This window comes from Vulpes lagopus, chromosome 23 (assembly GCF_018345385.1).
Source record: "Vulpes lagopus strain Blue_001 chromosome 23, ASM1834538v1, whole genome shotgun sequence".
Classification (NCBI taxonomy): Eukaryota; Metazoa; Chordata; class Mammalia; order Carnivora; family Canidae; genus Vulpes; species Vulpes lagopus.
This window is the reverse complement of record NC_054846.1, coordinates 9,043,420-9,187,598: the sequence shown is the minus strand read 5'-3', so window position 1 is coordinate 9,187,598 and position 144,179 is coordinate 9,043,420. Positions and strand designations below refer to the sequence as shown.

The 144,179-nt window shown below is 35.1% G+C and overlaps 1 pseudogene; it reads right to left on the bottom strand.

Annotated features, from left to right (window-relative positions):
• Nucleotides 1-38,211: 38,211 nt before the first annotated feature.
• Nucleotides 38,212-126,242, bottom strand: LOC121481400 (annotated as a pseudogene).
• Between the last annotated feature and the right edge of the window lie 17,937 nt (nt 126,243-144,179).

Genomic DNA, 144,179 nt, shown 5'->3' with positions numbered 1-144,179 from the left:
TGAAGTTGAAGGAAGTTTGTAGAGAATCTAACCTAAGTTCTCTGCATTATTACTCACTTGTTGGAGAGATGATCTCTGACATTATCTTTGGAAAGACTGTGGTCATTGAATAGCCAAGGAAATGTTGAAAAAGGGAATGAGAACTGGTGGCATCACTATTCTGAACTTCAAGCTCTAGCTCAAAGCTGTAATCATCAAGACAGTATGGTACTGGCACAAAAACAGACACGTAAATCAATGGAACAGAATGGAGAACCCAGAAATGGAAAGACTGCTGTCAACTCTAGTTGCTTGCTCCATCTAATCATTATAGATAATCCAGAGTCCAAAAGTTTCTGGGTTTTCTTCTTGTCAATCATATAATTTTATTTGTCAACCATAAAATAGTTCAAGTGGTCAAATAGTATTATTATAATGGTGAATGACAAACATATCTCAGAATGTTACATATTATCTGAAATGTTGCTTGCCCTTAGAATTCATGCAGAAGTAAATACAAAACATGTATAAGTAGATATTTTGGGGAAATAAAACAGAAAACATTATTTCTGCCGAAACATTTGAGAATTCTCTTTCTTTGTTGCTAGAAATCATGCCTAATCTTTGCCTCTTCATAATTGAGTACCGTAATTCTAATTTGAGAGATGACCCAAGTGTTGCATGGATCTACCCAACATAAGTGATTATATTAAGGGAGATAAATGGCATTCCATGGGCTGGTATCTTTCTCACAATAGATTAACCAGTTGAGCTTATTACTTTACTGGTCCTTGATTATGGCTTTATATTGAGGTCACTTGGGAAACTTAACAAATGCCCAGCCCCAACTTCAGGAAAGGTGGGGGCCAAGGCTTTTGTGTCATTAAAAGCTTTTCATCTGATTGTAATGAGCAATAAGCATTGAAAAAGATTATTTGTTAGTTTAGTTATGGTAATAAGTAAAAATTCAAATATATTTCAGAGTCAAAATTAATCCTGACTCTAATTTGTAACCTTAAAATATGCCAAAGAAGATTATAATTGGACTGATGAAAACACCTTATCTCTAATAAAAATAGAAACATAAAGCTCTACTAATTTTTAAAACAATCAAACAAAAGACAACCAAAGACAAAAATCAGTGAATTCCAACAGCCCGGGTGGCTCAGAAGTTTAGCGCTGCCTTCAGCTCAGGGCCTGATCCTGGAGACCTGGGATGGAGTCCCATGTCGGGCTCCCTGCATGGAGCCTGCTTCACCTCCTACCTGCATCTTTGCCTGTCTGTGTGTGTGTGTGTGTGTGTGTATCGTGAATAAATAAATAAAATCTTTTTAAAAAATCAGTGAATTCTATTCTCACTGGGGTTTCATATATCCATACATATACTTGAGAGACTAGGAAGTCCTACCTGACAGAAACAAACTTTCACAGCACAAAATATGGATGTTAAGAGAGAAATCATTCTCAAGAATGAAACAAAGAACTAGACTTCACAATAAAACTTTGGTAGGAGGAAATGAAGGATATACATATGTATGTAGCTAGTATTTGAATAATGACTGTACTTGTTGAAAACTGCTGTCATGTATACATGTATACACACGTACAAAAGTCTTACATGCATATGTATGTATATACATACATCATGTATACATGCGTACTACAAGTCACACTATTCCCAGTTCTGCAAGGGTATTTTTCTTCTTATTTCATAGAGAACTACTGGATTGTTTTAGTGTCAGGATTGGAAAATCTAGATAGCTGTGATAATTGGTAGGAATCTATATTATGAAGAGGCAAATTTTGGAGAAAGTGATAGCACTTAGAACGGTTTGTTTGTTTAAGTGAGATGCCTTCCTCCCTTCCTGCTTATCACAATCCTTTCCTTCAAGGACAATTGTGGAAATAAAATCTAAAGTATGTTGATAAAACTTTAGTTAGAATTTTAATTGAAAATGTAGGTCTCAGGGCGCCTGAATGGCTCAGTGGATTAGTATCTGACTATTGGTTTCAGCTCAGGGTATGATCTCATGGGTCATGGGATGCCCCGCTTCAGGCTCCTTGCTCAGCAAAGAGTCTGCTTGAAAATTCTCTCCATCTGCTCTTCCCCCGACTCACACTCTCCTCTCCCTCTCTCTAAATCAATCAATCAATCAATCAATCAATCTTAAAAAGAAAATATAGGCCCAATTCTAAATACAGTTAATGGTAGTATTCGAGTTAAATTGTTGATGATGACTAAGAACTAATGTATCCATTAGTCTTTGTTTGTAAAGCAAAGAGAAGTTAGAAAATTTATCATAAAATTTAAGTAGACTATATTCTATATCTATTCATTACAAAGTTGAGTTTCTGATGGTTTCTTGAAAAAATAAAGGTTTATTATAATTTGCATAGATATCTCTGAAGAATCTTCTACTCTAGATGTTTACTTATTACTTTCAGATTATATTTTACATAGAAAAGTATATTCTTTGTAGAAGGCTGTATTTGTTCATTTAAAATCAAAGTATAAAAAAAAAATAAAATCAAAGTATATCCTTTAAACCTAACTTAAAACTTTGAATATATATGTACACAGAAAAAATATTTGCTGATCAATTTAGATGAGAAATAAGGACAGCATATGGCAAGTTGAAATTTGGGGAGACTTGGTAACTCAGGAATATAATTCCCATATGAGAAATATTGTGTATGTGTGTGTGTGTGTGTGTGTGTGTGTGTGTGCATTTCTGGATTTTGGATTCAAAAATAATTCTTAGCTTTGAAAGTAAGAAATCATATAAATAATAAATCTTTATTTTCTCGGTCCATAACGAACAAAGTAAACAGATACAGAACAAAAACTTCAGAGAACATGACTGTGGGTATCTACTGAAACATTTCACGAAGGCCTAATTTTCAACAGGAAAATTAAAGGAAATTTACCAGATATAGACCTGAGGATTTTGAAAATAAAGGTTAAAATTGTTATTTACAATCACTAACCTTTTCATCATTTGTAAAAAGGAAATTTTCTTCTTAAAATACAATCAATCAGTTTCCTTTCTAACAGACTCTGCAGTCCTTGGTGCCAGTTGGAATACTGCGTTACAAATAGAAGCTCCATTACCTCATGGAGAGAAGAGAGTTTGATGAACAATTGTGAGAATTGTAGGGTGGATTTCTTCTTTCCCGATTCAGGAAACAAATTTGATGATGTATATTTAAGTAAATGTACATCATTCTAATTTTAGAATTTTATTATCAGTGCAACATAATGTAAGATTTTGTATTTTTACAAATAAAAACAAATGAAAATATTTTAAAAGGAGACAATAGTTGAATTCTTTCTGTATGTAGGAAGAGACAGATTAGAAATCACAAGAGTCTATTTAAAATCCTGCATGGTGTTTTTACTTTCAGAGAAACAAACTAATGCAACATAAATCTCTTTCAAGTCTGATGAACAATATTATCACTCTATTTGCATTTTAGATTATAGATGAAAAAGGAAATGATATATTTGCCTAAGATTTTCCAAAGAGTAAATGTAGAGCCAGGAATAAAATGTCTTTTATTCATGGTTCTAAATCTCTAACTTCCTCTGCTTGACAAGATGACAACATCCTTCTACAGAAAAACATACTCCAATTATATAACCATCATTGAATCGGATAAGCAATGGTTTAAGAATGCATATACACTATCAACTAAAAGTAGCATTATTCCAAAACCTATGTTTTTCATTCTTTAGAAATAATATTGGCAAAAAGTTACAGAAATCATACTCCAAATTAGACTTTTCTAAATAATCAGATGATTCCAGATTCAGTAACCACTGCCTTGATTAAAGAGCACACTCCAAACTTCAAATTTCACTGCTCTTAAATAACCTTCCTGGCAGTAAACATTATGCAAATACAGGCAATGAGGGAAAACCACTTCTGAAAACTGCAGTGTGCATTTAAGTAAACAGCGATTGAACACAGAAAGTGCTTCTGATTCTACTAAGTGATTTCTTTCTAGAAACTCCAAACTTAGGATGCTGATATGCTTAAGAACATTAACTGTAACTCGAGGTAGCAAATGGAAGTTTTACAGATTTGTACATATTGTAATCTAACAATTCACCATCATTCTAAAATATATTTTTTGGGCTTGTTCCACTTTCTAAAAAAAAGTTTGTAGTTCTAGCGAATGATTTCATTCTTCTTATTTTCTTATGCAATAAGTTCATGTGCAGGGCATTCCTTGTCATCGGGGGTGGAAAGATAGACTTCTTCACTGGCGAAGCTAGAGTAGCTACTCAGAAAGTTGAAGCCCCATGGGAAGAATCGCCTACGGTAACCTTAAAAATCACAGAGAAAATGGTTCCACCAAACAAATGAGTGTGCTCATCCAACTCCCTCAACTCACCAGTCCTGGCTCAAAGAGCTATGTTTGGCTTTTGAGTGAGTGCTCTATAGAGGGAAATTTTTGCATGTGGAGAAAAAAACTCCCTTCCTTCTTTGTGGCACTAGAAAAACTCATGGTCTCTCTCAGAATCATTGCACAGTGAAAGTCAAATACTCTCAGGTCCTAGAGACATAAAGAAAATAGTGAGAAGCAGAATGATATAATCTTGGAAGTAGTGGTTACCGTAGTGACCTACAAAAAAACCATTCATATTTGGAGAAAAAAATGTCAATCAGCATATTATTAAAAACCTTACTTGAAAATTTTAGATCAGATGTATATAAAGTTTCCTTATTTATTTTCAGATCTTAGTGTATCACCTCCATCTCTGTACCAGGTGTGTCTTGCTTGGGGGAACTCTGCTCCAAATATCTCCATAAAGCTAGATATGCTACATGTGACTTCTTCCTCTGAATAAATAATTCTGTTTTTGGAGACTTCACCCCAAAGGCATGTATAAAACAAATATAAACATTTTCAAGTATGGGCCCTAGTTAACATAAACACAATTTGAAAATCAAGAAACCAAGCAATGGTTTCTTTTCTTATTTCTACAGAATTCAGAGATTTTGGAACAGTAGATCATCTTTGGTAGACACTATAATCATAGAACATAACCTTATTTCTTCATTTCACTCATTGCATCTCTCTCCTTTCCCTTTATCTCCTTTATCTCTTGTTTTATTTTTGGGCAGAAGACAAAGATGTTATTTTCATTTTTTTTAACACGGTGTTTGACTATAGCAAAGGAAATATATCCCAATCCTTACATCTGCTATAGTGTAAAATCAAATAGATATAGGTTTTAATTACCTTGTCTTTATTTTTTTTAAAGTTATACAATGTCTTTTCTTTTCTTTTTCCTTCTTTCTTTTTTAGAGAGAGTGTGCAGGAGGGAATGCACCAGCACTCTCTTCCACCAGCAATGCATGAGAATTGCAGTTGTTCCATGTCCTCTCTAATATGTGCTATTGTTAGTCTTTTTCATTATGACCATTCCACTGGCTGTGTCTTGGTATCCCATAGTGGCTGTACTTTATATCCTTAATAAATAATGATGTTGAGCGTCAATTATGTATCCCATAGCATATACATTACTCTTCCTAGAAAGTTATTAAGTACATCCTAGATGTATTAATATAGGGATAAGGCAATTCATAGATACTAATGCCAAAAATATTTTTACTTTGCTTTTTTCCCATGATGCAACATAATACAGAATATATTAATTATATTGTCTTAATAAATCATTTAGAGGCTTGCCATTTGGGTAACTTATGCCTTTCTAATAATTTAAAAATTTTATATAGTTGTCATACTTGTTGGTACAAAGTTGTTCATAACATTGCCTATTTCTTGCTAATATCTGTAAAATCTGGATCTCCCTCTTTCATTCCTAATATTGATAACTTGTGTCTTCACCTTTTTGTTTTTTATCAGCCTAGCCAGAATTTTATTGATTTTTGACCTTTCAAAGAATTCTTTGGTTTTATTGTCTTTTTCTATTATCTTCTATTTCATTGATTTCCAGACCTATTTTGGTTATTATTTTGATTATTATTCTATTCATTTTGAATTTATTTCTTTTCCTCAATTCTTGAGATGTTAACATAGATTATTTTAGACCTTTCTTTTTTCTAATATAATGATTTAAAATCTTATATTTCCCTCTGAGTGTTACGTTAGCTGTATCTCAGAAATTTTGACATTTTAATTTTTATTCAAACTGGGATATTTTTTTAAAGATTTTATTCATTTATTCATAGAGACACAGAGAGAGAATGAGAGGAAGAGACACAGGCAGAAGGAGAAGCAGGCTCCATGCAGAGAGCCCGACGTGGGACTCGATCCAGGGTCTCCAGGATCACACCCTGGGCTGCAGGCAGTGCTAAACCGCTGCGCCACCGGGGCTGCCCTCAAACTGGGATATTTTTTAATACCTTTGTGATTCTCCCTTGACTCTTTGTTATATTTAAGTGTGTTGATTAATGCCCATGTTTGGGGAAATTTTGTAGACAGATTTCTGCAGTCAATTAAAAATTTAATTCTATTACATGCAGATATAATCTTCATAGTTCCAGTTCTTATTTTTATTAAGACATGTCATATCTCATCATAGGGTCCATCTTGGTGAATGGTCTATCTGCTACTGAAAATATTTATTCTAAAAAAAAAAAAAGAAAATATTTATTCTAAAAAAAAAAGAAGAAAAGAAAATATTTATTCTGCTATTTCTGAAGAGAAAATTTTACAAATACCATTAACTTTTATTAGTTAATACTACTACTTCCCGTAAAATGTAAAAAAAAAAGATACGGTTATATCATTACACTCTCTCATTCTTTCTACTTTTGTTTTCATCCATGTGATTTATAACATAGGCTGCATATATATTACAAACCCCACAATATATTTTTATCACTTCTGTTCTAAAAGTCATATATTTTTATAAATATTTAAAATAGGAGCATATTGACTTAGCATTGTATTTACTCATATATTTCCTGTTCCCAACATCATTACTTTCAGTAAATCCAAATGTCCCTCTGTCGTCATTGTTCTTTCACCCGAAGAACTCTTTTAAATACTTCCTATAGTGTGAGTCAGCTGGTGATAAATTCTGGTTTTTGTTTGTTTAAATGTTTAAATAATCTTCATTTTACCTTTCTTTTTTGAGTACATTTTTGCTAGGTATAGAATTCTGCATTGACAGATTTTTCTCATAGCTCTTTGAAGATGTTACCCTTGTATTTTCTGGCCTCTGTGATCTTTGTCCCTCTCTAAATAATTTGACTTTTGCTCTGACTTGTGTAAGAGATTTTGATTTATTGTTGGTACTTAACAATTTGATAATGAAATGCCTAGGCATTTTTTTCTTGGTGGTTAGCCCAATCAGGACTCACTGAACTGCTAGAAAGTAAATTTATTATTTACTAAATTTGGTAAAATTTTGGCCATTGTTTATCTTTTATCTGTCTCCCAATACTCTTCCTGGAACTTTAATTATACATTTATTAGGCATTCTAGTATCACTGATACCTGAGACACTGAAGTAGTAGAATCGATCCCAAAGGCACTGTTTACCTTTTTTTTAGTCTTTTACATTTTTCCCTGGAAAGGAAGGGAGAGGTGGATCATATTAGGGAAATTTTACTTCCATGTCTTCAAATTCACAGATCTCTTCTGCCTTACCATGTCTGCTGTTGAAGCTATCTAATAAAGTTTTAATTTCATATAGTGTATAAGACATACAAAGCTCCAGATGTTTTACATAGCCCTTCCATATGTATCTCTAATTTCTGTCATTATGATGATCATGTTTTCTTTTACATGCACGAGTATATATTTTTTTAGTTGTTTTAAAGTCCTATCTAGTAATTCTATGATTGCTGTCATTTTGGGGCCTGATTCTGTTCACTGAAATTTCTTCCTTTTATGGATCACATTTTCCTCTGTTTTCACATATTTAGAAGTTCCTGACTGGAAGTTGGATACTGTGAATTTTACATGGTTGGATGCTAGCTTTTGTTGCCTTCTTTTAAGAAATAAATGTTGGACTTTAATCTGCTGATTTGTAAGTTATTGCTAATCAGTTTGATCCTTTAAAGACTTGCTTTAAGCTCTGCTAACAGACCTATGGAACCTTTTACTCTAAGGTGGGTTTATACCTTATATTACTTATCTATATTTGGGCAGCCTGGGTGGCTCAGCAGTTTAGCACCACCTTCAACCCAGGGCATCATCCTGGAGACCTGGGATCAAATCCCACATCGGGCTCCCTCCATGGACCCTGCTTCTCCCTCTGCCTGGGTCTCTGTCTCTCTGTTTCTCTTATGAATAAATAAATAAAATCTTTAAAAAATAATTATCTATGTTAAAGCTTTTTATTATGGTACCTTCCCACTTCCAGGTAGTTATCTATTACTATAGAATGAATTGTCCCAAAGCACTAAAGCTTTAAAGAATATACATTCATTACTTTACAGTGTCCATTGGACAGGAATCCCAGCATAAGTTCCCCTGGCTTACTGTCTGTAACAGGCCCTAATTAAGGTGTCAGCCAGGGATGCAGTTATCTCAAAACTTGACTGTGAGAGATTCATCTTCCCAACTCACTCAAGTGGTTATTCAAAGAGTTGCTCATTGTTCAAAGAGTTAGTTATTGGTTGCAGTTCTCTCTTAGTTCCTTGTCACATAGTCTCATCTATAACACAGCTCACAATGGCAGCTGGCTTCCACTAGAGTAAGCTCCCCCCACCCCCCAAAAAAGAAAGCAAGTAAGATTTAAGCCAGTATTATTTTCTAATTTAATCTCAAGAAGTAACATCTCACCATTTTTTGCTATATTCTATTAATTATAGGTAACTCACTATATCCTGCTCACATTTAAGAGGAGAAGATCATTAATCCCAGGAAGTGTGGATCATAAGGGAGTATCTTGGAATAGTAGCACATCTCTGTTGCTAAGGTGTAACTTGTTACATATATCCAGAACAACCCCATTGTTCAATGAAGACTCTCAAGTCTGAGTGGTCAGAGTTCAACACCCCCAGACCTGAATGAGATCTGAATGGGATTGTTTAGTTTACAGATTCCTGAACACTGTCTGACCTCATGGAGTTAATCCTTATATAAGTTTTGTGTAGTATTTAACAACAGGTTCAAGGGGACACTTTAGTGGATTTTGGGAGCTCTATTTCTGCATAGCTCCCTTTTCTCTGGTACTATGTTCTCTAAATTACAGCCACCTCAGCCTCCCCAAACTCTGCCCTCTGTGTCTTTTACTCAGTATTATTGTTTGCTTTGTTTTATTTTTCCTTTCTGCACTGTGGTCTGGACAATGCCTATAGGCAGAAAGCTGGGGCAATTACAAGACTCATCACATTTCTTTCCTTTATCTTAGGAACCATAGTTCATTATGTCTGCTATCTCATATTTGGGCATGAATGTGTCATCTATTATGCTTGGTTTTATAGATGTTCATGGGAGAATGGAAAGTCTGGTCCCAATTACTACATTATGTTCAGTAGCAGAAATCTTCTAGGAATCTTTGAACCAGTTTTAATCTTCCTCAGATATTGTGTATGGCATACTTAAAATATATTTTTTTCTATACAAATGTTAGGCATGCATAAGTAAATACTAAATTAGGGTTTAGAAATTGAAAAGAAACTAAATTAACAGGAGTTACAAGTACCCTACCAAAGTGATTTCTATAAGTTCCTTTATATAGCAATGTATTTTTAAAAAGAGCTATTGATTTATTTGAGAGAGAGAGAGAGAGAGAGAGAGAGAGAGAGAGAAGGAGCATGCAGAGGGGAAGGGAGAAGCAGGCTTCCTGCTGAGCAGGGAGCCAGATGCAAGGCTGGATCCCAGGACCCCAGGATCATGACCTCAGCTGAAGGCAGACACTTAACCGACTGAACCAGGTGCCTCACAATATATTCTTTTAAATACAACTTTATAAACCTTTCAGGAGCACTCATTTTATCTATTTTTAAAAGTGACTATGAATGTCTATCTAACTGTAATATAATTGATTAAAAATTCTTAACCATGAAACATTTAATAGGGCTTCAAATTGTTAATGTTGCCAATCTTTGTACTGTTTAAATCCTAAAAATGTCTTCAACAGAAATTTTTCCCATGTTTCACTTTATGGTAATATACTTTCAAAGGTTACAAGTGAAAAGTTCATCAGATTAATAATAGCTGATGCTGTACTCTGCTAAACTCCTCAACGTTTTCGTTTTACTGTCATTCATTTATCATGTGGCTACCTATAATGCCCTAGAGATTTGAAACTAACTAGCAAAAGAGCAAAATTTCCTTTGCATTTATTTGTTCCTTGTCTTTGTGTCTAGGAGAACATTTACAGCCCTCTTTCCCCTAGCTCCCACCTGAGGCTGTTTCTGGGAATGAGCAACCATTGCAGAGGATCATCTAGTTACTCTAATTTCTACACTGCTCATTGCACAGAGACAATGTTTCTCCTCAATGTGATGTATAGACAAATTCAGACTGATTGTGTATGCGGAAAGAGGAATAATTACTCAATAAACTGGTAGAAAATAAAATTGCATAACCACTCCTTTTCCCCTTTACTATAATGCAGGTTAAGTCTGCACAAAAAGTTCTAATAAGTACAGAGATTATTCAGACCCACCAAGCTGCACTCAGCAAAACCTCTTAAGATATAGTTCACATATTTCTACTGCTAAGATTCCATATTAGATATTTTACAGGACTTTTTAACTTTGGTTAGTGTCCTTTTAAAAAAATGAGTAGATAAAAAAAAGATGAGTGTTAAGGAAGAAGATATACTTAATCTTAACATTTGTAAATAATATTTGTGTTGGGAAATAATATTTGTTTTGGGCTATCAATAAACTGATAATAGCCCAATACAGCCTCTCTTTTTGGCGTACATGACTCCTTTCTGTCTGTTCTTCTACGTCCTCTTCCCACTGTCTGTTTTCTGACCCATGCTCTGTTGGTCAAAAAAGTATTCTAAAATTAACTTTTTGTTAAGAAGGCTAATTTTCAGTTTGGATCTGAGCTGAAAATAGTTCCCAAATTGCCCTCAAGTTATGACTGTCAGAATATTTCCAACATAATATTTTTAAGTATGCTCCTGGGCTAGCAATGCTAATGGTTTGACTGCATAATCAGTTTGGACTCAATGTCTAGAAGACAACTGTGGTCTGATGGCATAATCTAAAAAAGAAGGGATAATGTCCAATTAGTAAAGGTGAAAAGGTTAGCAAAAAATTTTCACTGACTAAGAATGAGTGTTATAAGTACTATGTTTGGAAACTGATTTTGGTTAATAAATACTGAATCAGTTATTAAAAATATCATATCTTTAGTAAATAACTGAGTTCAACTGGGAAATCTACAATGCTAAATAGAATCTGTTTATCTTCTATTTTTTCATCGTGACTTGCAAATGGAAATGGTTGCATATTTTACCTATTTCAACATTTTACTATTTTCAAGTGGAATATTAAAAAAATCTGCAGCACAGAATTGGACAACTGTGTTTGACAGTATCTAATCCTGCCTATTCTGGGAGTTACTGAACTTCTGGCTAAATGTGGAGGAAGCAAACAGCTGCTTCTGTTGTTTCTCTTTCCACTGTACAGCAAAGAATTTAAACATGAAGGTGGCATTTGAATACTAAAGCATATTCATTCTTCTCCTGGCTAAAATCGAAGTACTAGCAAATATATAATGTTGTCAGTTTTGATCAATTTTAATTTAATTAGCATATCATTATTCAAACTTGGAAGCACTTGTTTGCAAAGAGAGTTATATCTTCCCTTATAAATAATCTTTAACTAAATTTGAACTAAAATAATTTCTATTTCTACACAAAAACCTGGGGTTGTAAGGGTTAGTTACATTTGCTTTTTGAAACAATTTAGATTTGCTTTTAGAAAATTTGTAAAACAAAACCCAACAAAGTATTTTGGTGTCATAAATACTGCTGAATTTCTAAATTTACCCAGAAGTTCTAAAAATAAAGTCCTAAATATGTCTCAATGCTCAAATGAAGAATAAAATTACCTTTGGAAATCTCATAATGGGAATCTAGAGAGGCTAATTTCACTATGAGGACTTTCTTATTCATCAATTTTAGACATATTCTTAGCAAGAAAAAAATGCAACAGAATGCAGTTTATCAAAGCTTATTTTTAGTATTATTTTGGCAAATAAAATATTGGAAAGTTAGCTCCTTCTTAAATATCTACAGGTGGCATTAAATATAAGCTAATTATAATAAAATGTTGGATCTCTTTTTATTGTACTGGTATAGGATATCCATGTAAAAATTTAGTCTGCTACTTTATATTTATACGGATACTTGCCAATGATTCCAATTTATTAAGAGCAAAAAGAGATCCCTACCAAAAGAAAAAATAATGTTCATTTGACATAGTTCTCTCTGTAAGAGATGAGAAATTTCATTTTTTTTTACTTGAGTTAACCAATGTTTTTTTTTAATTTGGGTTTTTTATATAAGAGTTACTGTATTAAACAAAACAAAATAACAAACCAGAAAAGTCATAAAAAGGCAATGTCTAATTAATGTGGTTTTGAAAGAACTCATGCCTGCCAGAGTACGACTCTATGAATGACCCTGAACTGTTTTGTTCCTCTTTGTAATAGCTCTGCCTATCCTTTCCATCTTGTAGAACTTTGTGATTGGATGTGCTTAGGCTTTTTCAACATTTGCAACTAGACTGTACACAGTTAGCCACCACATTCATGAACAATTAGCCGCTATTATTCTAGCTTTCTAGTAGACTAACTTAAGATTGACTAGTTTGTTTATTTAATTATTTGTTTTTTTATTTATTTGTACCCTGCTTTCTTACCTTAAAAGGTCATAAAGTGACTTGTAAAGATGCATACAATACAGATACACAAAGATGTGTGTAAAGATGCAAACAAGATAAAATATATTAAAATGAGAGAATTGTGAAAAGGGGGACAGTTGGAGGCAAAAGCAGGAAAGCAGTTTGAGCCAGATTTATTTTATCTGGAAAAATAAATCCAGAAAATAGTTTAATTTGGTATAGGTGATTCGCATTTCTGGTTCTAAGTTTATTTGCACCTCTACTATGAAAATCAACATACTTTGGAGGCAGCAATCTGGGTTAAAATTCTACTTTGTCACTCACCAGTGAAGTAACTTAGGACATATCACTTTATGTATCTGTGCCTCTGATTCCTCATCTATCAAGAAAAAATAATAACAATGAAACTATTATTGAGTTGCTCTGAGAAGTAAACAACTTAATCTATGACAAATTCTTTGAACAGTGTCCAATATATAATACTCAATATATAATGAATGGATGAATTGCAACAAAAAATAATTTTCAAATCTAAAAACATAGGAATATCATTATGAAAATAATTAATTAATATCTGTAAGGGTACATTTAAAAGTGATCTTAAGATTATAAAGCGACAGTATTGGATAACAAGTTAAGAAGCCTAACTCTTGTCCTATTGCTTGTAGCATCTGATGGACAATGAATGATTCATTTAGTATCTCAGAGTTTTAGTTCTCTTGTCTCCAAAGGGCAGCTGGACAATCTCAGGATTTGTTCCAACTCTAGTATTATCCTGTTCAGGCAAAAGCTTTTTTTTTGTTGTTGTTGTTGCTGTTGTTGCCGAGAGATACTTTCACAGGGATAATATTAATTACAATCAAACTAAAAGAAATACATTGAAGATCATTCTGAAAATATTATTGAGTTTGGGAACTTGAAGTTCAATATTTACACAGGCAGCAAACTATTGCCAACCAAGGGAAGGAAATGAAGAAATTTAGAGCACAAAGCACAACTGGAGACGCTGGCTTTACGTTGACAAAACCTACACATCACTGCAGTTTGTATTGTTATTTTCATATTCAGAAAAAGCTCGTCCAGGATTAGTATAAGACTCTACACAGATTTTATTCATGACTAACTGTCAGAGCAAAGTAGATCCAGGCAACAATGTGACTACTCAAGAATAAAAGACATCAGCTTATGATGTTGGGAAGGTAAGGATTACTGTAGCTTCTTCAGAATTGCTTAGGGTTTATTAAACACAGTTGACCAGAGGGTACCAAAACATGTTTCCGATGATATTATTTCTTTTAGAATTATTGTAACAGTCATTTGGTAGGAGGAAAAATATTCATTAATATCTAACAAAACATGCATCTACATAGAAGATCTTAAATGTTACATATTCACTGAATATTTCATTGCATTTGCATTCCCTTCATGTGTTTCAGCCTAATGAAAACTATTTGAGGTTATCATCAAACTACTTTTCAAAGATGTATTTAGTTAGGAGAGAGAAAGAGCATAAGCATAAGGAGGGGCAGAGGGAGAGAGACTCCTGAAGCAGTCTCCCTGCTGAGCGAGGAGCCTGGGATAGCACTCGATCCCAGGACCATGAGGTCATCACCTGAGCTGAAATCAAGAGTTGAATCCTCCACAAACTGAGCCGTGCAGGCATCTCATCATAAATCTATTTTTAAAATATTCCTCAGTCAGACCATTTCAAATCATCTCCTCTTTCTCATTACCTCTTTTCAAGGGTTCAATCAGCACCTTGTCACATAAGAATGAGGTTGGGTTTGGCTTGTTCCTTCTGGGAGGCCTCGTGTGGTACTGAGAACCAGATGCCTGCAATGGGATTGTCGTGTGATGGTGGTGCTTGGAACATGGTTGGGTGTGGCAGACTCAGGAAAAATCAATGGAGTCCAAGTCAGCAAGGAGTTCCCACCTGACCCTGACCATATTGAGAGTAGATGCACAAGTCCACCTGCCATGACATTAACAGCAAATGTACAGGAGACACCCAGTGACAAGACAAAATCAAGGGCATCCATCTGCTTAAAAGTAGATTGAAGGGTCCCTCCTCAACACCAATGAGGATGCAGTGAGTTACCCACATCCAGATGTCATCTTAGAAAGTACAATAGGAGGAAAACAACTCGAGATGGAGCTTGATTTTTATTGACTAAATATTTATCCAAAAAAGAGATTCTATATTTTGGAAGAATCCAAAACATTTTTCTGTACAAAACTTTAACCTGTTCTGGGATAACCCAACACTAACAAGAAGCTGGATTCTCAGCCAAGTTTCTTACACATCCAACACATTCATTTTCAACCCACTACATGTTATGAAACATGAATTTGAATTATATCCAGTATATACATACTATAAAAGTAGAGAGAAGTGCTTATGCCAATTTCAAAGAGTAGATAGAAGCATTATTGTCAATGAGTCCAGTGAGATGGCAGTTACAGTGTCATACTACCTTGCCTTCATCAGCTTGAGGTGACATAGTAATATACCATGGCTTAAACAACAGAAATTTCTTTTATCGCAGTTTTGAAGGTTGGGAAGTCCAAATTCAGGGTAGTAGTGTAACCGTTCTCCGGTAACAACCCTCTTTGTGGCCTGCAGAAATCCACTTTCTTGCTATGTCTTCACATGGTACAGAGAAAGTGAGACGGCAAGTGTCCTGGTGCATCTTTTTTATAAGGGCACTAATCCCATCATAAAGGCCCCACCCTCATGACCTCATCTAAATCTAATTATCCCCCAAAGATCCTGTCTTCGAATGTCATCACAGCAGGGATTGGGGCCTCAACATATAAATTTGAAGAGGGCATAATTCAGTCAAAGTATAGCCTAGCCATAAAAGATATCAAAATTGCTGCATTTCTGTATTGTCAGTAAAAATAAGGAAGGGAGGAGACTAATTATTTGCAAAGGAAAATTAAAGGCAGTTAAATACTAGGTTCACCTCAAGCCTAGACTTCTACTTACTTCAGAATCTGACTTGTGTGAATCCCCATGGGAAGTTTGGCAAGGGACCACTGAAGTCAGCCAGTGTACGAGAACAGTTCTGCTCACCCAAGTCAAAGCCCGCAGCATCTTTAAGCCATCTCCGGAGCATGCTGTGACCCAGTTTATAAAGTGCAGCATTAGTTCCAGCAGTGTCAAAACGAATGCTTGGCCAATCTCCAGATTCTCAAAGAAGATATAGAGGAGTTTTAACAGTGCCATTTTAGGAACTTTGTCCTGTGTCTTGAATAGACAAGGAAAAGCACTTTGGAGAGCAATCAAGAAATCTTGTGAGTCATACTGCACTATCATTTTATATAATTTTTTTCTTACTTGTTGACATATTTGTGGAATAATAGGCATGGTTTTTATATAACATCTATTTAAAAGGATAATATCCTAGGGGTAGCCCTAGTCAAATGATGACAGTTATTTTGCAGAGTCGCTGTCACGTAGTGGAAAATTCACTCAGCTAAGAATCTAGATTCTAGATCCTAATCCCTCAGCTGTGTGAAGATGATCACTTAATCTCTAGACCATTAAGTTTTGCCATCTGTTAAATGGAGCCACAGTAACCGCTTTACTTCCTTCTCTACTTGATTTATGTAAATACTCAGTAGGATAATGTTAATAACAAACTATTTAAAACCAGGAAATAGTACACAGGTGGAAAGTGTTTTTCTCTCTTTCTTTCTCTCTTATTATGTTACCTTGAAATGCTCTGATTGCTCTCCAACTAGGACAAGGATGGGTAAAAGTTAGAAACAGAATGAAGATATGTGACAGCCAACTGGGTATGTATAGAATTATTTGAGTTTACTTTAGTTTTACTGTTTTAACAGTTGTTAGAATAAACATGACATTCCTAGAAACTCTATCTTGTATTTCTGCCTTCAAAAATGCCAAACTGTTTCATGAAGGACACTCTATCTTGGTTAATAGTATTTCTGTCTGAATAATTTTGCAGTCTCTAGTGGGCCTCCTTTTCACAAGTAAGAAAACCCAACTCCTGAGTGGATGCCTTGGTATCTTGAAATTAGAACTCTTAAAACTTAAAGTTTGTCCCTAGCTCTCTCTTCCTCCAATGACTGCAGCTTTAATCATTAGAGCATGAGCAAATCCACTGTCCCTTATCTCAAAACTTTTCGACTAGATATGCTTTATAATTACTATTATAATTGTAAAATATAGGGATCCCTGGGTGGCGCAGCGGTTTGGCGCCTGCCTTTGGCCCAGGGCGCGATCCTGGAGACCCGGGGTCGAATCCCACATCAGGCTCCCGGTGCATGGAGCCTGCTTCTCCCTCCGCCTGTCTCTCTCTCTCTCTCTCTCTCTGTGACTATCGTAAATAAATAAAAAATAAAAAAAAAAAATAATTGATTATTTTAGGTTTATAGGCAGATAATATTGCATTAATTGTGTAATGTGTTAACATTCTACCGCTTTACCTCAAGGAGTGAAAATAGCACCTCACAGCCAAGTACACTAATATTTTGGCCGGAAAACAAATGAATATTCATAAATGTGATAAATAAAGACTGGAAATGGTCTACATCAGTTCAAGTTAGTATTTGCAGCCAAGTAAGTCCAAGTCAGGCCAGATGTTGCAGCCAACTAAGCTTAAGAAGTTTTAAAACTTCTTGAATATTAGAACTGCAGATGAGAGAGTATATAGATCTATAGAAGGAAAGACCTGAGGCTGCTTTTTACACTTAGCCTCAAATCCAGAAAAATCGCCATCTTTTCCAAGGTGGAAAAAAAAAATAGATCAACTCTCAGTTTCCGTATCCACCTCCCAAATTTGTATTTGATGTTAGTTTGTTGTTAAAGTCAAGATTGGTCATGGATTTCTTAAATATATTTAATTTGGAAAGGACCTTAGAAATCATTTGATATACAATTTGTTTTCTTAATAATAAACTTGGCTCAGAGAATTGACATGAAGGTTTGTGTATGGAGAATCAAAACATAAACTTTGGAGTCAGTTAGGTGGGTCTGTCTTCAAATCCTTCCACTGCTTCTTGGTGGTAGATTAAAATGGAGTAATTCTCAGTATTTTCATCTGTAATGTAGGGTTATAATATCTCCATCACAGGCTTGTGCATTTGTTACTAAATGTTTATTGAATGCCTGCTTAGTAGTAGGCACTGGTCTAGGCACTGGGGATACATAGGATTGTTTTTAGCATTAAATAATGACAATACATATAAAACTTACCACAGTAACTGGCACCTTGTAGATGGTTAATACTATGGTCAGTTATTATTATTATCCAGTGATAGAGTCATTGAAAAAAATCTCAGCACTCAGTATCACAATCCACTTGTTTTTAAGAAAAATGGGGAGGGGCACCTAGGTTGGTTAAGTGTCCAACTCTTGATTTTGACTCAGGTCATGATCTCAGGGTTGTGGGATTGAGCCCCACATAAGGCTCCACACTGAGTATAGAGTCTGCTTAAGATTCTTTCTCCTTCTCCTTCCACTCAGGCTTTCTAAATAAAATCTTGAAAAAAGAAAAAAGGAAAAATGGGAAGAAATGGACATAGAAGTAGACAGCATGGTTCGTTCATGCCAATATGTCCAGGAGTAATATTGGATTTGGAATATTACAATAAAATATTAGTGTTTCAGTATTAGTGATTTCCTGGTTCATGTTAGAGAATTACCTAGCTTTATGGTGTGATTAAAATGTCTCAGTCTTGGGCAGCTCAGCTGCTTAGTGCTTGCTTTCAGCCCAGGGCATGATCCTGGAGACGCAGGATAGGGTCCTGCATCGGGCTCCCTGCATGGAGCCTGCTTCTCCCTCTGCCTGTGTCTCTGCCTCTTTCTCTCTGGATTTCTCATGAATGGATAAATAAAATCTTTTAAAAAATGTCCCAGTCTTGAGAAATGTTCTTCTAAAAGGATAAAATCTCAGAGACTGCCTAAGTTACAGACTGCCCAGGTTTATTGGTTTGTTGGGATCATTCTTTTATTTCTTAGGTATTTGAACTAAAATTTTGTAGCTAAATGGGAACATAGCTATTTCTAACAATAGCCAATGTTCCCCTACTTCTATTACTGCCATATGCAATAGGATTTTCTTAAGAAAAAAAAAAAGCAAACATTTTGAGCCAATGAAAAAGGTTAATTGTTAGAATATCATTGCCAATATTAATAGTCAGCAACTTAAACGTTTTGCTGGGATAGGTGCTATCTGAAGATGAATCAGCAAGATATTTCTGTTTTGTATGAAACTGAATGCTTGTTCCTTTTTTTTTTTTTTTTGGCCTCAGTGAATTTTATAATTTCCAATCTTTTCTGTGCAAGTCAGTGTTATTTTAGCTTTAAGTTTAAGTTTAAAGAAAGAATCAGGGACCAAGAATATTTTTTACCCCAGAAGATATAGTGTACGTATTTTGCTTTTCACTGGAACTTTTCTGTAATTGAGTGCTAGTTGTGGAATTTTTGAAGCATGTGGGAGCAAACTGGCAGTCATTTTAGCAGAAATGTTCCCTGCTTTCACTCAAATCATAGAAACGGATAAACTGGAAGCATCTCATTCCAATATAGAATAATGATATATTTAACATTCAGATGAAGAGAATGAAATACCTGTGAGTCATAGGATTCTGGCTCATTAAGGTGAAACAGCACTCAACAAATTGATTTGAATGTGTGTGTGTGTGTGTGTGTGTGTGTGTGTGTGTGTTAAAAAAGATGTAAGCCAGTTAATGTTTTAAAAATTATTCAGATTCCTATTGAGAAAATGCATTATAATATGACTGATACATAAACTCCTTCAGTTTATTAAATCATATTTATGAAAGGTCCACTTTTTATATATTTTTAAGATTTTAATATTTTTGAGGCATTTTGGTAAGAAAGAAGAAACACAAGTAGTTTAAGGGGACTGAGTCCTTCTTATTTTCAAAATCCTATAACAAAATGCTTGTTCTACGATGAGATTTGTTTCAGGATTGGGCAAGTGATATATTTCCCAGGGAATTTTCCAGTGGTTCCTGAATATTGTAGAAATTATCACTCCAGGTTTCCAAAATTTCGACCGCACAGATTTGAAAGATGGAAGGTTATAAAAATAGTTTGCAAAAGAGCTCTCAATGCCGAATGGTAAGCTGGAAAAAAACCATAAGTAAAAATGCTTTTCCTTTGTTGTCTTTATTGTCTTTGAAACACAACATTCTGCATTGACATGATAAAACATTGGGAATTAGAAGTTCTAGAGACAGAAGGAATATCAGCAGGTGACTACAGTATCCACTTCTCTGGCCCTCCACATGAGGTTGAACACAAAATAAATTTTAATTATGGCTACCAATTCCATGTTGCTTAATGTAAAGGGAGTCTGGGAAGGGAGGTGTGGTCTAAATCGAACAAAGCAAGTGAAAACCTCAGAAACCCACCGAGATGATTATTTCTTAAGGAACATATATAATTCCTAAAAATAAGTTTGATAAATATTAATATGAAAGAAAGTCTATAATCCTCTCTCATTGCAATTTCCCAAATTGAATGTATGCTTTACCTTTTATGACCTAAAAAATGTCATAAAAATTTGGAGTGTAATATTAGTTCTTTGTTTTCCAGTTTGGTAATAGTTGTAGTGGTAGTGGTAAGAGAAGGTAGATAAGTAATATAAACCTAGCTTTTTCTTACTAAACAGTATTGTTTACTGGTCCAGATAAAATTCACCAATTGAAATTTTTTTGTTTATGTCACAATTTTTACATTTTCTTCATGATTTATAATACTTTGAGTATGAAAATTAAACTTAGTATTACTCTCCAACTTAGATATTTTTATATTTAATATAGTTGCGTAAAGCTATATAAATAGCTCTTAAGTTACTCTTGAAAATCAAGTTGTTTGAACTAGAAAAAATGTCAACACTGTTATATTCCCGTATTGTAGTCTCTGAGAATATAATTTATGCGTTTATGAGATTGCCTCAACGTACAATTTTATTTTGTCAAACATACCCACAAACTATTATGTTAATGTATGTTCATTTTTCTTTTTTGTTATTATAAACTTGTACCAGACACTCTTAGAAAACCACATAACAGGAAAAAATGTTTCTCATTTTTAAGGAATAATTTGTAACGTTAACAGCATACAGTGGAAAACCAGAGTGAACCACACCCATTAATAATACAAACATCCCAAAGTGCAAAACTACCAGCAGACCCAGTAGATTATAAATGACAGAAACAAAAATATTATTTCCTAAAGATGTGAAAGGAAAGTAGGTCTGAGAGAAGGACAGAATCATCCTTCATGCCTGTTTGGTGATACTTAACAGGCCAGAGAAAAATATAACAATCTGTCTCCAATGCTCAGAGACCTGCACAAAGACCTAATTAGAATCTAGGTGACAGCACTGAAGACAAATAATGGATTAAGAAACAGAAATATAATGGCCATTTTTACTGCAGTATTTTATTTTCCCTTGAGAAGTTACACCAATGGATTGAAAAGTATAGTGCTCCACTTTTCATATAGTCTAAGAGACTGGTCTTAAACCTAGGAAGTTATTCGAGGCAGCCACTTGACTATTATTCATGCCACTAAAAATATAAGTGTAATCAAAAGTCCTGAAATTTAAAAAAATAGCATTGTATTTGGATATGGAATGAGTTAATAGACTACACTTAGATAAAAATTACTTTTTAGGTGCTCAGTACATAGAAAAAGAACATCCAAACTACCTCCTTTCCCTGAGCCCTTGACATTGAACACTACTGGAAAATGGTCAACTCATTTTTACTACCCTTTACTCCTTAATGCTTTAAAAAGGTCTACATGCTCTTTAAGAGCCCAACCATGAGATTTGGTCAAATGTTGTACTTCTAAGTATGTTTCTTTGTCTTAAGAGGTAGAGGTAATATGCCTAAAATGTCAGCCAAAGATGTAATTTAATATGGTAATTAATTACAATAACAGTGATAGACCTGTCACCAAACTAAAGAAAAATGTACAATAAAGTTCTAGGTGATGTCAATAAACAAAATTTGTATATGTTGGTTACCAATACAGTCTGGAATAGATGTTTTCACCTTTCATGGAACATTAAAAGTACCTGAGAAGATTTTAATGCAAATTGCTAGGTCACACACTAGATTTTCTAAATATGGGAACCTGGAGACTATATTTATTAAAAGTCCTCCAGGTGGTTGTGATATACATTCTGGTTTGAGAACAATCGGTTTAGACTGAGAATCCTTATTTTACTTAATCCTAGGTATGTATCTTTTTGTTCCTAACAGAATCAAAAGTGTAAAACTTGTCGTTTATATTAGTCTTACATTTGAGAATTTAACTAATATTTTTCCCATCTTAACATTTTAGTTTATCTGTGTGTAGGCCTGACTTGTTTAGAATTTTTTTCCCATAAGTAGCTGACAAACATATTTAAATAAAAAAAATCACTCCACTTTACAAGTACTAATTAATGTGAATTGAAACAAGTCATTTTGTTTTCACTGATAAAACTTACAAAAATAGGATGGAAATGATTATGTTTAGTGTGTTTCAAGGTTCAGAAAGATATCACTAAACTGAAAATGCACTTTTAAAAAAGAGTATGCCTAGATGGAATGATATTTATTAATGATACATATTAATGATATTAATGATATTTATTAATGAAATCCAGTCCATTCTTTGACCAGAAACCCATTTCATCCAACATTTCAAAGACTTTACTTGTCAGGCTTTTCTCTTGCTCTAAGATCCCATCCTTACCGAATACTCAGAGCTACTCAGGCATCATCCCTCTCCACACTGAATCAGAACTGCAGCACATCTTGCTTCCTCGATTGCTCCCAAGCAGTCTTCACACAAGGAGATTTAGTTAAAATTTCTGGAAAAGAGAGTGTATTACAACACCACACCACAAAATTAACAAATGTGAATTTTAAAAGTCCTGTTTATATGCATTGGTGAATACTACACTTGTATGTGAGTATAAAATATATCTTTTTTTTTCCTTTTTTCTTATTTTGGAATAATAGCCATATATTCAAAAAGGTGACAGTTACTTTTAATTTAAAATGAAGAAGTGGAACAACACATAGTAAGAGCTATCTGTACCCTGACAAGGGAAAAAATAGCCTAACACAATTTTTTTAAAAATATAACATTACTAAAACTTCCTGTGCTTCAGCTTTCTGGTCCATAAGACAAGTGTAACACCAGTACCTCCTGGAGCTCCTGTATAATTTAAGGATAAACCACTTAAAATAGTTTCACAAATGGTATATACTCAATAAGAATTTGCTATTACCTCTTTCCTTCTTTTATTTCAAACTGCAAGATTATAAAGAATATCCCAGAATCTATCAATTATACCATTAACCATGAATTTATCTAAATAATTCACTTTGTTTTTCCTCACCAATTTGGATCTTAAGTTATTTTCTAATATAAATTTGTCAACGGAGAGAGAGGTTCCTGAGAAGCAAATACAAGAACAATCTATCCTCATTATTTAGGATTCCATAATTGTGAATCACTTACTTGCCAAAATTAATTTGTGACCACCAACATTTATACAATGGTGCTTTCACAGTCATTTGTGGACATGTGCAGAGGGGCAAAAATTGTGAGTCACTAGCATTTTCAACTGAGATCTCATGGCAATGCTCTGCCTTCTTGTTTCAGCTCTCACACTATAAGCAAGTGTTCTTTTCATGGTCTATTTATTACCATGTTTTTCTCATTTTCATGCTTTTTGTTGGTGATTGAGCTGTATAAAATGGCCCCCAAGCATAGCGCTGAAGCGCTGTCTAGTGTTCCTGAGTACAAAAAAGACTATGATGTGCCTTATGGAGAAAATGTGTTAGATAAGCTTCACTCAGGCATGAGTTACTGTGCTGTTGACTGCAAGTTTCTTTATATGTTTATTGATTTTTATTCTATCTAAGACCTTATGGATGATATGTTTTAGAGGTCCTGGATTATTTTATGTCCTTCTGAAAAGCAATCAACAGTATGCCATAACCAGAAAAAGAATGTGGAAATTTGCCAATCTGTCCATGAGCCCATTCAAGAAAGCACTAAAGTAATATCTATAGTGTTTAATAAAGTTATAGAGACGGTGGAAAAGAGGTTCAATAGGTGGATTCATGAGATGAAAAAACAGATTTCTTTTAAGTAGAGTATATAGCATTATTGTGAAGCACAAAAGCTGAACCATGCTCAACAAAATGTTGAACACTTCTTGGCTACTGCTGGCTGGTTCACATGTTTCATTGGAGAATTCTGCAGGTCAGGAGTCTGGGAAAAATGTTTAAGTTACTTGCTAAGTATAAAAGGATTATGTGGAGGAGTAAGTTTTCAATAGTGATGAAACTGGAGACTGACTTGCTTTACAAGGACATTGGCAAATGAACCTATTTAATGCAATAGCCTCCACAGTCCTTGGGTTTACATCATTCACAAGCCATATAGTAAATTAGTGATGAGAAATATATATTAAATAAGGTGTCTTTAAACAAAAACTAAGATAAAGCCAGATTAGGTATTGATTGATGAAAATGTTGTGACCAGAGGCTTGCAGGAACCTAACTCAGCATTTCCCCTAGGAGCAAAGGCTCTGTATTACCTAATTCAGTGTTTTGAGATGAACTTAGAGAACATAATTGCCACAAATAATGACTGTTGACCATATCTGTCTTGATAGCTACATTTTTACTTTAGATTAGGATGTGTCATTCTGTTTTTATTTTTACATGTTTTTTCTCCTATCTTCATATTTTCCTATTTCAGAGTGTATCATTCATCATTACTGCCAAGGTTAAATCCTCAACTGGCCTCTTTTTCTTTATTTTTTAAAATTTTCATAATTTTTTTTTAGAGAGAGAGAATGTGTGTGAGTGGGAGGAGGGGCAGAAGGAGAGGGAGAGAATCTTAAGCAGACTGAGCATCCAGCTGGAGGTGGGGCTCCATCTCATGACCTCAAGATCATGACCTGAGCCAAGATCAAGAATCTGACATTCAACTGGCTAAGCCACCCAAGCTTCCCACAACTGACTTCTTTTAATTTCAGTTATTCATGGTTGCTGTGTTCTATTTTGCCTCTCAAATCATTTCCAATGTTCATCATTATTATTCTAAGTTTCATGTTTTCATCCTTTATGATCATTCTTCAGTCTAAAGTAATTTGCTCTGCATTTCTTTAATGGAGGTCTACTGGTAACAAATTTCTGAGTTTGTTGCTATACCTGAAAGTGCTGCTATACCTTCATTATTGATAGATATTCTTTGCTGGATATAGAATTCTGAGTAAATAGTTCTTTTATTTTAGTACTTTAAAGTTTTTCCTACTATTTTCTGGCCTCTATTGTTTCTGATGCAAAGTCAAAGTTATTTCAAATAACTGTTCCTCTGAATGTTGTTTGTCATTTCTGTGGTCATTATGACAATTTTCTCTTTATCTTTGGTTTTCAATAACTTAAAATGATGTATCCTTTTGTTATTACCACACTTGTAACTTGCTGAAATTCTTTAATATAAATATTTGTGTCTTTTATCAAATTAGGGAGCTTTTCAACCATTATAATTTCAACCATTTTTTTCTTTTCAGTCTCTGTCCTTTTTCTGGAATCCTAATTACACATATACCAGAGATTATGATATTGTCACACCAATCCCTCAGGTTGTTTTCATATCAAACACGAATTCATATCATAATTCAGTTATATCATTCATATTGTATCATAAATTTTTTCCTCTTTTCTATTCACTATTTCTAGTCACCTATCTTTAACTTCACTATGATTATTTTTCTCATTTCCAAATTTTTGATAAACTCAGCTAATATGTGTATGTGTGTGTATTTATACATATGTTCAGGTTTTATATACACTTAGTTCTAGAATGTTCTTTTTGGTCTTTTTAAAAGATTTTAATTTTTTGCTGAGATTCTTATTCTCATTTGTTATAAGCATATTTTACTTTATGTCCTTGAATATAGTTAGTTATGACAGCTGCTTTAACATTCTTGTCTGCTAGTTCTAACATCTGAGTCAGTCTCCAATGATCACCTTTTCTCTGGATACTGAGTCATATTTTCCAGTTTCTTTATATGTTTATTGATTTTTATTCTATCTAAGACCTTATGGATGATATGTTTTAAAGGTCCTGGATTATTTTATGTCCTTCTGAAAAGCAATATTTTTTTAGTATTAGCAAGTAATTAACTTAACAGTTCTCAAATCTCAAACTATCTTCATAGTTCAATTCCTTTTACTCCTAGGCGATCTTCTTAGTAAATGCACTGTACATGTAGAGTCAGAATTTGTCTAATATATTGACAGAAACTTGAAGTCTCTCTTCCAGCCCTTTCCTGAGATATTACTCTTCACTCTCCAGCTTTAATGGCTGCCTTTCACTCTCAACTCTGGCTTTTTCCCTATTTGGTTTCTAATCGCTCTTCGTGGCCCTGACTGCTATTCAGTCTCAAGACACAATCCACCCCCCCCAAAAAAAACTAAAAAAACTCACAATGTTTCATTCCTTTATTCCAAATTTTAACTATCATCCCCACTCTCCAGTATCTAGCTGCTTTTGGTTGCTCTTTAGTACTTCAGGCAATTATCCTTTGTCTATATTGTTCACCGCCTAATGTTGTGATTTGTGGGAGAGGTGTCCCAGTGGAAGCTACTCAGCCATAACTATAAGCAAAATTCCATATCCATATTCATTCATTTTTAAGTGTATATATGTCAGCTTATCTGCACAAGCAACCACAAAAATACCAGGGGCATACAGCAGTAAACTCTTACTGCTTATTCACAAGGCTTCATGTTATCTGGAATAGTTCTGCTTTTGGAATGAAAGTCAGACTCGGGTCTGTTCCTAGTGTTTCATTCTGGGCTTAGGCTGTAGGAGTAGCATCTGTCTAAGGTATGTTCTTCTCCCAGTGCCAAGGTTGGAAACATTCAAATGAGCAAGCAAAAAAAAAAAAATGCACTGCTTATTAAGGCCTAGATTTAAGAATGACCCTTAGCCTGCTCACTCCCTCCATATTCTATTGATCAAGGCAAATCACATGACCAGCTACAATATCAATGGGTAGGAAGATATATCCTTTTCATAGAGGAGGTAAAAGCTTATATTTACCAAACAACAATCACATCTACCAAATTAGTAACAAAGCCTTCAACTAAGCTATCAGATGAGTAAGAGAATTTTATTCTTGAGGTTTGTTAAATCTAATGAGAAAGATACATAAAAGTTTTCTGCATTGTGGGAATTTTATAATATATTACATGATCCTGGATTGTTTCTATGTGTATGAATATTCCTTCTTTCCTTCTCTGTCTCATAAAAAATAATATCAATGTGATATTATGAAAAAAAATGAAAACCAAAAACTACAGGCCAATATCCTTCTTGAGTATACACACATAGATTCTTTAAAAATTATTCACAAGTAGGCTATAGTCATATACAGATAGGGTAATATACAGTTATGATGCCAGATTTACCTCAGATATGCCAGGTTGATTTAACATATTCAGAAAAATTAATCAATGTCATTTACTTTAATAACCAAGTAGAGCAGGAGAAAAACACATGATAATGTAAATACATGTAAAAAATTGTTTTATAAAAGTCATTACTCATGATAAAAACCCAGAACAAACTAGACAGAGAAGCATTTCCTTAAGATGAATAATAAGGAAAATTACAGCTACCGAGGTACATAATGATAGAAGACTGAATACTTTCACCCTAAGACTGGAAACAAGGCTAAGATGTCCATCCTTGCCACCAAAGTTGATCATATACTAAAGGTCTTAGCCAGTGCAATGAGACAAGCAAAAAGACATAAAAAACTTTACGGAATGGAAAGAAAAAGCAACATGGTATTTTTTCATAAATGCATGATACATGCATAATCCTAAGACATCTATGAAAAAGTACTAAAAATAATAAATGTATTTAGCAAGACCATAACATAAAAATTAATATATAGAAATTTCTATATGAGAGCAATGAAAGTTCTAAATAAAATTTAAAAATCCAATTCAATTAAGAATAGCAGCCAAAAATATGAAATTCTTAGGTATATTTTAATAAAATAAGTACAAAACTACAAAGTTATGCTGAAAGAAATAAAAAAACATCTTAAGTAAATGGATATATAAACCATGATATAAATCGTGATCATTTCTGGTTCATGTTCATGAAACCATGAACCAGAAAAAATTCAATATTAAGATACCAATTTATCTGTTGATCTGCAGATGCAATCAGTATAACAAATACCTTTCTAAAATTTAACAATCTACTTATAAAACTAACATGGAGCTGCAAATGACAAGTAGCCAAAACAATCTTGAAAAAGAAAAAAAAAGATGGAAAAATTGCATTACCTTTATTTTAAATCTTACTATATAAAGTTATCATAATCAAGGTAGCATAAATTAGACAAAGAGACAGACATATAGCTCAATAGAGCAGAACTGAAAGTCCAGAAATAAACACACACACATTATGACCTATTGAATTCTGAGAAATAGGTTGAGGTAATTCTGAAATAAGAGGAAATCATTTCAAGAAATGAGACTTAAAGAGGAGGTTGGAAAAAAATAAAAAATAAAAAATAAAAAATTATAGAGGAGGTTGGGAGATGGTGGCAGGGTAGGAGGACCCTAAGCTGACCTTGTCTTACAAATACAACTAGATAACTATCAAGCCATTCTAAATACGCCCAGAAATTGACTTAAAGACTGATAGAACAAACTCTGTAACAAAAGGTAGGGAAGAGGCCACATTGAGGAAGCTAGGAGGTGCAGAGATCCAGTGGTGGGAGAAAAACAGATGGTGGCCACTGCAGTGGGTAGGGAGCCCTGGTGTCAGAGAAAAGGTGAGAAATGGACTAATACACAGGGGAGTGCGCAAGGAAATGAATTCCCATAGCATCTTGCTTGAAAAGTGAGAGAGGCTGAATTTCTTGATTTCTTGCAACCAGTGGAACTTAAAACCTGGAGTTTTAAAGACCAGTGGGCTTGTCTGGGATACAGCCTGGAGGACACTGTGCTGCTCTTGGAGAGAAGGCAGGCAAACAACCCATGGACATAAAGTATAGAAAGAGTAATCTGAATTGCAACTGGAGCATGCAATGCAGAGGTTATTTGCTCATCTCAGACTGCATCCAGAAAGATACCATTCACAGAGAGACCCCTTTCCCTAAAGGGGAAACAAAAGAACTGGCCAGCCCCTCAGCATAAGCACAGCAACCCCTGCAGCAACCAGCATAGCACCAGCACTCGCTAGACACTGGCTACCTAACCTGCTTACAAGACCTCTCACCTCTAGTCCCCACCCCTCAACCGCCACTACACACTATAGTTCAAACAGTTTAACACCTAGTTAAAACACACCACATTCAGTCCAAGGACCAAACACTGCCCACAACAGGCAAAGAAAGCCTCTGCAAGTGACAGACCTGAAGGATAATATAGGCAGCACAAAACAGCAGAGCATATGCAGCACACACTGGAGACACTCCTGGATGTACTAGGCCCTGGGGAAGAGGGGTCACTCTATGGCAGGACACTACAGGAGTTCTTCTTCATGAGGCCATTACTCTTAAGAACAAGAGATGTTGCTGCCTTTCCTAAAACAGAAACATACACAGAGGCTTAGACAAAACGAGAAGACAGAGAAATTTATCCCAAATGAAACAATAAGACAAGGCCACAACTGGGGATTTAGGCAAAACCAATACAAGTACTGTAGCTGGTAGAGAATTTAAAGTAATGATCATAGGATACTAAATGGACTTTAGGAAAGACTGGGAGACTGAGTGACACTCTTAACATAGCAATAAGGAAAAACATAGCAGAGATAAAGGTCTTAATAAATGAAATGAGAAACACATTTGATGGAATGAAGAGCAGGCTAGAAGAAGCAGAGGAATGGATTATTGACCTAAAAGACAGAGTAATGGAATGTAATCAAGCTGAACAAAAGAAAGGAATAAAGAATTATTCAAAACAGGAGTAGACTTAGGAAACTCAGTGACTCCATCAAATATAATAGCATTCATATTATAGGAGTCCCAGAAAAAAAGAGAAAAGAGGGCTTAAAATCTATTTAAAAAAATTATAGCTGAAAACTTCCCTAATCTGGGGAAGAAAACAGATATTCAGATCGAGAGGCACAGAGAACTTCCATTAAATTTAAAAAGCCAGATCCACACCAAAATATATTGTAATTAAATTTGAAAAATATAATGTAAAGAAAAAATCTTAACGCAGAAATAAAAGGCAGTAATAAATGATATATAAACTTTAAAGAAAAAAAACACAAGAGAACAGATCAAATGAAACAAGGAGCTGATTCTTTGAAAAAAATCAGTAGAATTGATAAACCTCATTCAATATTTTCAAGGAAAAAAAAAGAGAAAAAAGACCCAAATACCTAAGACTACAAATATGAGAGGAGAGATAACTACCAAAACCACAGAAATATAAGTAGTTATAAGAGAATATTATGAAAATATATGTGCCCACAAATTGTCAACCTATGAGAAATGGATAAATTCCTAGAAACATTTAAACTACAAAAATTAAACAGGAAGAAATAGAAAATTTGAACAATTACTAGCAAAGATATTGAATCAATAATCAAAAAACTCCCAACAAACAAAAGTCCAGTCCAGGACAGATGGTTTCACAGGTGAATTCTACAAAACATTTAAAGAAGGGTTAACACATATTTGTCTGAAACTATTCCAAAACAGAAAAGGAAAGAAAGCTTCCAAATACATTATATGAGGCCAGCGTTACGTTGATACCAAAACCAGATAAAGACACCACTAAAAAGGAGAACTACAGGTCAATATCCCTGATGAACACACATGCAAAAATTATCAACAAAATACTAGCAAACTGATTCCAAAAATATATTTTAAAAATCATTCGCAAAGATCCAAGCGGACTTTATCCCTATATTGCAAAGGTAGTTCAATATTCACAAATCAAAGTAATACATCACACTAGTAAGAGAAAGATGCAGAAAAAAAAGATATGCAGAAAAAACATTTGACAAACTACAATATCCATTTATGATAAAAACCCTCAACAAAGTAAGTTTAGAGGGAACATTTCTCAACAGGATAAAGGTCTTTTATGAAAAACCCACAGCTAGCATCATCCTTAATGTGGAAAAACTGAGAGCATTTCCCCTAAGTTAGGAACAAGACAGGAATGTCTACTCTTACATGATACTGTATATAGAAAACCCAATAGACTCCATCAAAAACCTTCCAGAACTGATAAACTAATTTAGGAAAGTTGCAGAATACAAAATCTATGTATAGAAATCTCTTGCATTCATATACACCAATAATCAATCAGTAGAAAAAGAAATCATGAAAACAATGCATTTATATTTGCACCCAAATTGTGAGATACCTAGGAATAAACTTGACTGAAGCAGTGTAAGACTTGAACTCTGAAAACTATAAAACATTGATGAAAGAAATTGAAGATGACACAATGAAATGGAAAGATGTTCCATACTCATTGATTAGAAGAACAAATACTGTGAAAATATCTACACTATTCAAAGCAATATACAGATTTAAGGCAGCCCCTACCAAAATACCACCAGCATTTTTCACAGAGCTAGAACAAATAATTCTAAAATTTCTATGGAATTGCAAAAGACTCTGAAAAGACAATGATCTTGAAAAAAGAAAAACAAAAATGGAGGCATCACAATTCCAACTTCAAATTATATTACAAAAAAAAAAAAAACGTTATATTACAAAACTGTAGAAGTCAAAAAAGTATGGTACTGGCACAAAAAATAGACCTATAGGTCAGTAGAACAGGATAGAAAACTCAGAAATAAATCCAAAATCATAAGGTCAATTAATCTTTGACAAAGCAGAAAAGAATATCCAATGGGAAAAAGTCTCTTTAACAAATGATTTTGGGAAAACTTACAGCTACATGCAAACAACATAAACTGGACCATTTTCCTACACCATACACAAAAATAAACTCAAAATGGATTAAAGACCTAAATATAAGACCTGAAACCATTAAAATCTTAGAAGAGAACACGGGTAGTAACTTCTCTGATATCAGTCATAGCAACATTTGTACATATGTCTCCTGGGAATAGGGAAACAAAAGCAAAAATAAACTGTTGGGACTACATCAAAATAAAAAGTTTCTGCATAGTGAAGGAAATAATGAAGAAAATTAAAAGGCATTTATAGAATGGGAGAAGATATTTGCAAACAACATGTCTGATAAAGGCATTAAATTGTGTATCCAGGGGATCCCTGGGTGGCTCAGTGGTTTAGCGCCACCTTCAGCCCAGGTCATGATCCTGGAGACCTGGGATCGAGTCCCGCATCAAGTTCCCTGAATGGAGCCTGCTTCTCCCTCTGCCTGTGTCTCTGTCTCTGTCTCTCATGAATGAATAAATAAAAATCTTGAAAAAAATAATAAAAATAAAATAAAATAAATGATGTATCCAAAATATATAAAGAACTGATAAACTCAACACCCCAAAAACATAATCCAACTAAAAATGGGCAGAAGACATGAATAGATATTGTCCCAAAGAACACATCCAGTTGGCTGATACTTGAAAGGATGCTCAACAGCACTTGTGGTCAGGAAATACAAATTAAAACCATGACGGGCTGTCATCTCATATCTGTCAGAATGGCCAAAACCAATAGCACAAGAAGCAACAGGGGCTGGTGAGGATGTGGAGGAAAAGGAACCCTCTTGCACTATTAGTCAGAATGCAAACTGGTCCAGCCACTATGGAAAAAAGTATGAAGGTTCCTCAGAAAGACAAAAAATAGAATTACCCTATTATCCAGCAATTGCACTATTGAGTATTTATTCAAATACAGGGAATATTTATTCAAAGAATACACTATAATACTAATTCAAAGGGATACATGCACCCCATGTTTATAGCAGTATTATTTACAATAGCCAAACAATGGAAGCAGCCCAAGTGTCCATCTCTTGATGAATGGATAAGAAGTGATTTATATATACACAATGGAATATTATTCAACAGTAAAAAAGAATGAAATCTTGCCATTTTCACTGACATGAATAGAACTATAGAGTATTATTATGCTAAGCGAAATAAGCTGAGAAACAAATACCATGTGATTTCAGTCATATGTAGAATTTAAGAATCAAAACAAATGAGTAAAGAGGAAAAAAGAGAGGGAGAGAGAAACAAATCAAGAAACAGACTCTTTTTAAAATTTTATTTATTTAATTTAAATTCAGTTAATTAACATATAACATAGTATTAGTTTCAGAGGTAGAGGTCAGTGATTCATCAGTCTCATATAATACCCAATGCTCATTACATCACGTGCCCTCCTTAATGCTCATCACCCAGTTACCTTGTCCTCCCATCCTGGTCCCCTCCAGCAAGCCTCAGTTTGTTTCCTATGATTAAGAGCCTCTTATGATTTGTCTCCCTCTCTGATTTAATCTTGTCTTATTTTTCCCTTCTCTTCCCCTATGATCTTCTGTTTTGTTCCTTAAATTCCACATATGAGTGGGATCATATGGTAAATGTCTTTCACTGGTTGACTTCTTTCACTTAGCATAATACCCTCTAGTTTCATCCACGTTGTTGCAAATGGCAAGATTTTTTTTTATGTCTGAGTAATATTCCATTGTGTATATGTACCACATCTTTTTTTATCCAAGGAAACGGACTCTTAACTATAGAAAAATCTGATGCTACTAGAAGAAAGGTGAGTGGTGGGATGGGTGAAATAGGTGACAGGGATTAAGGACAGCATTTGTCATGATGAACACTGGGTGATATATAGAATTGTTGAATTACTAGTTATATACCTGAACTAATGTAATAGTGCACCTTAACTAACTGGAATCAAAATAAAAGCTTAAAAAAGCCCCATCCCAAAAACATAAAATGTAAAAAGAAATTATTTTTCCAAGCCAATAAAAAGGAAAAAAAAAAGAAATGAGCCTTCAACAACAGGACATCTGTACCATAAAAACAAAACAAAACAAAAAAAACTTAAATTCATTCACATCATACTTGAAAATTATTTTGAAATAAACCATAGAACTAAATGTAAAAGTTAAAATTGTAAAATTTCTAGGGAAAAATATGAGAACATTTTTAATGTAATAGATAACCAAAAATTTCTTAGATTGGATGTCAGAAGCATGAAACAAAAAAGAAAAATAAAAATGAATTGAACTCTATCAAAATAAAAAATTACCCTACTAAAGACAAGCTTAATGAAGTAAAAAATGCAAATCACAAATTAAGAGAGAATATATATAATATATATACACATATATATAATATATATACACACACATATATATACAGATACACTTGTTTCTAGAATGTAAAAAGAATTTTTAAAACTCAATGAGTAATACCATTTTAAAATTTAGTAAAAATTTAAGAATAATTCTTTTTTTAAGTTTTTATTTATTTATTTATTATTTTTATTTTTTAAAGTTTTATTTAAATTCAAATTAGTTATCATACAATGTAAAATTTGTTTCGAGAATAATTCTTAAGATATATGAAATATTAATAAACATCATTAGTTGAAACAGTAAAGTAAAACTTCAATGAAATGCTGCTATACACATGCAAATGGCTACAATAAAAACTGGTGCAAATGACTGTTGTCAGTTATTTGGAGAAAACTACGTCATTGATGGGGAAGTATAATGACAGAACCGTTTTGCAAAAACAATGGGGCAGTTGCTCTTGAAGACATACATTTACATATGACCCAGAAATTTCATTCCTTGAGATTTGTCCAAGAGAAATAAAAACTTATGTCCTCACAAAGACAGGTAAAAATGCTCAGAGTTGGAGCCCTGGGTGGCTCAGTCAGTTAAATGTCTAACTCTCGATTTTGGCTCAGGTCATGATCTCAGGTTTGTGCACTCAAGCCCTGTGACTGGCTCTGTGCTGAGCGTAGAGCCTGCTTAAGAATCTTTCCCTCTCCCTCTGCCCAACCCCCATCCCCCTGGCTCATACACATGCTCTCTCTCTCTCTCTCTCTTAAAAAAAAAAATGCTCACAGTAATTTTATTTATAATAGTTAAAAACTGAAAGCAATTCAAATGTTGATTAGCAAGGAAATGGATATTATTATATGCAGCACAATGGAATACTATGCAGCTATAAAATGGAACCAAGGAAACATGCAGTAACATTGTGCTAGAAGAAGTCAGAAATATTATGCTGAGGAAAAGGCACTAGACACCAGAGAATCTATACTTCATGATTCCATTTATATGAAATTCCATAAAGTTCAAAATAATCTATACTCACACCACGAACAGGTATGAGGGAACTTTTGAAGGTGACGCAAATGTTATTTATCTTGATCAGGAGAGTGTTTTACGAGTGTACACATGTGTCATAACTCACTGAATTGCACACTGTAACTGGATACTGATTATTCTAAAGTTGACAAAGAAAGACTAAAAATCTGCAGCTTCATTTGTTACTACATTTCATATCTTGAATTAACATTTGGTAATAATTTACAAACTCGTGTCAGGCATTGTTATAAATGCTTTACAAGTATGAATATTTAATAAAGCTGGTGTGGAATTTCATTGCTTGACAGTATATTGCCGAGTGATTCCCGACTATTCTTTCAGGTCATCATAATCCTTACAACAACACTGCAATGTAGGCTGGGCAAATGTATTGTCCCCCTCATTTTAAAGGTAAAGAACCTGAAATATGTTGAGGCTAAGTAATTTATTAAGCAAAGTCCCTCAGCTACTAAGAAGAAGATTTGGAAACCTAATCCTATCATTCTTTCTGCTGATCCTTCTAAATAATTCATTGGCAAATTTTTTGAATTGAATAAATTGTATATTTTTGAGTAATTTTCAAATTTGGAAATTGATGCTATTTGTCCTTGCACTTTTAGAGAAAGAAGCTTGCATAGTTGACTCATCACTACTTAACTTTGTTCTCGTTTTACTGCAGCTATTGTAAACAACTAGTCCATTTGCAACCCACGTATGGGGAGAACACACCTCCCATGGACTGTTTATCTTGGGTGGTTAATGATCTTGAATCCAACATCTACCAAGGTTAGTGCTCAAGAAACCTTTCCAAAGCATTCATTAAAGAGAATTTTTTCCTTCTCAGAAGCAAGTTCAATGTGAATTCTTGCTTTCTGACTCATCTGCCAAGTCCAGCACATTGCATTTTGCCCCAGAGGGACCAGAGGACTGAGCCAACCCGTCAAATTCTTGCCATAAATTTAGCTTAAACTATGAGATTATTTCTCCTGGGAAGGATGTTTCACACCCTTCAAGCAATCCCTTGAACATTTTAAATATTTTTCTCCTTATATGAGTGCTTTTTATTTAAGACCAAGCACGATATACTTCTGAACTAGATATTTTCTTTATCACTGTGCATTTGCTGTTAGTAGTAAGTAGAGATGTTGTAGATGTGTGTGCATGTATGTGTGTGTGCAAGAGAGACAGGATTGGAGGAGAGGGAAAAGGAGGGAGGACGGAGGGACAAGAGTCTATTATTAAAAGACATGTGTCTATCATCTAGATATTCTGTGGAGTGATTTCTGTGCCAATTAAGAATGTTTACAGAATGCTTTTTTTTTTTTCCTTCTGGGACACTTTTGAGGAAGTCTCAAAAGAAATTTACTTCAGGCATAACATATATCCCGACTATTAATTATATGATTTATGGATAGCTGTGTTTCCAATACAGAGAGTTATTATGGAATACAGAACTGTAAGAAAGTGTTCCTATAATGTGATAGGTAGAAAATGTCCCCTGCTCCAAGATGTCCACATCCTAATCCCTAAAACCTAGGAATATGTTACTTTACATGGCAAAAAGGGACTTTGGAGTTGTGATTAAATTAAGAATCTTGAGATAGAGAGATAATCCAGGATTATCCAGGAGGGCCTGAAGAAGTCTCAGAGGTCCTTACAAGTTGAAAGGGAAGCAGGAGGTCAGAGGGAAATGTAAAGGTGCTAGGCACTGCTGGCTTTGGGGAATTCGTTTGTTCATTTGCTTTTATTTTAATTCCAGGGTAGGTAACATACAGCATTATAATAGTTTCAATTGCACAATATAGTGATTCAGCTGACTTTTGAATGCAGAAGAGGCTACTAGCCAAGAGTGCAGGCAGCCTCTGGAAAATTCAAGGGGATAGATTCTCCCCTAGAACCTCCAGCTCTGCCAACACCTTAATTTTGACCTAGTGAAACCCACTTCAGATTTTGGCACTCCAGAACTGTAAGATAATAAATTTGTGGGGGTTTTTGTTTTGTTTTGTTTTGTTTTGTTTTAGCTAGCAAATTTGTAGTACTTTATTACAGCAGCGATAGAAAGCAGACATAAGAATAGATGGTAAATGTTTTTTTTTTTTCCAGAAAAATATAGCCTTTTTTACTTGAACATTTGTTTACTTCTAGGAAATTAGTGCTTTCCTAATTTCAAGCAACTATGATAGAATTGCTGTGTTCTTCTACACTCACTTGCCAGAAGGTGGAACTGGAAGTCACATATATGACTATGAATGGAAATTAAAAGGGAAACTCAACAAAAGATGAAATTCTGAACTGTGTTTAAATCTTTCTTTGAGAAGTAGATGTTGCTGGGTAGAAATATTCAGAGGTTGCATAAATACTCCTGTGAACACTGAGTAAGATTCATGGAACTAGCAAATAAACCCAGTGGTTTTACCAAATATCACTACTGAGGAAATGTATAAAAAATATCACAAAGTATAAAATCATACATTAATACAAATGCCAGACTTTAAATGAAGACCTTTAGTTTTCCTCATGATATAGTTTTATTGTTTCTTCCACAATATTCAGATGTGCAAGAAATTTCACAAGAGAACAAGTCAGCAAGCTCCTGAGAAGGCAGAGAATTCTTCACAAGTCAACGGGCTCTTGAATCCATAAAAGGACAAGAAGCAAGTACAAGATTATAAAATGTTAAAGATGAAATCCCATCACAATGTACTTTTTTCAAGCTCTACTGCAAATTTAATGCGACTATCAATGTTAATTACACTTTGTCATATGATTTGAGCTTGCTTTAGGCTCATGCACGGAGAGGAAGATTCATTTCCTGCACAAAATCCGTTGCATGCCTGGCTTCCTTAAACCTACAGTTGAACATTCCCAGTGCCAAAAAAAATTCAACAAAGCTAAACTACAGGAAAATGTAAGTCAGTAAGATTTTGCTTGAAGCTTCTGAGTAATAACGTGAAGTCATCGAACTGATACTTAGAAATGATAGAAAGATATTATCTTGATAATTTCATTTTAGTTTCAACACCAAACATGGCAGAAAGCATCCATGTTTCTGTTGCCATTTTCTCATCTAACTTAATCATGATGATCAAAATTTAGGCTCAAAAGGTAACTACCCCAATTCCATTTCAAGATTTGCCATGTGCCTTCCACTAGTGAGACCATATTTATGTCATTTACCTTCCCTTTTATAAGATTGTGACTGTGGGGGCTCTGGTCTTGTTGTTGATGCCTGGAGTTTTCAATATTTACCATACATTGCTTTTTATCTGGTTGACTGGATCCATATGAAGGGGAAAGAGTGTGACCAAAGAAATGTCCATATATGTGTATCCATCCAGCTTCTCAAACACCCCATCATTATCTACTTGATATTCCTTCATGTCTTTAAGATAGCCCTTAACATCATTATCAAAGTCCCGTAAAGAGCTTCTGATCATGTATAAAGACACCATTTAGGAAAAGCTCATTGATGTATTGATTGAGTTCTCTCCAATGATGAAAACTATCTAGTTTTTCTAATAAATGCTTCTTAATTAACTCTCTGAATTCATCTACCCTTAAAGCATTCAATGCTTTCATATTAAAAAGGTTATTGGATTCCTGTTGAACACATTCGAATATACCAGAACAAGACATTCTGAAAGAATCATAGTTTTCACTACAGCCATACACAGCACTGCATTTCTATCAGTTTGTATTTTTTCTAAATTCTTCAGTGAGTTGGCATTTCTCTCCTTTCCTCTCTTTGCACAGTAGGGCCCTTATTATTCTGGTTTTGTGTATGTGCCTTTTACTGTGGGTGTAAATATTCACTAAAGACTATGGTCGGTTTTCTAGCTGCTTCTACTTTTGTGGCACCAAATCTTTGATTGCCCTCTTCATCAAAGATATTCTTGGTGTCTCTTTGAGATGCCTGAAAATAGATTTAACTGAATTCAAACACTTTTTTGGATTTTCTATGTAGCTTCTTTAGCCTGGTTAATTTTTTCTTTATGATGCCTCACAAACTCCTTGGTGGAATTCTTCATGGCATCAAATATTTTCTTAACTGAGCCAAAAAAATAATCTCCTTCAACTTCTTTTTAATCCTGTAGTTTTCTCTGCTCCCTTTCTATTTTCCATCATTTTTTTTGTTTTACATTTTGATCTTTTGCCTCACTATACAGACTTTTCCACAAATCGGAATGCTGCTGTTTGAGCTTTAGCTTCTGTTCCAGCTCAGTGAGTCTTTCCCGTAAGATTTCTATTTCCTTTTTCTTTTTTTTCAGGCACTACATTGGGAGAGTCTGGGTTGCAGCATGACTCACTAGAGCCCTGCTGCCGGAGCTCCACTTTTAAAGCCATGGTTATTAGTCATTCTCTTTCTAGCTCCTCCCTTAGCATCTTTGCTTCTGCAGAGTCTCCGTTTGATTAAAGAAGCTGTGTCTTCAGCTTTTCTTCTTCCAGATGCTGCTTGAGTTTCTGATTTTCTGTAAGTAATTCAGTCCCTGTCCCTTTATCTTCCAATATCCTAATCTGTTCTCTTAGTTTCCTTAACTCTTCCTGTAATGAAGATAAGGCTTTTTCTTCCCTTTCCAGAGATATGTTTAATACTGCTTCTCTGTATCGAGATTCTTTTTCTGAGTGTCAAAGGACATCTCTTCTTCAATAAGGGCCCAACATCTTACAAGATTTCCCTTCAATGACTTATAATCTATAAAATATTCTTGTTCCTGTTGACATAGGGAAAGAGAATCCTTCCTATCATTTGATTCATCTTCACATATCTTTCTGACTGTTGACGCTTCTGAATCTGAATTGTGCCATAGAAATGTCCAAACCCCACGCCAGTTGCAATAACCAAGGCAAGTATAACACACTTATTGAGACCACTGCTGAACTGGCATCCACACAACTCCTTAGAGGGTTCCATTTCTTATTCGGGGAGTAGCCGTTTCTCAGATTCTGAACTAGAACGTCCTCTTCCTAGCACGGCGTCATCTAAAGGCAGGACTAGGCTGATGACTGGTTTCATTATTACTTGATTTATCATCACTAGGCTGGGATGAAAATACAGTTTCTGGCTGACAGAATGTATACTGGCTACTGGAAGAAAAGCCCTTGTTTTTTGTTTTGTTTTTTTAAGATTTTATTTATTTATTTATTTATTTATTTGAGAGAAAGAGAGAGAGCAGAGGGAGTGGGGAGAGGGAGAGAATCTCCAGCAGACTTCACACTCAGCGGGGAGTCCCACTTGGGCTTAATCCCAGGACCCTGAGGTCATGACCTGAACTGAAACCAAGAGTTGGTGGCTCAGATGACTGAGACACCCAGCACCCCTAGCCCATGGTGAAGTCTTCTGAACTCTATGCTCCTTCAACAACTATAGCATCTTGATTTCTAATTTCTTCTAACTTAGGTGGCTTAAGGTTAATAATATCATAATCATCACTGACATTTCCAAAATAGACACTTCTTCTCTCTCAATTGCTGGTTTCATTTCCATCAACGCTGGATAAGCAGTTTCTTCTATTTACCCTGTGCCATTTTGGCTACTCTCTCCCTGCTCTGACTGCAATACTTAGAGCCTCTCTTGCTCTGAAGATATATATTCTAGAGTGAGCCCACAACTGTCACTGGCTATACCATGTTCAGAATTCACTATCTCTAGATCAGAACCCTCATGATTGGTGACAGTCCAACCATGAGATGAGTCACTATCACTGGAATTTTCAGATGCTTTTCAGGTCTAAATGGGCTACACCATCTCTACCAGAGTGTGTTGGCTGTCACGGTGGTGGTGGCCACAGCCTGTAAAAAGTACTCTAACCTTTATGTTTCAGATCCTGTTCTAAGCCCTAGCTGTTTCTCTTTTGTAGTCTTCAGGGCTTGGAATTTTAATTAGTGAAAGATAGGATTGGTGGCATCAGTTTTTAGGATGACAACACTGAGTTGTTTCCAGGAGAGCAGTAACACCAGCATCAGAATATCATCCCTCCTGAAATGTCTGAAATTTGAGACTATCTTCCAAGAGAGTCCTTCTTAGTATCTGAACCCTCAGAGTCAACAAGTTTCTCATACAGAGTGTTTAGTAAATACATGTTGGTTGAATCGATAGAGAAGACGGTTGCCTATGAATAATTTGTACTAAAGGGACTTGATGAATAATATTATCTCCTCTATTAGCTGTTGGTGTCTGAGTGTCACCTTGTATGCCTGTGGGGAAAGGCAGAGTGCACCTTTGAAGAAATGAGAGAGTAATAAGAGGAAATGTAAACCCATATGTTTTAGAGGTAAATAGTATAACAATGAAGGGACATTTGAGAGAGACACAAAGTATGGTGATCGAGGATGCAAAGCTCTGGCATCGAATTGCATTGACTCCAATACTGAATCTCTTATGTTTGAACCATGTTGTTTCTGGGAAGTTACTTAATATTTGTGTGTCAGTTCCATCTCATGTCAAATGAAGAAATAAATGTCCCTACCAAGCAAGCTTACTATGAGGAATGAGTGATTCAGTATGAGCAACACACATAGAAACATAGCAAATATGTACAGGACACATACAGAAACTCTAGGTAAGCTCCATGAAGTGAAATGGAGTGTTTGGGGGCAGCAGTAAAAGGGATGTGCTTTTTATTAAAGTGATGTGATTTTATTAGAGGAAGGGTTCATGAGACACTGAAGATAAACTTCCCTATTAAAACATTTGCCGATGGCTAGTCCTGGGCATTAAAACAAACTGACAGTCACACTTTGCTAGCTTAGGAATATTTTTCTTCTTTATCATCTCTTCATACACATTGGCTTTTGATGAATTTTCACCATTTTAAAGTCATAGACTCACGTTACTGACCTCATTAGCAAGGGGCAAAGAAAAGCTGCATAGTCAGTTGATAATAAAAATTACTGTGGCCTCTAATGATCAATTAATTGAAATAGTAGCTGCAAAGTGCTTAAAACTAAGTAAGCAAGCCCAAAATAACGGCTGTTGCTAAATGGCTGCTTGTATATTATTACATCAAGTCAGAGTAATGCTGCTCCTGTTGTCTGTGTGTAGGTTGCTATGGCCACTGGACACAGCCATAGTTCGCAGACAGTATAACTCCAAGGGGCATACTATTTATGAAATGACTGTTCACATTATAACTGCCATTAATAAAATGCCATTATTCCTTTTAATGTCCTATTTCTTTTTATTATTGATGTATAAGGGACATGCAATAAAATGTAGAGATTTCAAGTGTTCATTTTGATAGATTTTGACAGCTGTATACACCATATAACCACCATCCAAAACAAGATATAGAACTTTTCTGTAATCCCATAAAGTTATTTCTGCTCATTATTGAAAAATAAGAACCTACCTTATCACCACCTTGGTAACAAAGTTAACCACTTTCTGATTTTTATGACCTTAAAATTATTCTGTTTGTTCTTGGGCATCATACACATAGAATCATAGAAATGTATTCCTTGGTGTCTGGTTCCTTTTGTGCAGCATAACATGTGTGAGATTCATCAGAGTTGTGAGTGTATCAGTAGCATGTTCTTTTTTATTGCTCAGTAGTATTCCATTGTACGAGTACAATAGGATTTGTTTACCCATTTCTTCTTCATAGCAATTTGCTTTCTGTCATAGGGTTATTATGAATAAGGTTGCTGTGCATATTCTTGTCAAAGATTTTATGTTGACATATGTTTTCATTTCTTTTCAGTAAATATCTGATGCAAGATATATTGTAGGCTTTAATGCAAAAGCTAAAACTATAGATCATCTAAAAGAAGTGATAGGAGAATATCTCCAAGCCATTCAGAGAAGCAAAGATTTCTTTGATAGACACATAAAGCACTAACTGGAAAAGAACAGAATTGATAAATTGGACTTTGTCAAAAGAAATATTCTCTGTATCTGAAGATGTCATTTAAAAAAATGAATAGGCAAGCCCAGGAGTAAGAATAAAATATTTGCAATTTGTAAAACCAACAAAGGATTTTTGTCCAGAAAATCTATAGAACTAATACAAATCAATAGTAAAAAGACAAAAGGCCAGGAAAAGGGGGCAAAACATTTAATCAGACAACTGACCGTACAAATACCCACTAGAGGACTTGTATCACCTAATTTTAGGACTTATTCTACCCTAGAGTATTCTCACAGTGTGATATTGGTAAAAGGATACAAAAAATAAATGTATGAAACAGACCGATAGCCCAGGAAGAAACAGATATATATTTAATTAATTCCCCTTTTCAATTATTCTGCTGACGCTTGCTGCCCTATTATCTCTTTAACACTCCAGTGTTCTCATTGTTCTTTCACTTCTATGACTTCCTCTCATAATGTCAGAAAATCACTTCTGAATTTCCACTTGCTTCTAACTCTCTTTTTTTTCACTAGAGCATATGATATCAACCACACAGTAAGAAATATTGTTTTCTCAACAAAAGAACATCATATGCCATAGTTGACTGGTAACTTACCTAATGTTATTTACCTAATGTTATTTGTAGATCCACAACTTATTTGTTATTACAAATATATTTCTCTTGGTTGGTTGAGGAAATGTGCTAAAGTTGAGACAAACATTGCAAGAATGTAAGGTTAATAAGAAAAAAGTGTCTCATGGCTCTCCTTATGTCACACTATATAGGAGACCCTGATGCCACACCTGTATATAAAAAGCCTCCTTATCTCAAACTAGAACCCCTATAGGCCAGTCTATTTTTAATGCGAGATTTATTTAAATAGCCTCAGTTTCTGATCTCTTCAGTGATGTGGTGTGGTCAGCTATTATTGGTATTTTTAATTACATGATCTACACTTGAATGTTAAAAATGGAAGTAAGCCATAGTAATCAGCAACAGGGAGAGAATAATCCGAGACTATAAAGTTCTTAAATCTAATGCTTCACAGTCTTTTTTTTTTTTTCAGAAGTATTATAAATTTTGATTTGGGGAAATATTTTCAGTTCTACAGATTACTTCCAATAACATGAATCAAAGAGAAAGCATCACTACTGGGAGTTTTTAAATGATTTTATTTGTTAAAGGAATCCCCAACTGAATGCTTTTTGTGCATTTCTGAAAATTATTATAAAATGATAGTGCTATAAGAAGTCTGATTTTATATTTGAAAATTTATTACAATCATCCAGAAACCTGAAATCAATCAAATCCAGAAACCTAAAATGATAGTGCTATAAGAAGTCTGATTTTATATTTGAAAATTTATTACAATCATCCAGAAACCTGAATCAAACAAAAGAAAATTGTACCCAAATAAAAAAAAGATAAAGGAAAGGACCCAATTTGTTAGTTTTTCAGATAGATAATTATATCCAATAGCATTAATGTTAAAGAGCATATATAGAGGGCAGATTGCCTGAGTAGCTCAGTCAGTTAAGCTTCTGCCTCTTGGTTTCCACTCAAGTCATGATCTCAGGGTCATGATCTCAGAGTCCTGAGATTGAACCTCACCTTGATCCCAACTTGAGGCCCCTCATTCAACTTAGAGTCTCACTGAAATTCTCTCCTCCCTCACTCCACCTTGCCCTTCCCCCCTCCCACGCTTACTTGAGTGCACTCTCTCTCTTACTCTCTAAAATAAATAAATTAATTAATTAATTGAAATAAAAGAAGCAGATATACCGGTTAGGAGGGGTTCTTCTTCTTAAATATTACATTTAAAAATTAGCCAAGAAACAAACACAATGACTGAGGCAAATCACAATATTGGAAGTGATACTGTTCAGGCTCCTGGAATAGGAGGAAACAACAGTCTCCAGCATGCACGAGCCTGACAATCACATCTGTTTTAGTGTGTGTGTCAGGGCCAGGAGTTGGGGGAGGCCTCCCAACAGTAGCCCACTCCCATTCAATTTGCAGAATGGAGAAAATAGCAAAAGAAAGGATTTCTGGTTTATTTTGACAATTTTCTAACACAGGAAGGAAAGTACTACTGACACCTGAGGACATAGCATGTTCTGATCCGTGTGCTAGGGGCTTTGACACACTACCTTATCTTCAAACACTATGCTAGTTTCAGACATACGCAGGAGGTATTTTTATGGCTTCGTGATTTTTATTTGTTTATTAATTTTTGCTTATTTATTGCAAATGAAGATTTTAAATTTGAGAGAGATCGAGGAATAGCTTTCAAGTCACAGTCAGCACTGAAATTTGAGCCCAAATTTGAGCTGGGCTAACTCAAAACAACTTTTTTTTTTTCACTACCACAGCAGTATCATTCTCTGGTTAAGGACACAGACTTGGTGGCAGGATCCCTGAGTGAAAATCCTGACCCTGCCATTCATTCATTCATTCATTCATTCATTCATTCATTATTGTTCAAATGAATAAGTCATTTGATCTTCCTAAGAGCTATATTTCTCATATATAACATGGGAATAAAAAAGAACCTGTCTCATAAGATAACACTGAGGATTAAACATATTAATTTATGTAAAGCCCTGGTAAGAGCTCCCTATACATAATATGAGCTCAATAAATGCTCATTGTTATTAATACACTATGTAAATATTATTATGGATATTAGTAAGTATGTATTAATTGGCATGCTGTAATAATTTCTGAATATCTTTTAAGTGAATTGAAGTGTAATCTGTAATTCCTTTTGAGAGAGAAACTTTATGTACTTATTTACATTATACACTAAGATTTTTTTGGAAAGAAAAACATATATATGCTCATGGCATAGGGGAAATTATGGTCATAATTATTTTGACCAGAGAAGCAATGGAGCTGAATCATGCCCATTACCCAATTAGCCATGATCTACAATCATCAAAACTATAGTTGCTGTCTTGACATAATTGTTCTTTTTATCTTGTTTAGGACATAAGGAGTAACTATAGATAACACTATTTGACAATTAAAATCTAAACGATCACGGTGCTTCAAGATGTCTATCCACTAATTAGAAAAATGATTAACAAGGTATAATTTGCAAGTTTGTCAGTAGTAGGATTTAACTAGTATTCCACTATTACATATTAAAGTTTAGAGATTAATTTTCTCTCAAAAATTATTAGTGCTTCATCCCCTATTTCATAGGAATAAATTTTAGAACAATTGTTTAATCTTAAACAATTATTTTTGATAATGGAGAACCTATCCCCAAATCTTGGCTTCAGACTTTTCATTCAGAGCAATGTAAACTCTTAGGGAAACTTATTTTCAACAATGGTAGGACTGCATCACACATCTTTTACTGTATTTCCTTTTTCCATTTCTATATACTGCTCTTTTTTGTTTTTTTTAGATTTTATTTATTTATTCATGAGAGACACACACAGAAAGAGAGAGAGAGGCAGAGACACAGGCAGAGGGAGAAGCAGGCTCCATGCAGGGAGGTCAATGTGGGACTCAATCCCTACACAAGGGATCACACTCTGAGCCGAACGCAGATGCCCAACCACTGAGCCACACAGGCTCCCTACACTGTCCTTCTTTTTCCTTAAGTATTCCAAGCATTAAAATGGCAGGGACATCTTAGCCTTCTCAGATTTTCTTTCATCGTTGCAGTTTCTCATGAGGTTCTGAGTACATGCCTGCTAGGAATGTACATGTGATAATCTCAAATTACTATACTTTGGGTTTATCTTTGGCTTCACCAATTTCCCTTTGAAAAAGCCTCACTTTTCTTGATATCCTCTCTGCCTCTAGCTCAATTCTACTTTGAATTTCTCAATTCTTTCTCCTACTAGGCCAAAATATAAACCTATACTTTTTTTTTAAGATTTTATTTATTTATTCATGAGAGACACCAAGAGAGACAGAGACACAGGCAGAGGGAGAAGCAGGCTCCCTACAGGGAGCCTGATGTGGGACTCGATTCCGGGTCTCCAGGACCACGCCCAGGGCCGAAGGTGGCGCCAAACCACTGAGTCACCCAGGCATCCCCAAACCTATGATTCTTAATACTGTCCTTAAAAATTATTTAAATGAAACAATACAGGATCCCTGGGTGGCTCAGTCGGTTAAGTGTCTGCCTTCCCCTCAGTCATGATCCCATGGTCCTGGGATCTAGCCCCATGCCAGACTCCCTGCTCCATCGAGATCATGCTTCTCTCTCTGCCTCTCTCTCCCTCTTTCTATTGCTCATGAATAAATAAAGAATCTTTTTAAAAAATTAAACAATATGTTAAGTATATTCTTTCATTCATCCATTCATTCATATAAAGTGAATATTAACTATTTGCCAGGCTTTATTTCAGATTCTGACAACACTTCAGTAAACAAAACAAACTAGAATTCTCTCCTCATGTTTTAAGGGAGACATGAACATACATAAACCAACTAAATAGGGAACATAGTAGAGACCACTAGGTAGGTGAAGAATGGCCAGGATGTGTTAGAGCAGAAGTCTAAAGATCAAAAGTGCCAATTCTGAGTATATCTGTATTTGGGGCAGAAGGAACATCAAATGAGGAGCCCCAAGCTGGGGACAAATGGCATTTTTTGGAAGACAAAAAGAAAATCAAAATGTGGTTAGCAAGTGTGAGAGAAAGTACAAGTTCAGAGTCCTTTGTTGCAGAGTTGAGAATCCATTCTAAGTAACATTTAGTACATTATTAAAGGATATAAGGAGGTTAACTAAGACGGTTGGTTAACTCCAACCTTCTGTTGGAGAGCCAGTCCCAGCAACTTGGGCCAGGAACCACAATGTAGAGGTGGCCTCGGTGAGAACATCACTGCCACTGCCACTGAGCACCAGAATTATAGCTCACACCTTTAAGATTGCAGATTGGGTCCCCAAACTCTAACTTTCAGTAACAGAACCGTGTAGACAGTAGGAATGCTGAGAGATACTGCTCTAGCTTCTAACTTGAGAACCAAGGACTGATCATGTGACATTGGGAGGGTGTTCGAAAGATGACAGTTCATCAAACAGCTGATAAATGCCCACTATCTCACAGAGAAAAGCTTGGAGTTTAAAATGTCAATATGATTTCAAGTGTGTTTTATGCATTTTCATATTCTCCAAATTCTGCATCATGGAAATAAAGAAATTGAAAAATATGAAATATGTCTGAGCTCCCCAGCATCCCAGAATTAGTGTGAGAGCACAAGAGCTGTGGTGATCAGGAGCACCGATTTGTGCCTTAATTTATAGAGTGCCTCCGAAGGACATTTAATCAGCAGGACCAGCTCTGCCAACATGCATAAGAGCTGCTCGCCCTTATGTGGAATCTTATTAGTACGATCAAATGGAAGTGACACCTATCCCTTGGGAATAAGTACATCACTTGTGTAGGACTCTGAGGTGGAGATAATTGACCACTGAAAATGAGCATGAACTATGAAGAGTTTGGCAGAAAATGAATGATTTTTACAAATGTCATTCAAATCTTACACTCCTAGAGTGACACTACCACACTGCTAACAAAGCCAAAATCATTTTTATAAAGGAACCTGAAAATTGAGACGTTTAAACTCCATCAAATATACTAAATAAGGTTTTCTCCTTGTACATTTAAAATGCATCATATTTGCCAATTAGCTCATGTTCAGAAACCATCTTTGCTTCTGTGACTAGACAAGGGATACCAGATACTTGTGACCAGATAACACAATGAAGAAAAACTGAATCCTTTAGCATTTCATTTAATGCCTTAGATTTTAAAATAAAACTTTTTTTCAGCTTCATTTTGCATATGATTGGGAAATAGTTAAAGTCCATTCATTCCACACAAATTTCTACCTATTTCAAGCAAAACACTTTACTGTTTAGAGACAATGGGAAAGATATACTGGCTGTGTATCAAAATGACCTGGGGAAATGTGCTAAAATAAAGACTTGGGGTTCCACTGCAAGATTCTTATTCATTATTATCTCTCAAGGGTTCAGAGAGCCAATACATCTAATGCATTCATCAGGACTTGAATATTATTGCAGTCTGTCCCCAAGCAGATCTCTTAGTAAAATTGCATGATTTTCATCTTATCAAAGAACTACAGGGGAAGAGTTTTTACAGAACTAGGATCCAAACATTTTGAAAAAGCCATCTAAATAGTTACTAAATAAAGGACATGATGAAAACTTAGCTCCCCAGGAAAATCTATTAGAAGGAGTCCCTTTCTTCCCCTAAGGTTTACATTCCTCCGATATCCCAAGCACTTAGGAATATGATTCAAAGAATATTTGGAGGGATTATATAATAATAACAATAATAGTAACAAACAGAACAAAATATAAGTAAAAGATTATAATTTAAAAAAAACAGTGAGGTAGTATTCAACAAATAAATGTATTCAACAAATAATACATTATGTAAATAAAAGCTAGAACAACTTCCAAAACCAGAAAAACAAACTAATCTCTAGGACACACAGTGAAAATATAAACAAAATAAAAACAGATTTGGAAATAAGAATGGGACTGCAACAACATAGAAGATTTTTATGAGACTAATGTTTATAATTACAATTAATAAATATGAAATTATACATATATTTTTTAAATGTATCAATTACCCAAGCCAAAGCTGTGGAAAACTAAAGCCTAACAGCTACACAAAAAAAACAGAACAAGTTTTTAATGACTTGCATCCTTAAAAGAATTCTAGGTTATGTGGTTTTTATACCTAAAGTAATAAAGCTTACTGCTATAGAATCTATTCCTGAGAAGAGAAGTTAGCAATGATCTCTTATGTCACAAAGAATCAATAACAATGATCAATAAAGATTATTAAAAAGATGAATACAGGGCAGCTCCGGTGGCTCTGCAGTTTAGCGCCGCCTTCAGCCCAGGCGTGATCCTGGAGACCTGGATCAAGTCCCACGTTGGGCTCCCTGCCTGGAGCCTGCTTCTCCCTCTGCCTGTGTCTCTGCCTCTCTCTCTCTCTCTCTCTCTCAGGAATAAATAAATAAAATCTTAAGAAATAATAAAATTGAATTCTTATATATAAAAAAAAAAAAGATGAATACCAGAGGCACCTGGGTGGCTCAGTAGGTTAAGCATGTGACTCTTGATTTCACCTTAGGTCACCATCTCAGGGTGGTGGGATCAGGTCCTATGTCAGGCTCTGCTTGTATCCTCCCTTTGCTCCTCTCCCCACTTGCTCTTTCTCTCTCCCCCCTAAAATAAATAAAATCCTAGAAAAACAAAACAAAACAAAAACAAAAACAAAATAAAGCTCATTAAGGAAAAAAAGACAGATGTGCAAATAACATATGATATGCAAAATATCATGCAATTGTAGAGCATTTTACAGATCATAAGAGATTATTATGAACAACCTCATCACAATGAATCGGAAGCTTTAAAAATGAATATGTTTTACTTAAAATGTTAAGACAGCTCAAGAAAATATAGAATATATATAAGATCATTTGAGATTAGATTTTCAGACAAAAAATGAACGGATCCCCCAAATAGAGCTCAAGTAAGATTGAACTCTACTGCTCTCTAATGTAAAAGTTCAAGCAGTTCAGGGCTGTGGAGTAGCCATGTTCCAGATCACTTCTCTATCATTCCTAATATTTAGTCCGTATCTCTGTGATCTAATATCATGTCTGGATGTCTGGCCATGTCTGGCCATCACAGCAAAACAAAGACAGTTTTATAAAGAAAATTACATGCCAATCTTATTTATGAAATTAAATATATATATCCTAAATTAAACTATTAAAAACTTGAAAAGGGAAATATCTATACATATAGAGAATATCCACACTTGATATATAACAAAAGTGGCACTTTCTCAGTGGATAAGGAGGTATTATGCAATAAGTGGTCAGAGCCAAATGGTTATCTGTTTTTAAAACAGGTGAAACCAGATCATTTTTACATTACCTTATATGAAAATAGTAATTTCCATGTAGATTAAAGTTTGTAAAGCTAAACTTTAAAATGCTTCGAATAGGGAGGCCTGGGGGGCTCAGTGGTTGAACGTCTGCCTTTGATTCAGGGTGTGATCCCGGGGCCCTGGAATTGAGTCCCGCATTGGGCTCCCTGCATGGACCCTGCTTCTCCCTCTGCCTGTGTCTCTGGCTCTCTCTCTGTGTGTCTCTCATGAATAAATAAATAAAAATCTTTTAAAAAATACTTGGAATAAAAAATATGTCTGTGAATTTAGGACAGAGAATTATTGCCTTATTAAAACATATAATCTACAAATTATAAACTACATTATTTTGCAATAAAAATATCTGTATTACAGAAGATATCTAAAACAAAAAATATGATGTTAAGCCACAGATTTGGAGGAGATATTTGCAAAAAAAAAAAAAACTAACAAAAGAATAATATCCAGAATATAAGGAATTCCTTCAAATCAATCTGAAAGAAAGAACAATTGAAAAAAAAAAGGCAAAACACTTGAGTATATATTTTATAGAAAAACTAGGGCCAATAAATATAAAAATATTAGCCATTGCATTGGAAAAATACAAATGAAAACAAAAGTGTGAATGAGAAAAGCCTTTCAAAGTTTTAATTCTGATACCAAGTACTAGTGGGAACACACATTGCATATGAAAATACAAAGCAGTATAAGATTTCAAAGAGAAGTTGTCACAACCTAGTAACACTGAAGATGCACATACTTTACAACCTAGCAATTCTACTTCAATGTGTACACCCTAGAGAAAAAAATCCTGTTCATGTTGTCTGTAAGACAGGTACAAAAAAGTTTATTGAAGCTTTGTTTGTAAAAGTAAGAAATTTAAACACCAATATTGATAGAAAAATCTCTTATTAAGTATTCAACATGGAATAATGTATAACCATTAAAATGAACACCAACATTCCTCAACATAAAAATTTTTATAAACTGTAGTAGACCTAAAGAGGTACGTCTTAAGGATTAGTCTGACTCAGTCTTTACCATATCCCTCAAGGACTTTAGGTTGATTAGTATCAATCTGTTCAGGCCACTGTAACAAAATGCCACAATCTGAATAGCTTATACGCAACAGCCGTTTAATTCTCACACATTTAACTCTGGAGATTAACAAGTCTAAGTTAATGGAAACCACAGGTTTGGTGTCTGATGAGGACTCACTTCCTGGATGACCATCTTACCACTATAGCCCCACATGGGAAAAGGGGCTAAGGAGTTCTGTAGGTCCTCTATTATAAATGGTGCTATCCACTATTGTGACTTATCCAGCTCTCAAAGGCCCCACTTCCTATATCATTACATTGAACCGTACATTTCAATATATGAATTTGGGGAAAACACTTTCAGTCATTCAACATAGAGGAAGACATAAATAATGTAAAGTCCAGATATAGCTGGTGCAGCTCTCCAGGCAAAGTCAAAAATTGTTATCCATCTTTAATCCTATCTAAAACCTAAAAGAAGAGCAATAGATCTATAAACAATAGATCTATTGATAAAAATCAATATGAATATAGGAACAACTTTTAAGGTTGACCTATGAATAAAAAATAAATATACATATATGTATATATATACACACATATACATACAATTATATATATAACTGAACATAAAGTTATATATGTAACTGAATATAGTTTTATATAGATAGATGGATAGATGATAGATAGATAGATGATAGATAGATGATAGATAACTGAATATAAAGGGAAAGTAGTCTCCAATGTATAATACAATGTTCATTATAACTGAAGAAATACATAACTGAAGAAATATAGAACACTAGCATATTCATGTTACTGACCCCAATGAAACACGATTTGAGTTGAGTACAAATTTATTCAATGAAGGAAGCAGAAAAAAACCAAACAGAATGCTGATGTGCAATAGAAATTAATAGTATAGAAAATACAAGAAATATATAGAAAATTGATAAACTTTGAGAAATCTGAAATCCAAATTTGTTAGCTTATAACTGGAAAAGAATTTTAATAGTTTACCCATTTGAAATATATTAACCTGCTGGACTGACACAGTAATACGAATGGTAGAAAGATACCAATATATATAGTTCAATGCAAATTTATAAAGAGTTTTACATAAAGCAAGAGAAAACACAGAAAGAGGAATGGCTTCCCACGTTTCCACAAATTTCTTTTTTTTTAATATTTTATTTATTTTTTCATGAGAGATGCAGAGAGAGAGAGGCAGAGACACAGGCAGAGGGAGAAGCACGCTCCATGCAGGAAGCCGGATGTGGGACTCCATCCCGGGTCTCCAGGATGAAGGCAGCGCTAAACCGCTGAGCCACTCGGGCTGCCCTCTACAAATTTCTAACAACCTACATATCTCTTAGTGATTTGGATCCTACCAAGCGAATAATCAGTAAAAAATAACCATGCACATTTCTGGTGTTTACTGTGATACTGCATGAAGGGACTGTCAGTACCCAAGGGGAATCACTTATCAGGTCCAAACTTCAGAGTTGTCTAATTTTAACTGCATTTGAGTGCTTTATCACCTAATACCTCCCTTTTTCTCTCTCTCTTTTTTTTAATTCCTTATCAACTTAGCAGTTAAAATATTTTATTCAATCTCTCAGGACCACAATTTGATATACTCAGTTTAAGGAAGCTATTTGATATACTCAGTTAAAGGAAGATGTTTCATCAATGAAAACAAATGAAAGCATTTTGACTTCCCTAATTTTTCTTAGTTTTTACTACCTGTGATACAGAATGCTATATAAATCTGTTACTATACAAAGTAATGTGTGTAATTCATGACATTTCCACCAAATTTAAAATTCCTTATTTTCTTTTTCAGTTTTAGGCCCCTCATGGCATTTTTAAAATGTCTCCAAAGTATTTAGGTTTAGTATAATTTTGTTAGTACTATTTAGCTCCTAACTGGTTGCTTATAGAAGAAATTCCCAATTGCAAGTAACGGTCAGAATTTTGCTAAATAGGAGAGTCCATTCTAGCTACATGAAGGAAATAGTAAATAGTTATAGATTCTTTAGAAGGACTCCAGATACAGACTCTAAAATGAGTTATCAGGGATACCCTGCAATGTCAAACTCTCCTGCCAAGAAAGCAGCTACTTGTGACAGCTATTGAATTAAGAAACTATTGGCTTCAGATCTACACGCTCCTGCCCTGATCCAAAGGCCACTGGATTAGGAAGATGCTGCTAAATTTGGAAGTTGGCTGTATACCTGCAGCCTCCTGGAGGATGATATTTCCACTGTGTTTCACAGCAGCAAAATAGATCTCCAAATTCTATGTCTTTCCTCATATGACTCAGTTCAAAATCCAAGTCTATTGAGCATACATCAGAGTAGTAGAATCAGTCTCAGAAAGAACTCTAGCTACAAGAGGGCCTCAGAAATGTAGTTTTAAGCTTCCTAGTATCTGGGAACGCCTGGGTGGCTCAGCCATTGAGCGTCAACCTTCATTTAGGGCATGACCCTGGGGTCCCAGGATCGAGTCCCATGTTGGGCTCCCCGCATGGAGCCTGCTTCTCCCTCTGCCTGTGTCTCTGCCCCTCTCTCTGTGTCTCTCATGAATAAATAAACAAAATCTGAAGAAAAAAAAAAAGCTTCCTAGTATCTGTAGGAAAGGAGTCTGGAAGATAAGAAGGGGTTTGGAATGCATATTGGAAAACCAAACCAACAACGATGGACTCACAAGCAAAGCATGGCAAAATCTCACACGGAGTCACAAATAATTACACAGTAAAAATAAAAATGGGAATACTGGCAAATATATTTATTTATAAATAAGGATACTATGATTTTTAATCTTGTACAATAAGTAAATTGCTATTGAATAACACTTTTTAAAAAAGCTTTTGGGAATCCCTGGGTGGCTCAGCAGTTGAGCGTCTGCCTTCCGCTAAGGGCATGAGCTTGGGGGTACAGTGATGGAGTATGCATGGAAGCTCCTTGCATGGAGCCTGCTTCTCCCTCTGCCTATGTCTCTGCCTCTCTCTGTGTGTCTCTCATGAATAAATACAAAAAATCTTAAAAAAAAAAACTTTTGCATAAAACATGTATTTATTATTTTAATAATTAAAGTATTAAAAGTCCATTAAGGCTGTTGAAAATTAACAAAATATAAACAAATTATGGGCAATAATAATCAGAGTAAGGGTAAAAGGTTTTATATATACATGTAAATATATATGTAAATATGTTACGTATACATATATAGCATATGACATATATCTGCATTTTTTCCTTACTTATCGTTAAAGATCGTTGAGATTGTTAAGCATTCTAGAAAAAATGAAAACGATTTATTGTGAGATTTTAGCATATGCTGTAGTAAAATACATGTCAACAAAAACAAGATGGTGGTTGAATGGTAAATATAATAAGGTTTTTACATTGTACTCTAGAGAAACCAATAAAAACTAACACAAAGTGTCATAGTCAAAAGCTCTAATGCAGAAGATAAAATAGAATATTTTTAATTTCTAAAAATTTACTGAAATAAAGCAGAAATTGAGAAACATAAGAAAAATAACAAGTATAAAATACTTGTCATGATGGAATATTTAAACTCAACCTTGTCAAAAACTACATTAAAAATAAATGGACTGACACCCCATTTAAAAGCAAAAGATTGTCAAATTGGATTATAGAAAAAGCAAGATTCTAGTATATGCAATTTGCGAGAATCCCTTTTTTTTAAATTAAAAAGATATGTACAGGGGTACAGATTCAACTAGTTAGGTGTGTCTGTCTTCAGCTCTGGTCATGATCTTGGGATTGAGCACCACATACACACTGAAACTAAAAGTATGGGAAAAGACAAACAAATGCAAATTCTTAGTTTAAGAAAATGCATGTTGTATTAATAAAACTCAAAATAGACTCCAAGACAAAGAAATAAAGGGAGGCAAGTCATAATGATAAAAAAAATGAATTCATTAAGAATACATAACAAAGTTAAATATGTGCATGCCAACCAAAAGAGCTTCAAGTTACACAAAGCAAAAATTGAGAAGACTTTAGGGATAAATTCAAAAGAACCCACAATGATAATAGGATATTATCTCCCTCAGAAATTTCTCCCTCAGAAATTGGTAGCAAAATCAGAAAAAAAATGCAGTAAAGTTAAAAAAAACTGAATAGTATTATCCAAGTTGACCTAACTTACATTTATGGAATATTACAACTGAAAATCTGAGAAATTAATTTTATTCAAGTTTACATACAATATTTACCAATATAAATCAGGTATTGTAGCATAAAATAGATCTCAATAAAATTAAAATGCACTGAACTCACACATATAATGTTTTCTGCCCATAAGAGAATTAAATCAGAGATCTATAGCAATAAGATATCTAAAAGAAATTCCCACAAAATTGGAAATTAATAACACACTTTAAATCCATGGGTTAAAAAAAAGAAAGAAATTGCAAGTAAAATTTGAAAATATTTTGAACTAGATGATAATGAAGGAACAGCATAATATTGTAGAATATAAGCTAATGCTATTTTTACAGTTTTATATTGCCCATATTAGAAAATGTATTTTAAAATAGTTAAATCAGTGACTTAAGGTTGTGTCTTAAGAAGATAAAGCAGAATAAATAAGATCATAAAAATAAATGTGAAATGAATGAAATAGAAAATAGACAAAAATAGAGAAAACTAACAAAGAAAAAATCTGGTTCTTTGAAAAGATAAAAAAAAATACTGATAAACTCTTAGCATGACAAGTCAATAGTAAGAGTGAGACAGACATTAAAAAGTTAATAAAGAGATATTTTGAACAACGTTATGGTAATAAAATTAACAACTTAAATAAAATGGACAATTTTCTTGAAAAACATCGATTTAAAAAACTGCCCAAAATTTTAAAATTGAATTAAATCCACATTTATTATAATTTGTCAATATAAACTGTAATGCTTTCCAACAAAGAACAATACAGACACTAATGACTATATCAGTGAATTATACAAATACGTAAGGAGAAATAGTGTCCATTCTCTTTAAATAGATGAAGAGAGAAGTACTTTTATTAGCACTCATTATTCCAATCCTAAAATCAGAGAAAAGCATTGCTTAAAAACAAACAACCAATCAACTAAATAACTCATGAACATAAATGGAAAAACTAATGAGTAAAATAAAGCAAAATAATGAAAAGCAAAACATTGCTGGGGGTAAAACTCTTAGAGTTTGCAAACAATAAATAGGGTACAAATCTACAAATCTACAAATTATTAGAACTAATTGAAAATAGTATGACCAAAGAAAAAAATGTCATTACATAAAACCATTTGAATTTCTCTTTATTTTAACCCACAACTAAAAAATAAAATTCAAGGGACATCTGGGTAGTTCAGTTGGTTAAGTATCTGACTCTGATTTTGGCTCAGGTCATGATCTCAGGGTCATGAAATTGAGACCCACATCAGGCTCCGTGCTGGTAGTGGAGCCTTCTTGGGATTCTCTCCCTCTATCTCTGCCCCTCCCCCTTCTCTCTCTCTCTAAAAAAAAAATATAATAAAATAAACAAAATAAAATTCAAAACACAGTTTTTTCAGGGTTCTTCAGAGAAACAGAACGAACCATATATATATAGACATATAACAAATACACACACAAATATATATATATACATGCATATAATGTATATGTGTGTGTATATATATGTATATATATACATGCATGTATATGTGTGTATATATATCTGTGTATGTATGTGTGTGTCTGAGGGAGAGATTTATTTTGAGGAACTGACTCACATAATGTGAGGGCTGTTAAGTCTAGAATCCATGGGGCAAGCCAGCAGTCTAGAAAGTCAAGCAGATTTCTATGCTGCAATATCAAGGCAAATTCCTTCTTCTTTGGAAAATCTCAGACTTTGTCTTTTAGACTCTCAAAAAAATTGGATAAGGCCTGATGAGAATATTCTGCCTTACTTTCAAAGTTAAGTGATTTTATTTTTTTAAAGATTTTATTTATTTATTCATGAGAGACACAGAGAGACAGAGAGAGAGAGAGGCAGAGACACAGGCAGAGGGAGAAGCAGGCTCCATGCAGGGATCCTGAGTGAGACTCTATCCCAGGACTCCAGGATCACGCCCTGGGCGGAAGGCGGCACTAACCACTGAGCCACCCAGGGATCCCTCAAAGGTAACTGGTTTTAAATGCCAATCACATCCACAAATACTTTCTCAACAATATCTCGACCAGTGTTTGACCAAATAACTGGGCAGTATAGCCTAGCCAAGTTGACATGTAGAATTAACTATTGCTGTTGTCAAATCTTCCCCAAATGATCTACAGATTAGTACCAATCTCAACAAAAACTCTAACAAGTATTTTTTTTTGTCAGAATTGATGAGCCTATTCTAAAACTTTTTATTATTATTATTTTTTATGGAAAGAAAAGGGCATTGAACACCCAAAACAATTTGATTAGCTGAAACAAGTTTGACAAGAAAAACAAAGATCAAATTTAAATAATTTGCCATACCTGATTTTAAGACTTATTACAACCCAAATAATAAAGACAGAGGGTTTTATTAGCAAAAAGACAGATAAGTAGAATTGTAAAGGAATAAGGAGTCCAGAAATATACCCTGGACAATTGATTTAAGTCCATTCATCAGGTAAAGGAATCTTTTCGATGGATGTTCTTAGAACAACTGGATATTGGTGGGGCCAGGGAGGATAAACTTTCATTCTCACCTTATTCCGTGCACAAAAATTAGACCAAAATAGATCTTGGACCTAAGCATAAAACTGTAAAGCTTCTAGAAGAAAACAGATCATTTTCACAACCTAAAAGAAAATAGAGTCCTGAGACTGACAACAACAAAACATAAATTCCAGAAGAAAAAAAACTGATAGATAACAAATTTTGAAATGTAAAAATTTCTGGCCTGCTCATGAAAAGACACCAGTAAGAAAATAATATGCAAGCCACAACCTGGTAAAAGTATTTATAGTACATATGTCTAACAAAGCACTTGTTTCAAAAACATGTAAAAAGCACAAATTAATAATTTAAAAATAACAACATGACAAAAAGTAAGCAAAATACTTGAATAAACACTTTTTAAGAGAAGATCTATGAATGGATAATAAATATATGAAAAGCTATGAATGGATAATAAATATATGAAAAGGTTTTTAATGTCATTAGTTCCTAGAAAAATATAAATTGTAACCACAATGAGATACAACTACAGACCACGTAGAAAAACAAAAATCCAAAAGACTGACAAAACTAACAATTGATCAGAATGTACCGCAACCAGTACTTTCATATATTATTTTTGGGAGTATAAAATGGTTCAACATTTTTAGACAACTCTATGATATATATCTATAAAGTTAACCTTGTATCTGCTCTGTGAGCCAGACATCCAAGGGAAGGGTTATATATGTACAACAGGATATTATTGGTAATAAAAAGAATGATAAGCACAATGACTTACTACACACAAAAAAGCAGACACAAAATAATACTTGCAGTATGATTTTATTTACATAAAACTTATAAAACAAATTATTCTAAAGGGACAGAAATTGGATAATGGTTGAAGGAGCATTATAGAATAATTAGTAAGGGACATCAAGGAACATTCTGAAAGGGAAAGAAAGAAGTTCTTCATCTCGCTATAAGTGGTAGGTATAGGGTATATGCTATTGTCAAACTCCCGTACTGATCAGTTAAGATTTGTGTGTTGTTTTGTTAGATACATCTCAACAAAAATAATATCAGAGAATTTTAAATATTTCATGTGATATTTAAATGGCACAATTTATATAGCTCACAATATGTTCAAAATATTCGTGGATGGCATTAGACCAACTAACAAAACAAACCTGCACTTTTGGGTTATTGCAATTTTACTTGTACTTTTATCATACATTGCAGTTAGAAATGCCTCCCGGAAATTTACAAAGGACTTCTATCCAAAAGACATGAGAGTTAAAAAAAAAAAAAAAATGAGAGTCCTGAATGAGACATAGAGAGTACCAAGAAGGGGAATGTTGTATATTATGATTATAGCAATAACTGATGATGTCTTTCAGATATAAAAAAAGAAAACAGCCTCTCATGAGAAATATTTGCCATTAAAATAATTGTATTTCTCATACATAAGCTTATCTTGAAACGAGAAGCACACAACTCACTTGGCTATGAGAATTAGCATTCCAAGGTGTATCAGCCAACATCATTTTTTGGGTTGGTTTATTCCAAGCCTTTGAGATTAGAAGTTTGCAAAGAAAATGCTGACACAGTCTTGGTTCTGGCAGTCAGATTGCTTGCATTATAATTAGATAAGAATTTAATGATATTAACTGAAGCTGAGCAGAAAAGCTGCACAGATAAATTAGACAAATAGGATTTATGAGACTTCATTTCTGATGCAAAAACTACATTATCATTCAGTTAATATGCCCAGTCGTTTAAAATCAGCATAACAACATAGATTTCATATCCATCTGGGGCAAGAATTTGAAAATGAACCCTTAAAATTCTAGCAATAATCATTGCTTGGCAACAGGATACAGATTTAAAATGAGTTTGCTTTTGTTTCTGTCTTCATGTAAACCACCTTGGGACCACACTGAGGATCAGGAAGCTTGTCAACCAAAAGACCAATAAGTCCCTCTCCAGTGGGATAAATATAGAACGAGACTGACAAACCTCATCTGCAAGAAAATTAGTGCAGCCATAGGTAGCAGTAGGAAATAAAGTATTAATTGCCAAATATGCAGAAAACTAATAGAAACTGAAGTGGGAGTAGTTTTATGGATTCAAAATAAGTTAAGTTCACTGACATGATAAGAGTGCCTATCAGATGAAGAGGGAATTATTCCAGGTTATTTTTTTTTACCTTTTAATCAAAATAAATATCTATTAGAAAATATGACTGATTAACCTTGAATCAATTACAAAATGTAGATAGATCTTGTTGGCATTAATGAAAGGGAAATTACCTCTTATTTGAAAAAAATAATGTATGCAGAGCCTCTTAGAATAGTGCTGGCAAGCATGACTATCTCATAAAGCTTAAGAAAATAACAAAAAAATATATTACATCAAGTAGATAGAGGGAAAGGGTTTAACGTAATTGTAAGTGATCTTTTTGTTTGTCTGGACTTTAAACTTCCTTAGCAATCCAGTTAGCAGTAGTATATCATCCACCTTGGTAGTGAGAGAAGGAATGTTCTGGTTAATTTGCCTCCAGGAAAGACGTTCTTTTAAACAACTTTATTTTTCAAACACAAAGGCACTTGAAAAATAGAAAAATAGTTTAATTGTGTAGGAATGAATGGCCTCCTTTGTGGTATTATCAGCACTTTATCTTCCTCTAAATTGCTTTTGAGATTCTTAAAGGGGGAAGAGGTAGCTGAAAGTTAGGTATATTTATTTTTAGTAGATTCTTCTTTGTTGTTCTATGATACAAATATGATCAAAATTCAGCTAATGGAAACTAGAGTTTCCGACTTACCGTGGCTCTACTTATAATTTTTTGACTTTACGAGGGTGCAAAAAGCAAGATGCCTTCAGTAGAAACTGCGCCTCGAATTTTGAATTTTGATATTTTCCAGGCTTGTGATATGCAGTACAATACTGTCTTATGATGCTGGGCAGTGGCAGCCCCCACTTAATCATGTGATCGTACACTTACAACCTTTCTGCACCCACACAACCATTGTTTCTCACCTTCGGTACAGTATTTAATCAATTACATAAGATATTCAACACTTTAACCCTATTTAGTAGGGTTTGTGATAGATGACTTTGCCCAACCAAAACTCAACTGGGGCTAATGTAAGTGTTCTGAGCGTATTTAAGGTAGGTTAGGCTAAGCCATGATGTTTGGCAGATTAGGCATATTAAATGTACTTTTGACTTATGATATTTCAATTTACAACGGGTTTATCAAGACTTTATTCCACTGTAAGCCAAGGAACATTTGTACATAAATAGTATCTCTAATATACCAATATAAAATCCATGTGTATAGCAAAGATTTTTCATAAAAATAAACAAGTGCCCTACAATGATATCTAATTTTTTTGTTCTAACATTATCTATGCTTCTGAAAAATCCAAAAATTTTGGCTCTAACCTATTTGTAAGTTGGCAATATTATTGTCTGCAAAGTGGAAGTTTAACAGCAACAAAAAGAAACTGCATTTTTTTCTATGAAAATTACTTTATCAATATACTAATTGGTTATTTTTACAAGAATCTTGCCCATGGCAAATATTTATTGTTCTTCAAATTCTACTATAACAAATGTTTATTAACTAACTAGTATATGTCCCAAGTTGTTGTAGGAACAAAGCCATGCAGGAGCTCATAGTTTAGTTATAGAGTCATAAGACAAGATGTAAACTATGAACACTAGAGCGACATGGAAAAAATGATGAAGTCAAAATATGGGAACAGAGGAAAGAGTTCTGGCATGCTAGATGGTGCAGGCAGTACAAATGCTATTTTTTGCCCCCCCCCCCCCCTAGAAAAGAGTTTGCTGAGGAGATGGGAGAGAGAAGGGTGGAGAAGAGCGATAATCCAAGCAGAACAGCATGTGATAAACAAGATAATCAAGAAAGGGACTGACACAAGGCACATTGGTGACTAATGACTCAAGCAGGGTTGAGTAACAGGATGGGTACCAGTATGGTAGTGAATGTGTCTGCCATGGTGGAAAGGAATAAAAGGGTGCATGTGCTATATTGAAGACACTGAGTTTTATCTAGAAACACATAGGATGGATCACTGATCAGAGGAGAATGGTGTAGTGGAATCTTTAAGAAGGGGAGTTCTAAGAAGTGGTAGGGTGGTTAACAGACTCACATCTTACAGAGGTTGAGGTCAAGTAAAAATTAGGACCAAGAAGAGTTTTTTGTTTGTTTGTTTGTTTTGCTTTGTGTTTTTCATGTGCAATTAGATAACTGGTAGTCTTATTATTATTTTTTTAAGTACAGAGTGAACTACAAGGTGGTGGTAGAGATGTCAGAGAAACAAAAGGGAAGTAATGAATCATAAAACTCTCAGCCACATCCCTAACACATGCATGTGTGTGTGTATGCACACATGCATGATGAACTTATAAGAAACTTTCTTGAGGAGCCAGAAGGTGGAGATATTCCTCTTGTGTATGGGGCAAAGATGGGGTGCTGGAAGCAGAAAAAAAAGGGCAAGCACTGTGGAAGAGGAATAGATAGGGAAGGATTTGTAGCATTCCACATTGTTCCACTCAGATCACTGTCTGTGTGAACCACTGGGCTTAGACTGAACCATATCTGAGCTTTCCTCTGGTTCTTCTCCTTCCCCTGTGGATTAGATCATTTCAAAGAGGCAAAAAAAGAAGGAAGGGTGAAATCATCTAGTTTGCATATCTCTGTGTGTACACTGGTTAAGGAGCAAGAAAGAAGACAAATAGGAAATACATGGCAAAATTGTTAACAACAGAAGCTCTATGCTCAGAGGGGTACCCTATCTCCACACCTCAAACACCAGGGCTCACACTTTTAAAGTTTACCACATCCATAGTGCAACTATGAAAGTTGTTAGCCTCAAGGGTATTAGGTTTCCATGCACCTCTTCACAGGCTTTCCTAGACCATCCAAATAATCTAAATTACATGGCTCCCTCAGTCTTTTTTGAACCACTTTGCATTATTTTCCTTCTTAGTTTCTTGACTATCTGAAAATAACCCATTAATCAATTTTCTTGTCTGTTGACTATGTGTTCTCTCCCACACTTCATTGCCATTTAACAGCTGGACCTTCTATGTATTGTTTAATAGTTCAACCTGAGCACAAGAAGAACTCATCAGTTATTTCACATGAATGTATAAATTATTGAAACTCAGAGTTTTTGGAAAATGTTGAGGAACGACTGGAATGGCAACAGATGACTGGAGGGAAGGGAATGGGAGGGAAGACTGGAAGGTGATGTAGCTGGTTATCTTTAACCAAAAGGGCAGATAATATTATGAGGCCTACAAAATCAATGTTTTAGACCTGACTATCTCAATTCCATTAAAATTATCCATAGCAGATTCCAGCCCCTAGATGCATGAGAAATAGTCATAAGGCAAATAGGTAGAAGACATTTTTTGAAGGGGTAAAGAGTATAGGAATATTTATTGGAAATGTAAGCTAATGAGAAGTGTTGACAAGGAGTGAGGAGTTAGTGCTGGGAGGATGAGGGTAAGAAAGCTTAAAAATATAATTGGGGGCCCTGCAGAGGTATGGAGAAGCTTGCAATTTGGGTATAGCTTAAGGATGACAAGAATCATTCAATCAATATAAAAACTTTTCTTGAGTACCTAGAAACAAAAGATTCAGTTATAAGCAAAAGTTAATATATTTTCAACTTTCATGGGCTTAACAATCCAGTGGGATGAGGAAATTACTCCAGTGTCATATTAATCAATGTGTAGGTACAAGCTGAAATTAACTGCCACACAAAATGAGGAGTAAAAAAACACAAAAGCACAAAAAAATATGAATCTATGAAAGCACAGTGAAGAAGATATTTTGACGTCAGAGCTAAAGGGCAAGTAGGAGTTACCTATGGGGGTGAGAGGGGGAAAAAAGGCAATGGAGAAACGACGTGGAAATGCTGCACATGTGACTGAAGTCTGAGTTAGGGAGAGTACAGAGGAAGAAAAGTATAGAGAGTGCAGAAAACAGCTTTGAGAAATTTCATGACCTGAGTACGAGAAGAGCATTCACCATCAAAGGAGACAAAACAGCCAGTTAGACAGAAGAAAACCAGGGGATATACCTTTGGGAAAAGGGAAGAGAGTTTCAATAAGGAATGAGCTACCAACAAGGTCCCACACCACTGAGAGGTCAAATAAAATGAGTTCTGGAAAAATTTCCAGTGCATTTAAGCACTTAGAAGGGACTAGTGCTATTAAAAGTCATAATGAAGTGGACTGAGGAGGAAGTGGGAAATAGAAAAACAGAAACTACACACCAAATTGGGGGATTGGGGATATTAGGAGAGAAATAAGAAGTAGCCGAAATGAAAGGATTTTTGAAGATATGAGAAACTTAATCATGTTTAAATATCTCAGAAAAAAATCCAAATAAGAGGTAGGAAAGGAAAACTTAGAGGAAAGGTCATTAGTGAGAGGTAGGAAGGGAAATTATGAAGCACAGGTTAGTGGCGGTGGTAGGGGGTGCTACATGTGGAAGGGATGCTTTACCACATACACGCATAGAAGTTGTTAGGGTTCATGTTAAGGTTTGCTAACAGGGAGTTCAGGAAAATTTATGTTGAATAAAAGCCCAAGTCAACTGCTAGGAATGAATGAAGGGGTGGTGTATGCAGCTATAGGAACCTGACCGTAGTCTAGTGTGCTCTAGACTTTTCCTTCTGAAACATGGGAAAGACCCTGCCTAATACCATTTGCTGCTGTGCTAAGCAGTATCAGGGAGGGTCTTTCCTATGTGTCAAAAAGCAAGAAGGCTATGGGAGGACTAAACTCAACATTTAGCCTGAATTTCGCATACACATATTTATAAGAAACAATATCCTGAGAAAAAATAACTCCTTACAAGTATGGCCTCTATAATCCAGATTAAGAAAAAATTCCAATCCCTTAGGTCTATATTTATCCTAAAATACTTCCTGCAACACAAAATCTCAACCTTAAGCAGCTATATAATAAAGTAAGTCTAACAACATTTCCCAGACCCCTGTAGGCAATCTATTATGTTGTACAAAACACATTAATTTAGAAGAGAATTTTATAATAGTTGAGTTTTCAAAATTTGAAGTGATTCAGGCATTTGAGATAATTTTATTTCCATTTGTTTTACTTAATGCATTGGTCATTTTTTCATTGCATTAATATAATGCCAGCCCCATTTGTAGCTACATGCATTTGATGATAAGGCACAACTGGGCATATTTTAAAAATAGACAGTAAATATCTCTCTAACAAAATATTATTGACTCTTATCCCTGGTTCAGATATGTTATCTCCGGAATAAAACAAAGACTCTCTCTCTCTCTTTTTAGAAATGTAATAAAATGTTTTAAAAGACTTTAAAAACAATGTGGAGGTAGAAAAATTCAAGGACAGATTTCACCGATTTGGGAAAAAAGTAAATGTTAATGGATGACCGACAGAAGGAAAATATCAAAACTTGTGTTTGCTTCGGTTCTTTTAAGCGAATGTTGAACATTTTTCAAATCAGAAAGGTGAAGTAAACAACATATGGAGGGATGTGAGGCCCGGGAAAGACAATGGGATAGTAAGTGAACACCTGGCTAGCCCAAATGAATTAAAATCTAATCCCAGATGGAAAACACCTGAAGGTAGAAAGGGACAATATTTTTGTTATTATTTTTATCCTCACAACTACTCTCTAAGAAAGATAAAGTAGGAACAGTTTTCCCTTTTCCATTTCTTATTTGTCAGTCTCCACCTGTCCCTGTTTGCACATTCCCAGAACCACAGGCTCTCAGTGCTGGCAAGGGTCTTGCAGATCATTTTTACAAATTCTCCTGTTTTACAGACAATGCAGCTGGCATCCTGAGAGATCAGAGAGTTGCTCAAGGACACTAGTTGATGTGAGTCACAGTCATCAAAGAACTCAGATGTCCTGATATTCAATGAATAACACTTTTTCCTGACCTGAACTCAATTCAAAAGTTGGACACTTAACCAACTGAGTCACCCAGGTGCCCCAAATGAAGAACCCTTTTAACTGCAACTGGTTATTTATTTATAAAAACTGTTCTGATCATTATAAAACCAAAGTAATCCATTCTTATTCTTCAATTTCTGTAACAATTTGATAAAACATAAATGAAAACATTTTCCCATGAAACTGAAGCCTAGCAAATATTGCCCATATTTAATATTGATCACAAGTAAACTTTTAGGTTAGTAAAAATGTAACATAAAAACGGCAATCAATAAATTTTGATGTGATTAAGTAAACGCTTTATTTTAAGAAATCACTATTGTCATTTTGCTTACATAAAGTCAACTAAACTTCACATCCAAATTATTGTTAAAGATATTAATTGTTGTATTAATTTTCTATCATTGCTACATAGATAACACAAATTGAGTGGCTTTAAACAGCACATTTATTCTTTCACAGCTCTGTACACCATAGTCTGTATTGGCTCAATTGTTTCTTCTGCTTTGGGTTGGATTCCAAGGCCAGAATCAAAGTGTCACCTTGCTTGGTTCTTATCAAGAAGCTCTATAGAAGAATCTGTTCTCTAGGTCATTCAGGTTGTTAGGAAAACTTGATTCCTTTTGGTTGCAGGACTGAGGCCCCCATTTCCCCACTAGCTATCCATTAGGGACTCCCCCCTTTGTTCCCATAAGCCTCTCCCCTATTCTTGCAAGTGAGCCCTGACATCTCAGAGCCTGAAATAGCATGCCAAATTCTTTTTATGCTCAGAATCTCCCTGATACCCTCTTTTGATGTATCTCTCTTCTACCTTCTTCCAGCTAAAGATTTTTCTCTGCTTCTACAGGCTCATGAAATTAGATGATCCAGGATAATTTCCTTACTTTAACGTATACAACCTCATCTATATCTTCAAAGTTCCTTTTGCTGTGTAAGTTAACATATTCACAGGCAACAGAGATTAGTGCATCATCTTTGGAGGACCACTATTTGGCTTACCACATTTGCCTAATTCTAAAACAAAAAGTACTGGTCCTTCCAAAACTCCGTTGTTATGTAAAATCATGTATATATTGGAATCTAAAGCCTAGTTCCCAGTCTTTCCTTATCCCAATTTCATGCTCTGCCTTTTCAGTTCTTGCTTGTGGACTTTGCCAATTCTCGACATTAGTCACAAGAAAACTATGGAAACGTTGTGACTTGTCTAGAACATAAGTTTCACTAAAATAGGGAACAATCACACTGTGATTAGGTGAGACCGAACCACATTGTGCAACTGACACCAGTAAAAATTGGCTACTGACACCTGGTCAACATAAAGGGAAGTCTAGTAAAGTGTCACAGAGCTTGGACTTTTTATGTGCTATTGCAGCGAAAAGAGAATGAAGATGTTTAAGATATCTGCAAATGGCTGAAAATTAGGCATGAAAATAATAAAAACAATCTGGATTCAAGCATATCTCAATAGGCTCAGCTGCAGGACAGAAATCAAATTAAATTCATGAGGAATGAAACATAAGGTCACTCTAATAACACAAGATGTGAGAATAGGATGTGATAGCAAAACTTGTGAAAAATTTCAGAGAATTTTAGTTTACTTCATATCTTAACCTTAAAAACCTTCCAAAAAGGTTTCCCATGAAAATGTGCAAAGGTTCTCAACATATTTCTCTTTAAATGAAACCAAAAGAGAGAAAGAACATGTTACTTTATATTTCTAGAGAGGTGGGGATAATGGACTCAAAGCATTTGCTTTTCTAAGAGGTTTTATTACGTATCTTATAATAATTAGAGAGAATTGAGTGGAGAGCTGTTCTTCACACCCTCTCTAATTACCACTCCTTGAAGCAAATTAGAATGAATCCAACTGTTTCTTACCTTGTCAAAGGCAATATTGAGGACAGGAATAATTAATTTTCAAACAGAACGGATTTCTACAGCTTTCATGTGGGTTGAATGCAAATTATATCTAAAAATATGTCCTATAACTTTTCTATCAAAAATGCTATTTTCTTGACATTTTAGACAAGATCAAATATATATATGCAATTTTATATGTTTTTCTGTGCTTCTGTATACTAGAAATGTGAATGATAAATGAGTATGCAAACACATACACAAAACTATGCCTACTTTTAGTTAACATTTTTCATGGCAAGTATGACCTACTTAAAAAATATATGCTCACTGTAGAAAAATCCATATTTATAAAAATGTATTAAATGGTGATTATTTAGATTATAAGATTTTTTGCTTTACAAAATGATGCTCAAGAAAATATTCCTACATAATCAGCTTCTCCAATGAATGTAAAATATTATTTGGCTTATTTAAATTTAATTTATTCCATTTTAAGGCAAGAATCTACTTTTTAAAATGATGTACATTTCTTGGGGCTTACTGTTCAAGTATAGATATAACAAAATAATGGAAAATCTGTGACTAATTGCTGTTAGGAATGTGTACTCATATTTAGCTCCAGAAGCACTTGAGAAATCATTCAAAATGTAGACTTTTTTCCCCTAAAGATGTGGTTCAGAATATTGACAAGTTATACCTTCATTTATACGCGGTCGAGTATCTTGCCTAATTTCCCTCAATGGCTATTCTAAAGTTTTGCAGCTTCTCTTAAATCCTGACACTGCCTCCTCAACCTATTTATTTCTCCTCATTCACATGCATTCTTCTTCTTTACCAGGAGTTTTAAAAAAGAAATTTTTCCTCTTCTCAAATATTCATTCCCTTCCCTCATCCTCCTCAATTCTAAACATTGTTCAGAAATGAAATTGCAGGGAAAAGTCAGGGAAATCCACATCTAATTCCTATATATTCTATGTATTTGCTTGAACAAGAGCAATTTATTTAAGGATTTTGAACATCTGTTTTCTTATTAGCTAGTGGGAATATTAACACTTACCTTGTAAGGTTTCTGTGAGGATAAATAGTTAACATCTGCAGTCGCTGATAGATGGTAGTCACTAAATGACAATCGGCCCTCAGCTAACCTCCTCTCTCCAATCACCTCCTAAATCTTTTTTGAATAAATCATTCATTCTCTCTCCTACAGTGAATCTCTCTCTCATGAGGCTCTAAATCTCCTTAATATGTAAATATGTCCCCTTCCAACCTTAAACAACAATAGCCAGCCAGCCCTTGATCTGGTTTATCATTTTGTCTGCTGTCCATTTTGCCTCCCTGCATTCATAACCAAGTCTACACATCGGACAACATTGATCCATCTCCTGACAGCTATCAGGATTCCACAGGGTTCTGTCTTCAGTCGTATCGTCACTCAGTACACATGCATGAGCTACAATACCAACTCTAAAAGTGTTTCCACACTGGTATTATTTTACTAGAAATACCTATTGATTATATAAAAATATAAATTCTCAGGTCCTGGCCCAGATCCACTGAACTACAATATCTGATGACAAACTCCTGGAATCCATGTTTTAAAGAGTTTATTTATTTATTCATGAGAGACAGAGAGAGAGAGAGACAGAGACATAGGCAGAGGGAGAAGCAGGCTCCTCACAGGAAGCCCAATGCGGGACTCGATCCCAGGACCCTGGGATAACACCCTGAACCAAAGGCAGATGCTCAATCACTGAGCCACCCAGTTGTCCATATGTTTTAAAAGATGCTCAGATGATTCTGGCAATGGCACAGGTTTAGGAACAATGGACAGATATATCAATGATTCCCCACATCTCCTTTTCAGTACTTCTCCTTTTTTTTTTTTTCAGTACTTCTCCCTCCTGAACTCGAAATCTATATATTCAATTGCCCTTTATTTATTTTTTAAGATTTTATTTATTTATTTATTTATTTATTTATTTATTTATTTGACAGAGAGAGGGAGAGAGAGCACAAGTTGTGGGAGCAGTGGCAGGCAGAGGGAGAGGCAGGCTCTCCGCTGAGCAGGGAGCCTGATGTGGGGCTCCATCCCAAGATCCTGGGATTGTGACAGGAGCTGAAGGCAGGTGCTTAGCCAACTGAGCCAGGCAGGCACCCCTCAATTGCCCTTTAGGTTGATATTTATACTTCATGGAGTTGATAATAAAGCATCCCTCAAGAATTGAAAACAAGGACATAAGACGGCCCTTGGAGGACTACAATAATTGCATCAATTTATATTGGGACCAGATCTGTTATTTCCTGGAAAAGGAAAGTAGATATTTGAATGACCACCACTACCTAATTTAATGATATCTAAAAGAAAGATGAAGAATGGAAGCTGGAAAATATATAGAAGCACAGTTTGGAGAAGTACAATTGTCATGTTGGTCATGATCAGTGAAAAGAGAATCAGAATCTTGACACACGAGTATACTAGTTAGTGGAATTATGTTTTCTCTTATAAGATGAAATGTCTTAATGTATATCACTATGATCTGTATGAAATGACACTGAAGACCCTGTATCTCATCTGTTCTAACTCTGTATTTATAGGAAAATGAACCCACAAATTGGGCAATATGTATATATTCACAGTTATGCTAGGAGGAGGAAAGAATAAATAAGTAATCAAATAGATGTATATAATAATTGTAAGTGCTGTGGCATAAGTAAAGCTACACATTGTCATGTCCCAGTGACTAGAGCAGACTAGTCACTCTGTCAAAAAGGCAGAAGTGAGCTGATAACGTTCATGATACTAAGGAGTTACTGATCAAGACAATAATGAGAGGCAAAGCATTCCAAGTAATGGAATCAGCAAGTGTAAAAAAAAAGGCCTTAATGGAACAATGAACTTGGTTGGTGGAAAAACAGAGAAATCTAAAAAATCTAAGCAAGGTTAAAGATAATGAGGGAGAGCGGTAGACAAAATATGTAGAGATTGGAATTCATTCTCAGTATGTAATGGGAAACAGAAGGAAGGTTTAGTTCATGTAAATGTTAATGATTAGATTTATTTTGACATTACACTTGCCTGCCTGCTGAAGAACAGAATGTATAAAGGTGGGAGAAGGTGCTAGAAGTCCAGGTAGGAGGATATGATAATTCAGTTTAAGAACTGAGGCTTGCTTGGAATTGGGAAGCATCAGTGAAGATACAGAAAAGTGGACAGATGCCAGGCCTGTTTTTAACAGAGCTAAAATGTCCTCCTACTGGCTTGGATACAGTGGGGTAAGGGATGTAAGGAATTGAGGATGGGTTCTAGGTTTTGAGTTTGAGCATCTGAGTGAAATGATGTTGCCTGGAGAAATATGTTGAGGTGGTGGTCATCAAGAGTTTCATTTTGCCCATGTTAAATATGAAATGCGTGTATGAGACATCCAGTTAGAATATCAAGTAGACCACAAACATAAGAGCTTGGAGGTCAGTGGAGTTATCGAGGTAGAAGTACATATTGAAGAGCTATCAGCTTATAAGGTTGAGTGATAGGGATGGTCACAAATTGAAAAGCATGGGGAGAAGAGTAGCACTGAGTCCTGGAGCACTCTATCAATTTTCAGAACCAGTCAGAAAGACAGAAGTGTAATTGTTAATTAATATTGTAAGAGGTCAACCCTGTTTTGAAGTTCAGATCCATTTTTCAACCCCAGTCTAAGTAAAATAAACACACCTTCCTCTGAGCCAAACCTGGGTCATCCTTAATAATGTTCTCTCCCTGACAATTTACATTTAATATAACCCTTACTCTTTCCAGTTTTACCTCCCAAATATCAAGTGAATATATTCAGTTCCACTCTCCTGTCCTCTCCCCGACCTGTTTTACTGCTTCTGTTTTAGTTCCTGCCCTCATAATGTAGCATGTGGATTAAGTTTAGTGGTGTCTGAATCCAGTGTTTCGACTTCATTCCTTCCCTCCTCTACTGTCATAATGGTGTTTTGAAATGTAAATTGGTCTTTACCATAAAGACTTTCATGAGTCTATTGCCTTTAGAACTTAAAATTTCAAACTCTCTTGCAGTTTTACAGTCCTCTATACCTTGAAGAGTGACCCTCTTTTCTCAAAGTGTCTTATCACACCATATCTAAATCAATAGAATTCAAACTCATATGCCCCTTTCTTCGCATTTTCCTGTTCTAGAGCTTCATAGTCCACCATGATAGTTACTAGCCATATGTGGCTATATAAATTTAACTCAAAATTTAAAATTCAGCTCCTCAGTCACACTAGCTACAATTAAAAGGCTAATTAGCCACATGTGGCTAGTGTATGCTTTATTAGAACATTTTCACCATCACAGACACTATTCTATGGGATGGTGATGATCTAATACAAACTTTGGCTATTTTTTCACAAATTCTCTACAAAATAAAGGGAAAATGTCATTGGAAGCAATATTTTATATTTTCCTACTCTTAACCTCAGAAATACTAAATCATATGTCTCTCTTTAATGTTACCATAATGTCATAGACAAACTACTCTTACAACACTTAAATTACTAACTTAGCTAACTTATTAAATAACTAACTTAACTTATTTATGTTATAATTGTTTTAATTCATTTTCTGTGTTTATTTCATAAAAATAAACTATGATGTATGTGAAATCACCTTGGTATCTATAATGTTTTCACTGGACACTAAATATAGTAGGCATTCAAGAAAAGATAAACTCAAAATGGAGGAGAGATCTAAATGTGAGACAAGAGTCCATCAAAATCATAGAAGAGAACACAGGCAACACCCTTTTTGAACTCGGCCACAGTAACTTCTTGCAAGATACATCCACAAAGGCAAAAGAAACAAAAGCAAAAATGAACTATTGGGACTTCATCAAGATAAGAAGCTTTTGCACAGCAAAGGATACAGTCAACAAAACTAAAAGACAACCTACAGAATGGGAGAAGATATTTGCAAACGACATATCAGATAAAGGGCTAGTTTCCAAGATCTATAAAGAACTTATTAAACTGAACACCAAAGAAACAAACAATCCAATCATGAAATGGGCAAAAGACATGAACAGAAATCTCACAGAGGAAGACATGGACATGGCCAACACGCACATGAGAAAATGCTCTGCATCACTTGCCATCAGGGAAATACAAATCAAAACCACAATGAGATACCACCTCACACCAGTGAGAATGGGGAAAATTAACAAGGCAGGAAACAACAAATGTTGGAGAGGATGCGGAGAAAAGGGAACCCTCTTACACTGTTGGTGGGAATGTGAACTGGTGCAGCCACTCTGGAAAACTGTGTGGAGGTTCCTCAAAGAGTTAAAAATAGACCTGCCCTACGACCCAGCAATTGCACTGTTGGGGATTTACCCCAAAGATTCAGATGCAATGAAACCCGGGACACCTGCACCCCGATGTTTCTAGCAGCAATGTCCACAATAGCCAAACTGTGGAAGGTGCCTCGGTGTCCATCGAAAGATGAATGGATAAAGAAGATGTGGTTTATGTATCCAATGGAATATTACTCAGCCGTTAGAAACGACAAATACCCACCATTTGCTTCAACGTGGATGGAACTGGAGGGTATTATGCTGAGTGAAATAAGTCAGTCGGAGAAGGACAAACAGTGTATGTTCTCATTCATTTGGGGAATATAAATAATAGTGAAAGGGAATATAAAGGAAGGGAGAAGAAATGTTGGGAAATATCAGGAAGGGAGACAGAACATAAAGACTCCTAACTCGAGGAAACGAACTAGGGGTAGTGGAAAGGGGGAGGAGGGCGGGTGTTGGAGGGGAATGGGTGACGGGCACTGAGGTGGACACTTGACGGGATGAGCACTGGGTGTTTTTCTGTATGTTGGTAAATTGAACACCAATAAAAATTAATTAAAAAAAAATCCCCACACACTAAAAAAAAAAAAAAAAGAAATATTTGCCAAAGAAAAAAAATCCACGAATACATGAAAAAATGAATGAATTAATATGGACTTTGGGACTTCTTCTTTGATGGTATATTTTTTTCAGTATAAAAAGATATAAAATGATATATCAAAAAATTATATAATATAATAAAATTTAGGAAGAAAGATGAAAGTTTATTTTTAGTTTTTTGAAAATTCATCGAAAATAAGCATGGAGTTTATAATGATACAAAAATGCAGAAAGTAGTTGAAATATCATTCATTTAAAAGAACAGAGAAAAGGTCCTAAGAAAAGGCAGTTGAGCATACAATCAGAGATCCACCATTTGATGATCCATTAAAAAGAGAGGGATATTAGGCACACATTATACCATCAGTCTCTAACAAGTCACATCTTAGTCTAGTTGATTCAAATAATCTGTTTTATTTAATCTGTAATAAAAATCTTAATATATTATAACATAAAATAACATAATATAAAAGTAGTAAATATTGAAAAATCAAAATCATTCTGAAAATAGTATAAAAGGCATAAATAATAGGAAAGTTTTTGTAACTACTTCAATTAATATATGGCATTGTTTGAAAAATACATTAGTTCAGGTTCATGGGTTGCTCTGTCCATTAAGCATCTGACCTCATCTCAGGTCATGACCTCAGAGTCCTGGGATCAAGCCCTGACTACAGCTCCGTTGATCAGTGAGGAGTCTGCTTGCCCCTCTCCTTCTCCTTCTGCCCTTCCCCTGCTCATGCACTCTCACTCTCTCTCTGTATCTCAAATAAATAAATAAAATCTTTAAAAAATATTAGTAAAAATATTTAGTGGATTAGATTATTATACATGAAGCATATTATTAAAATAGGAAAAAAAAACCTTAATTTTTATTTAACAACCTTTTCAACTTTGGATGGAATATAAGATATCTAGATATATTATCTCCCTTGGTTCTTCATGTTGACTAATAGCCTAAAATATAAGTGGATCCAGAATTCTCAAGAACTAGTTACATAAACAAGGAAGCCATTTAATAATCTCATATCACAAAATGTCTGGAGATAGGTCATTTAAAGTTTAGTTCATTTACTAAAAACTACAACTTTTTTTTTTTTTTTTTGCTCCACTCAAAGATTTGGGAGTGCCTTCACCAATGTCTCAGAATATCTGCTGCAATTCTAAACATGTCTTTACAAAAGTGCCCCCAAATAGGAATGAAAAGCATAGGACAAATTTTTTTTTTCTCTATACAGGACTCCCTTATATGTAACAACAAATTTTCACAGAAGCAGAATCTTTTTATATTCTCTTTGCCAGATGAGAAACAAAGGCCTCTATCTATTTCCATCATTATGGAATGGAAATGGATTGTTCTGATTGATAAACTAATCATGACTTACCTCTGGAATGGGCCATATCACCATCGAAACAAAATTAGGATTCTGAGAGCAAGGAAGACAGGGGAAATGACTAGTATGCAGACCGAGAGGTCTGCCATAATCATAAAAATCATTAAAGAAAACCATGGAAATTACTAAAACTGATATACAATTATAAGTACAGGTGGTCTGAGAAACAATTCTGAGTATGAGAATAACAAAAGAAATAAAATATCATGTTATTTCTCTTGTATTACTAAAGTAATTCTTAGCCTTTCTTCAAAGCACTTATGTCCTCATGATAAAATTTTACCACTATGAAATGTCACTTTAAACCTGGTAAAGCTCTTCTTTTGAAGTCTATTTTATCTGGTATTAATATAGCTACCTCAGGTGTCTTATGATTAAGGTGCATGGTATATAAATTTTCTATTCTTTCATTTCTATTCTATGAGTGCCTATATATGTGTGTGTGTATATATATATATATATACCTCCATACTGTTTCTCACAATGGCTACACTAGTTTACCAATTTATACCAATAATGTAAGGCTTCCCTTTTCTCCACATCCCTGCCAACAATTCTTATCTATTGACACCAAAATAAATCCATCATAACAGTTATAAGGTAACAAACAACTCCTTGTGGTTTTGACTTACATTTACCTGAAGTTGAGTAGTGTTGAGCACTTTTTCATGTACCTAGTGGCCATTAGTATGTCTTCCTTGGAAAAAATATCTATTCAGATCCTCTACCCATTTGCTAATGGAATTATATATTTTGCTATTGAGTTGTAGAAGTTCCTTATTTTGGTTGTTGACCCCATATCAGATACATGTTTTACAAATACAGTCTTCTATTCGGTAGGTTGCATTTTCATATTATTGGTTTCTTTCACTATGCAAAGCCTTTTACTTTAACATAGTCCCACTTTTGTTGCCTTTGCTGTCACAGCCAAAAAATTATCACTAAGACTTATACCAAGTAGCTTTTTTCCTGTTTCCTTCTAGGAATTTTATGGTTTGAGGTGTTACATTTAAGTCTTAATCCATTTTGAGTTGATTTCTGTGTCCAGTGTAAAGTAGTTGTCTAGTTTCATTCTTTAGCATTTAAGTGTCCAGTTTTCCCAATAATAAAGAGACCATCCATTCCTCATGGTATATTCTTAGCTCTTTTGTTGTAAATTAATTGACTATATACACATGGGTTTGTTTCTGGGCTCCCTATTTTGTTCCATTGATCTCTGTGTCTGTTTCTATGCCAATACCATACATTTTGATTACTATGGCTTTGTAATATAATTTGAAATCAGAAAGCATAATGCCTCCAGCTGTGTTCTTCTTATTCAGGATTAATTTAGTTTTTTGTGTCTTTTGTGATTCCATATGAATTTTAGGATTGTTCTATTTCTGTGAAAAATGTAATTAGTATTTTGATGAGGATTGCATTGAATCTGTAGGTTACATTCAGTAGCATAGATATTTTAATAATATGAATTATGTTAATAATTGGAAGAATTAATGTTATTTGTGTTCTCTTCAATTTATTTCATTAATGTTATATAGTTTTAAATGTACAGGTCTTTCACCTCCTTGGTTAAACTTATTCCTAGGTATTTTAATCCTTTTGATGCAATTCTCTTTATTTCTGATTTCAAATGATTTGGCTATAATGTAACTGAGTGTTCTTTGTTTTTCTTAAATCTTGTCTAGAGGATATTGAGCATATTTGCCATCAAATTTGGAACATTTTGACACTCATATCCTTAAATAATTTTTATTTCTCAATTTTTCTTCCGTTTTCTTCCCAGACTCCAATTACTTAATGGTAGACCACTTAATATTATGCCACACATTACTGTGGTTCTTTCTTTTTTTCTCTCTTGGTGTTATAGTTTCAGTAATTTCTACTGGTCAGTCAGTCTTCAAGTTACTTGATCTTTTCTCCTGCAGTACCCAAACTTCTTTTAAGCTTACCTAGTGATTTTTTTAAAATTCTTCTATTACGATTTTGTGGTTTTAGAATTTACATTTGTTTTTTTCTTACTGTGTCTATTGTTCTAATGACACCCCCCATTTCTTTGTCCATTATGTTAATCTTTTCCTTTAAAATAATGAAATTTTTACAGTAGCTGTTTTTACATTTTTGTCATCTATAGGTTTGTTTCTATAAACTGCATTTAAAAAATGTTTTTACATCTTTATTCTAGAAAGAGATAGAGAGAGAACATGAGCATAGGGAGGAACAGAGAGAAAGGGAAAGAGAATCCCAAGTGGACCCTGTGTTGAGCATGTAGCCTAACATCAGGCTCAAACCCAGGATCCTGAGATCATGACCTGAGCCCAAATCAAGAGTCAGCTGTTTAACCAACAGAGCCCCTCCAGGAGCCCCTCTATTCCTTGCATTTTTGTCCAAGTTACAGATCACATTTTCTTGCTTCTTTGTATTGTATTTTTTTTTATTGTATGGTGGACTTGTAGATATTATGCTGTTTATTTTAGTTGTAGTATAGTTAACACACTATATTTCATTAGTTTCAAGTGTACAACATGATTCCACAAGTCTATAAGTTATGCTGTGCTCACCACAAGCATAGCTACCATCTGTCACCGTGCACTGCTATTATAATGCCATCAACTGCATTTCCTATGCTCTACCTGGTGCTACTCTGTTTAGAGTCTGGTTTTTCTCCCTGTTAGAGAATATTAAGCTTTGTTTTAGCAGTGAGTGAATTTATGGATGATTTTTTACTGATGTTTATGTCAAATCTGAAAAAAACACATGTATTAATCAATCACACAGACAAATCAAAAGATAATTCTCTGAAGAGCTCAAGAAAAGGTACAGTGATTGATTTCCATTTTTACTAAAATTACTGTCCTTGACCATATGTAAATTGCTCTTTTAACTATAAAAATAAAGTATTTGCTTTGCATTTTTTAAAAAAGAAATCATATAAGAACTAAATTTGTAAATAAGTTAATTAACCATAGAATGAATTATGTTTTAACTAATAAGACATATATCCAATTAAGCTATTAATAAATTTTGTGTGTGTTAAAAATAAAATACATAGATGAGAAAAAATAGGTATAACTCTTAAATTTTGTAAGGACACGTCTAGAGTAGCCCTTACCCTGGGGCTAGGGGAGCCCTCCTGTCTTCTAGGAGCTTCTTTGAATATTTGAAATGTTACCCAAGATCTCTCCATTCTGACTGGTATTTTCTGCACTGTTTGACTTCTAAGATCTCTATTCAGCTCAGAGCCCTCTGGAATGGTTTGTTTGTTTTCTGCGGGCCTCATGGAGTCTTACCCTGGGTACATACAACTTAGTATTTGGCCAAAAACTCAAGGAAACACCTTTTCAGATTTCTGTGCTCATTTTCTTGCAGAGCTAACTCATCTTTGGTACCTTGCTCCACAGATTCAGACACCTCGGCAACCCTGATACCTGATTTCTGCTTCCTCTTCTCAGAAATTCCGTTACTCTCTGCTTGCGATCCAGTCCTCTGCATAAAGTTTGAAAAGTGCTCTGGGCGAAAAATTGAGATAACTGTGTAGCTCACCTTGAGTTACAGCTTCTCTAAAAGATCACAGCATGTTTGCTAATGCCTAAAAGCAGTTGCCTCACATATATTTTTTAAGATTTTATTTATTTATTCATGAAAGACACACAGAGAGAGGCAGAGACATAGGCAGAGGGAGAAACAGGCTCCTTACAGGGAGCCTCTTGCAAGACTCAATCCCAGGGCCCCGAGATCACAACCTGAGCTGAAGCAGATGCTCAACCACCAAGCCACCCAGGTGTCCCACTTCATATTTTTTATCAAGTTTCACAGCTGCTTACTGTGGACGGGTAAGCATAATACCTTTACTTCTAATACCCAAGCCAATACACTTTTCCAGTACACTTATAAATAATACAATTTCTTGGTCTCACATTAAGCAACTTGTCCCAGACCTGTCACCCTACCTTAGTGAAAAAAAAAAAAAAATACTGTTTTCCAATGTACTTTGTCCACTCACATCTAATTTGCTTTTATTTTAAAACAACAGACTAAAAATCAAAAAGAATTTACAGGGTCTATCTTGAAGATTCTTTAGGGGATTGTCTTTCTGGAGAAAAAAAAAAGTCACACGGAATAAACACAAAACATAGATTCCAGCCGTTGCCTTGTCCTATCACTCCTAAATACTATCACTTCTCCAGTGTTTGAGGCTCCCCAGTGATAAGTGTGCTAAATTAAAACCATAGAGCTTCTTCACTGAGGAGCTATGATTTGTGTTCATCGTTAATCCCCATGGCTTTTACATCCCCAAGGTGCCCTCTTTTTGCTTCATTTACATTCTGATACCTCTCCTGTTCCATGGAGACAAGGTTCAGCTCAGCATTCAGCAGTTAGTGTTCAGCAGGAAAACAGTGAGCACAATGCACTGCTAACTTATAATTATTCTAAACGAAAACAATTTACCACTGAGATAATAGAGAGAATGCTGACATTCAGGACCTTATATAATGGATTACTCCTTATTTTAACCTACAATTCTAGATAGCCTTTGGTTACATATTTATTTGCGACTGCGATGCAGTTGCCCAGCAGAATTGACAGAGAGAACAAAGGGGGGAAATTGGTAAGGAAAAAGTGGCCGTTATAAAATAGTTCTAAGACCAGTTATTCTGTTACTTTCATATTTCTTTTTTATCACCCAGTGGTGCAACACATATTTCTTTTGCTTTCATACCTATAATTCATCTTCTAGCGGGTGATTGGATGGGTGAAAGTGACTTGGATTTATTTCTTCCCTGCTTGCCATATCACTATATATTTATTTGGCTTGTTGTTAAAGTTTTCAGTTACACTTTCAAAAACTTAAAGAGAAATTCTGACTGGATGAGAATAGCTTGAAGAATATTAGAAAAATAGGATTTAAAGGAAATATTTGTAATTATTGCTCTCATGACGTGGATGGAGCTTGAGTGTATTATGCTAAGCAAAACAAGTTAGAGAATGATAAATACCATATGATTTCATTCATATGTAGAACTTATGAAACAAATGGATTAACACAGGGGAAGGGGAAAAAATAGAGGGAAGCAAGCTATAAGAAATTCTTCTCAATTTTTTTTGTAGGCTCCACATCCAACATGGGGCTTGAACTCACAACCCTGAGATCAAGACCCAAGCTGAGATCAAGAGTTGAACACTTAACTGACTGAACCACCCAGGCACCCCTAAGCAACCCTTAAGAATAGAGAATAAACTGAGGGTTCCTGGAGGGGAAGTGTTTGGGGGAGTGGGATGAGTTAAATGTGTGATGCGCACTTGTGATGAGCACTGCGTGTTATATGTAAGTGATGAATTACTAAATTCTACTCCTGAAACTAATATTACACTATATATTACCTAACTAAAACCTAAATAAAAACTTGAAATAAAAAATAATGATTGCTCTCAATTGTAGGGAGCTAGGAATGTAGTCATGAAGATCAGATATATATCAAATTATGTTACTGTTCTCTCATATTTCAAATGTCAATTAAGGAAATAATAACCAGGGACACCTGGGTGGCTCAGTGGTTGAGTGTCTGCCTTTGGCTCAGGTCATGATCCTGGGGAGTCCTGGGACAAAGTTCCGCATCAGGCTCCTCACAAGGAGCCTGCTTCTTCCTCTGCCTATGTCTCTGCCTCTCTCTCTGTCTCTCATGAATAAATAAATAAAAACTCTAAAAAAAGAAGTAATAACCATCGTAGTTAACATGCATATCTAACCGCGATTTCACTTAAAATGCTCTTTTTATTTGTTGATTATTCACTAAGAATGAGATCGTGTGAATTAATTATCTCTTGGATTTATCTGAGAAATTTTTCTAATATTTAGAAAAGGAAGGATTGATCAAATATTATAGCTTTCATATGGCAGATGAAAAAATTCATCCATTTTCTTCGGCACAGAACATATGAAATAATAATTGTATTCCTGAAACGTTACCCCTCTCCTAATATATTTTTTCTTTTGAAACATAAAAGGAAATAAAGAAGTCTTCTTAATTAAAATAAATCCAAAAGCAAAAATATTTATATTTAATGATTCCAACATATTCACAGTAAGCTTCAAGTAACATGCATCTTGAATCTTTTTATTACTTGGGTCCTAAAACATAGCTTATAATTTCTTCTAATGCGTAAGTAGATCATATAAGGTAAGATTGTCTAAATAGGCTAGTTTAGTAAATGCCATCCAAACACATCAACCTAACTGCTTCTCATTAAAAACATAATCTGCCTTCCTATCTTCATTAAGAAGAAGAAATGTTTCCAATGAAATATTTTGCCAAGTAGCTTAGTTCAAAATGTTATAACTATGCATGTGGAAAATTGGAAACTCAAGTACTGGTGATTCTTTTTTACATTAATTTTCAAACAGCCAATGTATAGACTATACTTAGTAAAATCAAGGTTTAATTGTTTCATTGGTCTAATTAAAATAATCTTTATTGAAAGATACACTGGCAGTGATTTGTGCATTAATTACGAATGCTGAGCATCACAAAACAGCATGATCTTTCATTCAAAAAGCACAGCTCTTTGCCCAGTTAAGTAATGTAGCAGTAGGAAAATGTCATGATTCAAGGACTTAGGCAATGTAGCAGGAGCTCTGGGATTTTTTAAAATCTCAATTTACCTACAGAATGACCTTGGACTAAGTTCAGTTATTAGAACATAGCTGGAAAATGGGAAACTTGCTTTAACTATGTGTTGTGCAGAAACTTGCTTTAACTATGTGTGTATAAGCAGGTGTTAAGGCTGGCCATTATGGTTCAAAATAAACTCTGAGACTATGCAAAATAAAACAATCATATTATTTTCATCAAAGACAGAAATATCATTATTTTGTAACCAAAAGAATGATGATAATTTTTCCAATGAGATAATTTTAGCTCTAGGTTACTATTTATTTCTCTACCTTGGCTTAATTCTTTATTTTGACTGATAGCATTTAAAAAGATTTATTTACCGATAATAGAATTACAATATGCTATGATTAGAGGAAAAGCATATATAACAGTGTGATGTTAAAGAGAAAGTCCAGTGCTTGGAGAAATAAGCTCTTCCTTTAAACTCGGCTCTGTTACTGATTTGATGATTGAGCATGGGCAGCAAATTGAAGATAACTCTTTTTTTTTATCTTTACAAACATAATATACAAAATTTCTGCTTCATCTCTGTCTCATGGCTGAGAGAATCCAATTAGAAAATATCTATAAGTAGTAATTCTTTCCTGAAACTTAAATTGCCATGATCATCACCATATATCATTACTTATGGATAGTAACTAAAGGTAACATGGGCCCAGTTATGCCTAAACCATGGATTTATTCTAACTGTGGAAATTGCTTTTATTATAGGCAACATATGGGGCACCGGGGTCGCTCAGTGGTTGAGCATGTGCCTTTGGCTCAGGGCATGATCCTGGAGTCCCCAGATCGAGTCCCACATCGGGCTCCTGCATGGAGCCTGCTTCTCCCTCTGCCTATATCTCTGCCTCTCTGCCTCTGTGTTTCTCATGAATAAATAGATAAAATCTTTTAAAAAATGTGCACATGTGATTATCTCATCCATGGTGGACAAATATGCTTTGAGAAGTGGGCAGGTGAGGATGGTAACAGAAAAGAGATAAAAAGATTATAAATATTTTTTCATCTGATTGTCTTGGCATAGAGAATAGCCTATTCTTGTTTGTTGGTGACTTTAAGAGTTGTGCATTTGTGTTAATTTTTCAGAAAAGGTGTCATTTAATCTTAATCCACTTGGTCTCATTAGAGACAATCAGAGTATTTTCCTGGTTTTTGGAACATTTTCTATAAGAGCTATCTCTTGTTATCAGAACCAATTTTCTATAGACGTAAGAATGATACCAGAAAAAGTCTGTTACTTTTTGAGTTAAATGGATTCTTCAGAAGAATGTATTATCCTGTGAATAAGACTTTTTTATTTGATTGGCAGAGTAAACTACTATGACAGAATAAACGTTATTTCAGTTTTACCCTACTTCATTGCTTTTCAAAAAATATATTCATAAACAGTGTAAGAGAACATACCTCAATAATCTAGCACCTGTTTCCATTCCCCGAGAACAATGCAGAGACCATAGGAAGTGCTCATCAAAACACACTCAGCCAGCCACTAATTGAAACTCAATCTTCTAATTTTTTCTGTATTTTTAGGTCATGCTGATTTATGGTTCTTTTTCATTGGTACAAATCTATCATTTGCCTCATAGTTGTTTCTTTTTTTTTTTTTTCAGAAATTCTCTCTTTCCTCATATTCATGCCAAATAGTCAGATTCTAGAAACCCCCTCTGTTTTGCAGCTGTTTATGTGTTTACATCCTCTGCCCATGGACACTTTCATACTTGAATTATAGATAATATATGCTAGTATATTACATATAGTAGCAGGTTTAAAATCCATGAAAACAGGAAACTGCCTTTTTTGCAGCCTCCATAACACAAAGCAGTGTGTCAGTGTTTGGCACATGGCAGATAGGACATTTTTTCAGATAGAATAACTCAATGTACAGATAAAACCAGCCACTTAGTATTTATTTCTGGATGCAAGAGTGTATCTGAAAGATTTTCAGCACTCATCAAAATGAATCTTGTGTGTGTGTGTGTGTGTACATGCTTTTAAGTATGAAATTTCAAAATACTGTTTTTGAAAAATAACAGCAACATGATTTTAAGTCAAGGACTGATTGTCAGAAATTTACTCTCATAAACATATGTTGTGTGTGAAATAAACATTAATTAAATTGCATGTCTGTGGGAAGATTTAAAGTCAATATATAGAATAGTTACATGGTACTATTAATAGCAATGTGTTTTTATAAAACGTAAATGATTTTCATAGCAATAAAAATGAGGCAGGTTTTTCTTTTCAATTGTAATATTCAGTTTTATATTATTTTTAGTAATTGCTATTCATTCTCATATGTGATAGAAAGATAAGGCACATTGATCAATATAGCTGCAGAATCCAAGTATCTGTATTCAAGAAAGAGAGAGGGAGAGAGGAGGTAGATGGAGAGAAGAAAACAGGAAGAAAAAAGGAAGGAAGGAGGGAAGAGGGAAGGAAAGAGAGAGGGAGAGGAAGAAACGAGAAAGAGGGAGGCGGGCAAGAAGGAGACAGAGAGAGACAAAAATTTTTTTCCAGGGGTAGTAGCAACATGCCCTAATTTTAACTCCCCATTATGAAAAAAAGAAACTCTTCCACAAATGAAGTAATCCTCAAACTTGACTCATCTGCATGTTAATGGAAAAATATTTCAATTTTACCGGTGTCTGTTACAGACTGGGTATGACCCAACTCCTTGCTATTTCAGAAATAGTCATTAGAATTTAATATTGCTGTCTGTTGCATTCACAGTCTGAATATTTTAATACATAGGAGGAAATGATTCTGTATGAGAAAATGCTTGAAAATGCTGTATTTAATTAATGCCCAAGGGAAGCCATGAAAAAGAAAAAAAATTGTACTTGTCACATACTAATTTTAAACACTGTTTACCAGATTTACTTATATGCACTGCTCTAGCCTCCCACTCAGCAGTTTGATAATAGCAGAGCAGTTCCGTGCAGCACGAATCCTTGGTTTCTAGAATTCAGTGGGAGGAATAGGATACAAAGAATAGATGAAGAAGCTGCACATCAATGCAGCTAAATTCTAAGGTTTAGGGCAGACCCTCAGTTATAAACACCTGCTCAGAGGCAAGCAGATACATGGGAGACTATAAGCTTAAACTGGATACCAGCTATTTATATCCTCACAAGGCAGTGAACTATTTGGCTTATGTAATACAGATGGTAGATGATAGATAGGTAGATAGATAGATAGATAGATAGATAGATAGATAGATAGATAGATAGATAGATAGATAGATGATAGATAGATGATAGATACATGATAGATAGATACATGATAGATACATGATAGATAGATACATGATATAGATAGATGATGATGATGATAGATATAGATAGATAATAGACAGATGATAGATGATAGATAGATAGAGATAAATAGATGATAGAGATGATAGATAGATAGATAGATAGATAGATAGATAGATAGATAGATGATAGATAGAACAGGCTCTATCAAACATTTTTAGTCAAATCAATCTAATAGAGTAGTTTATAAGTGTTTCTTTTCTAAATGAAGAGACATTTGTATGAAGAAAAAGAGAATGAAAAATAAATTCAAGAGGTTCTCTTTCAATTTCACTATGTGGCTAGAATTCAACAGAACTGAATTCTATCTCAGAGAATTCTAGGAATTCTTTGACTTCTGTTTCAAAGAAATAAAATTGTCTTATTTCTGACCTGGATTAAATAAATGTAAACCTTTACCACAAGAGGCAGAGACCCCTGGTGTTGGACCACACCAAGGCATGAATATAGTCATACAAAGAGAAAGAGAAAAGAACTAATGGGAATTATTTGGTTAGGTGCCATGCATTAATGTTATCTCACTTGACATTTGTGGTAATGAAATGAGGCAAATTTAACCTTATGTATTCACAAAAATTCTTAGAAAAGCAACTCGTTGACCAGAACACTAAATTAAGTCTAAGTATGTGTTGCTTCCATTGATCATGTGTTTTGTGAAATAAAATCAAGCTTGTTGGAGTTAACTATTTATTACTGTTTATCTTCCAAGTCTGCCGGCCAGTCCACAATTACACAATCAAATTGTGGTTATATATTTTCATGGCATCCTTCTCCCTCCAGGGCACTCTTTGATGCAATCCTGAGTACTGGCCTTTGGCTTGCACTCTGAAAATATCTCCAGCTCTTCCCAATCTTTTGCCATAGGGGATAAGATGTGGGGAGCGAAAAGAACATCAGATGTCCTAGATTGAACAGTCTCCCCCCAAACCCTTGACCCTGCCGGAAACCCAGAATGTGATCATTTGGAAATATGGTCATTGGAAATGTAATAAATTCGGACTGGATTAGCATGTTTCTAATCCAATATGACTGGTGTCTTTATAAGAAAAGAAGCACAGAAATAGACCCAGAAGGTGAAAACCATGTGAAGACAGAGATGGAGATTAGCGTGATGCTCCTACAAGTCAAGGAACACCCAGGATTGACATCCATCACCAGAAGCTAGAAAGAGACAAGGAAAGATCCTCCCATAGAAACTTCAGAGAGAACATGGCCCTGCTGACACCTCAATTTCAGACTTCTAGCTCCCAGGACAGTGAAACAATAAATTTCTATTGCTATAAGCCTTAGAGTTTGTGGTAATTTGTTATGCAGCCCTAGGCAACTAATACACCAGCTTTACCGACTGGGAGACTTATTCCATACATCCTTCTTTAATCTAGCCTGCTTTTTATTTATGCCTACCCAAGAACCATAATTTTCCTTCTATTACACAGTCATTCTCCTTTCTATTCTAGTCTAAATCCTTCCCTTCCTGTGAGAGAATTTCCAGCACCCTTGATCTTGTCTGCTCTTTGCCTCAAACCTTTTGAAAATATCGATGCATAGATCATGGTTTCATGAAATCTCAAATAGTTGCCCATAATCAGAAGAATTGGAAGAGAGGAACTGAAGACTGCTTTAAAGTTAGGGGCTCAGTGTCCCAGGAGAATGAGGAATGTGGTCTCAACCTTGTATGACCTCTCTCTTACTCTGGCCAATCAAAAGAAGGATTTGAATTTCATCTAGATGATCTCTCAGAAGCGATTGTTCTGATTCTTTGTTCTCCTCTCTGAACCGGGAGCATATAGCAGGGAGAGGGTCATCCTTAGTGTTATTTTAGTCCACTATCAGTGAAATAATTCGCCAGTACCAGACCTAATAACGTTGTTAAAACTGAACCATACAGCAGAGATTTGGCTGTCAATTATTTAGGCGTTGACAACCTGCCCTTTGTGTCTTTTCCATGGAAACAAATAAAAAGATAAATACGAGTCACCTGCTGTCCTCTGAAGCTTGTCATCGGGTAGGCTGGTGTCATGGGACTTTGCCAGTGTGTTTTGCGGCAGCACAATGACCCTGCTGAGGTGCCATCTGCACCCCGAGACCTGGAAACCTGACTACAATTACCTGCCAGTGCCAAAGTCAGGGACGGTACACGTCTTGCGTTTACAGTGACAATATTTTTTACCCCAAAACCAGGACACAGTGCCTGACAGGTACAGCTATACCTATGGGAACAATGAAACAGGATATTTAAATTCAAGACTGTCCTAGAAAATCTGAGATATATTTCAGCCTAAAGTTATCTGATCTGCTGGATGCAATTGGAATTGTGAGAGAAAAGTAAAAGATGGATTCATTCATCTTTAAAAAAAGTGATTAAAATAAACTTATATCAAGTATTTTAACTTTGATCTCAGAGTGTTGAAAAACTATTTTATTATATTACCACATAATCTATATTATGTATTTATATTTTATAGACATCTTTATGCTATAAAAATAAGATGAAAAAATGAAAAAAAACTTATTGTTGAAGAGCTGTATATATGCAATACCAGTAACTTATAACTTCCTTTTCTGTTAGGATTCAAGTCAGATTCATGATAATGGGAATAATGAGAGCTGCTCTTAGCCACTAAGCGCACTCTACGTGCTAGGCCTTGGTAGGTGAGATAACACATGTATTAAGCCTCCTGCATGCCTTGTCTCATCTAATTCTCTCAATAATCCATGGGGTAGGCATATTAACTCCACTTTGCGAATGAAAAAAATTAAGCCCAAAGTCACATGGCTAGAAAAACCACAGATCAGGAATCAAACATAATTCCACCTAAATACACGATCACAGTGGTAAATAGGAAATTAGACTTCACCAGAACATCACTTAAGAGAAACTGCCCTCCACCTTTTTCTACTTGAGAGACAATGTCAACAAGCCAACCACTTCCAATTTCAAATGTTAACCATAGTTGCACCCTTTTACCTTCCACATTAGAAAGAGCCATCAGTAATGCAAGTAAATGGGAATGAAGGGAATACCCAGGAAATAGATTTGGACCACAGGACGGTTTCATTTTCAATGATGAGGATTTTATTTAAATGTGGTCCAAATATAAGAAATAGGAATATTTTATACTCAGTATATTCAGTACAGAGATGTGTTATGTACTGGCACATGTATATATGATGGAGATTTTTATTTCATGAACAGGAAAACTGTGACTATTAAAAGGGCTAATCAATCTTGTTTTTATTTTTGTGAGAACCTATTTTACTTTATTTATTTACCATACTCCCCACAATACACGTAGTTATATTAGCAGCAATACGTGATTGCTTTTTGACAAAAGACAATTTTACTGATTAAAAACCAGGCTGCTGTACTTAAATATGTAGCAGTTTCCATGGAAACAATTTTACTTTGAGTCAGAGCATATCTTGTTTTAGGGAGAGTAGTCTGTTGTTATGGCAATGGGAACTGAACTTGAGCATTTTTCCCAAAAGAAGACTAACACAGGATAGATAATAGGGTTGCCAATTATGAAGCACAGAGAAATATGAGTGTACTTACCTTAGCTTATAGAAATCCTAGCTGATAAAGATAGTAGACATCATTTTAGTCTTGTTAGGGAATCTCTTGTTCCATGTGCCTCCCTTGCTTTATTTTTAATTGTAACAAATAATAATAATGTCATATTATCCTTGAAATTTTGTTCATTGAAGACAACAAATTCACATCATGGTTTCTATAGCAACCGTATATGCTGTCTCATTAAAACATTAGTATGAACAAGAAAAACATTAATATGAACTATACTTAAGATACTAGAAGAATCAAGGATACCTGGGTGGCTCAATCAGTTAAGCATCTGCCTCTTGATTTCAGCTCAGGTCATGATCTTTGCAGCATGAGATGGAACACCCTCCCAACCCCCCTTCCAGCTCCACGTTCTGCAGGGAGTCTACTTGAGATTCTCTCCTCCTCTCCCTCTGTCCCTCCCCTTGCTCATTCTCTCTCTCTCTCTCTCTCTCAAAAATAAATAAATAAATATGTTTAAAGAGATACCATAAGAATCATAATTTGTCACCTATTTCATGACATTATGGCAATGATGATAATAACAAATAGTCAAAATTTATAGACTGCCATGTCTAGAATACTGTAAGATAGTTACATTCTCACATTAAAATTCTCAAAATACCTCTCTTTGTGTGAGATATTATTAATATCTTCATTGTACAGAAAAGGAAACTGAAGCACAGAGGTTAATCTGTTTATCCAAGGTCACACATCAAAGAAGTGCCATAGCAAAGAACCAAACCTGTGAAGTCCAAGCTCTTAACTACCTTATGTTAGCATTTCTTAATTGCTTGACAAATTAGTTTTTGTTTTCTTATATTAATATTAAATCTCAATTTAAATTTAAACTACTTTATTTTTTTTTAAATTTAAACTACTTTAAATTATTTTTTATTTAAATAAATTATGTTTAATATCTAGTCTTTCCAAGAATGTGCATAAACTTCAGACAAAAATTGACAATACAAACTTGAATTTAACTGAACCAAATAAAAATAGAGTGAATCATCTCAAAAATGACCCTGTGATATTATTAGTACGTTTAATCTTAGAACTAATTAATATTTAAGTAATTTAGGGTTGTAAATGTGAGAGCCTTATTTGGAGTGAAAAGAGAAGGATTTCTTGAGGGATTATTCTGAATATATTTGTAAGTCTGAAATATATATGCAAATATGAAAATGGCAACTAAAGGATTTACTGTGATAGGTCTCTAATTAGAATTGCAAAATATTTCATTTCAGGGGCTTATGCCTTTCCTCATCAAAAATGTTCAGCCTTTTTAAACCAAAGCCGTTTTTCCTACCAGTTTGTATGTTGCAGATGAATCATGAATTCATCTCATTTTAGTCTCTTAGGCAATGATTACATAAGTATTTCAATAACACAAAATGTTCATTCCACTTTGTGTTATTGAAAACACTTGCATTATTAAAAACAAAACAAAACAAAACAAGACAGCTTTCCCTGCTACCTTGTTTCCGTGTAGACAGGTGAAGTTATGATAAATAAGTGGCATCTCAAAAGATAATGGTTGACAGGATAAAGGTTATAAACACATAAAAAATCACTGCAATAAATATTTTCTAAATGCAGTGATATTAAAAGTATTCCCTTTTGAGTTAGAAGTAGGACAAGAATGCTGCTATTATCACCCCCTCAGCATTGCACTAAGACCTGAGCCAGCCAACTAACACAAGCAAGACTGGTTAGCAAAAGGTTATCAGATGTTCCTTTTATATTAACACTCAAAACACTTAATACTTGATATTAAGATGTTCTTAAATAAAGAACACTGCAAACAGTAATTTGCTTAAATAGCAACGTGGGTTAGTAAAAAGCCATTGCTCTAGCTAATGGCTTTTCTCATGCCTGTGCTTTGGTTAACTTGCCAGTGCACGTATCCTGTATAACCCAGTCCTCCCACCTCTTTCACAGCCCAAATCCTACACCTTCATTCGCCGACTGAGCTTACACCTCAATTATTAATTGTTCACACAATGCTTGTCCTCTACTTTCACTCTGGTTTTTGGTCTCGCACTCACATATGCTCAGATCTGACTCACTGATAAAATGTATCCAGCTATGACCTTGATGCTTCAAATTGCAGAGAAAAACAGGAGTTTACTTCTAGGCATGCTCACTTCCTGAAGACTGTGTAATCATTAGGTAGTCAGGAATATGGACTTGGACCTCGGAGTAAGAACAATGTTCGAGACACAAATGGCAGTTATTCACAAATGTGTATGTGTGTGTATGCTGTGATATAAAACAATATATGATGTTCTAATATCATTCTAAATGTAACTGCAAAAATAAATAAATAAATGTAACTGCAATTTACTGATTCCCAGTTAGCACATATATTGCTACAACTGAAAATCAGTTTTCAAGGTAGGAACTATCTTCATTGAACAGATAACTGAAGTCTAAGGAGAAAAAAAAAAATAATATGCCAAAGTGATACAATTTGTCAATTAGTAAGTAATGGATCTTGTACATGAATACAGGTCTTATGGTGGGGGGATGGGATAACTGGGTGATGGACATTAAAGAGGGCACGTGAGGCAATGAGCGCTGGGTGTTATATAAGACAGATGAATCACTGACCTCTACCTCTGAAAGCAATAATACATTATATGCTAATTAATTAATTTAAATAAGTATTTTTTTAAAAGACGTGTTCATTTCTCTATAGTGCAACATAGCTCAAAAAACTTCAAAATATTTTAGCGTATCGTAGAAAGGATGTTTTGTTAGGCAAAACATCCTTTCAGAGGTACCTGCTTTCAGAGGTAGAAAGCAATAATACATTATATGCTAATTAATAAATTTAAATAAGTATTTTTTAAAAGACATGTTCATTTCTCTATAGCACAACATAGCTCAAAAAACTTCCAAATATTTTAGCGTATTGTAGAAAGGATGTTTTGCCTAACAAATTGATTATTATTTTGGAAGCTATGTTTTTATCTTTCTTCATTTTCTGCAAGATAATCATTATATTCTATAGTTTCATCAATTTCAATGGATCCTAGGGCTTTTTCTTTCTTCATAATCGTCATCTCTTAACTCATATTTATTTATATACACCCAATCTTCCCAGCTTTTTCATAATGCTATTTCTGCAGGAAACAACAGCTTTATTTTAACATTGAATACATTTGCTCTGTCTCCATCTTTGTTTCTGTTCTTTTTTCCTTTGTATACCTCTGATTGATCACCTATCTATCATCTATCATTTGTTTCATATCACTTGTGAGCACTGAAAATGGCAGAATGTACTGTGCATTAATCATGAACAGTTTCTTTTGACTGATGTAGAATCTCTTTTTTACTTCACTTAAAACGTATGGTTTCTATTGTGCCTAGTTTAACAGATTGATCAACTTTTTAATCAAATATATTTTTTCTACAACAACCATTTCTGTATATTGTATTCGATGCAAAATCACATGCAACCATCTTGCAATATATTTTTTGTAATCACTCTTTCATTCATTCCACAAACATTTATTTGAGTCTATTATGAGAAGTGTCCTGAGCTAGGCCTTGGGTATAAGGGGCAGTGACACAAGTCTGTGCTGTTAAGGAGCTTACATTCCGGGAAGACAAGGAAATAAATAGCTAGCACTTATAGTGGATTATAAATGCCATTATAGAGATAGCCAAGACTTCTTGTTTCTGATTCTGCAGAGCTTAGAAACCCCTATTCCACCATAACAGTAAGTAAGAAGCTAAATAGACTAAAAAAAAAAAAATCAATGACTTTTCTAGAATATATGATAGAGTGGTGGACACAGGACAAACCAAAGCCCCCAAGATTAGAGAGACAGACAGAAGAATACAGAGAGTCATGATGTTCCTAGAGTAGAAATAGCCACTGAAACCAGTGTCAGGGTAGGAAACTTTAACTGTAGCTGATAAACTGCCGGAGGCTCAGTATGGACAAGTCAGAGAGTTAACTGATAGTTAGTACCCAAAGTTTATAAAGAACTTATCAAACTCAACACCCAAAAAAACCCAAATAATTCAGTTACGAAATGGGCAGAAGACATGAATAGACATTTTTCCAAAGAAGACATGCAGATGGCCAACTGTCACAGGAAGAGACGCTCCATATCACTGATCATCAGGGAAACACAAATCAATACCACGATGTCAGACCACCTCACATTTGTCAGAAGGGCTACAATTAACAACATAGGAAACAATAGATGTTGGCAAGGATGTGGAGAAAGAGGAATTCTTTTGAACTATTGATGGGAATGCAAAGTGGTGCTGCCATGCTGGAAAACAGTATTGAGGTTCCTAAAAAAGTTAAAAATAGAACTTCCCTAAGATACAGCAATCATATTACTATGTATTTGCACAAAGGATACACAAATACTGATTTGAAGGGCCACATGCACTCTGATGTTTATAGCATCATTATCATCAATAGCCAAATTATGGAAAGAGCCAAAATATCCATCAATAGACAAATGGATAAAGAAGATATGGTATGTATGTATGTATATATTTATTTATATAGTGACTTATTACTTGAGCATCAAAAAGAATGAAATCTTGCCATTTGTAACTATGTGGGTGGAGTTAGAGTATATTATGCTAAGCAAAACAACTCAGTCAGAAAAATACAAATATCACATGATTTCATTTATATGTGGAATTTAAGGAACAAAACAGATGAACATAGGGAAAGAAGGAAAAAGAAAAAGGGCAAACCGTAAGAGACTCTTAACTATAGAGAACACACTGAGTGTTGCTAGAGGGGAGGGATGAGCTAAGTGAATGATGGGTATTAAGAGGGGACTTGTGATGAGACTGGGTGTTATATGTAAATGATGAATCACTAAATTCTACTCCCGAAACCAATATTACACTATATGTTAACTAACTAGAATACGTTAACTAACAAGAAAAACTTGAAACAAATTTTTTTTTAATTTTTTTTAAAAATAGAAAACTCCAGGGGGATTCAATCATAGGGAGTGTCTCAACAATTTTGTGAATTTTACCTCTAGGAGCTTAACCAAGTTTCAGAGTAAATATGAGAGAAAAATTCCCTGGAGGCCTACTTATAGCAATTCTCTTATCAAGTACATCAAGAAAAGATTGCAAGGCTTACCAGAAAGCAAAAGCCCCAGCAATTTAGGGAGACAAAGAAAATATAGCAGGGATGTTAAATTATCAGAACAGGAATTTAAAATAATAGTATGCCGAAAGCTATAATGGATAAAGTAGGCAACATGGAAGAAGAGATGGCCAATGTATACAGAGAGATAGAAATCCTAAGAAGGAACTAAAAAGAAATGCTAGTGATGAAAAACACTGTAATAAAAATGAAGAGTGGCTTTGATGGGCTTATTAGGACACTGAATTTGGCTGAGTCTGAAAACGTCTCAATAGCAACTCCTGAAACTGAAAAGGAAGGAAATAAAGTCTTGAGAAAAACAACAGCAAAATAACTGGGAACTGTAAGACAAGTACAAAAGGCATAGCATAGGCATGATGGTAGTTCCAGAAAAATAAAGAGGAAAGTAGAGAAGAAATATTGGACAATTAATAACAGAATTTCTCCAAAATAAAGTCTCCAAACCAAACCACAGACTCAGGAAGCCCAGAGAATATTGAGCAATGCTAAAGTCAAGACTACACCTAGACATATCACTTTCAAACTGCAGAAAATTAAAGATAAAAACGTTACTGAAAGAAATCAGAGACAAAAACCACCTTGCTTATGGAGAAGCAAAGATAACAATCACAGTTAGCTTTTCCTCGTGGACAGTGCAAACAAGAATGACTTGGATGTTGAGATAAAAAAACCCACCAACCCAGAATTCTGTATCCAGTGTAATTATCCTTTAACCCGGAAGAGCAGGGGGGCCTGGATGGCTTAGTCAATTCAGCATTGGACTCTTGATCAGGTCATGATCACAGGTCATGGAATTGAGCCCCACACAGGGCTCTGGGCCCAGCAGAGAGTCTGCTTGGGATTCTCTCTGCCTCTTCCTCTGCCCGTCTGGCTGCTCTCTTTCCCCACCCCACTAAAATAAATAAATAAATTTTAAAATCTTAAAAAAAAAATGAAGAGGAAATAAGGACTTTTCCAGACAAACAGAAATTGAGAGAACTGGTTGCCAGTAGATCTGCTTTGCAAACAGTGTTAAGTTCTTTAGAGAGAAGGAAAATAATATAGGTTGGAAACTCCTATCTACATAAATAAAGAGCATCTGAGAAAGAATGAGTGAAGTTAAAATACAAACTTTTTATTTTCCTACACTTAATGGATCTAACAGACAATAGTTTGTTCAAAGTAGTAATATCAACAATATATTCAATGATACGTTTATGTATGATATATATTATGACATATGTTTATGTATATATGTATGTGTATATATGTATATAAGTGAAAATAAATGGCACCAATGATACAAGATGGGAGAGAGGACCAGAATTCTTTTCATCAGTAATTATGCTTAGTGTAATGTTATTTACAGTAACACTTGATATGGGGTCACTTGAAAGTGGACTTGGAATCCTTATAAATGTGTATTACAAACTCAAAGGCAACCACTGTAGAGAACTGTAAGTGATATGCTAAGAAAGGAAAGAAAATAGAATCATACAAAATGCTCAATTAAAACCACAAAAAAAAAAAAATCAGGAAAAGAGTGGAAGACAAAAATAGAATCAAAGAACAAAGGCAACAAATAGCAAATACAGTAGAAAATATAGTAGATGTTAATCCAATCATATCAGTAATTACTTTGAATACCAATGTTCTAAATACACCAATTAAAAGACAAGGATTATCATACTGGATTAAAAAGCAAGACTTAACTATGTGTTTACTATAAGAAACTCATTTTAAATATAAAGAGACATATGGACTAAAAGTAAAAGAATGGAGGAAAATGTGCCATGCCAACATTAGTCAAAAGAAAGCAAGAGTAGCTATATAAATTTCAGACAGAGGAGACTTCAAGGCAAGGGAAGTCATTAGGGGAAAAGGAGGGCATTACATAATGATAAAGAGCTCAATTCTCCAAGAAGACGTAACAAAGCTTAACATGAATGCACTTCACAATGGAGCATCAAACTACGTGAGGCAGAACTGATAAAACTATAAGTTGAAATAGATGAATCCACTGTCATAACTGAAGTCTTCAATACCCCCCTCTCAGAAAAGTATAGATAGACCCAGCAGGTAGAAAATCAGGAAGGACATAGTTGAACTCAACAACACCATCAATTAACTGAATATAATGGATATGTATAGACTACTTCATCCAATGGCAGCAGAATACACATTCTTCTAAAACTCATGTAGAACATTCACCAAGATAGACCACATTCTGGACCATAACACACAACTTATGAGATTTAAAGGAATATAAATATCTAGAGAATTCTAAAGAAGCACAAATATAAGTCAGTGACTCAATTAAGAAGGAAACATAAACCTGGAAATGAAGCCTTAGACTGAGTCTTTTATTTTATTTTATTTTATTTTATTTTATTTTATTTTATTTTATTTTATTTTACTTATTTTATTTTATTTTATTTTATTTTATTTTACTTATTTTATTTTATTTTTTATTTTCTTCTTTTATTTTTAGTAAGATTTACTTACTCCCAATGTAGGGCATGAACTCATCACCCCAAGATCAAGAGTTGCATCCTCTATTTATTTGAGTCATTTTTAAAAAGGTAAGGACTTCACAAGATAGAGAAAATGATGGAGACTTTTCATGGAGAGGAAATTTTATGTGTAAAAGTACAGAAGCATGACAGCATGGAACATTCGGGAAGCCAGTCATTACTCAAGGCAGCTGTGAAGCAATGATAAGAGACAGTAAAGAAAAGAAGCAGAACCTAGATTAGGGAGTAAGTCGTGTACCTGTTGGGTACTGAAACAAGCCAGATGAAGTCGGAATGTGTGATTTTAGATTGACCTCTCTTTTGGAAGCTTTCTGCTAACAGAACAAGAAGATGACTCAGTAGGCAGTAATTGTGTATGTGTGTGTGTGTGTATTTTGCTTATTTATTTTAGATGGGAAAAGTTTAAATGTTTCCCTTTGTCAAAAGGGTGAGAGGGTGAATTGATGAATAATGCTTCTACCATTCAGAGAGAATGCGATTCGGGTTAGGGTAGGAATGGTGTGGATGCAGAGGTTGGAAGGTTGGTGGTAAATATTTCTCTGTAGCTAAAAGAGAGTCACTCAGATATTGGATGATCAGATCTTAGATTATCTGATTTTTCAGAAAGGTATTACATTATCTCTTCTAATAGCATAATGCAATAAAAAGCAGTACATATATATCTTCATGCGACTCATAGTTTGAAGTTTTAAATTCATTTCTATTAGAGCTTCACACTTTACCATCATTTTTTTATGATTTATCAAAAACTAATAAATTCTTGACTTTATGCTGGAGATTACTTTTTTAGATTTTTAACCAGCAGCAGGAGGCAGGGAACATTGTGTCTTGCCCATCACTATATCATTATGTACCTGAAATGTAGAGGTCACTCTGAACACGTTGTTAATGAATGAATTCATGCGGGATCACATTACTGAGGGGGATTCCTTGTTCCCCATTCCCATTTAGCACAAGACTCACGGCGTCTCTCCTCTCTTTTGCTCTTCCCTTTCTGGAGGAAGAGTGTCTTAATCTTATTAAAGAGTTTTGAGGGGCAGCCCAGGTGGCTCAGTGGTTTAGGCCGCCTTCAGCCCAGGGCCTGATCCTGGAGTCCCAGGATCGAGTCCCACATCGGGCTCCCCGCATGGAGCCTGCTCCTCTGTCTGCCTGTCTTTGCCTCTCTCTCTCTCGCTCATGAATAAATAAATAAAATATTTTAAAAAAATAAATAAATAGTTTTGAAGGACAAACCTAGCATGTGATGTCCAACCCCTTCTTATTCCTTTCCCATAGCAACTAGCTTTAGTACAACCAGGGTCACTAACTCATCAGGTATTTTTAGCCCTGCAGCTAAACAAATAAATCCCTATTCACGAATTTCAGCTTTATCAGAGGTAAAACAAATATTTTTATCTACATTTGCCAATTCTTTATCCTATTTCTCATTTGCTTCAGAACTTGAATGAGGAAGCTGGTGTTATTTACCAACATCTTTCACAGTCTGTCACATATATAGTTCAGCAAAGTAATTACAGAGCAGCTTAGTTTCAGTGGGTTCGTAGAGAAATATTTATTTCTTAATTAGGATCTGAAGTAAAGTCTTTGATAGTCAGGTCTGTCCCTCACTTACTACCTGACCTTAAAAAATTAGTTATACTTTGTATAATTTAGTTTCCTCATTTGTAATATGAAAATAATCCTTCCCCTACGCACTTCACTTTAGTGATGGGCACATTAATGTGAGGTTTGACATATGCCCCCTCCCAATCATTATACTATCTCCATCTTCCAAAAGGTCACCATTAACCAGACTACCAACACTGGAACTTAGTTTGACATATAAATGGACTTTATATAAATGGAATAACAGAGAAAAAGAGAGAGAGAGAGAGAGAGAGAGATTTGATTAGAACCAGGTTGGGTTTTTTTGTTTCGTTAGGATTTTTAAATTTCTTTTTAAGTAAACTCTATACCCAACATGGGGCTCAAACTCACAATACCAAGATCAAGAGTAACATTCTCTACTGGCTAAGCCAGCTAGGCACCCATGAGAGACAGAGATGTGAATTTTTAAAAATTTAAGAAGGGGGGACTTGCAAAAAAAATTTAACTAAAATATTTATAAATAAGTTTTGAATATGATGAAGCACTATACAAGTATAAGGCATTTTTATTGTAATAATTGGTGCATATGCTCCATCCCAGCTGGCACTGTGTCTGGTAGGGCCAGTACCTTGATTATGTTTGCCTTGATCATAATAACGGCCTCCACAAAAGTCTTTTTGTCCCTCTAGAACTATTTCTGTCCCTTAGTAGTCCTCAAACTCAATGAGAAGGAGACAGGATCACTAAGGGAAAAAAGGTTTATCCTCGGAAGGGGAGCCTGAGACAAAATTTGTGTTTAGATTGTTTATTTGGGAGGAAATCCCTAGAGGGCAGGAGTGATGAAAGGAGAAAAAGACTAATGCAGAGTCATTATTAAGCAGGTCACTGGCCACAGGGAGCTGGATCTGTCTGGAACTACCGCAGAGGCTACACAATGTTCAGAATCGACCTCCTCAGCTTCGGTGGAAAGACAAGTGGATCCCTACTCTCCTCTTCTTGAGAACTGCCCTCAGGAATGTTAGCTCCTCCACACAACAGAAAACAAAGGCATGGGAGCCTTGAGCTGAGACACTGTCAGCATGAAGTGACTGAAATCCTTCATGAAACTGCTCGTTGTGACCCAGGCTGAACACAGGGGTGAAGCCAAGAGGGTGTGAGACAAATCAGCAGTTGACCTGGGCAGGGGGACTTTGAATGCTATTTTTATTCTGTGGATATCCTGAAACATTTAGAGACTTATTGTAGCACATAAGTGGGAATTTTTCATCACAGAAAATACAATATTTTATATCGTAAAGTATAAAAACACATCCACAGGCAGTACAGTATGCTTGCAAAACTAAAGTTAAAAAGAAGCATAGATGGCTGTTTCAGTTATTATAGTTATTCATTTTTGTCAAATCAGTAACACTTACTATATTTGTTTTTGTTATTAGTGGTACTTGTAGACAAATAAAAGATTTTTTAATGAAAATACAGGCAAAACTCTTACAGTTGAGGAATCTACCAGTTTTCCCGCTAATTAAAACCACTGCTACTTGATGTGAGCAGCTCTGACTATGCCAATATTCTTCTGGCATATAGATGGAGACTCATTAATCCAGTCTACTTTGCTGCCACACATTGATCTTTCTAAAACTCTAATCTGAACAAGTGACTTCTCTCCTTCAAATCCTGAGGCCTCAGGTCTTAGAACTTGCAGTTCCCTAAATGGCCTGCACTTGCGCTCATCCCTGTCTCCTTGCTTCAGTACACATCATCCATTTCCTGCAATGCCCACCACCCCTCTGACTGAAGTCTATGCTCCTCTTGTAAGCCTAGTACAAGCCTCCCCTGTAATGCCCTGTCCAGGGCCCTGGAGGTAGGTTTTCCCTCCTGGGGTTTTTGCGCATCCTTTGCAAATGGACACATCCATTTTTCAAAATTGTGGCTGGGCAACCACTCTGATTATTAACTGAACTCTAACTCCATCTCCAAATATGCATGCATGCTCTGGCCAGAAGTTATTCCCATTCTCATAGCAGTAGCTCTCTGCTCTGTCGATCTCCCTGTGTTCACCAAGCTAGGGAAAGCATAGGAAATACCATGTTTTCCTCTTGTGCCCTAAAATACAATCTTCCTTTAATCCTCTTTGAACTAAAAATTATCAGTGATGCAGTACCAGCTCCTTAAAATATGTCATTCACTGTAGTAAAAGCATGATTTTGAATTGAGAACATTGTTGTGGCCATTGATTCTTAAGAGAAACTACAAAAGAGTGAAATCTCAAATTAGCAAACTGGAACTCTAACTGTGGCAGATGGTATGGGGAGAATGGAGTGTAGGCTCATATGCTGTTTGTAATAGGAGGTGGCCTGAAAGTATTTCGGTTTATAAACTTCTTGTTCCCTTTCTTTATTCACCTATTGCAAGCTTGTTCTTAATGTTCTCTCCATAAAGCAGGACCATTAAATATTCATTGAGAGAGCTGAGGAGACAGATTTGCAAGGAGGAAGGAAGGAGGGAAGGAAGGAAGGAAGGAAGGAAGGAAGGAAGGAAGGAAGGAAGGAAGGAAGGAAAGAAAGATAGAAAAATGGAAGAACAATAATAGTTTATAGGCTTTCTGAGGCATAGGAGAAAACTTGAATATAGAGTCAACTGGAGTGGCATGTGAAAAAAGAGAAATGTTATCTTACCTCCATGACAAGAAGTCATGGAGACCAATACAAAAGCAAACAATTTTAGTTAAGAGGCAAAACAGTAATTTAAAATGACTTGAAATTCAAATACAGGTATTTATATTTGATCTGATCAATACTAGATGTCCAATAGCCAAGTGCTGTGATACCTTGAATCACTACACTGGCTGTACACCTTAGGCTGTAGTAAGATTAGAGTATCAAAGATATAAACCCTGTAAGTAAGGAATGCATCTAAAACTGTAATAATCCAATCATGAGCTAACAGGAATTCACATTTAATTTTATAAAAGAGAAGAACATGAAAAAAGCATGCTGCAAAAGTTACGGAGTGTGTTGTTTGAAAATGAAGACTGCTGTACAGTAGGCAAAAATGGATTGGGGAAATCCTAGCAAGGATGGTGCTATAATTGCATGAATGAGCAAAAAAAAGAGGACGTAGATAGAGACCCTGAGATATCCACTGATTTTATTGATGCTGCTCTTCAGAATTTTCATTTTGAGATGAAGTGGACACTGAGAAAGATTATGATCCAAACCAAGGATGAGACATACAAAGGATGAATGGGAAGCAAAAAAATGAATTTCATTCATAGCTTCGCTGTTTATTGGAATGTTGCAATCATTTATTTTCCAAGGATAATCATTATTTTCACTTGGGGAAAAATATGCTTTTAAAATGTATATTCTAAGATCTCATCCAAATACAGTTAGTCAAACTCAGGAAAGATTTACAATGGGAATATTTACAATGATAAACAATAAGCAGTGATTTTTCCCTCTTAATTATAGAAAATTCTATCACTACTGACGTGTGGATGCAGTGTGAGTCAGGCAGGGTCAATGAGGATGCTTGATTTAACAGAAAATTAGTTCTCTTTTTTCCTGTTTGTGACATCCAGGACTGTTTGAGGAAAGGGGGCTCCAACAGTGTCAGATGCTCTCCATTCTAGCTCGTATTTGTGGGATGTTAGCATATGGTATAGCATTTGGATACCAGTCTCTGCAACGGGGGGTAGTAGACAGGCTGAAACCTGCAGGGTTTTTAAATGTCAGGTTGGAAGGATTCTTTTCCCAAAAACCCTAAGGGAGTTATTGCCTTGACAGGTAATATGTGACTATCAGGCTACGTTCTTCAGACAACTTTGCTTGTCAACCCCAATCTATGAAATATTGAGTTGGGAATGTGGGAGGTGTGTTAAAATGGAAAACTAAGAAGTATACCTTCCCCAGGCTTCATCCTACTTCTTAAAGGCTCAGAGAGTCACTGCAAGCCTCACTAGAAGGTTGACCCCAGTGGTTGGACTGTCAGTTTGTTGGGTTTATTTCTGAGTAGTCTAAGATAGCAAGACTAGGAAAAACAAATAACTCAAAACTTTGAACAACATCCATACATCTGATTGTCTGACCCTGGGTTCAATATAGAACCACCACAGACCTGACGGATTTTTTCTGCCTGCATTCCCCCACTTCTTCTTGCATATGATCTCAGGCAAACCTAGTCCAGGGTCACCCAGAATACTACACACTCAACAAAACACAGACTGCTTCTTCTCAGCAGTCTTGAATGTTTGCTGCAGGAATAACCCTGGCTTGCAAATATTTCTCATGCTGTGCAGCTGACAAGCTAAAGGATCTTGTAAATACCTGGTCTAGATCCCCTGCCTCTAGTACACAAGGAATTTTGCCCAGTGCCTCTGCAGGCACCTGAATACGAAGCTTTTCCCTCTAAAAGCATTTATGGATTAGTCACCATAGAAAACTGAACTTAATTATTTTCTTCCAGAATAACTCTACCAATTTGTCCTTCACAGAACATCACCTTAGGCATTTACAGATGCCCCTTCAGATGCCAAATCAATATCAGGCTTTTGTGTGGAGCCATCAGTAAGCAAAACCCAGGCAGACCACTCTCCTCAGGCCTGTCTCAGACCTCCTTATTAAAGCAGCCTCGCCGCAGAGCCATGAAGGTCTTGGCAGGGCTTCGTCACAATGCCACTGCATGGGGAGGAAAGGTTGAAAAAGGTAATTCCCCTTCTCTCTTTTCTCAGCTGATATTTGCAGATGCCCACACATGGCAAAATAAACTTTGTTTTATGAATTTGGTTTTCAAATGTCTCCAGAGAGTGCTTGCTTTAAAAACGAAGCAATGATCTATCAGCATGAATCACTCCACAGTACTCCTGAGGTTTAGTCATTTGTGAAGAAATCCACATTTATCACATAAGGAACCGGATTGAACTTTTTGAAAAAGGTAACATTGTGGAAAATCTTTATGCTCGCTTTACTTGTATCACATAAATTAGATGTGCCTTGTATGGTCCAATAACCTTGCCATCCTGTTTAAACAAAGCAGTAGACTTCCAGTTTTTAGTTTTTTGCCTTTTCCTATAAGCAATGATGATTGATTTGTGCTGATACAGAAATGCTCTCTCATTCAAACTCCAGATTCATGAAGAACTCCCATTTTATCCAGGTACAGTTGGCTCCTGTTATATGTTCTGTATAAGCTTGGGCAGCTTGTCTGCTACATAAGGTCACTCAGGCCAGGGAGTAGAGGTGACTGAGATCCAGTTTCTGTTCTTCATGGGTCAGAAAGAGTCACTTTTTCAAAACCAAATGGTTGCTAATAAATTTGCAGCTGCCCTAAATCTGAAGCAAGGTTTGCAACCCATAAAGGGGATGGGCCCAGGCGGTAAACAGGAACAGAAACAAAATGCTTGGAGGAAGGGGGATGGGTGGCACACAGAGGCATCCCAAGGAAGCAGCTCCAGCCCAGCTGGTCTCATGTGCGGCCTACGCATCTAAGCTCAGATAGAGCTTCTGCTTTTTTTTTTTTTTTTAAAGTAGTCTCTATACCCAACATGGAACTCGAACTCACTACCCCATGATCAAGATTTGGATCTATGGACAGAGCGAGCCAGGCACCACAGAACTTCTGCTCTTTTAAGACAAATTAGACATCGAGATTTTTCTGTTGTGTATTCTCATTAGTTAACACTTAGAAATGAGGTTCTAAGGAGTCACATCAGAAATCCCAACCTTACCCGAAGGCCACGAATTAGCAAACGGAGTTATACAGTTAGGGATACAGTTGGGCACACGGTCTCTAAGAGTGCAGCTTTAAGACTCATACAGGGGTGGAACTCACAGCCTTGTTTGCCTCCAAAGTCACCAGGCTCCATACAACTCTCAACTCTACATATTTTACAGCATTCAAATCAATCTTCAAAATAGGAAAAACATTTATGGCTCTTTGGCTTGTCTTTTCTGAGTGTTGGAGATAAAAACAAATTAAAGGTGTCTTCTTCCATCGACCACACTTTACAAATTTGCAGGGAAGCTGTAGTCATTTTGACAAAATGCAGGAACTAACTCCCTCCAATATAATTTGTAACTGGCTCAGTAGACCAACAATGCTCAGAGAGAAGACGTCTTTACCTTGGAGCTATAGAATTCCCGAGCCTGGCATGTTTGAAAGGGAGAAGCTGATATAATTTTTTGATGTAAGGTGTCTTTATTTAATTCTGAACCGTGTCATTTTTCAACAAACCTTGAAGTTTATTAACAGAATGAAAAACGGGCAGAAGCCCATAATTTTACAGGGTTCACTAACTCAAAATGGTTTCCTATCAAATTGTTTGCAGAGAATTATTTATTAAAGAAGTTATGTTTTTCTCTAGCACTAAAGAAGAAGAGCTCCTGAATAAGCAAACAAAAATATACAGGAGAAAAATAAGAATGCTCCTATTCTCTACTTTTGCGCTCTTAATTTTCTAAAAAAAAAAAATGATTACTCTAATAATAAAATTAGAGAGCTGTTGAGTTGCTATAGAATGGAGAATAATAGATGAATTCAGAAAGATAACTGGGTGAGACGTGATATAATATATGTCTCTCCAGTATCAGACATATAATAAAATTAAACATGGTGGATCCCTATCTTTATTTTAACATACCTATTTTTACATTTAAATTATTATGAAATTCTAAATTTCTACACACTGTTACTGTACGGTTGACTAAGGATTTACAAAGCCAATAATGAGCATAAACTCAAACTAGAAGCAATCCTTGACTATTTGACTTTTTACATGATTCCCCTATTTAGAAGGTGATCTTTTTAACACTGTAGGTTAAATGAGTACACACGATATTAGCCAACTGACTGTCTATAATCCACAGTGAATCAATGCTTGAGGCAGGGGACTTTGGAGTGAGAACTAGTCTGGGAAGTTTCTTCCCCTCCCTTCCTTCCTCCCTCCTTTCTTCAGTGAGATTTGTTCTCCAACGTTGGTTTCCACTTTACCGGAGCTCTACAAAGGAAAGCCTGCTGATCTCCGCACGGTGAATAAGGTGCCTGGCCCCTCACAGACAGAATGGTTTACACACTGGTATCCACAATGGCACAATGGTATGAACTGTAAGCAAGAGTGAATAATCAAATAAAAATGCAGCTGTATTTTAATTGGTATATGAAAATGTAGCAAGCTGCATTTCCCGCTCCAGACCTAGTGCCTCACTTCCATTGTTATGGTACTTCTGAATTGTTAACATTAGTACACACTCTAATTTCAATCCCTCTCTAGCACTCAGTAGTTTCAGTTACTAAATATTTTAGATGCATTTGGTAAATTCGAGGTCATTTTTGTCCACTTCAAAATGGCCATAAAAACCCATGGGAGGGAAGAGTAAATATAATACAATCTTAAACCCTTTATGTTCACAGAAATTTCTAAATAAATATTTGTATATTTCTTAATTTGATAGTAATGACAGTAGTGGTGGGGGAGAGTGATTATGAAAATGTCATTTCACTGTAGTAAACTATGAATAAAAACCTATTACAGTTTCTCATTTTGGAATATGAAGCCTAATGTGCAACCAGAGTGAAATTGGAACGTTTTGCTAATGTACAATAAAAAATAAAAATGTCCCTTATCATAGTAATGAGAAAGACAACTGCATCTCCCTAAACAATAATGTATTGCTGACTATCTCCTGTGTATACAACTCCTCAAACACATTTCTAATGGATATAATATATCCGTCATCCTATTGCTAAAAAGCCCTACCTTAAAAACTTATTAAAAGTATTCCTTCAAATTGTAGAGAAGGATAGAATAGGAGAAAAAAAGAGAAAAATGAAAATGGGAAGTGAGAATTTAAAAACAGAAAGAAAGAAGTTGTGTCATATTTTGGTTAACACCCAGGCATGGGCCAGTTAAATACTGGAGAGGCTCTACAGGGTTCAAAAACAAGGAATTTGGTTCCAGCCAATATTAAAAAAAAAAAAAAATAGTGATGAGTAGATCTAAGGGCACACCACAGGCAATCGAAATTCCACATATAAAAGTAGAAGCATCTCCTTATGTTGGGCATGGTGAAGATGACTCCGGGCACAGGGAGTTTAGGGAAACCTAAGCAAGCAAGTAGTTGTAATCAGAGACGCTTGTGCACTGGTAGGCTGGCTGGGGTTCAGTAATAGGACTCTGGTCTCTAGGAAGGGGACTGGAAAGCAAGCCATTACCTAGAGGCTCACAAGTACTGGGTAGATTACCAAAACAGGTATTGCCTCACCCTGCTGATACCTTCGGAAGGGAATAGATTTGGGAGAGTTCCATTATTGAGATAATGTTAATTATAAAATATTAAAGTATTTATATTGACTTGTCCCGAAAACATTATTAAATTGATAATAAGGGAATAGGACAACTTAATCTACAAGGACAAAATAATGGGAGGAGAAACAACAGTAGCTGGTAGAAATCAGCAGATTTTAGAAAGATTCAAAGTGTATAATAAGTCCAAACATCTATCTAGCATCTATTAGGTGTGTCAGGCACGTTTATAAGTGCTTGCATCGTTGTCGTAGCTCTCTGGGACAGGCACTATTATTATTCACAATTTGCAGGTGAGGAAGGCCCTGAAAGGTTGAAGAATTTACTCAGATCATACACTTAATAAGAAGCAGCGTAGGAGTTTGAAGCAAGGCAGTTTATCTCCAGAGTCTGGACACCTAAATGCTATTTGCTCTGTTGCTGTGGGTAGTAAATGACATAGAAGAATATAGAAAGTTTTGCCCTATGTGCTTGCCTAAGAAGAAAACTGGAATAATTAATCTGCTTTGAGTTACAGAATCTCAGAGAGACTTAGAAATTGAAAACATGTACTTTTGAAAGGGGTGGGGAGTGTAGGAGTCCATAGGAGGTGGGGGTGAGCTGAAAGTGAGAGGATTGGTTAAGACCACTGCCCCTCTCTACAGGAAGCAATTAATCCTGCAGGCCTCTAAGCACAGCTCAAGGAGAGCCGATGTGCTGTCCCAACACTAGGAATTAAGGGATGTCTACAAACTGAATGATGAGATTCTTAGCCCTCTTCAAACACTAGCTTACAGAAGGCAACATCCAGGCAGAAGACTAGATAAAGAAAATGGAGAGATCAAGAAAATAAGACACATGTTCACAGTTAGTTGGCAGCAGATTGCCCTCTAGTACGTCTTAATGGTTAAGCCCCATTTGTGCACCCAGAGCTTCCATTTACTCTTTAATATGAATGTACAACCAGGCAAGAACTGAGAAATCTTCATAACACTAAAGATAGAAACAAAATTAGGAAAAAAAAAAAAACTTTAAGAGAAAAAGAAAGCGGAACAATCTCAAAGGAAAGGGACACAATGTGGGGTAGGGAACAGATGAAATTTGCAGAAAACCTACAATTAATTTTCTCAGAAACATTAGAGGAAAATATTGTTTTCATGACACCAGACCCTAAGAATAGACTGAGATTTAAAGCAGGAAATAGCTCAGCTGGGAAGAGAAGCAGGCTGTGGAGAAAGGAAACGGGCAGAGCGTTAGGATAAATGTCTGAGTAAAGGGTGAAGGGCCACTAATGACTGTCAGAAAAAGCATGATAGACCATTAAGAGAATCTCTACTCCAAAGTGTAGCATATTTTGTGAGAATATTGATCTTCTTCTACTTGTTGACCCCAAAAGGATGTAAAATCTATAGGTTTTTCTTTTCTTTTTTTTTTTTTTAAAGGTAGAGCGGTAGAGGAGGAGAGTGCACAAGCAGGGAGAGTGGCAGAGGGAGAGGGAGAAGCGGGCTCGCCATTGAGCAGGGAGCCTGATGCGGGGCCCAGGGCCCTGGGATCATGACCTGAGCCACAAGGCAGATGATAAATGGACTGAGCCATCCAGGCATTCTTATAGGTATTTCTCTAATGCTATTTTTACAAGGAAAAGAAAAGGGTAGTGCTGATTCTCATTTGAGAAACAGAAATGTTATATATAGGGATAAAGATAGAAATCATAATTCTAGCAGCATGTATTATTAGAAGGAACACAGATTACTGACAGGGAGATAACAGGGTTCACATCCCAGCTCTACTTTGGGAATGTTGCTTTTACTGCCTAAATTTCAGTATCCTTATTGGTAAAATGGGAAGGATACCATGTACTACATAAAGTAGATTATATGGAACAATCAGAAAATTCAAAATGTGTCACATGTTTTGGATGTATAAAAAAGATGATCTCTCCTCCATAAATACCCCATATAGCAACCAGACAAAAACATGACGGCCATTTCCTCGCTTATTCATAAATGCACTCATTGATCCAGCATATATACTTAGTGCCAGAATTTTTCTAGATATTGAGGACACAGCAATGAATGGATCACTCAGACTCTGCCTTTGTGCATTTACCTTCCACTGGAGGAGGAGAGAACCAGTCAATAAGCAAGATCCATAGTAGTGCAAACCCTGCTATGTTCTTTGGAGTGAAAAACAATAAGGAGCAGGGATAGGGAGTGCAGGGTGAAGAGGCTGCATTTAAATAAGGTGGTGAGGGAAGGCTTTGCGCTGAGGGTAACATTTAAGTAAAAGCTTGGAGCATAGAGAATGTAAATATCTTGGGAGAGTAATTTTAAGGCAGAAAGAAAAGTAAATGCAAATGCCCGGGGGCATGGTCTTGTCTAGCTTATTAAGGGACAGCAGAGAGAACAAGAATGAACAAGGGTGAATAGTAAGAGATAAAGTCAGAAGTGAGAGAGGAATAGCTCTTGTGGGCCTTAGAGAGGAAGGTAAAAACATTGGCTTCCACTCTCCATGAGAAGGGACAACAAAAGAAGGTTTTGAGCAAAGGAGTTGATAATCTGAGCTTTTTGTTATAAGGATCACTCTGGGAAATCTATTAGAAGAGACTATACACAAATACTGAGGTGAAGCAGGAAAACTAGTTAGCAGTCAACTGCAATAATTCAGAGGAGAAATGAGAGTGACCATGGAGGTCATGGGGAGTAGTTGGATCCTGCATACATTTAAAAAGGTAGAGCCAAGGGCAGCCCGGGTGGCTCAGTGGTTTAGCGCCACCCTCAACCCAGGGCATGATCCTGGAGACCCAGGATTGAGTCCCATATCAGGCTCCCTGCAGGGAGCCTGCTTCTCCCTCTGCCTGTGTCTCTGCCCCCTCCCCCTGTCAAGAACAAATAAAAAGAAAATCTTAAAAAAAATGTAGAGCCAAAAGGACTTGCTGACTTCATATGGGGAATGAAACTAAGAAAGTAGTCAAAGATAGCACCAAGGGTTTTGGACTGAGCGACTGGACAAATGGAGTTCCTATCAGCTAAGGTGAGATAGACTGCTATGAGGACAAGTTTGGAAAGCGAGGTGAAATGAGGAGTAGTACCTTGGACATGTTAAGTTTGAGTTGCCAATTAGAAATCCCAAGTTGAGATATAAAGTGGGCAGCTGAATATATGAGTCTGGAGTTCAAAGACATAAATCTGAAGTTGTCGGAATATATACAGGATTTATAGCTGTGAGACCAGATGAGATCACTAAGGGAATAAGTATAGACAAAGCAAAGAAGAGATGTGGGACTGTGCCTGGAAAATTCAGTGTGACTATCACTAAATCAATGGAGATAGAATCAAGGTAAGACAAAATTATGAAGATTTAATCCCATGAATAAGCAGAGAAAACCTAGAATAGTGAGTGCATGAGTTATTTGCCTACATTGGATCAGCAATTAAAATTATTGAATAAGCAAATAAAACCAGTCTGCAGAGAGTAAAATAGAGATGAACAAAATCAGGTTGAGATAGAGAGATGCAATTTGCTTGGCAATTTTTCAATTCTTACTTAACTCAGCTGTATTTTATGCCCTACGCTTTTATGGTTCCTTTATATCCTTTCAGCTAAATCTCTTATTATCTGAGTTAGTTTGAGTGGTCTTCTCCTCCTTATCAACAAATTACCCCTGACAACAAATTGCTTGCTATATCCCCAAACCCTTCTAGTTTAACTCATCCTGTCTACAGCTTCTAAAAAGGGATAAGCCTGCCTACAACTTCCAGAAAGGTATAAGCTTCTAAAAAGGTATAACCCTAATTTTGCACCCAGGCCACCCCTGGACATCTGACTCAAGAGAAATCATGGAAGTTAGGCCAAATACTCTATCTCTAGAAATTTTAAATTAAGATTGAGAAATACAAATTAGAGGCCACAATTCATGTGACCTATAAACTCCTGTGGACCTAACGTGGGAATAAATCAGAACTAGCTAGAGACATATGCGATTATGGGGAGCAGAGAAGTCCTTTATGAGCGCAGAAACTGAGTGAGCATAGAGAAGATAGGCAGGTGGCATAGACACACAGGAGCATCAATAAGCCTTCCTGATTTCAGCCTATGAAGCTGTAAAGGAATATACTTAGACTCTGCCTCCAGCCTCAGCCTCAGAGGACTGATGGTTCTTTGTGTTTCGTCCTTAGACAGTCATGATCCTGTTTGTTTGGTTGCTATTGCTTTCCGTTATAGCCTTGACTAGGCTGAGGAACACTGCAGAAGCTTCAGAAGCCTGGATTTGAAGGCTAATTTCTTTCTTTCTTTCTTTCTTTCTTTCTTTCTTTCTTTCTTTCTTTCTTTCTTTCTTTCTTTCTTTCTCTTTTTTTGAAGGATGAATTTTTTGCATTTAGAAAGAGGAGAGGACTAACAATAATAAAGTTATCATCTACTGACTACTTGCAATTTGTGTCAAGTATTTATAAAAATTTTCTCATTTAATTCTTACCTCATCCCCATGGAAGAGGTATAATCATCTTATCCCAGTGGAATAGGTCTTCATTTTACAGATGAGAAGTAGAGAAGTTTAATGAATCCCTAGGTCATACAGCTAATAACTGGGGTGGTCCAGGAGTCACTTCTGGTCTGTCATACTCAAAAGTTCTCTTAAACATTCTACTATAATGTTTCCAATTGGGGAGAATAACAACAATTAAAAAAAATAGGAAACAGAACTTCACAATGCTTATGAGATATCCAGCTCAATCATAAGAGTGGTTATCTGTGAGCTGGGAAGCAATGGAAAATAAAGACGAGTAAGAATACGCCAAGCTCAGTCATACTATAGGGTGCCATGAAAGCTCAGCAGGTGAGTTTTCACTTTATATTGTGTGCAATTTTGCAGAGCGATTTTAAGTTATTAAGTAAAGAGATAATTGGCACTATTAACGGAAATTTTTAAAAGTCTAAAATGGCTGCAATAAACATAATGCCTTTTCAGAAAAAGGCTAAAGAGCCTATGAAACTATGTGTATCTCCACCTTTGATTTCGCCTCTAAGCTTTAGAATTAATTAAACTTAGCATCACCGTTTAAATGTCTAATGGCTATCTTAAATATTAAAACGTTACTACTTTCCATCTAGGTCCTCAAACCTAGAAATTATACTTGATTCTTCTTTTTCTCTCCATCCCCCATATTCATGCCAAAAGAACTCTCTCTTTAAATAATTAAGTCTGAGGATTTCTTTCTATATTGCCACCACGCTAGTCCAAACCAAAATGGTCTCTCACTTGGATCACTGAACTAGCCTCTATGGTGAATGTCACTTTATTATCTGGCAGGCATATGAATGAATCCTTTCTTACATGTAAAGAATGGGTCATGCAAAAGTTGCTTCCTGCTGGTAAATTGAAATCACAAGGCATGTATTTCCTGAGATTTTGTTCTTGCAGAAATTCAGCAAACCAGAGACAACTTCCCAGGGCCTTGAGTCTGAAGCCCATGACCCACAGGAGTGGAGCAATTAGAACATTAATAGGAGTCAATATGTAGAGTCTGAATACTACAGAGCTTCCAGGTGTTCAGTGAAGCTGTAACTGCAGCCCTATCAACCAGATATGAGATGGGATTCTGGTTGTGTTTCTGTCTATATCTTCAACCTTCTGCATGATTCTCTATGTTAACAATATGCTGACCAGGAAAAAAAAATCGCTTTCTGTTTAAACCAGCCAAAGCTGTTTGTTTTGTTTTGTTTTGTTTTGCTTGCAACCAGGGATTCATTGAATAAAGCTCTGTAAGTTGTATCCATTCTTCATAGAGAACCCAAATGCCTGTATTAAATCTGATCTTGTCATTCCCTGACTTCAATCAACCAATGGAATTCCATCTCACTTAGAATCAATGATAGCTCCTCAAATGAAACATAGAGGGGCTATAAGATCAAATGGGATTTTACCTATAGCCTACTTCTTGCCACTCAGCCTTTTGTTTCTTATATACCATCCAGAATGGCCTTCTTTGTATGCCTCAGACATAAAGGATATATTCTTTCTATAAGGTTCCAGCACTCACCTTCCTTCTAGATAAATGTCTACCCACAAATTTTCACACACTCAGTTTTTTTCAAATCAGTCGGGTCCTAGCTCAGATAACTCTTCAAACAAGTCTTCCTTGATTATCCAATTCAAATAGCCTTCCTCCAACCTACTCACATTCAGAAAAAGTGTCCAATTTCCTTCTTAACACTTACCACTATTGGAAACTATCTTGTTTGATTTGTTTCCTTTTCCTGCATACATGCATACATAAGCTTTAAGAGAGCAAGTTTTGTTTACCTCTGTATTGCAGGGCCTAGAACAATATCTAGAACATTGGTAGGTGCTTTATTAATAAAATGTAAATCTGAAACAAGTTTTTAAGTCAAAAGAAAAAAAACAACAAATTTAACATCTATTTCCAAGAAAAGAACTTCAGTATTTATTACTTGCAAGAGAGTAAGAAGTAAGTAGAATAAAAGATGTTTCATGTGGCATAACTCAGAAGAACTGGGATAATAGTGCCATCATTTTTGTAGATGGCTATTTTGAAGCCCCAAAACTCTCAAGCATGAGCACAATAGTCTAGAATTTTATTCAAGTGTATCACTTGTTAGAACTCACTGTATCTGTAAAGGTAATCATAGGAAAACTCTGATGAGGAAAAACAATTAGAAATATTCAAAACCTGAAGAATTTCAGACTGTCAATGAGGAGAATCAGAGTCAAATGCATTTTTACAAAGGAGAGATCTAAATGAAGAATCCAGATCCCTGGAGAAGTTCACAATGGGTGACATAGAGGAAAGTCATACAATTCCAGGTAAACTTTTCTTGCTATTTATACCTAAATACAATTACTGAATTAAATAGGCATCCTTGTACATGTCTTATTAGGTACCCAGTAAAGATGGTCAAAGACACTTTCTGTGCTGCCCAGAAGAGGGTGAGGAAAGAAGATAGGGTAAGGAAAACTTTAGGAGAGAGTGAGAGAAGGAGGAGGACAGGGAGAGACAGAGAGAGAAAAGGGTAGAACACTGTTGCTGCTCTGTTAGTAGGCATATTTTTAGTGAACCCAGGGTTGCAACACTGAATCTGTTCCTCATTTCCTTTTATCTCTCCACTGGAATATTTCTTTCCTTCTGTAGTATTGTAGTTAGAACCATGATTTCACTATAAGTATTTCCATCTGAGCTCAAAACTCAAGAAAAATTTTTTTTTGCTTTGCTGACTGGTTCTTGTTTCACATACAACAGAACATACTGTGCATCTTATACTATAAAAGAATAAATATTTAACTCAACCTGATGGAACAGAGATAAAACATTATCTTTCTTATGTATGCAATTTACTCGATATATTTGAAATATTGCATGAGTGGCAGATGTTCAATCAGTACTGCAGAGATACCATATGTCGGCTTCCATTCTGAGTTCTTAAGGTAATCAAATATGGAGTAAAAGAAGTAAAATTAGCAGCTAATAAATTAAACATAATTAATACCTCATGTCCTAAGGCAGACCAATGATATATATACTAACAGCTTAGCATTAATAGTGAAAGTGAAGGAAAAAAGTAATTTTCAGGATTTATCACAACAGAATTGTGCAAGCCAGTACCCAGATTTATGAGATTATTTCTTCTGTCCGTTATTTATGAACCAAATTCAAAATGAATGAAAGAATTGCTTGGTAGAGGTGGGGTGGAGGTGGATTTCAGCTTCTTCTCTAGTACTATCTGCCCTCAAGCAAGTGCAATGAAATAAGCTTCATACAATAGTGGGATAAACAGATCCATCCAGCGTATGCAACTTACTGACAACAAATCAATATGCTTTTTGGATTCAAGTCTGACAAAACCTAATAGCAAACAAGATAATAGTTCTCTGAAACAATTCTATACAGCAGTGCAAAAGATCTCTATCAAGCTTTTCTTTCTAAATACAATTCATATCCTACCTATTTCAAAACTGCTGACACTCTGCAGATGACTTCTGATATAATCTCTATAAGCTCCAAGTGGCTTAAATTTACTTATGTATTATAAAAAAAAAAAAGGTGCAATACAGGCTTCAGAAAGCTCTATATGGAATTGTAGCAGCTAACATAGATTTTTTAAGAGTTCCTCTGTCAGTTTCCATTTATATAATTCTTTTTTGAAAGAATAACATTCAGAAATCCATATGCATAATTACATTAAATGCTGGATTTTTCTAGATTCTGTTATATTCAAAAAAAGAGATTTTATGCCAAATATACACATTTGTAGTTAAATTGCACATAGACTTAGGGTGTCTGGCAATACATGATCATAGCTAACATTCTGTTTTATTTGCTGCCAGTGAATGTGAGGAGAAATTTGGAAAACTCGCCTTGCTAAGTATGAAGGAAATGGATCCTGGTGCCATTTGTTAAGCTTTAGAGTCTTGTATTGTACAGTGCAAAATATCATAAAATATGCTATTAATATCAAACTCTCTAGAAGTTCTCAGAAAGAACCATATTTATTTTCAAATGTCCCAGAAGAAAAATAACCTTAAACTTTACTGTAAATTTTTATACCACCTACATTATGGAGAAGGTCTATCAGTCCCCCAGTCCCATAAATAAATAAAACATCTTCAGGGAAGGAAAGGAAAAAAAAAAACCTAAATAGTAACTCCTAAAATTTAATTGAAAGTTTCTTTGAAACTAAGCATACATTGTCATGCACTCTATTATACCCTATTTACCTTATAAATGTGGTAAAGAAAAATTTTTAGTATTAAAAAGGAAATATTCTTTGGTCAAAAACATTATAGCTAGATATTGAAATAATACAGTTGTAACTAAGTACCACTGATAACTGGGGTCATGCTTTGAAAACCACTATAACATCAATTAAAATGAAGTGAAATATGCATAAAAACTCAAAATATATACCTTGGGGCAAAGGGAAGGTAGGATTGTCATAAGATAAAGAACAAGTAAAATCAACTTGTCTTTAAGGAAAGAATCTCCAAGGGTAAAGGCGTAGGGGAAAGAGAATATATCTATAGATAAACCAGCATGAAAGAAATATCTAGTTTTACCTAACAGATACAAGAGAATAAAGTAAAACTTTTAGCTCATATAATACAATCTTAAAATCATGTCAGTGAACTGTTTCTTCTGTGTTAGAAATACAGTTCTATTAGGCTTTCAGAACCCATTTAACTCCCCAAATTCATATACATTCTAGTTAAGCAAAGTCCAAAAATCTTACAGCTAGAATAAGAGATTCTTATTACAGATATAAAGATTAGAAAAATGAAAATGATAATGTGTATGATTGAATTAATATTCTAATGTGAGCCAAATTCTATTATTTGGGTTAGATAGTTCCATATACTTACCACATTAATGCCCACAAAATATAATGGGTATTACTAGGCATATTTGAAGGTGAGAAAACTGAGAGTAGAGATCAAAAATACTTTTAAATTCCTGAGGGTAGCAGCACTAGAACCCAAATATGTCTGCTTATAAAGGTTATATTATGCCTTGGGTCATGAAATCAAGAAATGCGAGGACAATGTTAGTCATGGTCGTGGAAATGACCCAAAGGAAGCTAGGTTATACACTGATAAGGGCACTGTTAAGAAATTAAAAAAAAAAAAATCTCTTGCTTGGAAATTTGAATTGAGAAATATGGAGTACATAAGCAGCAGTATCCATGCATCCAACACCCTATTTGATCTGGCCTCTTGCATCAAATAGGTATTTCAGAAGTAATGTGTCAGAAATGAAACTCTTCATCTCCTCAAACTTCTTGCTCCAATAATCTCTGTTAGCTCAGCAAATGGAACCATCATCAAAGTCATTGCCATTAAATATGCATACCTAATTTTTATTTTGGAATTATCTTTTCAAAAAATTAGGTTCTAAGATGCTTGATATGTTTTCTGTCTTATTAATAATCATTTTACCTCAGCTCCTAATAGGCTTGACACAAAGTAGATGGTAGATAAATAACTCAAATTAATAAGAGGCCATGACTGATCTTATGAGTAGAATGGGTCAAACTTATCAGTAATAAGAAGCTAGACAATAGAAAGTAGACTAGACAAAGTGCTCATGAGGATTTCTAGTTTCTCATTCATCACTATTGGAAGAAGTCACTCTTCTGTCCTAACAATTAAAAAGTTAAACAGACTGAAAGGTCAACAACTCTTCTTAGATCTATCAGAGAAGTGAGGTCACAGGCAATTTGCTGCCTGTAAAATTGCAGATATCAACAAGAGAATAGAGAGTATTGCAACTTAGTAGAGTAGAAACCGTTGAGCAAAAATCTCCATGGGAACCAGTGCTTAAAGTAGGGAAACCTGAAATATAACTGATAAAATACTGGAAGGATCAACATGGACAAGTCTAAGAGATAAAAACTCCAGGGGTACCTATTCATGGTAGGAGGAAGGGTCTCCATACTTCAGTGAATTTTACCTTCAGGAGCTGAACCAGATCCTCACAGTATATATTAGAGAAAAACCTTCTTGGGCTTCCTGCAAGGGGAAGAGAAAAAAAAAACCATTCTGAAGTATGCCAGAGCACTCGTTCCTCCTAAAATCAGCCCTCAGGAGAAACTAACTAGATCCTAACCTGCTAGGGTTTTATCAGAACATAACTGACCTAAGGGGGGGAAGGGATCCAAGCTCAATGTGGCTCTAACTATCCTGCCTGATCTAAGTGAGACCAAGGAATACTAATGTGTGAGGTTTACAGCCCAGAGGTGCAGACCCAATAAAAGATAGACCTAATCATAGGACTAGAGAGCACTTTTTCTCCCCTATATCTTACCACCACATTACTAAAGGACTCTTTATACCAGTTCCTTTTTCCAGTATTTCAAGTCTGGAAATCAAAGACAAAGTAAAAGGGAAAAAAAACACAATTTGAAAAGACAAAGCAACTATCAGAACCAGACTTGGATAAGGCAGAGATGTTGGCAATATCAGACCAGGAATTAAAGCAACTATTTTTAGGATGCAAAGATCAGACAACATGCAAAAAAGCAAACAAACAAAATCACAAAACAAAACAAAAAAACAGATGGACAATGTAAGAAGAGGGATGAAATTCCTAAGAAAGAACAAAAAACAAATGTGAGAGACCAAAACCACAGTAATAGGAAAGAAGAATGCCTTTAATGAGTTCAGTAGGACACTGGACACAACTGTGAAAAGTAACTCTGATTTGATGATCTCTTAGTAGAAGCTGATAAAACTAATAAAGACAAAAAAGACTGAAGGAAAAAAAAAAAAGAAAAACCCTTGAATATCCAAGAATGGTGGGACAACTACAAAATATGTAATATATGCATAATGGGAATTCCAGAAGAAGAAAGAGAAAGGTAGAGAATAAATATTTGAAATAATAATAACCATGAATTTCCCCATACTGAAATCAGACACCAAACCACAGATCTAGAAAACTCAGAGAATAACAAGCAGGAAAATAGCACCACCACCCTCCCAAAAATATGTATCATTTTAAACTACAAAAAATCAAACATAGAGAAAAATAGAAGATGTCTGGGAGGGATAAAATACTTTACTTGTAGAGAAGCAAAGATACCAATTACATTCAACTTTTTATCAGGAACCATCAAGCAAGGAGAGGGTGGAGTGAAATATTAAAAGTATTGGGAGAAAAAGCCCAACAACACAGAATTTGGAATCCAATGTAACTATCCTTTAAAAGGGAAGGAGAAATAACGACTTTCTCAGACAAACAAAAATTGAAAAGATTTGTTGCCAGTAAACCTATCTTATAAGTCATGTTAAAAGGTCTTTAAAGACACCTGAGTAGCTGAGCATCTGCCTTTGCCTCAGGTCATGATCCAGAGGTCCTGGGATGCAGTCCTGTAGCCTATGTCTCTGCCTCTCTTTCTGTGTCTCTCATGAATAAATATATAAAATCTTAAAAAAAAAAAAAGAAGGTCTTTAGAGAGAAAGAAAATGATATGGATAAGAAACTCACATCTACAAAAAGTAGGACAAGCATCCAAGAAGGAATAGGTGAAGGTAAAATAAAAACTTTTATCTTTTTTATTATTAATTGATCTAATAGATAGCAATGTGTTCAAAATGATTACAGAAAAATATAGTATATATTTAATTATATATTCAATTATATGCTTATGTATATATGTATACTTATATGAAATGAATGACAGCAATGGTATAAGGGATAGGAGGGAAGAATTAGCATTATTTTGTTATTTTAAGATACTCACATATAACTCATGAAATAGCATAATGTTATTTGAAAGTGGACTTGTATTAGTTGTAAATGTATGTTGCAAATTCTAGGGTAGCTACTAAAAAAGTTTTTAAAAAAACTGTAAGTGATACCCTACGGAAGGGAAGAAAATAAAATCATATAAAATATTCAATTAAAACTTCCAATAAAAGCAGAAGAAGAATGAAAGGCAAGAAAAGAATCAAAGCACAAGGACAACAAATAGAAAAGAGTAGCAAATCTGGCTGGTATTAATCCAACATATCAATAATCATTAGGAACTCAATAGTCTAAATACACTCATTAAAAGAGATTGTCAGAGTGGATCAAAAGGCAAGACCCATTTGATTGTCTGCAAGAAACTTATCTTAAATATAAAGACATATAAATATTAAAAGTCAATGGGTGGAGAATGATAAACCATATTAACGTCAATCATAAGAAAGAAGGAGTAGCTATATTAATTTCAGACATAGCCTAATTCAGACCAAAGAAAGTTACTGGGGATAAAGAGTGGCATCTCATGATGATAAAGGGGTCAATTCTGTGAGAAGACACAATAATATTTGACATGTATTCACTTAACAAAGGATAAAAAGATGAGACAAAACTGATAGAAATGCAAGTTGAAATCAATAAATCCATTATTATAGTTGGAGACTTCAACACCTCTATCAGAAGTGGATACAGCCAGCAAGCAGAAAATCAGTAAGGATATAGTTGAACCCAGTAACACAATCAATCAATTGGATATAATGGGCAAGTATAGACTACCTATCCGACAATAGCAGAATACACATTTTTTCCTAGCTCACATGGAACATTTATCAAACTAGACCACTTTCTGGGGCATAAACTAACCTAAAAAGATAGAAATTATGCAATGTCTACTGTCAGTCCTCAGTAGAATTAAAATAGAAATCAATAACAGAGCAATAGCTGAAAAATCCCAAAATAGCTGGAAATTAAGCAGTATGTTTCTAAATAACACATGAGTGAAAGAAGCACTCAGAAATTTTTAAATACTTGTGCTAAATGGAAAGGAAAACACAACTTATCAAAATCTGTGTGATGCAATGAAAGCAATGCTTGTGCTCCTAGCTAATAAAAGGATATACAAAAGCACATACATTGAAGAGGAAGAAATAAAACTGTCTGCAAATGGCATAATCATCTATGTAGAAAACTGAAAAGAATAGACAAAAGATCTTCTGGAACTAAAAAGTGGTTATAGCAGGATGGCAGGATCCAATGTTGATACACAAAAGTCAATTACTTTCCTATATGCTAGAAATACACATATGGATATTGAAATTTAAAAAAACAGTATTATTTATATCAGTACCCTCCAAAATGAGATATTTAGGTGTAAATCTAACAAAATATCTATAAGATCTATATAAGGAAAACTATATGTATAAGATCTATATAAGGAAAACAAGCTCTGATGAACAAAAACAATACCCAAAATACATGGAGAGAAATGCCACGTTCCTGGGTAGGAAGACTCAATACTGTTAAGATACCAGTTCTTCCCAAATTGATCTTTAGATTCATGGAGAGAAATTCCACGTTCTTGGGTAGGAAGACTCAATACTGTTAAGATACCAGTTCTTCCCAAATTGATCTTTAGATTCAGTGCAATCCCAATCAAAATTATAGTAAGCTATTTTGTAGATATTGACAAACTGATCCTAAAATTGGAAAGTTCCAGAAGAGATATTGAAAGAGAAGAGCAAAGTTGGAAGACTGAAGACAACTGGACTTCATGACTTACTATAAAGCCGCAGTAACCAATATAGTACGGTACTGGTGAAAGAATAGATCAATAAATGAATAGAGCGGAAGAGAGCCCAGAAATACACCTATATAGTTAACCTACTTTGACAAAGGAGCAATGGCAATACAATGGAGCAAAGACAGTCTTTTTAACAAATGGTGCTGGAACAATTGAATAGACATATAAAAAAAAAAGCGAAAGAGAGAGAGAAAGAGGAAGGAAGGAAAGAAGGAGGGAAGGAACCTGGACTCAGACTGTACACCATCCACAAAAGTTAACGCAAATAGATTGCAGATATAAATGTAAAATGCAAAACTATAAAACTGGAAGGTTACAGAGAAGATAGCCTAGATGACCTTAGGTTTGGGATAACTTTTGAGACATAATAGCAAAAGCACAATTCATGAAAGAAAGAATTGATAAGCTAGACTTCATTAAAATTAAAATTTTCTTTTCTACAAAAAGCACAATATGATGTTATACTGGTGGATATATGTCATTATACATTTGTCCAAATCCATAGAATGTAGAACACCAATAGCAAACCTCAATGTCTGGGTAATAATAATAATGTATGTAAGTTCATTAGTTGGGACAAATGTAACACCATGGTGGGAGCTGTTGACAATGGGAAGACTATGCATATGTGGAGGCAGAAGGTCTATGGGAAATCTGTATGTTCAGCTCAATGTTGCTAAGATCTAAAAACTGCTTTGAAAAATAAAGTCTATTAAAAAAAAAAAAACTGGTCATGAGAGAAGTTAGAAGATATACCAAAGGAATGAGAGACGGGGAGTATCTGCTTTGTAAATGGTGGAATTTTAAAATAAAGATTCACATATTTCTACTTCTGAGGTTCTAGATCATTTAGTTTCAGTGTCCGTTAGACCTGGAGTTCCTACATTTGCTGCTCTAGAGTTTTTATGATTTCCTATCTCTCTTATTGCCTCCTACATGCTTAAAGTATACTCTGCCCATAGTGTTTGAATTACTGTGAGTGAGTCTCTGTTCCTGGGAACAATAAAAATATTAAGAAAGATAAACTAATAAATAAGGAGTTGGGAAAGAGGAAAAGAAAAATATAAGTGTCATCAAATATGAAAAAAAGTAAAGTGTATGTGTGTCGGGGGGTGAATATGTATATATGTGCATATGTATACATAGCTATGGTGCTGGTAGTGAGGGCAGAAATAGTGAAGGATGGGACAGAGTAGGAGTTGATGACAGATTGCAACAAGTTTAAATGCAATTTTTAACCCTTACAACAGATAGAATACAAATGAATTAAATATTTTAAAATTTTACCATACCTTTAGGAATATAAAACTTTATTTATAAGGCCACTGCTTTCAAGAGCAGGAGCCATAATTGACTTTCCTAACACATGGAAACAGATACACAGAGCTGGACAAAATGAGGCGATAGAGGAAAATGCCCCATATGAAAGAACAAGACAAAATCGCATCAAGAGAACTGAATAAAATGGAGATAAGTTGTGTCTGATGGAGAATTTTAAGCACTGATCATAAAGATATTCATTGGATTTAGGAAAAGGGTGGAGGACCTCAGTTTAATCCTCAACAAAGAGATAGAAACAATAATAATAATAATAATAATAATAATAAGTAATCAGAGATGAAGAGCTTAATAACTGAAATTAAAAATATGGATGGAATAAATAATAGACGTGAAGAAGCAGAAAAATGGATCAGCATCCTGAAGAACAGAGTAATGGAAAACAATCAAATTGAATAGAAGAGAAAAAATAATAAATGAAAATAAATTTAGGGAACTCAGTGACACCATCAATTGAAGTAATATTTTCATTATAGGGATCCCAGAAGGAGAAATGAGAGAAAAAATTAAAAAATAAAATTACCATATGATCCAGGAACCCCACCACTGGGTATTTACCCTCAAAACACAAAAACAGTAATTCAAAAAGATACATGAGCTGCTATGCTTATTGCAGCATTGTTTACAATATTCAAATTATGGAACCAGCCCAAGTATCCATTGATAGATGAATGGATAAAGAAGACGTGATACACACACACACACACACACACACACACACACACGATAGAATTTCACTCAGTCATACAAAAGAATGAAATATTGCCATTTGCAGCAACATGGAAGGATCTAGAGTATAATGCTCAGCAAAATAAGTTGTCAGAAAAAGATTAATACCATTTGATTTCAGTCATATGTGGAATTTAAGAAACAAAAAAATGAACAAATAAAAAGAAAAATAAATCACGAAACAGACTTTTTTTTAAAGATTTTATTTATTTGCTCATGAGAGACAGAGACAGAGACAGAGAGAAGCAGAGACACAGACAGAGGGAGAAGCAGACTCCGTGCAGGAAACCCGTTGTGGGACTCGATCTCGGGTCTTCGGGATCACACCCTGGGCCGAAAGGTGGATGCTCAACCACTGAGCTGTCCAGGGATCCCAAAAAACAGACTCCTAACTATAGAGAACAAAGGATGGCTACCAGAGGGGAGGGAGGTGGGGTGATGAGTGAACTAGACGGAAGGGATTAAGAGTACCTGTGTCGTGATGAGCACTGAGTAATGTCAGAACTGTTGAATCACTATATTATACACCTAAAACAATATGACACTGTACATCAACTATACTGGAATGAATTTTTTTAATGAATATAAAACTTTAAATGAGAGGTCAACCATCCCCTCTGAGATCTGTTTGCACTTTCCCTGAACGTCACTAGCAAAATCATTTCTGCAGATCTCTATAAATTTACTTACTCATTGTATAGTTTTCTACTATTTCTGCGATAATTTTACACAGAGATTTGGTGGCTTAGATCTACACAAAATGTCTTATCTTCTAGTTCTGCCAGTCAAAACCCTACCACAAGTCTCACTGGGCTAACATCCAGATGTCAGCAGAGCTGTGTTCCCTTTTGGAGTCTCTAAGGGAAAATCCATCTGCTTGCTTTTCCAGCTTCTAGAAGCTACCCCCATTCCTTGAATCCTCTCGCCTTCATACATCTGCAAAACAATTAAATTCCATTGAGTCTCTAAGCACATTAGTCTGACTCTCCTGCCTCCTTCTTCCACTTTAAAGATCCTTCTGATTACATTGGGCCCACCAGTTAATCTAGAATAATCTCTATATTTTAAAATAAACTAATTATCAACCATAACTCCATGTGCAACCTTAATTCCCCTTTGCTGTATAACAAAACACATCTCAGGTCCTGGGTATTAGGGTGTGGACATCTTTAGGAGCCCATGACTCTGCCTACCCCTACTCTTGTACCTCTCTCCACCTTCTAGGGAGTTGCATCAAGTCCCTCAATTTTAATGCATTCAATAGAATATTTAACATTCATTGAGTGCTACCTATATACCAATCAATGTGCCAAACATGTTATGTAACTATGTAAACAAAAATATATGGGTCGGGAATAGGGAAGGGGACAGTCACTTTAGCTTTGTATACCTGAAAACCCCCACTCCTGCTTCATCTCAAGTATGCAGTTCACTTAGTTTCCTTCCCAGCCCTATGGACTTTTAGCCAAAAGAAAATTGTTCTCTTCTGGAAAAAAGAACACAGGAACATAATTTTCTTTCCCCAGCCCATCCATACCCCCATTGTGTGTATATGCTTCATTGTCATCGTTGCTGTGCTTGCTGATACCTAAATCCAATTTTATTTTTAATTTTATTTTTCTAAAGATTTTATTTATTTGCTTGAGAGAGAGAGAAAGAGAGAGAGAGCAGAGCACAGCAAGAGAAGGAGAAGTAGACTCCTCACTGAGTATAGAGCTGAACATGGGGCCGTGTCCCAGGACCCTGAGAACACGACCTGAGCCAAAGGTTTCCTTAACTGACTGAGTCACCTTCTATAATTCAATCTTTATTTTTTTTTATTTATTTATTTTTTTATTTATTTACGATAGTCACAGAGAGGGAGAGAGAGAGAGAGAGGCAGAGACACAGGCAGAGGGAGAAGCAGGCTCCATGCACCGGGAGCCCGACGTGGGATTCGATCCCGGGTCTCCAGGATCGCGCCCTGGGCCAAAGGCAGGCGCCAAACCGCTGTGCCACCCAGGCATCCCTATAATTCAATCTTTAAAGAATAATTATTTTGCTCTATAATCAGAAAAAGTCTTAACATGCTGCAATTTCATATGAATACTTTCTTAGGAATGAACTGCGTTAAAGCAGGATCATGCTTTTTTAAGGATGTTTCCTATTTTTGTTTCTAGATAAAACTTTATTGCTATTGCTACTGTCTTGGAAGAAGTGGGAAGAGGCAAGAGGTAGATATTAAACATGCTTTTCACTGCTCCCTCCCAGAACTTCTACTTCATTGGTTTTCTTTCTATCTCATCATCTTTTTCTCCCTCTCCTTCTTTCCTTCTTCCCATTATCAAGACCCTCACGTATTCAGAGCTGCTTTTTTTTTTTTAACACTAGCTTTCTTTTCTAGGAATACTGTGAAAACAACAAGTAAGTTTTGTTATTAAAAGCTCTCAAGAAAATAGTCACTTGGCAAAATAAAGTGGCCTACAAATATTTTCCTATACCTTCATACTGTGGTCAAGACGGTGTTTCAAATATAAACGCACACGAACAAATAGTGTTCCAGTCCAAAAGACATAAGAAATAAATATTTTATGCAGGAAAAGATTAAATTTTAAAAATGTATATTTATGGCCTATCACTTGAAATTTGGATTTAATGAAAGAATTGAAAACAAGAACTAAATCAAGATAAAAACTGTTACCATTCTTCCTGGCAATGGAATGTCCTTGTCATAAAGTAACCATAATTTGAATTCTTTTCTATTTTCTGAGTTCAAACATTCTATTTAAAGTAGACTTCTTTCTCCTAAGAATGTTAATTATTACTAAGGATGTAGAAGTTCTCCACAAATCATAGATGCGCACTGGCCCCAAAGATAACATTTCAATCAATTATTTAGGGACCAAGCAAGCAACAACTATTCAATGTTTATTTATTTTTCAGAACAGAAATGGAACTGGCATTATAGGACAAAAACTCAGTCTTTTATAACAGCCAATACAGGACAAAACACTTAAAAGACTCATTTTATTAGACATACCCTGGTGTTCTTTCATTCTGTGGTACAGTTACTTGATATATCTATTTCCGGAGTTACTCTGTACTTACCGTCCCATCATAATGCAGGAACTCTCAGGGTTTAGCTCAGCACTCAGGACTTGCAGAAGCTGACTTTCACTGGTGATTCGGTGCTGCTTCTTCAAACACCCCATTTTCTCTGACTTATCTCCATCCAATCATCTTTCCACAGACATTATTACCCACCTGTTCTACATCAGAAGCTAGGTTCTGAGAATTCAAATGTAGAAAGTTTTTATAAAATGATCTGGTCCCTTCCTCACAGAGTCCAGTCAAATGAGGCAAAGATATGTAAGTAAGGTGATGAGTAGCCTAAGACCATGTCTTTCAAGCTTTTTAAAACATCATCCATAATAAAAGAAATAAGCACTATGTTTCAATCTAGTAGATACATATGTTGGGGTGGGAGGGATGATTCACAAAGCAATATTATTGTTGTGCATGATACATTCTGATAGTTTCTACTTTGTTGTTCTATTTCTTATTTTTCATGCTGATCAAGACCTATTAATTTTTTTAATGATCCACCATGTTACAATTCAAAGTTCTAAAAAATGTGGTTCTAGACAATGTATATAGATTTTTAAAAATCCAAAAGCTGGGGACTTAGTACTTTGCATTCACTATGGCATCCCCAAATGATGAGCAAATTCTCAGGCATACGTTAGCTAACATAACCCAGCATAAGCCTGTTGGGTGGATGGATAGATGGATTAATGCATGGATGGGTGGGTGGGTGGAGGGATGAATGGGTGGGCGGATGGATAAAATAAATGTTTTCATCAGTCCCTAACTCTTCATAAGTAATCAGGAAAAATTTTACTGGAAAGGGAAATCCTAAGATAAGATATGTAACATTAGATATATTTTTCAGAGAAAATTATTACCTTCTTGCCTGCAAAGATCCAAAGGTATGAGAGACCATGGGATGTTTGGTATATAGCAAATAAATAAGAATGACAAGTGCATATTCTTTCCAGGTGACAAACTCATTTGGCCTCTTAGCTTTGCATTTTATCCATACACTAATGATACCAAATCTGTATCTTCAGTCCCAACCTTCATCTGAGCACCATAGACTTATTTACAAATCTCTCCTTAAAGTCTTCACTTGGATATCCAATAGCCATGCCACACTTAGCATTGCCAAAGCAAAAATCCTCTAGTTCCTATTCTTTCCAATTTACTTCCCACTCCTCCCGTGTTAATTGGCTCACCATCTACACATTCAATGAGCCAAAATTAAGAGTCTTCCCTGAGAGTCTTATTTCAGAATCTCTACTTCTCATCGATCAGCAAATCTTTTACTTCCACCTGCAAGATACATTGGAATGTGATGAATTCTCATGAGCTCTCTTGCTACCACTTAGTACCAAACATGGTCCTCTGTTGGCTGAATGACTGACTGTATTTGTTCTTTAGCTGATATTTTCTGCTTCCATCTTTGCAAATACCCCCTCCTAAACAAACACCGATGTGGCCAGAGGAAACTTTTAAAAGGGTAACTCTTATCTTCCTCGCTTAATACTTTTCATTAGCTTCTCATTGCACTTAGAAGTTAAAGCACAACTTAACAATTTAATTTAATGTTAAACTGCAATTAAAATACTTATTTGCTCTGACAAATGCCAACATATGCTATAGAATGGTGATTAGATTTTAAAGCTTGACTGCTTACGTAAGTAACAGATTCCACCACTCACTAGCTATGACTTTTTCTAAGTTATCTGGGGCAAGCCATTTGTTTACTTTTTGCTCAGTTTCCTTATTAGCAAAGTAGAGATTAATAACAGTGCCTTTCCAATGAGATATTGTTTGGATTAAAATCTCATTAGATGATGAGTTAATGTTTCTCTGAGATAATATTTGGCATATTATGTACGTTACATGGGGTTATTATCATTACTCCTCTTGTTAATCGAATAATTATTAGACTCCATTTGGACCTGCTGACTTTTTCAATGTAACTTTAAACCTATCTTCTCCAGCCCCTCTCAACTATATGCCATCTACTCTGGCCTTTGCAGTTTTGCAGGGGCTCTTTATAGTTGTTCTTTTCTGACGTTTCCTACTCCAGCTATTTGTATAAATGGATTATTTCAAGTCTTAACTCAGGCATCACTTCCGCGGTGGCTCTCCCCTCACCATCCTACCTGGAGTAGCCCTCATTCCCTCTCCCCGGTTTAGTCACTGTATCTCATGCCCTCTTTTTTTCTCAGAACATATCACTATCTTTACCTATTTTATGGTTTGCTTTTTAGGGAAGGGCTTGTTTATTACTCGTCTCTGCCTATGGAAATGTAAGCTCCTTTAACAACAAATGCAAATAATGGGTAGTCAGAAACTATTTGAAAAATTATGGCTGTATGTATTTATGTAAGTATGTGTATTCACTGTATACACCCACGTGTATATGTTATACATACACGTTCAATTTATGAGAGAAAAATTGCAGAAATCATGGCTAGACATGTTTTTATGGCTTTTGGAAAGGGATCTCATTTTATTTTATAAGTCTGGGACCACCACTAAAGTAATCATTAAAGCACTAGAGCAGCATGATCAGATTTTTAAGTTATAAAGATTACTCTGGTAGCAGAGTAGAGAATGCCTTGGAATGGATAAGACTGAAGGACGTTCTATCAGTTAGAAGTCTTGAAAAGAATCCATTTGAGATAAGTGTCTAAACTACAGCAATGCCAGTAGAGATAAAAAAAAAAAAAATAGCCAGTATTTAAGAGTTACTTAAATATGATTGCTGTATCCTAGTAAGTACCAATATGTGGGATTCTTTTGGCTTACCCACAGTAGTGTTCCCAAATTGACTGTACTCAAATCCAAAGATTTATGAGGAGCGCATATGGTGATTAAATATGTAAATTAAGTGTAACTGTTAATTTTAGAGCCTTAGGTAGAAGCTACTTTTCCTGTTGAGACTTAAAGAGAACAGCGTCTCAGTTAGACCAAAGTTTCTGTCTTTTGTTGTCACTTCCTTCAGCATTATTAAACATGTTAGTAAACCCAGTTTACATCCTGGCTCCTGTAAGAAGTAAGAAGGTTGAGTGACCAGGAAGTATATTAAGCATATTTCACATTATACCTGAGACTACCTTTCCTTGCAATATTCTGGTTGAGCCTCTTCCTACAGCAGACATTACCAAGATTTTAGCTTATTCATGTTTGTTTGTTTTTTAAGAGATCTTGTTTCTCCCTTCAATCCAGCTTCCATTAGAACTCTATTTTTTATCAAACAGGTCCAAAATCCAAAGCATACCATATTCAAATTATTTTCATTAGGCTCTGAGTCCCAAATACATTAATGAATGGACTCAGTTTATGTTTTACTTTTCATGTCATGTAAGTTCATAAGCTACAAAATAATAAAAGATGGATTGGTCCAGAATAGCTTGAGAACCTCTAAAAAAGGCAACGTTGCCTAACTTCACATGCTGGCCTATCAGATTATGTGACCCTGTTAAAATATTATTAACGTGGATTTAAAAAGTGGGTAAGGAATTGAGTAGGGTTCTCATATTTTTAACGTGGATGACTAGATGGATGATAGACTCATTCACCAAAGAGGCAATAAAGGCATAGATTTGACAAGATTTTTAAAAATATTTGCTTTGAGGAACCATTGGCAGTTCCCTGACATAAATTATATGTACCTCCTATCTCTTCAAGATACATCTAAAGACAGGGGACTTGTCGCTAACAAACCCTTATGATACAGGTTTCAAAGCTGTATCATCCTTACTTACTCTGGGGGGTAGAAGTCAACCCAAACCAAAAGCCAATGAGCTAGTTAGTGTACATTTAAAATTAGAAACCAGATGTTTTCCCTTCTACCATGGGTTTTTTGCTTCTATTAACTTGCAAACTAATTTATTTCACACATTTTTCTCATTTGCTTCCTCCATAATAGAACTTCTAATTGTCCTCACTCATGGCTTTTTTATTCAGAAGACAAAAGGTGTGAAAGATTAAGAGAAGAAATGGATAAAATGCAGGAAGAACACAGATTAAAGATATTCAACCTCAGAGATGCATGAACTCTTTAAGTCCTGCCTGTTGGTCATAGGAAAGGCTGTGAAATACCCATTATTTTGAATCCTATACAAGAAATTCTACTTTTTTTGTCTCTATAACCCACAATTTCTTGCTAATTTTCTTGTAATATTAAAGGATGCAATTAGTTAAGAGTTCCATATTTATTTTTAGATTTATTGATCTTCTGACAAAATCCTAATTATGGGTCATCTGAGAGAATAAAAGAGGTTCACGAACTTCATTTTACTAGACATATATTTAGAAATGCAGACTTATTGTATGCAATTTCCTAATATAGAATTGGAAGGAATAACTGTCAGGCCACCATCTGTCTCTCACCTTCCTCTGGCAGTTGCTGTTCCAGGCATGATCTCACTCTTGGAGAGCAGTTCCTGGAAACCATCACATGCAAAAACTGGCAGAGACAGTGTGCTCACACCTGATAGAACAGAGGAACCGGTTTAGAAGAGTCTATGAATACTATTTTATCTCAATGTCTAGACTAATAAAATTAGGTTATGGTTAGCAAAAAAAATGTGGTTATTTGAAAGTTATTGCCAAGACATCTGGAAACTTAATAGACGTTCCAGAGGTCTTTGACCAAATGTTACCTTTTTTAACTATAAAAAGGCTATCCTGACCCTTTCTAAATGATATATTAGCTGACCTTTGGCAATAAAATGTTAGGACTGCTGTGAAGGAACCTCGCTCATTTCTATAGAGAGGCACATATCTGGCTGCTACTTCCTCCCTCAAGTTTCAGATAATGAAAAGCACATTGCGTACCACTTGAATAAATTTAAAACAAAACAAAGCAATAGAAATAGTTTCACATTTGCCTCTGATTGCATTTTATATTTTGTCAGCTATGGCCTTATGTTCACTTTTTTTCCTTTAGCACCTCTGAACATGATATTTATATCTTTTTTTAAAAAAAATGATTAGCAATTCTTAACTTGTATTACATAATAAAAGAGAAAAGAAATACTCAGGTATAATGTTAAACATTCTCTTTCTGCTAAATCCATTGTAAATCACTGCAGCATATAAATGTTAGAGTTCAAAAGTTGAACGAATCGACTGACCTTAAAGTCCATGTTTCTGATTCTCAAGACATATATTTGACTTTTATAAATCTCAAATTCCACCAGTTTGTATAGTAAAATTGGTTTTGGAGGATGCTGCTAAGTATAGAGATGCCAAATTTGTTTTTCTTCTCATAGAATGCATTCCTGACTCAGTTGATAGAATGGCTTTTGGGCCAGGGAAATAGGAGAAGAAATAATTTTAAAAACTATATTTTTGGGCAGCTCAGGGGGCTCAGTGGTTTAGTGCCACCTTTGGCCCAGGGCCTGATCCTGGAGACCCAGGATGGAGTCCCACGTCGGGCTCCCTGCATGGAGCCTGCTTCTCCCTCTGCCTGTGTCTCTGCTCATCCCTCCCTCCCTCCCTCCCTCTCTCATGAATAAATAAATAAAATATTTTTTAAAAATTATATTTTCACAAGATTTATAATTTAAATTACTTAGATAATCAATAAAATTAATCCTATGTGCTGGGCAAGAAAGCTCTTCTTACTCTCATTCTATCGACAAGGAACCTGTGGTTTAGCCAAGAAATTTCCCGAAGTTATTCTCTTTGTAATTTTGCAACACAAAAATTATCACAGAAACCTTCTGACTCCTCACCTTTCTTTCTTTTTGTTATAAAATTTATTTATGTACACAGTAGTCTTCCTTTATTCACAGGGAATATGTTCCAGGATGCCCAGTGGATGCCTGAAACCGCGGATAGTACCAACCCCTATATATACTGTGTTTTTTCCTGTACATACATATGATGAAATTTGATTTATAACACTAGGCACAGCAAAAGATACAATAATTAATAACAAAATAGAACACCTATAATAGTATACTGTAATAAAAGTTGTGTAAATGTGGCCTCTCTCCTTCAAAATGTCTTATTGTACTATTGTACTGTTGTGCTCACCCTTCTTCTTGTGATGATGTAAGATGATAAAATGCCCACGTGATTAGATGAAGTGAGAATGACATAGACATTGTGACATAGAGTGAGGCTACCATTGACCTTCTGACCATAGATCACAAGGAGGATTACTCCTTTTGGATGGGCCCATGGTTGACCTTGGATAACTTGAAACCACATGGAGTGAAATCATGGAGAGGGGGCAACTACTGTTAGTTAGACATATGAAAGGAATCTACTTTTAGGGTGTGGTATGATAAATTTTGACAAATGGTTATATGGTTTAGCCACCACAGCCTATGGAGATTATAGAATATTTTATTACCTCAGATTTTTGTTGTTGTTCCCTTTCTAGTCTACGCTCTCCACTCCGGGCTCTAGGCAGCCACTGAACTATTTTCTGGTTTAAAAGATTAATTTTTTTCTAGAGCTTTATGTAAGTGGAATGATTCACTATGTGCTGTTTTGTGACTGGCTCCTTTCACTCAGGATAATGCCTTTACATCATTCATCAGTAGTTTGTTCCATTTCAAGGCTGGGCAGTATTCCACAGGATATGCCATAGTTTGTTTACCCAACATGCAACTGTTAATGGATGTTTGGTTATGTATATGACTTTGTATGGATATTTTTCTTTCATTTCTCTTGAGAAAAGACTAAAAGAAATTTCCCAAGCTGTATCACTTTATATCCTCACAAACAATGTGTGAGAATTCCAGTTGAGTGTGGACATGATCTGTCACTTGCTTCTTGGTCACAAGTTTGTATTAACTCCCCATGGCAAACAATACGTTACATATTGTAACAATAAGTCTATAAATTTAGCATCTTTAACACAGCACACCTTTATTTTCTTTTTTTTTTTTTTGTGAGTTAGGAGTCCAAGCATGGTTTAGACTGGTCTTTGGGCTCTACAATCTTGTATAATATAATCATGTAACTCTGTAAAGATAATCCTATACATGCTATCATCTTTGATGTATTCTCAAGTCAGCATTCTTAAAGTTAGCCGTTCGAGTGGGTGTGAAACAGCATAACAATATGGTTTTAACTTACATTTTATGTTATTTTGTGTTATAGATTTTACTTTATGTCCATTATAACTAGAAAATTCATGGGTACTATTTTTGCTTTTGGCATTCAATTATCTTTATAAGCATATAAAAATAATAAAATGTATTTGATATTCATCTGTATTTTAACTATTTTTGGAGCTCTGCGTTTCTCTATACAGATCAAAATTTCTGTCTGGTATAATATTCTTTATGACAGAAATACTTGCCTTAGCATTTCTTGTAGTGAGGATGTGCTAATAAAGAATACTTTTAGCTTTTATTTCTCTGACAAATTTCTCTGAAAAAAACCTTTATTCCTTTATAATTTTCTGGAAGATGTTTTTGCTCTATATATCTAAATTGATGGGGGTGTATGAAGACTTTAAAAACCCATCTCTCTTGTTTTCTGGGTTGCATTGTTCCTAGTGGGTTCCTATTTTACTCTTTTATAGTAAAATAACATTTTTTTCTCTAGCCGCTTTTAAGATTTTTTTTGTCACTTGTATTTAGCAAGTTGATTTTGATATTCTTTGGTATTATTTTATTTGTATTTATCTTGCTTATAATTCAATAAGCTTTTGTATCAGTAAATTTATAATTTTCATAACCTTTGGGTATCATTTGTTATCAATTTATTCAAGTAATTTTTTCTACCCCTTTTCCTTCTGGGATTCACATTATATTTATATTACCTTTTTTATATCTTCCCAGAAAGTTCTAAGACTCTATCAATTTACTATCAGTCTGTATTTATCTCTGATATCTTCACTTTGGATAGTTTCTACTGCTATGCCTTCAAGTTCAAGAATCATCTCTTCTGCAGTATTCAATTAGCTGTTAATTTAATCCAAATTTTTATTTCAGATACTGATTTTTAACTAAAAAATTTTACTTGTTTCTTTTTTATTTTTTTATTTTTCTTCCCATTGTTCATTTTTTTCATATTAAGTATACTGAAAACACCAGTTATGATGTTATTATTTATAAATACATCATCTCTGTCAATTCTGTGTCTGTTTCTCCAGACTGAATATTTTCTTACAATTATGGGTCACATTTCTTTCTTCTTTACATGTCCAGTAATTTTCAGATTGCATGCTTGACCTCATAAATTTTATATTACTGAGTGCTAGATCTTGCTTATTCTTTTAAAGAATTTTGGATTTGCTCTAGCAGGTGATAAAGTGGCTTACAGATTTGTTTTTATTTTTTTGGAGGTTTGCTTTTTTTTGTCAGATTTCTTTTGTTCTTTTATTAGAGTATTTATTCAGATTTAATGTAAGATCTGCTGTCATTGAGTTTATATTCAATACGTTACTTTTCATTTTCTCTTTGAATCAATTTTTTAGGGTTTTTAAAGGGCAGATCTTGAGTATTATTTTTGGTTTGTTAAGCCCCACTACGGCAGGTTCTTTTTGAGGTCTATGCTGAAAGCCCTTTGTCACCAGCAAGGTCTCTTACTCCGGCTGGTGAAAACAGGAATGATTCTTGCTCCTGTGAGAGCTCTGGATAATTGTCTCTTCAGTGGTCCGTAGTAATTGTTCTTTACCTGGAACGACTTTTTGAAGCTGTACTGTACATACATGTAGAATGGTATTCAAAGACTCAACAGAAATTTCTATGGAGGTTTTTGGAACACTTTTTGTTGAAAGATTACTTTTCTTGGTACTCTGTTTCCACAAATTCTAGCTGTTTCAGCCTCCTAGAACTCTGATCTATGTCTCATACAATTCATGAGAAAGGTGGGCTCCATCTGGGTTCCTTTCTCTGTCACAATAAAAAAAAAATTTCTTCCAGCCAGTAAGCTAAGGCAATTATAAGATTTACTAACTCAATTGTTGCCCTGCTTTGCAGGGAGTCTGCTTCTCCCTCTCCCTTTTGCCCCCTACCCCCCACCCCTCGCTTGTTCTCTCTTTCTCTGTCTCAAATAAATAAATAAAATCTTTTTAAAAAATAACTCAATAATTTCCCTTCTCCTAAGGATCACAGGTGTACAACACCTATTGTCCCATGTCTGAAAACCATTATTCCACATTTCTCCAGTTTTCTGTTTGTTGACAACACAAGGATCAGTCCAGTCTTTACTACTTCCTGACTGGAGTTCATTCTGAATCATTTCAGTTAGAGGTAGTGGGATATACTGGTAAAACACATAGATTCTGGAAGAAAATGGCACATAGTTCAATAACAGATCTATATGGTATTAATTATGTGAGCATGAACAATGTATTAAGTTTTCTGTACCTCAATTTGTTCAACTGTAAAATAAGGATGGTAATAATGGTGCCTACCTCATGATTCATTGCTATGATTAAATTAGTCCATATGTGCCAAGCTTTTAGAAGAGCAGATGCATGTAGTAAGCACTTATGTAATCACTTTTATTACACAAGCTACTCCATACATCCTTTGACCTAGATTCCCAAAATGATTGTCTCTCATATTAAAGAGAATTAAATCTGCAAGAATTGACAATAAACTTCATACTGCAGTTATGCCTGGGGGACAACTAGAAGAAATTGTGGTAATGATCACAGAGAACTTCAACATTTATCTGTAATGCTTTGATTATTCACAAGAAGGCTAAATTTTTTTGTTAAATGTACAACTAGAACTGCTTTTTAAAAAAGCAACAATATTTCCTTATGGTAGATATTGCTAACTGACTACCAAACTCTATAGTTTTCTCTTCTTTTCTGTTCAAATACTTAGATATTTCCCAGCTATTTCCCAGCTTCTTCTGTTATTAGAATAGTTGTATGATGAGGTTCTAGCCAATGAACTTTTACTGAAAGTTTTACATCTTAATCCTGGTCGTGGCCAGTAAAAATGTCCCACACATGCTCTTTTATAAACATGATTTTCTTAACTTCTGGCTGACAGGAAGAATGATAACCCTCAGAGTGGTATTAGGTATGCCATGCAGGAAAAATATGATTAGATTTCCTCCATCTGGATTCCTTGAAGGAAAACCATTTGGATAATTTGTTTCCACAAATATTCATTTCAATTTTCTGCAAGTTGTTTGTAAATTAGAAAGGGAGTCCATGACCATCTGACCCAAAAGTTCTGTTCTTTAAATTACTCATTTAATTTATTTACCTAAAAACAAGAGGGAAAATTTATTAAAAAAAAAAAAAAAAGCAGAACTGGCTCTGGGTAAATGAATTGTTTTCTAAAATGAGACCAAGAAGGATTACTGAATATGGTCAACATTTCTGGAAGTTTCTAGAAGAACTAGAATAATCAAGGAAGTAATAGACAGTAGTGTTATACTAAATAAAATATATTGGATGAAGATTAATCTCTAAGATTCTATAATTATGTATTCAAATCACCCACATTTGATGCACTAATATCCAATTGAAGCACTAATATAACTTGAGAACAGGGTGATCTGAATTTTTACAAGGTGTCAATTTTAAAAAAAATGTTTATTTGGCACCATAGGTGGAAAAGAGAGTATTGATCAGTTCCTATAGTCCCTGAACTTATCTTCCAGGTAGTGAAACATGTAGCCTCACCTCAAAGAGGCAGATTAGGATTTGGGCTTTAGGTAGACTCATCTAAAGATCTATCACCGATGAGCTCAGTGTCCTTTCACAATTTACCAAAACCTCCCTAATTCTTTCATCTGTAAAACATAGACTAGTGAAGGCTTTCTCTTTTAGAGGATAAGTGTAAAAAAACAAAACAAAACAAAACAAAACAAAACAAAAAAAACTGTTTATATATACCTTCAACACACTTCTTAAGCTAATACTACACAGGATTCTAAGAGGCCAAGTATCCTCACATGAAGAAAAATCTGGGCTGAAACTGTATGCATATTTCAAGTGATCTGAAATATTGCAAAAGCCTGATGTCTCTTCACAGAGCACACAGTGAAACTGATGTTTCATATACTTTGTCAATATATTCCCTTTACTGTACTACACCCCCCAAAATGCTACTTTAAAGTACCATTAATTCAAGGGCATATATTTTTTTGTAGGTCCTAAGAGATCCAAGGTAGTATTTGTGACTTCAGATTGAAGGGAACTTCTCACAAAAATCATGGCCCTATCTGGTAGATTTCTGTTAATGAAGAGTTTACTTGGAAAAAAAAAAAATTGTCTGTAGTCTCAACTTCTGAGTCACTCTGTTTCTTCAATTATATTGTTAAACTCTCAAAACAAGAACAGCATTTGTTCTAATGTTCTTGATCCTCTTGGTATTTGGCAAAATATCAAGGGCCTCAAAAGCATTCATATAACCTTCATGTTGTTTTATATTTCCTCATGTACGGATTTCACTGAGAACAAAATATTTTGAGGATTATTCTGTCGTCATCCTTCTTTACATTTAAATTTAAGGTCCTTAAATTCAGCAGTGCTCAAAGGATAGCCTGCTACAAATCCCCAACTGTTTTAAAATCTCAATTGCATATATTTTTCGGTTTACTGTTTGACACAAGTTCAGTAATCACAATTTAAGCATGTCCTTTACTAGAACACCAAAATATCTCTGCTGGACAAAAATTCCTCTGTTATTAGAGATGGACAGGAATATTAGCATATTAATTAGGGAGATTTAAAACTCTTTTAAAAATCAACATTGCTCTTCATATCTTATGTATAAAATAATGCATTTCCCTATCGAATTCTTGCAATTAATTGATTGACACAATAGAAGATAAGAAGTTGAGTATCTAAAGACAATATTATCATAAAATTTATAAGAACACAAAGTAGAATTTAATAATAGATTTAAAGCATTTAAAGAAAAAGGATCATAGGGTGAAAAAAGAAATGTGTTCTTATCTGTGTTTTAGAGTTTTAAATGGATGCACTTGTTCCAAATACAATGTTTCAATTTCTACAGCATTTTACAATTCCATCAAGGCTAGAAGAATTGACATCTTAAAAAGACATATCTTTTGTGATCCTGAAAAGAGCTATTCATTAAAGAAGAATTATGTAGACTAACAAAATCAAAACTTTATTCACATAAAAATTGCCAAGAATTAACGCTTGGTGCTTTACATGCAATATTGAGAAATTTGTTAAAATCATAATAATAACTGCCCATGAAAATTAGCATCAATAGAAACCAACAAACATTGAATATTTCCACCTCTAGGGTCTCCTTGACCCCTACGTAAAAAGCTCACTTTTAGAAAATGAATCTGAGGTTTGATTCTGTTTTTAGATCCATATACTCAGCCACCCACGGAATAAAGCCAAAGTTGCTTACATATTAAATTAGTTAGGAAATGGCATTATTTTCTGTCATTTATTTACCAGTTTGACAGTTAACCTTTGTGTTTTTGTTGCATAAAAGTTATGAGGAAAACATCATGTATCGACAAATGAAAAAATCATTCTGGAGATCAGTCATGTATTATGAACTTAGAGTAGAAACTTATGTCATATACATGGAAGCCATTCTCATTGTTGGCACTTATTTTTACCTGAAAATTGGATAACCATAATTTAAAGGACCACTATAAAGGAAATTTGGGTCTAAAATTGTTAACCATGGGACGCCTGGGTGGCTCAGTGGTTGAGCGTCTGTCTACGGCCCAGGGCGTGATCCCGGAGTCCAGGATCAAGTCCCTCATCTGGCTCCCCACATGCGGCCTGCTTCTCCCTCTGCCTATGTCTCCACCTCTCTCTCTCTCTGTCTCTCATGAGTAAACAAATAAAATCTTTTAAAAAATAAAAATAAAAAATAAAATTGTTGACAATAATTAATTTTGGCTGTATTATAATCTTCTAGCTGTCTACTACCACTTACACCTCCCTTCTGTGGTACAGAAGTTTTGCTGGGAAGGGAGCCTGGGTGGCTCAGTCACTTAAGCGTTTGACTCTTGATTTTGGCTCAGGTCGACCTGAGACTCCATATTTGTGGGTTTGAGACTGGCATCTGGCTCTGTGCTCAATGGAGACTCTGCTTGAGATTGTCTATCCCCGCCCCGCTGCCTTTCCTCCTGCTTGCTCTCTCTCTCTCTCAATAAATAAATAAATCTTTAAAGAAACAAAAAGAAGTTTTGCTTGAAAATTAGCCATCAAACTAGGAACTACACTTCTCAGCACCCCTACTTCTATGTGTTCTCACATGTGACTTATTGTTTGCAATGAAATATGAATGGAAAGGATATTATCACTTCCTTTCCCAAGCTTGAAACAAGTGTTCTTTCTTCACACTCTTTTCTTTCTTTCTTCCTTTCTTTCTTTCCTTCTTTCTTTCGTTCTTTCTTTTTTTTTTGTTTTTGTTTGGCTCTGGAGACAAATGACATCAAGTGACATCAAGGGTGTATGGAAAAGTCAAGCCATGAGATGAAAGAAGTATATGTATAAATCACTAAATGGAGGCAAATCCCCTTAACCAAGAATCTCTGTTTGAGACAACTGAATAAGCAATAAATAAATTTCTTTATTGTTAAGATCAGGAAGCACTATTCTTATTATAGTCTCAAGCTATTTGTTACAGCAGCTAGACTTACCCTAAATAATAACAGTCCTAATCATTTTCATAGTTGAAAACATTGAAGCGTGATGTCAATTTGCTATCTTTTAGGCAAAAGAGATCGTCTGCAGGAAGATTTTCAATGGAATGAGAGATCAACCTGGTTCTAACACTTGTCACCAGCTCATTTCCAGAATTCAACCAATTTCCAGAGATTAACCTGGTTCTAACATTTGTCACCAGAATTGATTTGACTGTTCTGTCTTCAGACGTGGAAATCTCTCTCTGCGTGCTGACTACTCCAAACTTCCCTCTATACACTTATTTTGTTGAAAATGTTTCCCTATAAGCGAAAACAGTTGGTGAAGAATATAGAAAGAATTAAGATCCCCTGTTAGAACTTCCAAGGCTATAAAGCACGTGAAATAATGGTATGGAATGGGAGAAAGCAATCCTGTTACCTGGAACTTCATTTGGCTATGTTAATAGTCTAAAAATCATACCATAAACAAAGACAATTATTGTGATCTCATGTATAAAGACATTCAGAGCTATATGTCAAAATAGTATAGTTTTTCAAGGAAGTCACCATAGGCCAAAGAACTTCTCTCCATCTGCTTTGCCAGCTTTGTCTTGAGATTGTCGTATGATTCCCCCACAGACAGATACCAGGGCATTCCGAAGAAAAAGAAGAACAAAGGTGAGAGCCAAAAGATATATCCCCGCTGACTTTATGCCTTTATTATGATGACAACAATAACTCTCCTGGAAATTTACCCGGTAAACTTCTGCTTAAATCATATTAGCTAGGACTGAGTCACCAACCTACTTCTAGCTGCAAAAGAGACTAGAGAAACGACGACAGTGATGTTCTAGTGAATATTAGCTTTGTTAGCATTTTCACGTGTATCACTTACATCCCAAAGCTCTTAAAAAGAAGGACTTTAATACACAAGCTCTATTGAATATATGCATCTCTCCAAATATTCTTTAAGCTAAAGTGTATATTTTTTAAAATTTATACACCAAAAAAGTATAGGTGATAATGTGTAAATATGGAAGCAATTTTGAATTAGAACCCAAACACAATTTGGGAATTATGGAAATCATGTGCAGACATTATAATAAACACTCTGAAAATTAATAAATGGAACCCATAATTTAAAAGATATCACTCATATATTGTTGATCCTAAAGATCCCATCTTAATGCATTTTTTAAAAAGCTGTTTCTTAGCAGCACTTTTAAATAGGATGCGATGTTCCAATATTTTTACATCCTAACATAGTAGTTTGTGATGTGCACTGACATAGTCATATATACATGCATATATATATAGGCATTTTCCTGTGTCTTTTTTTAAAAAAAGATTTTATTTATTTATTCATGAGGGACACAGAGAGAGAGAGAGAGAGAGAGAGAGAAGGCAGAGACACAGGCAGAGGGAGAAGCAGGCTCCATGCAGGGAACCCGACATAGGACTTGATCCTGGGTCTCCAGGATCACACCTGGGCTGAAGGCAGCGCTAAACCGCTGAGCCCCCTGTGTCTTGATTACAGTTAAGATACTGGTTGGGTTTTAAAATGTAGTACATTTTACACAGAACGTTTTGTTTTAGTGACAGATTACTGATATTTAGTGAAAGTGACTTTCTTACCTTTTTAAATTCTGTATATTACTACACTGAGTAAAATCTGGTTTCTATTAAAAAGCAGGGGCAAAGGAGATTGAGTATGTGGCTGGTAGTGTAGACTATATAAGCCAAATGAAGTCTTAATGTTTCCAAAAGAAATTTCATATGGGCCATTTAAAATTGCATAAGAAAGATTATTTTAATCAATAACCTAGAAATTGTTGATTTTCTCAGTTTTGTAATCACATGGAGATACAATGTTGTAGATTATTTAATCATAAATAAGGCTTTAAAATTGTGGAGCCCAATCAGTGTAGTGGCATAAATGTCTAAACTACTCATAAGCAACAGTGTGTCATTTATATTGACCCAGATGACTAGTCACAAGTGCTGTGTACTTGAAATGATTTCAAGCTGATGTGCCTCTGAGTTACTCTAATGAGAACTAAAGACAAGGAACAATAAAGCTTCAAATATTCATAGCACTTTAGATGCCAGGCAAATATTAATTCATTCTATCATTGGCAGTACTTAACATGTGAGTTGGTATAAGTAATAATAGACAATATTAATACTAAACATTGTACATTTTCTTTGATTTTCACAGCAACTGTACAATCCACTTATTCTTATCCGTGTCCTACACTTCAAAAGGTTATGTTCCTTGCCCTAGTTCACAGGGCAGAGGGCACAACTCTAATATCATAAAGACAGGTATCAAAAACCTGTCCTTCTGTATGACTCTAAAAAATTATAAAAAATGATGGAATATGCCTCCACTAAATTTGCAGCCTGGAAAGGCGATAAGATGTAGTGAGGCCAAAGAAAGTTATGGATGGCAGAAAACTGAATTCTATATAAATTTTCCTTTGAAAGCACTTAGAAATGTAGTTTTGGAAATCTTGAGTCTTTGGTTAGTTTTTTTATGTCAAAGTTACAAAAGGAATCTGATATAGAGTTTGATTTGCTGGAAATACTGAATATTTTTTTAAATTTTCAAAATATATGTGAATAAAAATAAAATAAATAGGCATTAGTTGATATAGAGTCTTTGTTAGATAACTTTCATGGATAATAAAAAGCTGTTTCTGAAAATAAGTTTTTAAAAGCAGATTGTTTCTGAAAATAAGTGACTTATTGAAGTGGTTTTTCTCAGTGATCAAATCTGCATGACCTATCTTTTAAGAAGTAGAAGGAAAAATATAGGTCTACAAAAGAGAAAATACATTTAAAAAGGCCTGCCAATGAAAGCTAAAAACTGAAACAGAGCAAGATATGTTTAAATGATGACTTCTTGATTTTTACTCAAGACGCATAAATACATCTGGGCATTGAATCTGACCCTGTAATCCCATAAGATGTCTTCAAGCTCCATGTTCCATTTGCAAGTTCATTGGTCTCACAACTGATTCCATTTTCATTTACAATAAAGATGGGTCAAAAATTATTAAAGTTATTAATCATATACATTTTTCCTTGTGGCATTATTAATCATTGCCTTTGAAACACAGATAAGTGAGGACCCAGGAACACCCATTAAAAACTGGTAAATGAGGTGAGGGTTCTCAGATACAGGCAGCCTGAAGATAGTTCCTTTCTCCTGATTCCCCAACTCCAAGCTATCACTCCTGATTAAAGCTGCAACTGGGATGTATGAGCAGCTGAGGGCAAGAAATCTGGTGGATTCCAGTTGATAGAGCTGGAGTAGTGGGTGGGTTAACTTTCAACAGGACCAGTTTGAAACCTCAGAAAAATATGAAAAATAATTCTCCAGAAAGGCAAAATCACGAATTGCATATCAATTTAACATAAGGATGCGTTGGGGCTCCCGGGAGACTCAGTTGGTTAAGTGTGTGACTCTTAATTTCAGCTCAGGTCATAATCTCAGGGCTATGAAATCGAGCCCTGAGCTGGGCGTGGAGCCTGCCTAAGATTCTCTCCCTTCTTCTCCCTCAACCCTTCTCTCCCTCTTTCTCCTCTCTGTCTCTCTCTCTCTCTCTCTCTCTGTCTCATAAATAAATAAATAAATAAATAAATAAATAAATAAATAAAGCATATGCTAAAAGTTTTATTTAATTAATCATTGTTACTTTTTAGCTAATAAGAAAAACAGAAAAATATCATGTAGTTAAAAATAGAACTCAAAGTGGCACACATTTATGGTCAGATAAGAAATGCTGAAATGAATTTAACAAAGAAGTGAAAAACTGGCAAAACTAGTCAATATTCTCAGGGCGATAATTAATTGCATTCCATCAGACGCAATTTGCATTTCTATGAATAGAATTTTTTTTGCATTACTTCCAGTTTTCTATAAATTAACATCTATCTCTGTGGAGTTACAGAACAGCCCACTCAAAGACAAAGCCAAAGATGACCCAAATGGAAAATGCTTATCAGGATACCTTCTACATTTCAAAGTCTTTCACAATTTTTACTTATAGGAAGTAAATACAAACAATTAAATCTGAAAGGGATAAAAATAGACTCTTTTGGAATGGACAAAACAAATTAAACAAAATCCTTAAAACAGATGAAATATAATAGAGTGAAGGTTCTAATAATATTCTAAAACTGACAGTATGGAACCATTATGAAGGACTGGGGTGTATGGGGGCAGATTGGTAATTCTCCAAAGTTCTCCTTGGGAGAAAGGGCAGGGAGGGTAGCAGATGCAAGAAGTGAACATATTCTAAAAGTTTTATCCTACAGAATTGGGAGAAAGTAAGGAAGAATGGGACATCTTGAGAAAATACAAATATCTCAATGGAGTAGTTACTATTTTCTGTCCAAGTCATAGTAGAAACATACATTTTGGATACTGAGAATAGGGACAAGGAAGAAAATTCAAAGCAGCACACATTGATGGTCATTCTAATCTTTCTCCATTACGT